At 43.5% G+C, this 131,755-nt stretch overlaps 6 protein-coding genes across 19 annotated transcripts; 4 read left to right on the forward strand and 2 right to left on the reverse strand.

Moving 5' to 3' along the window:
* Positions 1-6,761: 6,761 nt before the first annotated feature.
* Positions 6,762-16,899, forward strand: vstm4a (V-set and transmembrane domain containing 4a). 5 transcript variants are annotated; one of them, XM_018724891.1, is made up of 9 exons: positions 6,762-7,012; positions 8,300-8,695; positions 13,375-13,428; positions 14,084-14,191; positions 14,361-14,394; positions 14,875-14,993; positions 15,136-15,200; positions 16,385-16,506; positions 16,773-16,899. In XM_018724891.1, exons 1-9 carry the CDS (start codon positions 6,817-6,819, stop codon positions 16,858-16,860), a joined length of 1,182 nt encoding a protein of 393 aa, XP_018580407.1. In that variant the 5' UTR covers positions 6,762-6,816; the 3' UTR covers positions 16,861-16,899. The 5 variants fall into 5 exon arrangements, with proteins under 5 accessions (XP_018580407.1, XP_018580409.1, XP_018580410.1 ...); XM_018724893.1 differs by having other exon boundaries at positions 6,763-7,012; positions 15,136-15,191; XM_018724892.1 differs by having other exon boundaries at positions 6,766-7,012; positions 15,136-15,191; positions 16,382-16,506.
* Positions 16,900-20,453: 3,554 nt separating this feature from the next.
* Positions 20,454-73,113, reverse strand: wdfy4 (WDFY family member 4). Of its 2 annotated transcripts, XM_029254219.1 has the most exons (63): positions 73,007-73,113; positions 71,472-71,710; positions 70,171-70,397; positions 69,021-69,132; positions 68,013-68,122; positions 67,439-67,579; positions 67,103-67,292; positions 66,177-66,366; positions 65,597-65,757; positions 64,507-64,968; positions 64,126-64,227; positions 63,622-63,812; positions 61,685-62,274; positions 61,186-61,270; positions 60,027-60,241; positions 59,846-59,934; positions 59,272-59,497; positions 59,115-59,191; positions 58,678-58,896; positions 58,349-58,527; positions 58,018-58,249; positions 57,646-57,797; positions 57,347-57,458; positions 52,811-53,001; positions 52,089-52,241; positions 51,677-51,750; positions 50,872-51,033; positions 50,497-50,588; positions 50,215-50,311; positions 49,645-49,850; positions 49,330-49,496; positions 48,830-48,949; positions 48,487-48,648; positions 48,226-48,396; positions 47,515-47,641; positions 47,126-47,283; positions 46,683-46,921; positions 46,476-46,591; positions 45,259-45,450; positions 44,712-44,821; positions 41,338-41,415; positions 41,048-41,239; positions 40,838-40,925; positions 40,118-40,287; positions 38,019-38,167; positions 37,419-37,539; positions 36,901-36,986; positions 36,712-36,774; positions 31,115-31,157; positions 30,527-30,646; positions 30,264-30,381; positions 29,888-29,997; positions 28,645-28,798; positions 28,421-28,512; positions 27,119-27,331; positions 26,738-26,870; positions 25,853-26,010; positions 25,581-25,739; positions 25,290-25,469; positions 24,061-24,243; positions 23,480-23,573; positions 22,622-22,733; positions 20,454-21,171 (listed from the first exon to the last, which is right to left on the reverse strand). In XM_029254219.1, the coding sequence occupies exons 2-63, from the start codon at positions 71,482-71,484 to the stop codon at positions 21,105-21,107; spliced, it is 9,495 nt and encodes a 3,164-aa protein (XP_029110052.1). In that variant the 5' UTR covers positions 71,485-71,710; positions 73,007-73,113; the 3' UTR covers positions 20,454-21,104. The 2 variants fall into 2 exon arrangements, 1 of the variants encoding a protein (XP_029110052.1); XR_001964834.2 differs by lacking the exons at positions 20,454-21,171; positions 22,622-22,733; positions 23,480-23,573; ... (2 more) ...; positions 71,472-71,710; positions 73,007-73,113 and having other exon boundaries at positions 24,179-24,243; positions 25,146-25,469; positions 68,013-68,050.
* Positions 32,459-35,148, forward strand: lrrc18a (leucine rich repeat containing 18a). The gene is made up of 2 exons (XM_018725101.1): positions 32,459-32,657; positions 34,103-35,148. Exon 2 carries the CDS (start codon positions 34,107-34,109, stop codon positions 34,890-34,892), a length of 786 nt encoding a protein of 261 aa, XP_018580617.1. The 5' UTR covers positions 32,459-32,657; positions 34,103-34,106; the 3' UTR covers positions 34,893-35,148.
* Positions 73,114-73,970: 857 nt separating the features above from the next.
* On the forward strand, positions 73,971-80,799 carry LOC108942702 (palmitoyltransferase akr1). Of its 3 annotated transcripts, XM_018766171.2 has the most exons (11): positions 73,971-74,250; positions 75,158-75,293; positions 75,501-75,611; positions 75,696-75,828; positions 76,058-76,236; positions 76,342-76,415; positions 76,864-77,026; positions 77,299-77,381; positions 77,464-77,654; positions 77,969-78,106; positions 80,502-80,799. In XM_018766171.2, the coding sequence occupies exons 1-11, from the start codon at positions 74,127-74,129 to the stop codon at positions 80,556-80,558; spliced, it is 1,389 nt and encodes a 462-aa protein (XP_018621687.2). In that variant the 5' UTR covers positions 73,971-74,126; the 3' UTR covers positions 80,559-80,799. The 3 variants fall into 3 exon arrangements, with proteins under 3 accessions (XP_018621687.2, XP_018621686.2, XP_018621688.1); XM_018766170.2 differs by lacking the exon at positions 80,502-80,799 and having other exon boundaries at positions 77,969-79,258; XM_018766172.1 differs by lacking the exons at positions 73,971-74,250; positions 80,502-80,799 and having other exon boundaries at positions 75,179-75,225; positions 77,969-79,258.
* A 62-nt stretch (positions 80,800-80,861) lies between these two features.
* arhgap22a (Rho GTPase activating protein 22a) lies at positions 80,862-107,876 on the forward strand. 2 transcript variants are annotated; one of them, XM_018766033.2, is made up of 10 exons: positions 80,862-81,240; positions 86,503-86,699; positions 88,272-88,359; positions 97,163-97,291; positions 98,902-99,109; positions 102,351-102,483; positions 103,300-103,373; positions 103,914-104,035; positions 104,206-105,046; positions 107,431-107,876. In XM_018766033.2, the coding sequence occupies exons 1-10, from the start codon at positions 81,207-81,209 to the stop codon at positions 107,651-107,653; spliced, it is 2,049 nt and encodes a 682-aa protein (XP_018621549.2). In that variant the 5' UTR covers positions 80,862-81,206; the 3' UTR covers positions 107,654-107,876. The 2 variants fall into 2 exon arrangements, with proteins under 2 accessions (XP_018621549.2, XP_018621548.2); XM_018766032.2 differs by lacking the exon at positions 80,862-81,240 and adding an exon at positions 82,104-82,353.
* Positions 107,877-116,561: 8,685 nt separating this feature from the next.
* mapk8a (mitogen-activated protein kinase 8a) lies at positions 116,562-129,680 on the reverse strand. 6 transcript variants are annotated; one of them, XM_018725107.2, is made up of 12 exons: positions 129,606-129,680; positions 123,965-124,143; positions 123,571-123,700; positions 123,061-123,119; positions 122,420-122,558; positions 121,886-122,051; positions 120,927-120,998; positions 120,418-120,600; positions 120,098-120,222; positions 119,744-119,807; positions 118,910-118,987; positions 116,562-116,887 (listed from the first exon to the last, which is right to left on the reverse strand). In XM_018725107.2, the coding sequence occupies exons 2-12, from the start codon at positions 124,084-124,086 to the stop codon at positions 116,745-116,747; spliced, it is 1,281 nt and encodes a 426-aa protein (XP_018580623.1). In that variant the 5' UTR covers positions 124,087-124,143; positions 129,606-129,680; the 3' UTR covers positions 116,562-116,744. The 6 variants fall into 6 exon arrangements, with proteins under 6 accessions (XP_018580623.1, XP_018580625.1, XP_018580624.1 ...); XM_018725109.2 differs by lacking the exon at positions 120,927-120,998 and adding an exon at positions 121,431-121,502; XM_018725108.2 differs by lacking the exon at positions 129,606-129,680 and adding an exon at positions 129,325-129,488.
* Between the last annotated feature and the right edge of the window lie 2,075 nt (positions 129,681-131,755).

The following is a 131,755-nucleotide window of genomic DNA, read 5'->3' on the forward strand; positions in this document are numbered from 1 at the left end:
AGGCTCCGTGACCCCGTATGGGACAAGCGGTTCTGAAGGTGTGTGTGTTACTGACACAGCAAACGAAACAGAACTTTACACAGCAAAATTAGATCTTTCACTTCTGATTATAAACCTTCTCATTATTATTATTAGCAGTAGTAGGAGTAGTTTGCCAACATAAAATGTAAAAATTGCTGAAAACCACAGCTACTATTTCTGCAGCAGTAATATAGTACTTTAATAGTACTTTGTTATTTTTCTTTGTCTTCACTTATGCAAAATTTTAAAATAGCATTATTCAGACAGTAATCAGAAGCACTAGATTTTAAGAAATAACAAATATAATAAAAATGAGTATGTATGCACTGTATGTTAAATTTTCACCTAGGATAAAGGAAGTATACATTATATTTATAATTTATAAAGGCATCTACAGGCCTTTACTACCCGCTGTCACTGCAAGGAAGGTCTGGAAGCAGTCTGCCCACGGCACATAATTTCCAAATGTCTGTCATGACACGTCATCTTCCCACAGTCTTTCCTGCAGGCAGGCAGTACTATAATTGGAGAGGGGAGTGCTGGAGGGCTGGATGCACCCCCGGACCTTGGGTATGATAGACACCCACATATGGGCTGCGCTCACAGGCTCTGTGGCCATCATTCATACGTTGCTTTACTGTTTGTTCACAGAGCAACCCTCCCACCCAAAACTCTAGGGTTGCTCTTGGTTAACCTAAATTTCCCGCAGTGTGCAAGCGTGTGTGTGATTGTGTGTGCGGCTACCCTTAGTGTTAAGTTACACCTTGCTTAGCCTACGGTACTGTGTTTCTGGGATAGAATCCGGACCACTAAAATGCAGCATTATGATAACGGGTGACCAAAAGTGAGTGGCAGAGGTTCAGTATTAAAATGAGTTCCAGTGTTTCAACGGAAATATGTTTTACTGTTTATTTCAAAGGGGGGTGTGGTGGCGCAGCGGGTTTGGCCTGTGCCTGCTCTCTGGGGGGGGTCTGGGGTTTGAGTCCTGCTTGGGGTGCCTTGTGATGGACTGGTGTCCCATCCTGGGTGTGTCTCCTCCCCCTCAACTCTACCATCATTTCTGCTCGTGGATAATCTCTGTGATAAAGTCGGAGTGGTCAGGAATAAAAAATGGCCAATAAAATTTACATAACACAGCTGGCTTTCCACCTACAGCTGAGAGAAGGTGTTGCTCAGAGGCTCAAAGGCACAGTGAAAAGTTAGAGTTGCTGAAAGGCTCACAGTAAAAGTGACTGGACCGGTTTCAGAGAGAACTTAAAGCTGACAGTGTGGAGGCGTTTCCAGGCATTAGCAGTAAAAGTGACTTTAGTACTTTTAAGGAAAGTCCGTTATTCAGTTTTCTTGCTCCCTGTTTGGGGGTGTGGTGGTGTGGAGGGTTTGGCTTGTGCCTACTCTCCAGTGGGTTGGGGGTTTGAGTCCTGCTTGGGGTGCCTTGTGATGGACTGGTGTCCCATCCTGGGTGGGTCCCCTCCCCCTCCAGCCCTGCACCCTCTGTTGCCAGGGTGTGTGTGTGTGTGTGTGTGTGTTTCCTGTTTGTTCTGAGGAGGGGTCAAAGTGTGGAGAGAAAGATGAAATCCAAAACATAGAAGAAAGAGGGTGACAGAAATGTCACAGAGCACAAGTAAATTGTTTCTTTGAAAATGTACCCAAGTAAAAATAAAAAGGTTTTAAAAAAATTCCCCTGGAAAGTACAATTTCAGTAGAAATGTACTTAATTACAGGTAATGGAGTAAATAAAACTCCTTACTATCCACCTCGGGTGATGGGCCATGGGAACAGGTGAAGGATCGGTCGATTGGAAGTGGCCAGCATTTGCGTCAAGGATGTGTATCATAAACTGGAGGAGGTCAGAGGCAGGCCATTACAATTTAATGCTTTAATAGTTCAAATACATAAAGAGCCTCTGTGGTGTGTAAAAGTCAGTTTTCAGAGAGCAGATAAATCGGAGGCTCCGTATTGCAAAGAGGGGCAACCATGGCTGGTTCGTTGTGAGTCTGATACGACGATGTTCTGTGTGAAACAACCTCGGTCTCGAAAAAGAAGAATGAATTCAAGATCTTACCGGTGATTGGATGTCTTAGGAGTTTTGGCAAGTGAAAGAGCTGCTGAGTCTAGCAGAGACCTACACATTGAAAACACTGTATTAGAGCTCCATGCCTTGTTTTCTCATGTCAGATTAGAAGTGGGTCACATGGACTTTTTACAAACGTCACTCATCAGTTCATCAAAGTATCTTCTCAAAAAAGTAACACAAATTTCTCTGAAATTTACACACACACATTGACTGAAACCACTTGTCCCAAGCAGGGTCGCGGTGAACCGGAGCCTAACCCGACAACACAGGGCATAAGGCTGGAGGGGGAGGGGACACACCCAGGATGGGACGCCAGTCCATCACAAGGCACCCCAAGGGGACTCGAACCCCAGACCCACCGGAGAGCAGGACCCGGTCAAACCCACTGCACCACCCCTCTCTGAAATTTAATTTTCTTGTTACAGAAAAGGCACGTAATGGGATTTTACTGCTGCTAACTATATTTTTCTTTCCAGCGGATCAGTCCAGTCCTCTTGGAGAATAACTTATATTGGTCTTCAAGTTTCTGCAAGCAACCAGAAGTAAAGCATCTGTCATCTACGCAAGACTGAATAAATGTTTTTTCTCAGGTATTATAAAGCTTTTAGGAAACAGATGTATGTGTAATTATTACATGCATTGTAAAACACTTTCCCTTAACATATTGTCTTTAACTCATTCATTCATTCTTCAGTAATTGCTTGTCCAATTCAGGGTCACAGTGAGACTATTCTAGACCCTAATCATAATGCTTGATCGATGTGTATTTCCTGTTTTTGAGCAAAGTAAGGCAAATATCATAACACACTTTAAGGATAGGACATATATATAGTTTGCACTTGTGATTTTAGTTTTCTTCTTGTTTTAAAAGATAAGTAAACATTCAACAGATTTTTTTGGACACAGATGGTCATACCCGTCAAAATGTCCAGCAGGCTGAATGTCCCTACGTTCAGGATGTGGCCTCTTCCAATTATATGTCTTATCCAATCTGAACAGTATCTGTGGTTAAGGAGATGCAGACTATATGCATGAAAAAGCTTCAGTCAGACTGTTAGGGAAATAAGATCATTTGGCTGCTGCAGCAGAAGCAGCGTCTGAGTCTTATTTGTCCGAGAGTTCATCAGATGAATTGAGGTAATCCAATATTATGTTTCTATCGCTAACAACTTTCAACAGTTTCTGCCATTCTCTCCTCTCCATTCATGCTGCCGTGTACATTAATCACATTACAGAGATCAGCCGGCTCTGGCAGTGACTAATCAGCCCTACTCAGAGTAAGGGGTGGTACTGATGGGGCTCAATGGCCCTAAGGATGTCATTCTTAAGTGCTGGCCTAGTCTTAATCTTTGGCACACTTTTAACTACTCAGTCACATAAGTGAATAGTACCATTAATTATTAATGTTATTACTACTTTTAATATGAGAACATTTGCTTGACTGGCTATTACACTAACATAATTAATACACTGAAAAATAAATTTGATAACTTTCCGATTATTATTTATTCATTCAGCTGACACTTTGTGAAATACGGTGGCACAGTGAGTAGTGCTGCTGTCTCAGAGCACCTGGGTGGTGCGAGAGAACATGGGTTTGATCCCTGCTCAGTCTGTGTGGAGTTTGCATGTTCTCCCCGCATCTGCATGGGTTTCCTCTGGGTGCTCTGGTTTCCTCCCACACTCCAAAGACATACTGCTCAGGTTCCCCCATAGTGTGTGAGTGACACAGAGAGAGTGTGTTCCATTGATGTATGGATGAGTGACCCATTGAAAAGTAGTGTATCTAACAGTGTAAGTCACCTTGGTGAATAAGGTGTGTGGGCTAGTAACACTACATAGTATCCATTGTAAGTAATTTTGGAGAAAAGCATCTGCTAAGTGAATAAATGTAAATAAGGCACAGCAGTAAGTTTGTATATTAGCCACATACAACTATTTGCTCATTAGTATAGATATGTATTGCTTCTTGCTTCTTAACTGGAACAATTCAGGGTTAGTACTTGGCCCAAGTGAAGATTTGAGGAGGCAAAAAACTCAACACTATGCTACCTGCTACCCGCCCTATAGACACTAACTGCAAGTGATCAGAGAACATTTCCTCCGACATCCCAGAGAATATGTATAGCCTATATTTGATTCATTCCCAGTAGAGTGTTTCAAAGGTCAGGCCTGGTGAAGCTGGATCCCATATTTCACTGCATTGTACCCTGACCTAGCACTAGAGGTGACAGGCCACTAAAAGAATGGGTTGTCGGCAAGTCACATGCCTGTTGTTGTTCAGCTGGTGAAGGCCGCTGGTGGGCAGGTCTTTTGTGCATCCAGCAGTGTAATTACAAAGCCAATTGACTGAGAGTAATTAGTGTAATGAGCCAATGAGCGGAGCCAATAAACAGGAAAAGTGAGCAGATGATTTAATGCGGCGGAGCAGCTAGTTGCTGAGCACGGCCCGGGCGCCTCGTTTGCACTTACCGTGCCCTTGGGAGCCAGAGGCCTGCAGCAGATATGAAATCGTGCTGCCTTTAATTTCCCTTGATCCAGGAGCTCAGAATAAACACTCCCTAGCATTCACGTAACTTGCCCTCACCAGCCCCCAACCCCCAACCAGCTCCGCCCCCAGAAGCAGTCCCCAGAGTTCAGGTTGTATGGGTTGATGAAGCGACCGAACTCCCTAAGGCCAAAGGTCAAACTGAATGAAATCTGGAATGAAATGCCAGACACAGGATGGGGTGGGTTTAGGGAAACGGTACATTGGTGTTGCTGCCCTATTTCCTCCCTGGTGTTCCCGTTAATTCCTTACCCAGGTATATCTATTAATCATGGCTTGGATAAAGGAGCTCTTTTCACTGTAGGAGATGATCTGCTTATGGGAAACAAAATTGAATAAGAGAGATTGCATTTACTTGCTTTAATGATTCCTGAGCACAGGCAATTCAGGAGCTGTCTATTTCAAAATCAGCCAGTTGATGTATTTAAAAGTCTGATTCGACACCATATGCACCAACGACTGTTAACGCTGTCCATTTATGGTTCGCGTTACAAGCCCCTGCTATTAACTCTCTACAAACACTATGCTTTCAACCTCACGTATAATACAACTTTAGCATTAAAACATTTCACCAGTCTCGTTATTATTTCACAGACGAGGTGATCATGTAATGATGATTGTATAGCCTTATAAATGACCTCAAACACAGCTCAGCCAATGTTCATCAATGCCCATATGGCTTGGAACATTTCAAATTTTCTCCACTAGATGGCAGTGTGACGTCCTGTAGTTCCTTCTGTACTTGATGGGGGGTATCTTGGCATATTGTCTGAGAACCCCAGTCCCAGCTGTACATATACAAAATGCTTCATCAGTCCTAAGGGAAAGACTCTACTCATGTCTGTCTACAGTAATATCGCCTTTTTATTTAGCCATGGCAGCATATTCTTGCTCTCATTAAATAAAATTGATTCCAGCTCCAGTTAAATAATGATTTGGAGAACTTCACACAGACAGTAACTTAGTTCCTTGGGGGAAATTTTCCTTATTTCGGTTGGTAAAAAGTGGGGTCATTTTTAAAATCTGCGTCACAATACAACTCTCATTTGTATGTTATTAGGGTTAAATACCGTGTTTTTTCTGCATGAGTCATGAGATTTTTTGGAGCCGTATTTTCCTCAGAAACAACATCTGGCTCATGTTTACCTGCCTTTTACCGCTCCAGTTCTAAATAGCAATTGAGTTTTTCCTATCAGACTCAGAAAATGTTCTACTTCACCGCATGATTCAATCTGTGAACTTCCACTCTGATTCATTGCTATCCTACATATTCGAAACACGCAACTATGGTTTTTCAGATAGCGTTTCTAATGGGGTTCAAACCTTGCATGCCACCACCACTTGTGTACTGGGAGCTGCTTTTTTCGCAGCATCCTCTACAAATGCAGCTGATCTGAAAGCGTTGGATTCTGTCCCGTGTTCCTCCACAACTTTATGCGTGAGCTGAGCCCTTAGGGCAAAGAGAGGGTTTGGAAGAACTCCTAAATAAATGATCCCGTCTCCTGCCGTAGAGCAAGGAGGGAGAGGCCCGTACAGGACAGGACAACAGCTGACCCAGACGCGCACACACACACACACACACACACACACATTTTCAGAACCGCTTGTCCCATACGGGGTCACGGGGAACCGGAGCCTACCCGGCAACACAGGGCATAAGGCCGGAGGGGGAGGGGACACACCCAGGACGGGATGCCAGTCCGTCGCAAGGCACCCCAAGCGGGACTCGAACCCCAGACCCACTGGAGAGCAGGACCCGCCCCACCGCACCCCCTACATATAAAGTAGACACACAGAAATATCCACTCACACACAGTCACACACAGATATGCTAAAACTTATTCGCTGGCTGTCGTTCGGTGTCACCTCAGCTGAAGCACACAAAGGGGGTGCAGACATGAAATAGTAGCGAGAGATGGCAGCTTCGGTGTCCGGGGGGGGGTACCAGGGAGCCCCCAGTGCGGGGTGTCCCTCCTACAGAGCTCCACTCATAAGCCTGGACAAAGACACACTGGGGGGCATTGTGGCGGGGCAAAAGGAGTTCCACGATCAGCCCAGGGGGGCAGAAAGACCTGCTGGCAAGTCCTCCCAGGAGACTCCAGCTGGAGGTCTGTCCCAGGCCCAGCTCCAGTGCAGGAAATGACATTTCCTAGAGCGTGCAGGGAGGGGAGCGATGAGCGCGAGGGTGTTTCTAACTGGGAACAGAGCAGGCACTGTTTCATATTACACACAAAACAGGGAAAAAAAAGGAGAGAAGCCCGGGGAGTGCTTTCATTCGAGCCGTTCAGCTGGGGCATGGAGCCCGTGGGTCTGCAGAATGAATATTTCTACAGTGTTCTTAGTTCTCCTGACTAGGGCGCTAATGGCAGGTAAGCAAATGTCATCTGTCTGACCTTGCGGTGGGTAGCATTCATAGGGAACGCTCTCCGTTCGTATAACATCATCGGTCAGCCTCTGATGCTTCAGTAACAGACTGACAGAGCTGACGAGAAAGCTCCAGCGTGCCAGTTTAAGAGAGATCGGATTGAAAACTGAAACGGCGATGTTTCACGAACAAAATAATTACTCAAGATGTGTTAAGAAAGACGACGTTTCTTTAAGGAAGGTGTGCATCAGAAAAACGAGAGCCGAACGTTGACCCACCGATGAACCAGTGATATGTTTTCAATCAGCGAAGGGGAACCAGCAGCTAACAGTGTGCAGCTACAAAGCATTTTTCTACACGGTTTGCCTAGATACATCTGGGTGGGATTGTCTTGTTTTTTCTGCGCGTCCCATTCCACAGAATTCCAGATTGACTTCCATTCCTCTTGCTTTGTGCGTGAACAAAGAAGATGTCCTTAAGAAGATTAGCTGCTTACGGAATGTGAAACAAAGGGCAGAGTGGTGCAGGGACAAACAGAATGAAGTGAAAAATAAATAAGAGAAAGACTTGTTCCAGATGTGCACAGATGTTTCTTCCTGGCTCTTTGCTCGTAGGGGAGGAATGAGATACTTTGCACTTGCAGACAGTCTGTTTGCACTGGCAGGCTCCTTCCCTCCACCATCACACGCACCGATCGCCGTGCAGACGTGGGGACATCCGGGGATACGTGTGCTTGAAAAGTTTATGGTCTCCATATCAGAACAAATGAGTAGGCTACTTAGTGCGTGTCACTATCTTTTTTTCTTTATTGTATCAGCCCTAACAGCTTTGAATGGAAGCAGTATTGACATTAACCAGCAGTCGCATTAACTCACATATTAAATAACAGTTAGGAAGACCATTGTTGTACCGAAATACTAAGAGGATGAGTACGTAATTGCAGATTTTCAGGGTTGTAGCAGAAAGAAATGTGGTGTCATAACCTCACGACCATTGGCCTGGAGACCGTTTCAGAAATGGGCGGGGATCCAATTGTATGTGGTTGAACGGGTTGACAAGAATTTTGGGACTTTACTGCCTTTGTTGCTCGAATTAAAGAAAATCTTTCTTTGCTCTACCCCTTACCAGCAATGACATGAACATAATGTAATCCTAGTCTGCAGCTATCAGATGTTAAACGGAAATGTCATGTACTGTAGTACAGATGCGGCAAATCATTGTACTTTCGGATCCTACCCGTATCCCATTGTGTGCAAACCACATGTTCCTTTGTGGGCTTTTCGGTTCCCAGAGGTGACTGAGGCCCTGAACGTGACCATCATCCCGGGGCCGATTGCCACAGCTCCCCAGGGGGAGAACACAACGCTCTCCTGCATGGTATCCCAGAGAAAGATGCCTACAAGCTTGCTCGTGGTGCGCTGGCTCTTCTCGCTGGAGGCGGGCCAGGAGCAGCTTATCGTTCGGCTGAATGTGCGGCGGGCCGAGTACTACGGCAACTACACCCGGCGCTTCGCCCACCCCAAAGTGAAGTTTTTCCAGGAGAAAGAGGGCGAGACCTACAATCTGCTGATTTTGAACATTTCCAAGGAAGACAGAGGCCACTACACATGCAAGGTCCAGGAAATCAGGAAATACCGCAACCGCTGGAGAGCCTCCTCCAATGGCACAGCCACCACAGAATTGAGAGGTAACTATGGTAACAGCCCTAACAAGCTTTTTTAGCATCTGGCAAAGTGCTGAACTGTGTTCATTACATGGGTTACATGATATTGACAGTTTGGTTTCAAAGGGGTTTCCTATAATAGATGTATGCTTCCTTTCGTAAAGAGTGTGCAAGGCCCGGTGTGGGGGTTCCGATGTACGAAAGTAGGGCTACAGGACATTTCCCTCAGCATTTCCATCAGTCCACAGTGGCTAAACTCTGTCCGACAACTGTTCACACATTAGTTCGTATTATCCTGCTTTCCTGGTACAGTCAGATAATATCCCAAACCGGACATCGAAGCAATGTCAGGTACAACAGCTTAGGGAGAGCTAGAAACAAAGCCAGGCAGAATACCAAAGTGAACTGCGAAAACCAAGTCGGGGGCAGCTAATATTTGTCCAGTGAAAATGGAGTCGGATAGAACATAAAGTCAATTAAAACAACATCAGGGGAAGCAAGGAGCGGACTGCTTATTGCAAACATGTCGTACAGAAGACCATGGTGAGCTGCTCGGAAAGTTGGCCAGCTGGCAGCGACTGGGTAGCAGACGTGGCTGAGCTGTGGGCAAACTGCAACGATCGCAAGCAAAGACTTTCAGTTCCTCAGAAGCAATAATTTTTATTATTGTTTATTTATTTAACAGCACAATAGGGCACCACTGGGTCACAGCAGCATAGAGACAGGAACAACATAGAGACTGAAAATACTGTGGGTATATATACATAACTCAACAGATGGGCAAAACAAGTGTTACGATATGTCAGAGGGTGATCCAGTAGCCCTATCTAAGAAGTTCCAGAAAACATTTATTAAGCAGATCAGATGTTACTTTTTCTAGGAGCAGAAAGCTAGACGTTGGGTCACCTTCATATTTATAGAGGTAGCTTCAGACATGGATCATAACAATAAAACACATTAAGAGAAATATATGCTTTGACATTCCATAACTTCATCAAAAACTGAATTTAGCTTGTGATTTAATAAGAATATCGCGGCAGATACATCATTGTTTCCTGAATGGTTCAATGAGCACTGTTCCGGTAGGTTTGTATTGTGTCCCATCATATTCCCACAAAAAATGTATCAAAGCTTGTATCAAAGTGTGTAATTTGCATTACCAATGACAATACTCATAACTAAAGGAAATAGTATTTTACTGTAAAGTTAAAAGATAAAAAAGTAAGAAACAAAATTCTGCACCACAGTGCCGTCCGGCCTCTTTGACACTTTTCAGCCGATAGGTCGGGTCCATCTGCACCATCGTGTGTATTTTATATATATTTCCATCAAGAAGTTTTCTGCCGCCAAGAGAAACAGTCATTAGGGTTGACATGTGCAGCGCCTGGGCGTGCTGAGATGACAACACAGGGTATCTTGGCACAGACATTACAGAAAATATTGACATTGGCTTCACCAGGACCTTCCCTGCTGAATATGCAACGCAATGCTTTGTATGCATTATCACACCATTGCTGCTTAACTCAAACAGGACACAGCCCCAAGTAGGACATTTATTGCTGAAGAGGTTCTGTTCAGTCTGTGAATGGTTCCACTGAACCCTATATGACGAAAGGAATGCTTAGTTGCAAATCTGCAAACTACTTGTGGTGAACATGCTGCCGCAACAAGCGAATGTTTCCGTCTGTAACATGACATATCCCACAGTGTGTCTCTGACCTCATGCGAGCCAAATGCCTTTTTTCATCTCCAAACAATAGTGTGTGAGTGACACAGAGAGAGAGTGTCCCACTGATGCATGGATGAGCGACCCATTGTAAGTAGTGTATCTAGCAGCGTAAGTCACCACGGTGAATAAGGTGTGTTGGCTGGTAACAGTACATAGTATCCATTGTAAGTCGCTTTGGAGAAAAGCGTCTGCTAAATAAATAAATGTAAATGTAAATGTAGTGAAGGAATGACAAAAAGGCAACAGCCAGGACAATATTTTTCTTAGTGAGACTCAATGTGATGTTTTGAGAGCATGAAATACTCTAAAGTCTTGCGCTGCTGAAGTCTTTACATGGTGATGGGCTGTGGTAGCAACAGCCTGTGGAGGGGATGAAAGCCAGTGAAAGTCTTTTGTGGGGGGTGCGCTACGGTGAGGGTGAAAGCATCTACTGTGAACAACCACAGCCATAGTGGAAACAATAGTGAAGTACAGTATAGTGGTCTGTAGTGGTAGTGAAGGTACATTATCTACGGTGGTGAAGACCTCTGAAAGTAAGGAAACTATGTGGTGGAAGTCAAGGTCTTAGCTGGTGGTGAAGGCCTCTGTGATGGTGGTAGAGGCCTTTCCGAGTTCCTACTGAAGTCCTGTGATGGAAGCGCAAAGAGTGCACTGGAAGAAAAAGGGTGGAGGTGAGAGCCACTGCTGGCAAGCTGTAGTCAAACAAAGCAGAGGAGGAAACACTTGACCACATACACACATGCAAAAACCTGCTGAGTCTCGGTGGCACAGCGAGTAGCACTGCTGTCTCACAGCACCTGGGTGGTGTGAGAGGATGTGAGTTTGGCCCCTGCTCAGTCTGTGTGGAGTTTGCATGTTCTCCCCATGTCTGTGTGGGCTTCCTCCAGGTGCTCTGGTTTCCTCCCACACTCCAAAGACATGCTGTTCAGGATCCCTTATAGTATGTGAGTGACAGAGAATGTGTGTTCCACTGATGAGTATGGATGAGTAAGTAGTGTAACTAGCAGAGTAAGTCACCACGGTGAATAAGGTGTGTGGGCTCATAACACTACACAGAGTTCATTGGAAGTTGCTTTGGAGAAAAGTGTCTGCTAAATAAACGTAAGTGTGAAGATAATTCAGATATTCCTTCTTCAATGTTTCGTCACATGAACATTTAGCTTCCAGGCCCGAGTACCTCTTTGCTAACTTAGTTTTGTTTTTTGCTGGTTTGCAGGGAAATTGTGCTCAAGGCTGCCTGTCATGCAAGGCTTAGAGAGATGTGCTAACTTCAAAGAGGAAACACAAATCAGATGTGCAGTTGTATGTGGTCTCTGGACTAGGCTTCAGCCTTTATTTGACGTGGTCTGTTTCTCATTGGACTACAAAGATTTTTCAAAGAGGGCACAAGCAGCAGATTCTGAAAGGCACACCTTGCTTTACTCAGAAGTTTTATTAAAGCCTAGGGTTGGAGTATACTAACCACAGATTATATAAAAACAATGTTTAGTCCGGTGAACCAGTGAAGCACTGGGATGTTGGTCACCACACAACATACACAGCTCACATATGTCATGTTTCCATCAGAGCAGAGGTGCTATATTCGATAATCAGAAAAGCTGTGAACTGAAACGTCTGGTGAAAGCTTCTCCTCTAATCGATAGGATGAAGATATTCAGTGACAGATTGTGGGCTTGGTAGGTTTACACCACAAAGCTGAACTGGATAGCACGGCAGCCACGAGGTACGCATTCTGTGTGATTCTGCTATTCCGTCTGAATGATCAGCAGTACTCTCATTAAACACCGCGACATTATATTGACCAGCAGCTTGAAGCCAAATTTCAACAGATGCATGGAATTTAGAACTTTGGTTAGTGCGCTGCATAAATCAAATATATGTTTGAAAAAGATAATTCAGCACACAAGAAATTGAAAATATACAGGATGAACTTTGGACAAGCCTACATTCCACAAAAGCTCCATAAATATTCTCCTCTGTTAAAGACAAGGCAGTGAGTGATAAATGTCTACAAGTATCATCTTGAGTGTATAATTATGGGAAACTCTTATTTCATTATCTTATGGAGAATCCTCCAAAGCAGAAGTGCTGTTCAGTTATACAGTAGCACCACCCTGTCACTGTATCCATTCCAAAAAGCCCCTCAATCAAATTTTGGAGATTTTAAAACTGCACATAAAGTGTTCATCACTGTGAGGCTTCGAACAAGCGGGGCACGCAAATCTCCTCCAATAACGTGTAATTTTTCATCAAGTCCGACTCCTGTTCTTTTTCTACTTTTCATCTTGACACAGAAAATGATGGCACACATTATTGCAGAGGTTTAGGCCATGAATAATGACACAATGACTCGCTAATAAGTCGTACTGGGGAGTTTACACAGCGGAAACAGCCTTTTTATAATAACTGTTTATCATCTCCTTTGTGAAAGAGATTTATTAAAATCAATCTTTGGTGGCAAAGGCTAACTATGGAAAATGGTCGATTTCTTCTCGTAACTATAAAGATGTCCTTTTCTGTTATTACTCTAGGATCATCAAGGACGTTATTTCACCAGGCAGAAACAAAATTTAAATACTGTGGGTACTAAAGCACACCTCTGAGTAGAAATGCAATACGGTATGTTGTCCATTTAGCACAGTGACCCCTTGTGCTGAGTACTGTGACTGCCTTCCACGACCAGCCAACAGGGCCAGGATTTTGGACCCCGATCAGGGAAACTCAGGGTTCATCATGTCTGGTCTTCTTGTCCTCAACTGCCAGTGGTTTGGGTATTTCTGGACAGTGCTCTGGGCGTGTGCCGTCACAAGCGAGCGATTCCGGAAGCAAGAACTTAAAAAAGGAATACATTTCAGATCTTGATATTCCACGTTGCTGCATCTGCAGTATAATTCTTTTTTCATTTCTGCAAAACATGTAATCACGATGCACTGTAATGACAGCCGCTGAATTTTTTCTCCTCGTTTTCCTTCAGTGCATGTCTTACCGGTGGCTGAGAGCAGGGATGGAGTGTGGCGTTTGTTTCAAGGTGAGTTTCGTACTCTCTTTCTCAATATTTTGTTTTTATCTCTAAAACATAAACACACACATTTTCCAAAACCACTTGTCCCAGGCAGGGTAGCCAGGAGCCTAACCCGACAACACAGGGCGTAAGGCTGGAAGGGGAGGGGACACACCCAGGACAGGATGCCAGTCCATCACAAGGCACCCCCAGAGGGATTCGAACCCCTGACCCACCAGAGAACAGAACCTGGCCAAACCCACTGCGCTACCCATCACTTAAACAAGTCATGTTAATAAAAAGGGATAGTTTTTAAATTCTCACACAAAACACTATTGCATTTGGTAATTTGTCCTTTAAACATTTTCTCAGTCTACAGCAAAAGGGTCTGGCAATCAGTTAAGGAGAGAATATATAAATCAAAATTTGGCCAAAGGAAAACCAAAGCTCCCAATCTGAGAGAGGACCACACAGTAAATGTCAAAGGGTGATAAAAAACAGCTTTTGGGAAGACTAGCCATTTCCCTGCTGTGTCCTGGATCACAAGAACAAACCCCTCTTTGTAATTGGAGCACTGCCCATAGAAATATCATTACAAGCTTCCCCCATTTTCTCTCCTCTCACGCATTGAAAGCAGACCACCCCAAACAAGACGTGTGTCTACTGTGCCCTTGCCTTTCAGACGTGTACCTCTGCGCCGTGCTCATCTGCTCCACTGGATTGCTCTGCATGTTCCTGTTCACGGTGATCCTCGCGTGCCAGTACCTTCAGAGAAAGCGGCGACTGAAAGGTCGAGCACCACATTGAACACAGGAAGTGCACGCTCATAGATCGGAAGTGTATTTGTACCACCTTCCATAAAACCAAGAAACACATGTTCTGCAAGCAGTTTATACCAGTAAATCGCTATTTTAAATTGTTTAATAAACGTGCGATCTATTTCTCTCGTTCCTTTGCAGCAAATTACTGTTTGGTCAAGTGTCCACAAAACAGGTAGGCCCCTTCCTCGGTGACAAACGCAGAAGCAGAAAGACTTCTTTGAAAATAAAATGAAATGGCCACACAGATTGTTTGTTGTTGCCATGGAAACACTGAATCGGTTTCGAAGCTAAAAGTGGCCTGTGTGAGTACGTATGTGGCATAGTTCCAATTGCAGCTATCATCAGCCCACCAATCCCAAAGCCAAGCGATACCATAAATGATACCAGAACGCACCTCTAAGGTGACAGCTATGATGTGCTAACAACTCATGTGTCAAACAAACCTTGGATGTCAACAACAGCTTTTCAACCTAATGACTCTCTTGCTCTCTCCCATCTGAAACTGATTTATTCTTTTAAAAGATATGTGGCTAAAATGGAGGCACAAATGTACACTGAAAGTTTCTTTTGTTTTACATGTTTCTGTGAAACAATGACATGTGGTTCCACACCCATGGCGCCTGCACTCCTACTCCATATACAACCCTCTCAGCTCAGGGGAAACAGTTACCAGCATTCTCAGCTCATCTCCTGGGATGGCCAAGAAAGACAAGAAACATAAGCAGAAGTACATACAGGCTGCAGAGACACCACCAGAAATACCAGCCAAAGGTAACTGAAAAGGGACAAATGATTATTATTATTATTATTATTATTATAATGCCATCATGAGACACAGTTGATTATATCATTGCTTTGGTATGAATTCACGTTTGCTTTTACACTAAATATCGTCTTACTTCATGTTTTTCAGCACCCATTGAAGACAAGCTGCGAAAACCCAAACTTTTAAAGGCACAGACAAAAAAGGTTGTTGTGGTAAAAGTCCTTGTTTATTTTTTTCTTCCCAGCATGCATTTCTACTAACACCACAATACCACAATAATAAAATACCACAGCAATACATGAATCACAAGTATCGAAACAACTGATGGCAATGTATGGTGACAGTTCCAGCGGTTAAATACGATAATAAATCAGCTCTGTTGAGCTGGAGTGCCAAATTAATATTTTTATTTCCATTTTGCAAAGTTATCTTTGAATTTTCATCTACCCAATTAATCAACCCACCTCAACAGGACAATTAGCTAAATCCAATTAGAAAAATAAAAATAATTTATTGTATTACGCATTTTTACACATTGTTGTTGCTACTTTTATTAATCACCGTGTTTCATCTTTTTGTAAAAAATTGCACGATGTTTACGTCTCAAGTTCTCTTGCGCTTTTCTTCATATTTTCAATTGAATCCTTACAAACGAGAAATATGCAAGAGGGTATTATATGCCTGCTCTCATAGTGCAGTATTGTTTGTGCAAGTTATTGCTGTACCTTTTCCCATTTCTGTGACTGCTAATTTTATTTTCTTTTATTGCTTTCCAAAACGCAATTATTTACTTAGCGTGCTTCGTCTTTATTGCGTTAAATTTACTGCAAAAAGTATCATAAAAACGCTTTTAAAAATGAAGCACGGTACGGCTGAGGAATGTTGTGTGACCGAACTCACGGAATTCCACGGTACCATCAAACCCAGACCTAATCGGATGATCGTGCAGAGAAGCCCAGGCCAGCGTACAGCAGGGACAATCGGATTAGCAGCTAATGAAATGAAACATGTGGCCGATGTGATTCTGCAAAAGCCTCTGATTGAATCAGCACGGCTCGGAGGGGATTCGAGGACGGGGGGCTCTGTGACGTTCCAGAAGAGGCCGTATGACTCCAGGTCAAACCTCCGCAGGTGTTTAGGTGGCCAACTCTTCCAATTCATTTGAAGTACAGGGAGAACAGGCAGCTTGATTATTTCAGTTAATGAGGTAAGTGGATTCAGGGAAACAGATGTTTTCTTTGAAGACCATGGATTCACACGCCACGCTTCCTTGTGAGGGCAGCAGACAAACGTTACAAACGTACCTTCACACGTTTACATTTGTACCTCCGAAGCCAAGAGGTGGTCATGGGCTTCCGAGGGGTCAGTTAACCTGTGCCCTTTCCCCTTCCAGCAGCCGAAGATTGCAGAGGAGAACCTGACCTACGCCGAGCTGGAGCTGGTCAAACCACAGCCGGAGACTAAATCCACAAGCACAGGAACCGTGTACGCCCAGATCCTCTTCCAGGAGAAGCACCTGTGAGCGTGGCTGCACCTTCGCCAAAACTGTGTCTATTTATAAAACACCTTCTGCGCCCTCAGTGTTTATTTTACTGTGCGCGTTCTAACAGAGAGACATATGAACTTAACATATGTGTACTGAACCAGTGTAAATAATATTTTTACTTGCTTAAATAATTTCTATTTTTAACCCTGTGCATTTTCAGTTCAGTCTTACACGTTTGCAGTAATACAGGAAAGGATTTGCCAGCATTCACTTACGAAGGGCACATTCCACATTACAGGAGATCCGCGACTGACCGAAGACTACGGTGTGTTAACTTTCTTGTACACCACTTCAGCACTATCACTCGTAACGTCCTTTGCCTATAAATACGATCTACGGAAACATTTGCGATAATAATAAAGCCATACTCCTTTAATCTCTTTTGAAGTGTTATTTATGCACATTTAACAAATAATGACCACAAGCGTGCGTGCAAATATGTGAAGGTCACAGACTGGAAAACGTGTATAAAAAAAAAAAAAAAAAGAGAACTGAGAGTGAGACACCCGCAGTCATTAGGGCCACATTAGAGCAGGCATCCTGGTGCCGGGCTGAAGCTGCACACCCTCCCATCCTGGTGTCGTCAGTGACTGCAATGAACCCTCTAATGGTTACATTTATTAAAAATTATCCTAATTGTAATCTTGCTTAATAATTAGCTTTACAGTGCATTATAATTGGGTTAGACTACAAGATGGTTCTGCCTAGGTGCTATAATTTATTTGATTTAATTATTCGAAGGATCCCAACAGTTTGACATTTAATATCATAAAACCACTGGTGTATTAAAATTGAGACGTCCATTGTCTTTTAGAAGGTCATCTGCTTCTTCTGAGAGACAGATATATGGTGATTATTTTCCGCTCTATTAAGCTCCGCCACTTAGCACAATTAGCGGTGTGTGCAGAGGTTAAAGAGAGCCTCCTCCCTCCGTCGCTGCTCACAGCACATATCCACGGCCAGCTGCACCTGCCCTTCTCCACAAAGTACACAAGGCCTGGGGGGGGACCACTGAGTTTGGCATCTGTCCAGCAGCTGTCTCGTTCGTCTACCTGAAGGGCAGACCCCCAATGACAACCAACGTCTTTACCGTCTTTTTCACCGAAGACCGGCCCCTTAGGATGTCCTTTAAAAAGTTTTTCCATCGCTGTTGCACATTTTGCCTTCCTACATTTTCACTACACTTTTATCTCCCTTTCTTCCTTTCAATGAACTGGAAGAAGAGCCGTTTATGGTGCTTATTAGATTTTTTTGGTTCCGTCCCTCATGTGGTGCTATTCTTACAGCAGCTTCATGCAGAAGAACTAGTGAGCATAGGCAGATTGACTTGGTCTCACACACAGGGGTCAAGGATTCCCTCAGGGCACCGCAGCACATGTTCAGAATCAACACTTCTCTTTATAGAAAACCTATAACCCCAAACCCAAGTCCAGGAACCGCTGCCAGACAGCCAGAAACACACTGCTTTGTTCCATCACCAAAAACATCATGTTTATGTTGTGTGGGAAACTGAGACAGGAAGAGGTTTCCAGGAGACTGTCCTGTAACAGACACAATAGATCTTTTGTGGAAGAGATTGTTCTAGCTTGTGAAATATGATTCCCATCTCAGTTTGCTCAAAAGCTTTCATGACTAAGTTGTTCCACGGTCTCTGTTGCAGATGCATGTGAGGAGGTTTAAATTGCGCAACATCAACATCCCACAATAATACCACTTTGACTGATTTACTGTCCCTGTACTGCAGGGGTACAGTACTAGTCAAAATCTTTCTGCTGAAACTATGAGGAGAGTCATCGTAGCAAGAAACTGATGTTCAGTCTACATTCTGGTTTCACATGAGAGCTTCAACTGCTTGGCCTGCCTGTCCTTTCACGAATGATTCATATATCTTGATGATGGCAATTAGCGAGCGCAGCTCCAAAGGCAGGAAGCATCGCCATCATTAGGAGGGCATTCACGGGGGAAGCTGCTGCTCCCTTGTAATCAAGACCGTAATTCCCCTCCCTCTCCATATCAGGAGAAATTAGTACTTCACCGGGTTCAAATCTTTACCATTACACCGAGGAAAAGTAACTGAGGTTTCATCAGAAGATCCAGTTAAGTGCTAAATATGATTTCCTTTGGCCATACACTGTCATTTTGCACAGAAGCACACAATTCATTGGGAATCAACAAATTCCTTTCAGTTTATACATTTTACACGCTAGTGGATTTAAATGCTTTTCGTCAATTTTTCTTTCCAAAGTTTAATGATCCCTTGGATTAACCTGTAGAAAAAATAAAACAAATTAAAACTACAATGTTTTTTTAATGACCCAAAACCACAAGCCCACGATGACCAGTATAGAAGCAAATGTAGGATTTTGAAAAATTGTTTCAAACTGTACATTTGTTCACGACATTACCTTGAGGGAATGGTTATATGGTAGTTTTACAAAGTAATACACAGCATTTTATGCAAATTAATTTAGTCATTAGCATTTAAAGAATTTAAAGTTTTAAAATTCTGTGAGGAAAAGACACTTTTGCAACATTGAAGAAAAGCCCCAAACCGCTATTCAGTTTACTGAAGGTCAATACATGAAACTAATGACAAACATCTGGGTACAATCAGCACTGATCTCTGCTGGTAAATATGAAAACTGTTCAAATCCATCAAGGTTTTATAGCTTTCATATGTTATTTAATTTCTGCAGATGTGAAGAAATTTATACTAAGTGGAGTAAAATGGTTTCTGAAGCTATTCCGGGAATAAAATAAAATATTTTCTTTTAATAAAGGTTGATATTGGGTGGTTTTAGGTTTCCTGAGAAAAGAAAAAAGTCCTGCTGTTAATGCTAGTGAATTTACACAGGGGATACAACTAGTAGGTGAAACAGGAATAGGAGGAAAAGGCCCGGATAGGAGCAACTTGCTCATTCTGAACCAAAACTGCTCATCTACCCTAGGGTCATAATGCAGTTGTCTTGTCATCTACAGGAAAACAGAATGCAGCTTCTCATATTGTTTATTACATTTTTATTTACTGTTGGGTAAAGGTGACAACAAAATTCGGTGTAGTGCAGTGCACAGTGATAGGCACTTTCAGCAACTGGCAGCTGGATGCAATGTTACCTCCTGACACTGAACCACAGACATCATATTATCCATTTTACATTTCCATCCCTGTAGCAACAAACCTTCTGCCAGTTCCAGGTTTGTGTAATTATTCCTGTACTGTTTCCACAGTGTTTTCATTTTATATGGGTCCTCTGTTTATTCGCCTTCAGGAGTGGGAACCATATGAGTTTAATTATGCGCCAAAATGCACTTCACTAACGCAAAGGAGGGGGAGGCTTGGCAAGCTTCTGAGCCCTTCACTTAGTTCTACTTCCATCAAAACAAGTTAGGGGAGGCGGATGACACCCAGGCAGGTCACCTGAGAACTGAATCAATCAGAACGGTGGCACACAAACACCCTAACTCCCATTAGCTTCTTGAGCTGCTAGTCAGTATAGAAAGGCAAATAATAAAAGAGCTTGGGTAAAAATTGTCACCTAAAAAATGGACACATTCCAAAGATATATACAATAAAACAATTCAAAGAAATCCATAAAGCTATCTATCTGAGCCATTAATCGTTCAGTGGTTCAAAAAAGGCGCTCAGTGGTGTCATCTTCATAAATGAAAATTTATGCTGAAGCATATTTGTTTTGCATTTAACATCAATTATTTTGTTTTTATTTTATATTAACATTATAACGAGAGAAATGCCAAAGTTAGTTCTTCACAAGAATTACTAATGAAAATATACAGAAATGTGCAGAAGTTAAACAGTTAAACCTGTTCCCTTCCTTGCCATCATTTTTCTAAATCCCAACCCATGTTTGGTCCAACTCCAAGTAAAAATTTATAACATGGTGACTCAATAAATCTGGAGCCATCTGATTTATTTCCATTCAATGAAGCAACAAAATCAACCATAATTAAAAAATGTACATATTCAAATCAAACACATGCAAACATTTTTACAAAACATTGAACATTGTTTTTCAGGTGAATTTTAGAAAGAAGACTTGCACACGTAAGCCTGCACATACACAAGTCATCCTCCTTTATGTGATGAAGTGATGAATTGGTTGTGTTCACTATAATAAAAGAATCCAGGAGTCAATTTCTATACGAGAAGCAGTCCCTTGGATAAGAGCAGAAACCTGCTGCTCAAGCACAAGGCTTGAAGAGCCAGGGTAGAAGCCATGTGACAAAAACAATAATCTATGCTCAATTCTGCAGCTCTGAAGTCCAACAAGACTCATGGATAAATAAATCCATGCTCTGGGTTACAGATGTCCCAGCAGGCGGTAGGGCAGGTGAGCGGAACGGCTCTGGATGAAACTGCGGCATCTCTCCATGGAGTAGGCCCAGGAAATAGCTCAGGACAGTGAAAAAAATGAATAATCCTTTGAAACGTGGTAGTGCCCACCACTGATTACTCTAGGTATTTAATCTGACCTGACAGGGTAAAACATATGGAGGAAGGGATCTCTGGTGCATCCTGTGTTTTATTTTCGGTATGGGTACTTAACTGGGGTTACCCCTCACAAAACCAGCTGAAAACCCTGCCCCAAGCATCCCCCACCAGCAGAGTGCTGTGGGTCCTGGAGAAAACAAGGAATTAAAGAAAACTATCATTATTTTAGCTCAGTAATACCACCACAATATTTGCCACAAGTAGGCAATAGAGGAAACACTTCAACCTTTTTTAAAAGGACTGTTCATCAGCTATTATGAAAAAAAAATCTCATTTGGTGAAATATTCAATAAAAATGATTCTTCTAATTATTTATTTGTGCGAAAAAATGTCAAACCGTTTAAAAACGGCAAACTGAATTTTTAATTTTACAGTATTTTATTTTCCACTTGCACTGAAACATAAATCTTGCAATCTGTGAAGTTCTTCTTGGAAGTAAAAGTATGCTGGATAAAACAATAAAACTATTATCTATTCAAGGAACACATTGACAAAACCTTTGCAAAAGTGTTAAGTACAAAGAAACTTTTTCTTTTTTCCCCACTTCAGCTACAGCAGTATTGCTGAGGAGACTGTGGCATTTGCCACTTCATGCCATCAGCTACAGTATCCTGTACAAGAAATTATTTAGTTGTAGTATGATAACCATAAATGGGATTATTAAAATTAGTTTTTGATAATTAATACTGTCAAAACTACGTACTATAATTTTTATTATCATGACGTTAGATGATATTAATACAATACAGATCTCGAGAATTTAACAACTTTCAATATTTTATATTAACAGAAAGACATGCTATTCCTTATCTTAAGGTAAAATTTTCCTGAAAATTATGCTCTCTTAAGCTAACATCTTCAGTTTACATTAGGTCTTATCTAACACTGACAAACAGCATTCTCAGTGCTTTACACAAAAGAACAATAGGACAAAGAGTCTATTTCTTTAACACATGCAAAAATCATTACAGAATGTATTCTTTCTTAATATAAACACTTTTGGGCAATTAATTTACACTTCTGAAGTGAAGTCAACCTTTAGATCCAAAGGCAGCTCTAGCCACTACACTACCAGCTGTCCCTCAATGCTGTCATAGGGCAATATCTCACACACACACACACACACACACACACACACACACACACACACACACACAGTGACTGAAACCACTTGTCCCAAGTGGGGTCACAGCAAACTGGAGCCTAACCTGGCAACACAAGGCATAGGGCTGAGGGGAGGGGACACACCCAGAACATGACATCACTCCATCACAACGCACCCCAAGCGGGACTCGAACCCCAGACCCACAGGAGAGCAGGACTCGGTCAAACCTGCTGCACCACCAAGCTCCCCTGATAGGTGTTATTATTTATTTATTTATATGATGCACTTTTTGCAGCCTGTATACAGCAGGGTATTTTTTTACTGGGACAACCTCATTTTCCTTAATTGCCTTAACTTCTATGCTAACGGTAAGGACAAATTTATCTCCTCTTGGTTGCTGTTTGCTCACAGCATCAGAGCCTGGAAGACTGTCAGAGCACTGTCCTCATATGAGAATGGAACGAAACCATACCTAGACACGGCCAGGGCTGTGACGGCTGGGTTGTTCCTGTAACGGCGGCGGGAGACAGCCTGGCTGCGGTTGAGCTCCTGACACAGGACCAGGTGTCTCTCCCAAGCCTTACCTGAAGAAGAGCAAGAATTAGAAGCTGTTTTTATTTATGGTCAGCATGTTGTTAAATTGAGAAAAATACATCTAATATAAGCCTTCACTGTTATAAGAGGGGTTGTCCCAATTTAATTTCTACATTGTGATAGTTATATGCGCTGACGCGGTGCTGTAACCAATGTGTACTAAATTGGATTTGGGTATTATTGCTTTCTAAATTGCATGCCTAGTTCAGCAGAATTGCTCATCAGTGTTTACTGGCTGTATGTTTAATAACTTTCCCCATAATTCCTTGCAGCAAGCCCTAATGCTCTGCACAACTGACACCAACATTATGAACTTTTATCCGGGTCTTGTCTAGCCAGGCAGCTTGACTTCAAGGGGTACAGAAACAGTAAAAAAGTATAGGTGTAATCTGATTTATACAGAATATTGCTGAAGAAGGGATATTGCAGATTTTTTTATTATTATAATATTCTTTCAGATATGACGTGCATATATAAAAATATTTAACAATTTGTATCAGATTACAGACATGCCATAAATACCTTAGCCCTGATAATCAAAGAAAATCTCAGTAACTCACGCCTTTATGGAGCATATTAAATTGTTTTTCCTAGTCATCTCATTTTCAGTAGTTTTAGTGATCCTGTCTGGGCTGCTATCGAACCAAGTACAATGTGTCGGAGGAAGAAGAGACGAAGGAAATGGCTTTGAACACCAAGGCCAAGCAGTGTTTGTGGTGATGTGTGTCAGTGTTACCAGCTTCCTCTGGAGCTGCGAGAGCAGACTCATGGGATGACGGCTGGACATGTTCTGCTGGTAATTGTGTTCTGGAATATTCAGTCTTCCATATCTGTGCAGCAATACGAAAACAGGATAATAATAAGAAAAAAATAATTCAGCATAGAAACATATACCATCACATCTTGTGGCTACTAACTTCAAGGGCCAAGACTCCCATTTGACGGCTAATATAGAATGTGTCATGATTTAATAACTACACCTGTGTCTGCTAAAGTGAACATATGGTATCATTTATACACCGGTAGGCAACAACACCTGAAAATGGATGAAATCATTCAATTTGAAAATAACCATATTTAGATAAGCATAAAAGCTCCCTTAATAATGAAATATTTCTTTTTAAGTATTTTGTAAATATTTTGATGTGCAATATTCGGTCTAATTACTAACATTATTTTGATTAAATTCCAAGCTCCTGCGCTGCATTTTACCCAGCCTGGTAGGCTCTGTTAAGCATCACAAATGGCACTGTTAAATGTAATATCATGATGACAGAAACACGGTAGTGAACAAGCCCTGTGTATGATGTCCCTCACCCGGACAATGCCATCTGCGCAGCCAGTGACAATGACATTCCGGGAGTCCCATTCGTGCCTCTGTGTGAAGCAACAGCACAGGATGTTTCCCTCTGGACCGCAGGATGTGTTGATCCAAGACAGCAGCTGACCCTTCATGGTCCACAGGTACAGCAGTTCCCCTGCACAGGATGCTATCTCCCCCTGGTGAAAGCAACCACAGCCACATCTTGAACATACCATTGTGAAATATTATCAAAAATTCACAGAGATACTACAGGGAAAGGAAATGGCATGAAATTAAATTAAATGAAATTAAATACAACAAAGAAAACCAATGATACGTAAATATGTGTCCTTTAAAACAACATTTTTTTTCTCAAAATTAAGAAAGTTAAATGTTTCAAAGCTCAAAGTCCATCACACAACTGAAAACACAAAAAAATCAGTCTTACTGGAATAAGTAGGTATGTTGCAGCTCATGTTGAAATCAACCTACTTTTATTTCAGTATTGCTTCTGATATCATAAGAAGCTAATTGCAACATCTATAAAATAAATTGTTTTAGGGCATTCTGCATGCTTTCCCTCTTTTTCTTCAGTTCCTGTACTGAAGACCAGTATTAAAATATGCTGCTTTTCCTGTCTCTATGACTGTTAAGAGAACTGACCAAGATAAAATAGAAGCCCTCATATTACAAAGAAATGGATTTTTTTTAATGCTGACATTTAAAAACACTTTAAACGTAATACAGTTTTTTATCATTGTTGCCAACGCAGTATATCTACTTTCATCCTGTTCCATTTAGTTTAAGTGAACTATCCATAAATAGGCAGTGAAAGTTTAGAGTAAATATATGAAAAAGATAAAATTCTTCCAAAATTTCTATAAATGTCAACAGAATCTACAAATACTGCTACATATTTGCAAACTTTACATGTTGTAAAATATCTCTATTTTATATTATGAAATGAACACAACTGATGCTATTGACCAAAGGTTAATGATTATCCAGCTTGTAAGTTTTGCATGTAGTTTTTTGAGCACTGCAACCAAAAACCATTTCCTGATGACTGGGGGATGTCAAGGGAGTGTATGTCTCTAACCTTCACTGGAGATCCTCCTTTCCTCCTACTGACTACTATATTAATGCTTCCAGGAATGTGACACAACATTCACTGACAAATTGTTAGTACATGAGTGAAGACACTGGATTAAAAAAAAAACATGGCAGGACTGGGTGGACACACAGTGAGTTCGTTGATAGCCAGGGATGTCAGCGCTGCATTGTGTCCTGGGAGCTGGGTGATGTAGCTTAAATCCTCCAAGTCCCACAGAATGCAGGTCCGGTCCCGTGAGCCACTGACAATGATGCTATGGGCCTCAGAGGCCACTAGGCATGTGACGACATCCGTATGTCCGTACAGCACCTGAAAGAGAAGCAACATTATATTTCCTCTTACGCTGTCTTTGGTTGGTCTTTCACTGGGGCATCTGAATTGTTGTCGGTATTTTAAGCTAGTGGGCCAGATAGCCCCTACCTGCTTAATTTTCATGTGTTTCAGCCTGTCCTTGCTGATGGACACCTCCCATACACAAACCACAGTGCGGGTGCCTGCCGTAACAATGGTAGTTGGGTTCGGGCAGGCTGCACACAAAGCCCCACCCCAATCCACCAGGTTCTCACAGATAGCCATGTGCTAGCAAAGTGACAAAACACACAGAGGTCTTAGGTCACATATCCAATTGCTGGCTCTCAAAGTGTCCCACTGATAGGCACGTGTCTCTGATATCGAAATGTAATTTTATTTACCTTTTCTGTTCCATAGCTGCCAAAGGCACAGGTATTATCATGGAAACCCCATGAAAACACTGTACTCCATTGAGGAGGCATAAGGACTCTGTTTTTCTCCACGACCAGAATTTCCTTCTCTCCGCACACAATTTGCCCCACTGGACCTCGGGTGAGCTCTTGTTCCATAGAGGAGAAAACAGTCAGAAACACCTGATCTGCAATAGCAATAGCTGCAGAACTGTTGAGTGTTTATCCCCTGATTCAAAGCTATTGTATCCATTAGATATTAATTTACACTTTTATTCAAATTTCAGCTCACTCTCTAAATCCAATACTTAAACCGTAAAAAACTGAATTAATTACAGTCACCTCCATAACTGACCAATTTGTGTAGAAATACTGAGAAATCATTTCTATGCTCATATAGTTTACTCTACAGCCCCCTCACACACGATCTGTAAGACTTTCTGCACTCGCCATGATGCTCACATTCCAATTTATCTCTATTTATTTATTGATAAAATGACAAACTGAAACATAATATGCAAGAACACTGTTGAGAGGAAGTGGTCTAATTTCCCAGAGAGACCCTTTTGGGATGTGTAGATGATTAAATATACTGCAGTCGCAGCATCATAAAGATAGGTCCAACTAATGGAACAAGGAGCTTTCACACTGACTGAGAAAATAGCCTTGCAAAAAGTCCAGCCAGCATCTTCGTCTGATGCCTCATGTTCCCCATGGACTCAGCCCCATCTCGGGTATAACAGTTGAACAAGAGGACAAAATAATAAGGTCAAAAAGAATGATTAAAGGCTGCTCCCTGTGCATTGGCCTACGAGTCACTGCAAGGAGGTTGAGTTCTATGGAGTAGGGACCAAAGATCTGTGGCTGGGCCAGTACCTTTCAAGGGGTGAATAGAGGGCTTCAGTTTGTCCATCCTGAAGAAAAATGGAGGCAAGTGGCAAACTGCTGATAACTCCTTCGCAACAGAGCTCTTGTGTCCAGTCCTGGGTGGATGAGGCTTGGACAAAAGCTAGGAAACAGACAATCATTTTGCAAACATGGTTGTTGCTCCAATAGAGCCAGTCAAGAGAATATCCACTGAGTAGTTCTAATGATTAACAGAAAATGACCAGTAATTTAATGGATCTTTTTCAGGCCTTATTGGAAATGTGATGATCTTTACAAAAATAAGACACAAAGTAAGAGTTACACAGTACGTTACAGGAATGTTTAAAATCTAATTAAAGATTTTTTTTCTTTATTGCAGTGAATTAGTACCTGCTTTGGTATCTGTCCAAAATTACTAACGTAGCCTAGGATGGTGTGCTTCTTCAGTGGGTCTTTTAGGTTGTCTACATCCAGCTTCTCAGCATAGAAGTAGGGGTGGAAGGTGTTTATGGCCTCCACTGCGGCTGGGCCCTGCTGCTTGAAGCCGAAGATCAGGTCGATCCACAGGTGTAGGTGGGCACTCACATAGTCACACTCCAGAGCCTACAAGTACATTCCTGGGTCACTGGGGCCACAGAACCTTGGGTTCTTATATCAAAACTGGGGTGGCTGGGGTATATACACCTACCAGATCTGAAAATGCGGCCAGTAAAATTAACATCTGCATGAAAACAAGGTAAATTTCTACCACATGATTCATGTCTGGAACTGATTTTTCTCAGCAAATCTCCAAGAACACCACACGGTTATCTGAATCCTTAATGATTATTTTTTACTTTAACTGATTCTAGGCCATACAAAAATAGTCAAACTGACAATATCAGAATACCACAGTGGAGCGGTGCTGGGACAGAGTGAACGGAATGAGTCGTCGGGGCAGTGGTACAGCCCTGCTGAACCACATTACAGGCAGATGAGCAGAAAAGATGTGCTTGCTGAACAGGGTTTGGCTCCAAATCGCTGCATTGCTCCCAGAAGTTACAGATACCCTCCACCACTGTACTCCATTTACAGTACATGTGCTATGATTCTAAGTAAGGTTTCTACTGAGCAAAATGATGGAAAAAATAAACATTTGACTGTGGAAACTTCTTCACAGTGTCTTCATTTAATCTGCATATGAAAAACAGGCAGACAAAATAGCTCATTTCCCTCAAATTGGAAGCGATACAGATGGTGCTCACAAGGCAGTGAACTGATAAAGCCCAGGCTGTGGGGAGCTCCAGGCATAGAGCACGCAGAAGGAGCGCATTCATTCCAATAAGCAGCCCGTGTTAGTAATGGAGTTATGAGAGACTGGCAAAATTGTGCTCTCGCTGAATTGGCCTGTTATCGTGTAATAACAATGGTTCTAACCAGAGTAATGGGGGATCGTTGATGAACACAACAAGCGCTTGTTAGCTCAGAAACACAAAAGAAAAATGTATTTAAGTAAAATTGCCTATGACTTTCAACAGCCTTGCAATGAAACACATTGGGACAAACATGTTGACTGTTTTGTATGTTCAAACAGAAAAAACTATATCCTAAATCCACAGTTTTTAAGTGGAGAGTGTAAAACAGTTATATTATTGCACAGTCAGAAAGAAGTGAAAACAAGGATTGAGCCAAAGCACAGCCAGCTTTACTGACCTCCCTGTGCATTCGGATGAACTCCTGTGGGTCACCTTTTGCCCACGGCGGGAGAACCACATCCCCTAGTGGGGTTCCATCCTGCAAGCAGCCTTTAAGAGAAAGCAAACAGCCTCAAAAAAAAAAATACCTGGCAACCTTTTCAGGACATCATACTGTACCTATTTGACTGGTGGCAACATCCATGAAGAAAATAAACAGTGGTGAGGCAGAGCTGAATGTACCTAGCTCAAAGCTGTTGGAGTTGACCAGAAAGTCAGGCAGGTAGTAGAACTCTGGGATGAGCTCTCTAACATCACTCATATTGTTTCTAGAAGCAGACTCCCAGTCCTTCTTCACACAGTGAAACATTCGGTCCGCCACGTCAAAAGAGCCGCCCTGCAAGGGAGTAAAGTGTCAGTGCCTTAATTTAAGCACTTGAGTTTGTAGTGCCACGCATTAGAGTGCTCCACAAGTCAGACGTCTAGGACTCAGTGTTCATGTGCAAAGAAAATCTGAGTGAAGCACAATAATTTCTCAGATATGGCATGCTGAACAAATAGAAGTAAGCAAGAAAATAGCAGGAAAAGATTCGGCGCACGACTAAATTATGGCAGGAGTCCAACACCGCCTGCTTTCAATTACACACAGAAAGAGACAAAAAGAACTTCAGTTTTTGCCTGCTGAAAAGATTGAATGCGGTGGAGTCTCTAGAAATGGCAATGTCAATAAATTAGACCCAAATATATTATTCTGAAGCATATTAAATATGCTACATGTTGAATTACAGATTGCTATATTTTCCAAGTGAAGCTTTTCACTTTCTGTAGATTTTATAAGTCCTGATAGAAATCTCCTGAGAAGCCCCATAATTTGCAATAAAAAGATTACCTATATTGAATGAAAATAATATATACATAGTAAATGCTGTTAGTGCCACAAATCAAGTTATAGATATTACAGCACAGAAGAATGTGATTTTACTGCAGCCCAAACCATTGTAGTGCACCTAATATCTTTATTGTTTTATATCTGAGTATTAAATATGCATGGCATTTTATTTTAATCAATTGGATCGCCGCATATAAATCTGATGTTTTTAAAGAACGAAACTTGATTTTTGCATGCTGTTGATGCTAATATATTTATTTGCATATATATTGAAGTTATTTTTTCTAAAAAAGTTTATAAAGAACATGAAGAAGCCAAATAGGTGTTCTGATGTAGCAGGCTGTTCTTCCTTACTGGAGCAAACCTCCAACAGTTCACATGTTAAAGATAAATTAATAGCAGTTAATAATGTCTGGTTTTAGTACCCCTTTTAAAAACAAACTTTGCGCAAAATTTTGAACTTTAAAAATTTCAGTATTTTCACAAAGTGGTGATTTTCTGGTGGTCGAAGCCACACAAAAACTAAACAAAAGGCTGCAGCCACCATGTGTGACAAGCTTTTGTAGATTTTTACAGAAAGGTTACGGAGCATCTCACCTGCAGGCACAGAAATGTCTGAGAGAAGGGCTCCATGCGCACCAGGAAGGAGGCCACGATGATGGCAGAGGAGTAGTGTGTGCAGTAATGGCACTGTGCAGACAGGTCTCCTACAAGGTAAAACAGTGTTCAGCACCTTTGATGAGACGTGAGGAATAAGCCCTGCACTCACTCTTGTAATAGCACCTTGACACCTTGTGCCAACACTGAACCCTCACATGTTGAGCAATGTCACAGTGTTACCAGAGAAGAAGTGGGAACCCTTTATGGATGGTAAAATCCCTGAATATATCAGTGCAATCAATACAACACCTAACAGACCACGCCGGAGAATTGCTAGGCAAGTACCAACCATCTGCACAGCTGACATACTCACCATCATTGTTCTCTATTTCATTGTATCTTTGGATGAACTTCTCTTTCCTCCTGTCAGTCTGGGCACCCATTGGTTTGGACAGATCTCGGAATGTACTTGGTGAGGTTAGATCCAGTGTCTGTGTGTTTTTAGAATACAACAATAGGATTTTACACTTTAAACAAACAGGGCATCATGTGAACACTGTTCAGACATTTTAACTGTTTAGTCAATACGACATGATTTCAATCATACCCGCACTTGCCATCAGACCAGTGTCTTACCTCAGAGTCATAGTCTGCCAGAATCCAGGGAAACACAGGATACTGCATAAGGTCATTGTAAGTGCGTCCAGCCAAGGTATTCAAATGCATAAGGTATTCAAAATTAGTCATCTCTCCTTTCTGCAGGGATGAAGCATAATCAGCACAATCATACAGCAGTGAGTCTTCAACAGGTACAGGAACATAGCAGCTCAATCATGTGATATGCTGACAGAAACAATCTTTATGTATTTCTTTACATGTATAAGATGGCGTTTCTTACATAAAAGAGACTGCTTCTCACAGTGGACAGGTATAAATAAAGGAAGTCGCCATTAAAGTGTAAACCAATTGCCAATAGACTGGCAAAGCTGACATCTGACAGCAGCACTGTTAATAGTCAGAGTTTAAAACACCAACATAAGGCAAAAGCTTTAAATAAACATTTTTAACATGTGGTTCACTGAAAAAGATATAATGGCAACCATCTCCCTGAATGGGAAATCTTTTATGCTAGAGAAAAAATTTTTAAAAATCAACTTCCATCTCAGCAGCAGTAAAAATTTTAATTGTTCTAGAGGTGGAATTCTTCAGTGCATTATTCAGTACCTGCCATTTATGAAGAGCCGTCTTATCACCCCCAGAGACCTTCCTAAAAACACCAGAACACTGAACATGAGTCTTAGACACTCTGTACAAACCACAAAGCAATTTACATTAATCAATGGTCATGCATTACAAAATTATCATCTCTTTAATTCTAAACATAAATATGGTTAACCTTTCAGTTACTGTCATTAAGTAGAAGAAAATATTTCATACAAATACTTATGAAACACATTTTTTTTTCTGTAAAGCATGCAGGAATTAAATGACATTTCCTAGCTGTTGGTGGGTACTTCCTGTAAGCGGAAATAATTCAAGTTATGTGTTGTAAATCTGTTTAGAATCCCTATAATTTAGAATTCTATTCAGCAGTGACTGACATAATAACTAGTCCTATTGTTGATGGCAAAGCAACAAAATATAATGGAAATTATAGTTCCAAAGCAGAAAGAAACCATGGCAGTATATGTTGTACAACTTAAAAATACTTAGGAAACACGTCTGATGTTAGGAATTGGAGGCCAAAGTCGAATGCATGAGTTTCAGTTAATAAAGCAAAATAAATAACCCAAGGTATGATAATGTAGTATATAGCGCCATCTATAGGTACTGGAGGAAAATGTCAGTATCATGAAGCAGTTAATCTGTTTATTTATTAATTCACTATCTCTTGCATAAAATGTTTGCCTTGTATAGAAAATATTCCCTGCCTCTTTGGGGTTAACAGTGTGGTATAATAATGAGGGAATGTCCCAATGTCTGAAATCAAAAGATTTTTCAGAAAATTCTTTGTAATGTGTTGGAGTCCCACCCATCAAATTCATTATGCATTTAAAGGGGGACATTTAGAGCGGGGGAAAACTAATTTAAAAACTGTCTCAGAGAATTGAAATGGGAAAAAAAAACGCTGCACACTATTATATATAGCGCTAGCATGGACTTGTTCTAATATTTCAAAAACATTGTGAACTGCACCGGGGCCACACAAGCTAACAATTTTACAGTTCCAGAAAAGGTTACTTCCTGAAGATCAAGGTTTGTGTATTTCTGGTTCAGTTCAACAGAATTAGACATTCATTTACTGTATCTGATGCCTTTCTGCAAAAGCAACTTACATTTTTTTCCGCAAGCTTCAGCCGCCCGTAAAATATCACACAACGTGCTTAAAAGGTATTAAATCGCAGCGTGGGAAAAGGACAGGACAGCCCATCGCCAAACCCATTCATCCTTGTGTGATCCAGTGACCTGGCAGTGAACAGTAGGCGCCACAGATTTCCGTTGCATAGCAACCAAGTTAAACAAGACCTGTCGCGCGCGTGACCGGCGGCGCAAAAGCCTTTCAGTTACTTTTCACTGTAGTTTGAAAACAAGAACAATATTAGTGACAGGTATCCAGAGTTCTGAATTTTATTTCACAGGTCTAAAAGTGGATTCTTTACAAAATGGCTCGAAGCGGGAAGAAATGAGACTCTTCTACTAGGCGGAGCAGAGCGTGCTGAGCGAGCTCACAGTTTCTCTTAGAGAAAGTAAAGGGAAGCCAAAGCGGGTAAGACTAAGAAAGCACAGTTGGGCGGACAGACCGCCACAGCCTACTCATTCTTGGCCACTTTGCGGGACTTCTCTCATCCGAGGGCTACGTTTGAAGTAACTGTCAACAGGCAATTTTCTAAGTTACGGCAGGATCGTTTTAGTTTGGTTTCAGTCACTGACTGATGTCAGTCTGACAAATAAACTCCGCGCCGTCCCGGTATAATCGGTACGTTTTTGCGATTCACCGAAGGATTCAAATATTTGCGTAAAGAAAGCTTCATGATCATGTTTTTTGTTAAAAAAAAAAAAAAAAAAAAGTGCTGTACTGATACCAACTTACAATTGAATTCAGCATGCCAGCTTATCGTGACATTTCACATTTCCCATAAACAAAACAAAAAAAAAATAAAAATTCAAGTACATTCCTCCTAAAAATAGTAACCAGCTGTTCTCCAAAACGACTTACATCATCAAGCTACTTCCAATTATTTGTCCATTTATACAACTGAGTATGTTTACTTCTGGGGCAATTTGGGGTCAATACCTTCCTACTTCAGTAGGTGGGATTCGAACCTGTGGCCTTTGGATTTGAAAATGGTAGCTATTACTCCTATTACTCTACGCTGCCTTCTGCCGCACTACGAAAAATCGTTTCAGCTTTGCTTGGGTGTTAGATTTTACTGAATTACACGGAGATAATACTGGAAGAATTACAACAAAGCGAAACCCCAGCCTGGCCATTTTAAATGGTTTAAAATAGCCAAACTGATTCACTGCCTGAGACGAGACGTGGTGGCGGCATGCGCTCATCTGTGATTGGTTCCCTCTCAAGCGCTAGGCTCCGCATGGTGCTAGCGTGACCGCGTATGCACCCCTATGATTAATGAGCAGCAAAAGGGCCTTAAGGCCTCATCACAAAGCCCTTCGTTCTTTAAGCGACGCTGCACGGGGCGCAGAAGCCCACATCACTCCACAAACCATCATTTATCACCCCTCTGATTTGACTTCATTCACTGAAAGTGTGAAGCTGGAGAGGAGGCGTAGATCAATCAGCTGTAACACATGTTAGCCTGAGACTTGCCTGGCGACAGCCGTTTGTTCCTCTGAAATTGCATTCATCATCCCCCCAACATTGTTATTGTGTATTAACCTTAATTAGAAAGAGCATTATCTTAAGATACCCCTCCAGGCTGGGATGGGTGAGCAAGCAGGACTAGAGACGTTACACCTCTTCATTCGTGAAAGCCCAAGCTTTTCCACATACTGCTTCCAGGCGTACACGATGCTGCTGTTTCTATGTAAATAGCAACCCTGCTCCCGCAATTCCACCTGCTACGCTCCACCTCACCTGGCAAGCTGCCACAATGCTTACTGCGGCTGACTGTGGAGATGGGCTAGAGTGGCAGTTCGGGGGCTGCTGTAATCCTGAGCTAATTCAGAGGTCATATAATCTCTCCATAGTGCTATGGCTAAAGAGAAGAAAAAGGTATCGTCCAAGGGAAGGAAGATCACGCTCAAAATCGCCAGGAATGCCTTGAAGGTGACAGTGGATGGCAAGCGGCGCCTGGACCTCAGCAACATGGGCATCGATACCTTTCCCAAGTGCCTGCTGAAACTGGCTGCAGTGGAAGAGCTGGATCTGAGCAGAAACACACTGAAGAAGATCCCTGACTACATCGGGCAGTTCCTGAACCTGCGCTGGCTGGACCTTCACAGCAACCAGATTGAGCGACTGCCAGAAACCATTGGACAGCTAAAGGGCCTGTGCCACCTAAACCTGTGCAACAACCGCCTCAGTTCTTGTGGAATCCCTGCTGAGATTGGGCGCCTGACCAGCCTGCGAAGCCTCAACTTGGGCATGAACCGCCTAGACCACCTACCGGGCTCCATCACAAACCTCCAGGAACTGGAGGAGCTGGGCCTCTTTGACAACCTTTTCACAGCCGTGCCAGAGAGTGTCCTGTGCTTGCCGGCGCTCACCAGGCTCAACACCAAGCGGAACCCTTTGTTGAGTGTAGGTGAGGCAGGGGACACAGAGTGTGTCCAGCCCATGGAACGCCTGTACCTGGTACGTGAGGAAGACCTCTGCGATTCTTGCCTCCGAAAATGCAAGGAGGACAGGAAGAGGCTGGACAAGTGGTGCGCCGACACCTCCCATGTTAAGACAAGATTCTCAGGGCTCATCACGCCGAATTCCATAGCGCGACAACATCAAGCTCTGTGGAGGTGCGCGGCGAAAACCTCCTCATAAGGAGACTGGGGGTAACGAGAGCAGTATAGAACTGATAATCGATAAGCAGATACGACAGTGTGTATTTCATTTATAAATACAACTTTTAATTTTCCTGTCATCAACCTCATAGTACTTCATGAAATATTCATTAAATATGCTCTACATCTGAGCGCAAACAGGAAATCCCAATCAGAACAGGTCCTTGGCTCTCAAACAGAAGAATAAAAATGTTGTGCCAAGGCTTTGTTGGTCTATTAAGACAAACAGGAACAAGATTCACAGGAGAAAAATGAGCAGAGGACTTTCCTAAAGTGAGTCCAATGTGACATTATGAACCATGAAATCAGCTCAGGAAAATCTGGATGATTATGCATTAATGTGCTTGCAATTGCCTGTCATTTGTGTCTGGGACAAGATGAGCATTGTCCCCAAAAAACAACATTGTGTTCAGAAAATTCCATGTGTTTAAAGAAACCAAGTTCCCAAAACCTAAAAGGTCTCTTACCAAAATGCATTAGTTAACCTACTTTTGTATTACCTAACATCCTTGACTGTGTAAGTGTGTGATATGCCGTAACAGAGATACTAATTAAATTCCATGTCCTCTCAGATGTAGAGGTAGGCTCTGCCAAACAGCAATACCCCCTCTGTGATGACATGGACATTGAAAATCATCACGCTGAGCTTGCTTCTCAGCTGAAAAAGGTAACAGTCCAAAAGAAGTCACTAACTCTCCGAAGTTCCCGGCACTTATTTATTCATTTATCTGATGCCTTTCATCATGGGTGACTTGCAGTGCTATGTCTCATAAAGCTGCTTACAATGATTTGCCATTTATATAGCTGAGTAATTTTTACTGTATCACTTCAGGGTAAGTACCTAAATCAAGGGTACTGCAGCACAAGCAGGGACTTGAACCAGGATCCTTCAGATTGCAAGGCAATGGCTCTAACCACCTTACTAACTGCTATTTTCTGAACATTTTTTTTACAAAAGGAATTGCTAGAAATTTTATGCTCATCTCAACAACATAGGTGTGTGAAAGAGGAGTAAATGTATATGTGATCATAAAGTTGCAACAGTCTTTCTGGTCATAAAATATAATTTTAATAAGGAAATCCTAGTCATGTCTTTATTGATTAATCTAAGTGCTCTGTTATTGTTACCAAATGGTGCGCACGCTTACAAACAAACATGTACAAAAATGATTTACAGATGGTTGTTTCATCAGTGAAAGGACCAGGACCCAAGAACAAGAATATGCTGTGCTCAATACTTTGTAATTCAATTATAGATTACACTACGGTGAGCTATTTATACTGACAGATGAGTGTACACAGTGCTCTCCTGTATCCAGCAGCACAGAGGCCACTGGCTTATGACTCCATTTCCTCGCTTTTGTGTTTTGGTTTGTTAACAGCTTCCAGAAACTTAAGAGGTAGAAAAAGAGATTGAATTTTTAGTGCAACACAGAAAATAATGGCTGTATAGGGCCACAAAGCCCTAGTAGACAATAACACAGCTGAAACAAGTGTTCACTGAGTCCTGCTGCTCTTACAGCACAACTGAAAAAAGCTTGTTGGCTTTTCAACTGGGAGCAAATTTCTAGTTATAGGCTCTATTTATCAGTATAATGGCTTAGCAGCCCAACTTAGTGATTAACTGGCAAGTGATTCCAAGACCAGTATGTAATGCTTGTGCCAGTTTCTGACATGTTGAATGGTATCCACAGAAGGCTCTGGTCCAGCTCTCGTTTTCACACAACACTAGGAGCCTGCCTCTTAAGTGCTGACTAAAGCACAGACTGCAACTGGACAGCTGTAACTAAACCACTAACCTGAAATTGGCAATGGCCTCTGTGACACCTCTCCCCTTCAGAGAAGGCACAACTGAGCACAGCCTAGAGGGCGAAGAAGCAAGAAAAAAAGTATGTGAACTGTACACAAAAAAGGCAGGCACGGGGCGAACAGTGGACAGGTGTTGGATAAGGACAGCGGCCGACGTAAAACGGGATTCCTCACCATACCTCTTAAAAGCCAGCATGTGGTCCTTGTTTTGGAACACCAGGAACACAGAGTGTCCGTTGCGCATGTATATTTCCAGAGCATTGTCCTGAAAAATAAAAATGAATGACAAAAAATCTATAACAAGTTTATAGAGATGTGTAAAAATACACATACCCACTCATACACTGGATTAATTTCAAATCCTTATCTGCCCCATGTATGACTTGTTTATAAGAGTACTGCTTTTTTAAATTTGTGGGAAAAAAAACATGAAGAAAGGCTTGCTTTCTGTGGGCTTTTTTTCTCAGCCATTGAGATGAAAAGATTCTCCACAAACTCCGGAAGGAAACCGCATTTCACAACAATTAAATAACATGTTCCATTTGGGCACAATGATTTCTGTCTTGTTATGAAGACTCCACAGCAAAAGTAAATTCGGTGAAGCCATAAATGCTGAGAATGTAAATGTGTATTCAGTCATTCTGAAGCAACTAGATGTGCCTTGGGGCAGGTTTACTCTTCCTTTATTAAGTCCTACCTCCAACAGGAAGCGCATGAAATGCACGTCCTTAATCTCTTCATAAGGAAGGGTTCTGCAGGTGGGGTTCGGTGCAGATTTTTCCTTGTTAAACATGCTGCAAATGAAGGAATCCCTGACACTGAAATTGAAGTGGGGGGAGAAAAGGATTTATCATTACCCATTTCAACGGCAATAAATATGTGGTTAGATCTTAATGCTTGTGTGAGGTGAAAATGTGAAGTTGGAAATAATTAGCTAACATAAAAATATCAACTCTAATTGCATAGTGGCATCATCTGATTATCTACACACATCTCAACTGAGTTCTGTTATGAACTAAAGCAAATATCCAGAGGAAAAAAATGAACAGGGCTGGAACCTTTTATATATGTGTGTGTGTGTGTGTGTGTGTGTGTGTGTGTGTGTGTGTGTGTGTGTGTGTGTGTGTGCGTGTGTGTGCGCGCGCGCACCCCACTGATGAAAGCCTGCATGGTAGGATATCTGAGAGTGGAAGGGTAGAAGAGAATATTTTCAAGCAATGGCACAATGTAGATTTTGTTTGGTCCTAATACAACTTGGTGACATGAAGGTGTAGGTAAATGGGGTCTTTCTATGTACCTTGTAGAATGGTGCTGTTTACAGCATACATCTCCACTAGGGGACAATGTATAGTCCTCACAGATGTAGAGATGAGCTTTGCCAAACAGCAGCACCCCCTCTGTGATGACATGGCCATTGACAGTCACCACGCTGAGCTTGCCTCTTAGCTGAGAAAAGTAACAGTCCAAAACATCATAATGAAACAGCGTCACAATGTCACATTCTAACCTGCAACAGTTGTAGTCCAAGACATAACTAGAGCAAGTAATGCCACCATCTCTCTCTGCACTACACAACATAATTCTATGGACTTTCAAACACTTTCAGTATTAGTCTTGCATACAGACATTGAAATTCAAACAGGGATTGGTAGAAATTTTAAGGTCATCACAATTTCATAAATATGTGAAAATAAGAGTAATGCACATGTGACAATAAAGTTGCAACAGCTTATTTATGCTCCTAAAACATTTCTCCTTTTTGTGTTGAAATCTCAGGAAATCCTAGTCATGTCTTCATTAGTCTATTGCTCTATTATCATCGTCAAATGGTGCACACATACACACAAAAGGGATCAATGGATAGCTGTCCACTTGGTGAACGAACTAGGCCCCCAGAACAAGAATGCGCTGTGGTGAATGCTTTCATTTGCATGGCTAATTTTATTGTTCCAGTTCATTTCACACCGCACAACTGCACCTGGCCTCCACCCCACTGTAGTCTCACCCAAGTCCCCCTGGGACCCCCTCAGCAAACCATATGGGGCACCAGCTAAATGCTATCTGCTCCACCATTAATACAGATCAATTCAGCCTCGCCTTCTCTTGTGCCAGTGAAGATATCACAGTGGTTATTGCATGGATTAATCAATGACACACCACAGAAACAACCCAGGCACAGTTCCACCTGGTGCTCTGCTGCTTCACAGAGGATCCACACAAACCAAACCGTTGATACGAAGTCAAACAGCAACAGGCCTGTTGCTAAACCTTTATTTTTTTAATTCAGCGCTATGGAATCGGGCGTGATGAACCCTGACTTTATTATATTTTTTTTTTATATTTTGATGCACAGTTATAGTAGTGTCAGCCTGATTGGTCCACTTACCTCTTAATATTCAAAGTGGTACTTCTAACACATTGGACTTCTCACGTTAATTTTTTTCCTAAAATTTTTTGATCACAGTAAAGATCTGAAAACACAATACCTGAATACCACCACAGGGTTTAGGAGCTTCCACTCGATTAGTTTACAGGTGATTCAGAGTACCAGGTGGTGCAATTTAAGGAACAATGCTTTAAATTCAAGTGCAAGCTCTAAGATCAACTGTACAAACAAACTATGTAAACATGTAATGGCTGGGATCCATGTAGACATCCCTGATGGTATAAGAGCCCTTTGTGAACAATGGGGTTTGCCTGACCGTGGTCCTCAACACTCATTCATTATCATTATGAAAAGGACACTTGAGTAAGTTGTCATCCTGGGCAAGTCTAATTATTCAGTGGGATGGGAAGTACCATGTGAGACAGCATGAACTGTGCTCGTAGATTAATGAGCATGAAAGGAACTATTCATCTGACAAGCATCACAGCAGGACTAAAAACGTCTAAATGAATACAAGACAGTTGACGTCACCCCCTACTGTTTTTATTAATACTTCTGTCAGATGAACATGGCTTGGCGCTGTGCTTTTAGAGTCCCTGCCATCCTGTAGTAAAGCGGGTTCCCAGAGCCCTCATAAGCGCTAGGGAGTATGGGCCCCTAGGCAGGACTGGGGGGCATGTTTCCTCGGAATGACCCAAAGAGAGATATAGAACAGGCAGGCTGTGAAATAACACAAACATGGACCTTCTCTGCTTTTCTGCATTAATATCAGTGGACATAGTTAGCTGATGTTCTCAGTGGTGAGGCCCTGTTGAACCCCATCTGGCAGACAGATGTTTCCCTCTTGGCAGGATCTCAAACAGGTCGGAGAATTCTGTTCCTAGGCCACTCCAGCACCATGTCTACACCAATACTTGACCATTGCCATACTATACTGCACCTACTGGACCACAGGGCTGCTTTAGCGAGACCAGGCCCTGGTACTTCTCACCTTCCCCCAGGCCACTCACCTCCTCACCCTCAGCCAGCTCCTGTAGGATTATGTGCATCTCTGTGCACCTCTCCGGGAGTTCCTCAATGGGGGATGAGTGCTCATTTAGCAAGGGGAAGAAAGTGAGACGGTCACAATCTAGGCCATCTTCTTCCACCTCCTTCCCTGCTTCACAAAGAATCCTAGGATCTGTGATACACACATTGAGATTCACTCCTTAGCATCAAATCTAAATGAATAAATTTAAGTGTTACCACTCTATTTTACAACACATTATCCCCTGTGGTCAACGCTTGATTGGTGCAAATTTCATCATGCACCAGGACGATGATGGAACGCATACTTCTAAAGCTATGTAAAACCTACTTGGTGGATAAACAAGAACCCAGAGTACTGCCTTTGATGGACTGGCCAACAAAATGGAGGATTCTTTGGTGAATATCAATGAATATCAACTCTGATGCATAGAACAGTTATGTGAAATAAAAATAATGCTATGACACCGTCAATGTGTTGACTATCATTTCAGATCAATTTGATGTTTGATGCTACCTTGGTGAATAAAAGTATCCATTGCTATCAAAAACATGACCATTTCTCGGTGATTCCAAACTTTTGAAGACTAGTGTATGTCACTAAGTGACTGTGAATACCATCTGTTCAGGATACTGAACAGTGTTACTGACTGCTGGGTTCAGTACCAGGGTTAAAGCTGTGAGTGGGCAAATGTCCAGTGTACCTGTGTCCATTTCATAGCTCTCAGCTCTGCCTTTGTTTTCTTCCATTGGGTTACATTTCAAGTGCAGCCCCAAATGTGGCACTGGGAACTGTGTGCAAAACAACATTAGTGTACAAAACATGTGTCAAGTTACACAAACACTACATCTGATTAGAGCAGGGGGTCCCCTGACTCTAAGGTTAATGTTCACCATCACCACAGGGCTGTTACCTTTTTGGAACGGCGCAGGGCCTGCCTTCGGATTCTAGGTCTCATTCGGCCAGGTCCTTCAGCCCCATCCTGCACCCAGCCCCACTGGACCAGCACACCTGGCCCAGGGCCAAATAGACCCCTTTCCCGTAGCAGCTCCTCCTCCAAGGCCCTCCATCGCCTCTCCAGACAAGCATCTTGACATCTCAACATCTGGTGGAGAGAAACAAAGACAAGCTCTTACTGGTACCAGCTACTTTCCAGACTGTTTTTTGTTGCAGAGGAAAATGAAAAGGATGAGAAAGAGGCACCTCTGTATGATTCTTCAGAAGGCTTTCAAATATCTCCTGGCCAGTGGTTCGTTGAGCCTCCATACACATGAGATACTCCTTTAGACCAAGGAACGAAAGACAATAAAAAAGCAGGATAAGTGCACTGTTCATACACAGTCTCTCCTGACTTGAAGAGGAGTGCTGCCCCAGCTGTACGTCATGCTGGCTTTGCACGGTGTTATGCTACAAATGCTGTGTTTTTTCTTTGCTGCATTGCAGTGTGGCATCCAATAACTATAGACATTTTGTTTGGTCTGTTTGTAGTGCCTGTTTCCTTGATGTTAAATTACACTGGGTAGGAAAATAACCTACTGGCTAGAGAGCCTACAATAAAACCTGCCTCTAAATCCAATTGTTTTCAGTGTGATATAATTAAGTTAAAGTATAATATCACGGCGGTGCGAGGCAACTCCGAGCTGCCCCCCACTGTCAGCGTCCTGCTGATATATTGCACTGATTGGCATTAGCCTGCTGGAGACTCATACTCAGCACTGACTGCATGCTCACATTTCCTTTCCTACAAGGTCATTAAGTCACTCATCACAGGAGTGGTCCAGCCCGGTCAGTCAACCCCTCCGCAGGACACAGCTATAAAGAGGAACCTGGCAAGTGCAGTGGCTCAACCTCAGAGACTGCAGTTAACACCACGCTGATCCCTGCCAAATCTACCACTGCAGGGGAAGGGGACAGACTGAGAGTGGGATGGATACTAATGTAGCATAACCGAATGCTGGACATATGCGAAAACTCCTGCTGCTGAACCACAGCTGTCTCCACCCAACTTTGCTTCCATCGTGCTTCCACACTCCATGACAAGCAACTCGTGGCTGTTTTTGCCTGGGTCCACCCAGCTCTGCCTCTGCAAATCTCCAGGAAAGAAATGCTTTTCCAGATCATTATAACCTCACTGTTGGTAATCACTTATCCAACACTGGGTTGCAGTGGTCTGGAGCCTATCCTGGATGCACAGGGCCCCAAGGCTGGACTATACTCGAAAGTATTTGCACACAGTTGAGCAAGCAGGAGATTAGACAATGTTTTCAATGGCCAGTACATTTGTGAGGGAATTCTGGGAAAGGTCATTCTCTGCTCTACGGTATGTAAGAACGAGTGAGCTCAGGCATTGTTCTGTCAAGGAGAAGAATACATTTTTATGGCCCGCTCATAATCCAAATGGTTTATTAAGAAAAACATAAGTAATATATAGCATTAATTACTATTCTTATTTAATAAGACCTCCTTTGGTTCCATAGCTATTCTGCATTAACTATATAGCTCTTAACAGCCCCTCTGCAATTAACATCATGCTAATTTGCATTTTAATTACTTCCCAAGAAAACACTATCTTTTTTGATAGCACAACATAATGTCAACTTCACTGTGCGTTGTTGGCGAATGTGTAATGAATTTAACTTGATCATTAGTGATGTTAATTATCTTTCTAATATGAAGATAAAGATGATTATGCAAATGCTGAAGTGGTTACTGAATAAACCCCTTTAAGGTTTGTACAAAAACACTTTGGAGGGCATCTGTATCTGGCTCTTGCTCTACAACACAAAAAAAATAACAGATGCCAATTTACAAGCACTCTAATGAGACACAGATTACCCAATTTCCTTTTACACATAAAACTTTAAGAATTGTCAGAAGTAACATTCAACTTCTGGCTGAATCAAGGGTCAAAAAGTTAGTTAGGTTTGTCCAAATTAAAATAATCTCCATGTTTTAGAGAGAACCTTTCTATTAGTCTTTGTAGCAAAATGGAGCGAGCACAAAAAAAAGCTGAGATATAATAGACATTGCACCTCGATATGTCTATAACGGACACTTTCGAACTGTAAACCTATCATCTCAGCTAGAGAATGTACAATGTTAACATGTAAAGTATTACAGAAACAACAGGTTTAGTTATCAGTTCCAGAAAATATAAAAACACCACAGAGCATCATAATTTTTCTCAATACGGTCATAAAATATATCAACTTTAAACTGCATTAATAAATTTAGTTGTACTCCAACAGGCCGCGTTTACATTGCGGACATGTCCCACACTGACAGCATTCTTCTACTATTGCCAGTATTGAGTACAGAGCACAAGAAGGGCTCGAGTAACTTCAGAGAAGTATAACGGCCTTTAGTTCAGATTAACTGGAGGTCCTGCAGCTTTTTTACTTTCAAAGTAAATCATACAAAATGCAGGCAACTTCCACAAAACCATGTCAAATTCCCTCTTTCTTTATCTCAGTACCACGGCTCGGAGTGGAACAATTTATCAAAGTCGCTGATAGGCTGTCAGGGGGTGATATGATAAAGAATAACACAAAATGAATAATGCTTTCATCAGATTGGGCGTCCTTATAATTACAGCGCCGTTTGTCAGCGAGTGGAGACAGCAGTTGCAGAAACACCAATTTCATGCCCTTGTGGCTGAGCGGTCCCGGCGAGCCTCCTTTTCCAGATGGCCACGTCTTCACTGGAGGAGCTAATGATGTGGGCGCGTTTACGGGGGAAAAACAACAACAACGGCGTCTTTAACCTTCAGCAGATAACTGTATGTTCTACAGAATGTTCCCAGGGAAAAATTAGCAAATATCAATTACATTGCTCACTGAGGTGTAATCGGCTGTAATAATCCAAATGAATTTAAGGGAATAATTAAACAGACCCCAGGGCAAGTTGGCCCTGCACTGCTGGGATGACGCGAGGGGCCACGTGTTCACCTGTGTGGGGATGCTCAAGTGCTAATAGCTCCTCACTTCACAGAGGTCCATTGCCACAGCTGGCTTTGCGACAAGGGCCACTGAGCCACATGCGCTCACAGGACCACCCAGTATCCCTGTGTTCATGCAGATTTTTCAAATCAGCCTTCTTGTTGCTTCACTTAAAACATAGAAATTTCCTACTCATGTACAAGCATATTCTATATGGCAGAAAGTTGTCTTCATATGACATCAAGGTGCACTCTGGGTAGGCTGCCCTACTGCAGGGTATTACAGTGACATGTTCTTCTCTCAACCAAGACAGAACACAATTTGCTGTCTGCAGATCAGACACAGATGCAAAAGGGGATTCGGCATTACTCATATGGATGTGCTTGCTACATGGACACACAGTGTTTTCAATAAATGCTACAATCAGGTACATGCAGCCTTCATACAAAGTGACCATGAAGGAGCCCTCCAGTTATACCCCTGAGCAAGGGAAATACTTAGCTTTTCACAATAAACAGATAAAACTATAACCTATGTAAGCTAATGCTGTTGACAAGAACTTGTGGGGTGTGAGGTCTGAAAGAAGGAAGGATCTGTACTGAATTGTGAAGCTTTGGCACTTCTCACCAAGCGCCTTACCTCTGGCGAGCAGCAAGGATCCTTGCCCAGCCTCCTTTGTGCTGAGAGCATTGCAGCTCTCAGTGGATTGGGCTTCTGCTGAGCACGATTCAGCTTTTTCTTCTGCGCCTCTGAGGGGGAAAAAGGGCTCAATCACCTGAGTACCAGCACAACCTCCAAATAGCACTGAAGCAGGTACACATGCTGACAGTTGCAGCAGGACAGTTGTTGCTGTAAAGACAAAACTTCAACCACCTCAGAGACAGGGAGTCACTGGAACCTGAATCCCTGTGGTGTTCAGGAATTGACTGAGTGGCAAGAATAGTTCAAAACACATTTTAGATAACCAGCTGTGCATATTACTTCTGTAACAGCACTGTCCTCTACTTACACACAATTATTTTCTACTTTTCAATTTTTTAAATCCTCTTCAAACACCAAACTCAGTGAAACCACAAAGAACAGGACTTTCAGCTATTTCAGTACAAAGAAATAATGTCATGTCACCTTGGTGTGTAAGGATAAGCACAATTACATATGTATGTCTGCATGTGCCTGCGGGACCTACCGATGAAGAGCTGCCATGCTTTAACGCCTGTCTCTTCCCAGAGTGGACTAATGTCAGCCATGTTCACAGGCCCATCTCTCCCACCAGGCTTGGTTGAGATGTCAATCCTGTAGGCCTCCTCCAGCGCTGTCCTCCGCTCTGCCATTAGACGGCACCATGTGCTCTCGGCCAGTGCCTGCATCTGAGACTCCACTGCAGGGTGGAAGGCTTGCAGTCAGCAACAACCCACTACTCCCAGTACAGAACTCATGCCAGTTTGGGACCAATACAACCTTCAAATTAAAATTTCAAAGTCTAGGGCAGTGACATTTTACAAAATCCTGTAGCTAATACATATGTTAGAAGTAATGTAAAAAAAAATTTTATGTTCGATTTTACAGAAAGAAATAATCATAGTACAAAAACACCAGTATACACATTACAAACTTCCATCCATCCAGCAATCATCAATAACCACTTGTCAACTTGGGGTTGGTCTGAAACCTATACTAGGACCAAAGGCAGTAGGTTAGACAGGTTTCACCCTAGATGGGATATCACAGGGTAGCCAAATACACTTTATCACACATACGTACAGACACTGGGCAATTTAGACTGATCAGTTCACTTGAAACATGTCTTTAGGGTAGCCTGTGCAAGGAAACCAGAGCACCTGTAGAAAACTCATGCAAACGTGAAGAACGTGCAAACTCCACACACACTGAGCTGGATTCAAACCCTCATTCAAACCCATGGTTCAGATATTGTGAGGTGCCAGCACTTTCTCCTGTGCTACTGTACTGCCCAATGACAAGCTTAATACTTAATTAATACTCTTAAGCAGGCAGCAGATACTGTTATAGTTAAGAAACATCAACATCAACTGTCATTCTGCCTCTATGTGAGTTACACATACAGGAGAACAAAATTCCGTTTCTCTTTGGACCTCTGTGCCACACAAAACATACAGTGCACTTTGTGAAAAAGATTACAGATATATAATTACATCCTGATGGTTGACAGTTCATGCCCCATTCCCCAATATTGATGCTTGCTAAGAATAAGAGGTTTAATCCTGATCCTTTACTGATGATGTTAACATCAGATACTTTAAATACTTTAATTTTGGATGTTGTCTGCTGTGGGGGACAGGGTTATTTTCTGAGTGGTTCTGAGTATCTTTGGTTAAGCAGGGGCATGTACTGCTGACACAGACCTTCACAGCAAGAAACACTCACCCTCCGAGTCTGAGGCCTCACACACCAGACCTTGGTGATTATTTTTGTGTGAGAAAAGATAATGCCAGATCTTCTTGTGCTTCTTGTGTGTCTTGCACCCAAAGCCATCCGTGTAGCTGGGAATTCCAGAAAGGGCCACCATTACAAACATCAAAGCTTATAGCCAACCCGGCATTCCAGCTGGATTTTGGACGGAGTCACACTCACCTGCCAGACTTGATGAGGAACAGACAGTGCAGCAGGCATGTGAGGAAATTGATGTTGGCATTGTAAGTTGCCAGTATGACATCCCAGTGCAGATTTAGCACCTGCAAGGTCCTCACCATCACTCGCTGCTCAGCTGGTGTCTGCCTCGGCCGTGACAGGAAGTACAGCAAGGCCCGGTTAACACTGTTGTACAAGATACTCACTGTATTCTCCCGCTGACCGTGAGCTTTCTCCATCACCTGGAAACAGTATGAACAGATACAGGCTTATCACATCTGGATTTGGCAATAGGGACCACTAAAAGTGGACCAGAAAGAGGCAGAATGCAACGAGTTATATTGTGCGTGGACAGGTCTTGAAAAAATACGAGTTGATCTATGACCATTTCTAAGGTACTAGCTAATGATGTTTTTATCCCTATCATCCACCTGCAAGATACTTACCACCACTATCTGTTCCGCAATGAACACCAGAATTTTCTCTGGCTCCGCTACAAACATTCCGGTGTACAGCTTTTCCACAAGTTTCTTGCTGAAGAAGGCGACATTTTCAATCAGAGTGGCAATCTTTCCGCTGGGCCTGCTTTTGTGGTCACTGGTATCTAAGGAAATTCCATAGATGTTTTCCATTAAATCATTAAACCTGTGTGATTCCCAGTTTCTGACAAGACAGTTGCTGGTCAGTATAGGCAGTATGTGAACAAACTTATCAAAACTGCAACAAAGTCATGTACAGTATAACTACATGACTACAATATGGAATACTGCATGGTGCACAAAACATATGGCCACCTGGAGGCTAGAATCTGAGCACAGTGAGAGCAGTACGGTACCCTCTCTAGCCACGTGCGTGCACTGGCCTTCCTCCTGACAGGTCATGTGAACGATGTCCATCAGGAACTCCAGCACTTCTGTCTGGAAGATCTGTTTCTGTTCATGGGAGGCCATCTCAGGGGAGAACTGCAACACCAGGTATATCAATCAAATCCGTGATACACGTTACAAGTAGGGAAACCCACCCCCAAACTCTATGTAACCAATGGTGCAGGAGGAGAAGAGTACACAGATTGGCTGATTACTCTCATGGTAAAGTGCACAAACTATTATGTGCTTAAAACTGGGTAAACAGTGGCACCTCATGGAGGAAAGGAATCACAAAGCTATCTAATGCATATCGGTAACATTCGCTTTAATGCCTTTAACTGGGATAAAGCTGCAGCGAGTCAGACATTCACACTATGTAAATACACATTAACTATAATGTTTTTTGATATTATTAAAGACTTTCATACAAAGTGATTAGGACAGCTTGTAACTCAGCTCAAGTGAGAAAGAGAAGCTCCCTTCTGAGATCTGAATCTCTGCCTTGCTGAAACTGGCATCTGGTAGCTGCGCTGTAAACTGTAGATGCAGCTGGCTTTGCGAACTCTACCAAAGTTCCCCAGACGCCCCCATCTCATTCCCCAGAGAGAAGGCTGAAAGCCTCCCAGAAATCCCCCCAGTTTCAGATCCTGTAAAGGAGGTTTGCAGGAAACCTGTCTCACCTCCAGAAGCAGCACAAAGGGGTGCGTCTCAGTCCTGGCGGGTATGTTGATCAGGCTGTCCATCAGGAGGATGCGGATGAAATCACATACCTGCTTCCGGGCAGGGTGTGTCGCACGTGACAATGGGGCCTCCAGTTCAGGGCTGTCCAGGGGTAGAAGTGGGGTTAAGTCCTGTGAAAGGAAACAAGGACATGTGGTGACCACATCTCTGTAATTCTGTCTGTCAACTCAAGGTCATAATGTACGTCCTCTTTTACTGACCTCAGGGGCTTCTGTTGGGAAGATAGTGCCTGCAAGTGCATGTAGAAAATCTGTCGATACCCACAGGGGGTCTTGGGGATACAAACTGTGGATCAAGCAGAAGAACTGCATGATGCTGCCTGGGTAGAGGGTTTGCCAGGAGTCCTTTGTGTCCATTGATGGCTTTAGGCAGTACAAAATAAAAAGTACAGAAAAACTGAGGGGCCACTAATTACATGACATTCACAGATAATTGCTAGAGAGTGTGTTACTCACACTGTATTTCAACACATTTTGTTTTTTATCATGTTCTAGTTGTGTAAACAGCTATTCTATTCGCAGCAGTTGATTTGTTTACTCTCACCTTACTAATAATTGCCCGGATCAACTCCAGCAGGATGACAGCCACATCAGCACATAGCATCAGACCAGGGATGCTGCTGACAGAGTCAATTGCTCCCTGCAGAACACTGTCAATGTCCACCTGGGCATCACAGGAAACAAGAAGAAAGCAAGAAATCAGTTTTTCATGACATTCCTTTCACTTTCATCCACAAACAGCCACTGATATTTATGTACCTCTGGGGATTTACTTTGGAATGGAAGGTAAAGTCCCATGCTGGGGAGTGACACAGATGTGGAACAGGCCAATGCTTTTCATGTTTTTTTGCAGCTCTGCCACCCCCATAGCCCAGAGTCCATTTTACCTGCACAATTACTCACTCAAATACTGAATTATCTTACTAAACTGTCATTCTTTTCAGTTGTTCAAGAAGGCTCTTCCTCTGATACAGATGACTTATAACCCTAGATCTGTTACACCTACATTTGCCAATAGCATACAGGGGCCAAGAGACACATTACCTTCACTCTGAGACTTTCAAAGTCAGTCTTTTGCAGAAGTAGATGTGCCAGTACACCGTACACCTGGGGGAATTTCACATGGTGAACCAAAAGCTTCTGCAGCACTTGAAACCCTGGACAGGCGCTACTCATACACTCATGAGACCAGGACTGAGGTCTAAGGTTTTCTGCAAAGCCAAAACAAAGTAAGCAGTGTTACATGCAGACACGGGACTCTTAAATAGATCTTCTGGCTCCACTAGAAGCTGAATCCTACGGTCACAGGTCAGAGAGCCATTTAAACAAAACAGTGGCGATGGAGGGGTTTTGAAGTACCTATGACAATGGATGGCTCCTCTTTCATCTTGATCACAACGGCTCCTGGGGAGATACCTTCACGGAACTTGTTGAGAAGCAAGGGATTGGGTAAAAAGCGTGTCAGAAGCATGAGGCCAGACAGAACCGTACTGGAGTGCAGGTGGCTGTGCAGGAAGAGGAGGAACCAGTCCGGACCTAGAGCACAGAACATCTCCTCCTGGTCCCTTGCAGGATATAGACAGAGAACCAAAGTAAGTGGTATCGGTTACAACCTAATATATTAAATATGTGCTAAATAGGACTCTCAGAACAAAGATAAATGAGCTATTCATTAGTCGAAATCTCATGAGTAAACAAAGCCAGAGCATGAGTCACAATCTCAAGCCCTGGTCACACCTTTGTGAGGTTCTATAGGCCGACAGCTTGACAGCACAGCCTTGCAACTTGAGGAGCTAGAGCTGCTATTGCCCTTTGGACCCACTCATATGGTACAGGTTAAGGATGTGGAATAGTAACTAAACGGCTTTCAACTCAAGCCTTAGGAAAGACATTGTTGTTGAAGGTAAAGATTAACAATATTCCATTTACCTGGCAGACAGAGAACTGTCGGAGCTGGTTAGGGACAACAGCATTTCAAGCAACTGGTTTCGGATCCAGATTGTTCTTGCAGGTGTTTGGCTCAAGGCTACACAAGTCAAGTTGAAGAAACCTTGTATTACAAGCATTCTGACTGGTGGCTTTCAACTTCAATGAATTCTCTCATCAGAAGAAATGAGTGTGATTCCAATGCCTTCCAAGACTGCCACCTCAATTTACTTATTTTACTTCATATTCATTAATGTAAAAGGAAATTGCAAGCCTTGTCCTTACCTTGAGATGTCACATCAAAGTCCATCCCAGAGAAAATTACATTCTCATTCAGTGATGAAGGCAACAGTGTATAAACCAGGAACAGACCAAGTCTGTATGAATGTTAAGCAGAGAGTAAGATGCATGTGAAAACATAAACACACAACATGTAACAGATGGGTAATGAATTTGTAAATAAGAGTATTTAATTGAGTGCTGTCTACTTCTAAGGAGAAGGCCAATTTTGAGTGTGACAGGACCTCCATGAAACAATGTGGTTGAGAGATGTAGACAAGCAGTGAAAAGCAGAGAACGAAATAATTTAAAGTTTGTTGATTCACTCCAAATTTTCTTGGTGAGTAATAGGTAAGGCAAGTGAGATGGTTGCAGAAATACCTGCAGATGTCCTGGGCATTAAAGTAGCCTTTCAGGAGATGCTCCATGACTGTTGCAATGGTGGTGACCTTGTGGCAGGTCACAGTGGGACCGCATAGCAGGAACAGCAACCTGGGCACCAGGCCAAGGGAGCACATGACCCGAGCATTGTGCGAGCCACTGCTACAGAGCATGGGATCAGAGACATGTACCATCAAGTTCATGACAGTATTCCCTAGCAGCATCAACACATGGCAAAAGAGAGATAGCACACACTCAAATGGAAATGGTACTGTGATGTTTCAGTCAAGGGCTACAAGGCTGGTGAGAGGGATAAAAGCCATGGTCTTCTTCAGGCTCTTGCTGTTTTTTTTTGACAAGTGATGAAAGCATTTCAGAAACTAATTTTGCTTCCATACAACAACACTTACTCCAGAAACTGATATAATAAATATTTGTAAATGGCAATCTTTAAACCAGAAATAAAATAAGAGTGTTACAGTCCTTAGATAACCAAAAACGGTCCATCTGCACTGATTACCACTGTGGTTTCTGCACTAGTTTATATATATAAATATATATATACATATAGGGGCGCGGTGGCGCAGTGGGTTGGGCTGGGTCCTCCTCTCTGGTGGGCCTGGGGTTCGAGTCCCGCTTGGGGTGCCTTGCGGCGGACTGGCATCCCGTCCTGGGTGTGTCCCCTCCCCCTCCGGCCTTACGCCCTGTGTTGCCAGGTAGGCTCCGGTTCCCCGCGACCCCGTATGGGACCAGCAGTTCAGAAAATGTGTGTATATACATATATATATATATATAAAACGTGTACCTGGGAGATTTCAGAATGTCAGCAAAATGGTTTAAAACGAACAAGTCGAGATTTTCTGGAGCCTTCTGCCATACCTTGAAGGGCAATAAAGGTAAATAAAAAAAATCTCTGTTACTCTTTAAGTGCCACTGGTAACATTAGTCTCAGACTTTATAAGTAACATGGTTCTTAACAATTTGCAGTTTGAGATAAAGTACGAGTACATGAAGACTAAAAATGTCGAGCAAGGCCTGCCTGTGTATAACAGGAGGAGTCCAAATAAACCCTTAAAACCTACTCTAGCGTGAGAACAGACAATTACATGTGCAGCAATACAATCCTTTATAATACATTTCAAACACATTCTATAGTTATGAAACAATGAGCGGTACAAAAGTAATTAGTAAGTAGTATCTTCACATTATCAACATACCTCAAAGTCACAAAGCAGGTCCAGGAAAGCACTGTGGTTCTGCACATGGGCCAAGCTGCTACCAAGCTCCATGGTGCCCACAATGGACAGGAGCAGCTGAAAAGTCCTGCTGCTAATCAGACAGGCCTTTTTCTTCAGCAGAAAGGCCAACAGCTGGAGATGGAAACCACCTTTAAGTTTCCCAGAAACAAAGCTTGCACAAATTCCCATGTTCATGAATTTCCAATATTTCTGTCTGTTAAAGTTAGAGCTGCTGTATAGTAATTTTAATGTGACAAGTGAGAACTGACGGGAAGCAGACACCTAACAGTTACCCAATTCATGTCCTATTTCAGTTCACATAGATAATAATTACCAGCTACCTCTAATGAGACATGATATTATATAAGGAACTTTGGCTGATGCTGAGACTGGAGGTCACAGGGAAGACAGTGGGGATCTCTACAGGATTATTACGTTTGTCAGGTTTTGGACCTTTTGTTGTTGTTTAAACCCCTCTTGGTGCTATTTCGGGCTTTAAAATTGCAGTGTCACATTTATGTTCATTTGTTTTTGATGAATAACTTTGTTCAAACTCTGCTATCCTACACCTTCATCCTGTCCTGATGTCCCTCTCCAACCCAGAAGTTGTCAAAAAAGGAAAATCACTTATGACGCAAAAAGCCACGTGGTCATTTTGATTCTGCTACAGTGGTCTTACTCAGTTGAATAGCATTCAGTACCTTGTAGCCTTTTATGCGGTTCATCTCCCGTTCCATGTAGGGACTGGTGCTCAGTACGGACAACATAACTTTGACAGCAGTGTACATGGAGCTGTCATCTGATGCCATGGCAACCAGACTGAGGACCACAGCTGGTCCACCGATATACAGGAAGCTGTCAGCTGCACTGTTGGAAGTAAATGTTCTGACTCCTGCAGGACACACATAACAAGTGATGATGTAAGAAACTCTAAATGCAATGCCAGCCAAGAATGATGGTATGCAGCAGTGGTGTGTGGGAGTGACATTTGCACATCTCATCTCATCTTTTGTCCCGCTTGTCCTAAAAGGGTCGTGGTAGCAGCAGGGAGAGCAGAGAGGCCCAACCGCCCCTGTCCCCCACAACTTCCTCCAGCTCAGCCTGGGGGATCCCCAGCCGTTTCCAGGCTAACTGTGAGATATAATCCCTCCAGCAGGTCCTGGGTCGACTTCGGGGCCTCATCCCAGTTGGCCATGCCTGGTATACATCCGAAGGAAGGCGCCCAGGGGGCATCCTTATCAGATGCCCGAACCACCTCAACTGGCTCCTCTCAATGTGGAGGAGTAGCAGCTCTACTCTGAGCTCCTCCCAAATGTCTGAACTCCTCACCCTGTCACGGAGAGCGAGTCCCAACACCCTGTGGAGAAAACTCATTTCGGCTGCTTGTATCCGCGATCTTATTCTTTCGGTCATCACCCAAAGTTGATGACCATAGGTGAGGGTAAGGACATAGATCGACCAGTAAATGGAGAGCTTCACCTTATGGCTCAGCTCCCCCTTCACCACTACAGTCAGGTACAGTGACCGCATTGCTGCTGCCACTGCTCCCAGTCTGTGGCCATTCTCACGCTCCATTCTTCCCTCACTCGTGAACAAGACCCCAAGATACATGAACTCCTCCACCATGGGGCAAAAACTCTCCCCTTACCTGGAGGGGGCATGCTATCTTTTTCCGTGAGAGAACCACGGACTCAGACTTTGAAGTGCTGATCCTCATCCCAACCGCTTCGCACTCAGCTGCAAACCATTCCAGTGCATGCTGGAGGCAACCATGTGACGGCGCCAAAAGGACAACATCATCCGCAAAAAGCAGAGACGTCACCTTCCGACTCCCACACAGAATGCCCTCCTGACCTCGACTGCGCCTTGATATCCTGTCCATGAAAACCACAAACAGGAGTGGAGACAAGGCACAACCTTGGCGGAGTCCAACACCCACACTGAACAGGCTTGACTTAATGCCGAGTATGCGGACACAGCTTTCGCTCCATATGTACAAGGACCGAATGGCCCGCAGTAGTGGCCCCGGTACCCCATACTCGCTAAGCACCTCCCACAGAATTTCCCGGGGAACACGGTCATAGGCCTTCTCTAAGTCCACAAAACACATGTAGACTGGATTAGCAAATTCCCATGCCCCTTCAATTATCTGTGAGAGGGTAAAAAGTTGGTCCACTGTTCCACGGCCAGGGCAGAATCCGCATTGTTCCTCTTCAATCTGAGGTTCAACTATCAGCTGGAGCCTCCTCTCCAGCACCCCAGCACTTTCCCAAGGAGTCTGAGAAGTGTGATGCCCCGATAGTTGGCACACACTCTCCGGTCCCCTTTCTTAAAGATAGGGGCCACGACCCCAGTTTGCCAATCCAAGGGCACTGTCCCCGAGGTCCATGCAACATTGCAGAGGCGTGTCAACCATGACAGCCCTGCAACATCCAGGGCCTTAAGCATTTCCGGGCAGATCTCATCCCCCCGGTGCTTTGCCACTGTGGAGCTTACCAACTACCTGACTTCCATCAGGGAAATGGACTCTGACAGCCTGAAAGCCTCTGGCCCTGACTCCTGTAAGGGAGGAATATCACTTGGGTTTAAGAGTTCTTCAAAGTGCTCCTTCCACCTCACGACAATGTCCTCATCAGAGGTCAGAGTTTCTCTACTCCTGCTAAACACAGCCTGAGCTAAACTCCTCCGACCCCTTCTGAGCTGCAGGATGGTTCTCCAGAACCTCTTTGAAGCTGACCGACAGTCGTTTTCCATGGCCTCTCCAAACTCCTTCCATGCCCGGGATTTTGCTTCTGCAACCGCAAATGCTGCTGCCTTTTTCGCCTGCCAGTACCTGTCTGCTTAGTCAGGAGTCCCCAGAGCCAACCAAGCCCTAAAGGCCTCCTTCTTGAGCTTGACGGCTTCCCTTACCACCAGTATCCACCAGCGGGTTCTCGGGTTGCCGCCCTGGCTGGCACCAACAAGCTTTTGGCCACAGCTGTGCCTGGCTGCTTCCACAATGGATGTTTTGAACAGGGTCCATTCAGACTCCATGTCCTCTACCTCCTCCGGGACATGGGAGAAGCTCTCCCGGAGGTGCGAGTTAAAATCATTCTGGACAAGGTCCTCTGACAGTCGTTCTCAGCACACTGTCATTAAATGCCTGGGCCTACCGGGTCTGTCCATCAGTTTTCCCCGCCATCTGATCCAACTCACCACCAGATGGTGATCGATTGACAGCTCAGCACCTCTCTTCACCCGAGTGTCCAGAACATGTGGCCTCAAGTCAGATGAAATGACTACAAAGTTGATCATTGACCTTTGGCCCAAGTAGCTCTGGTACCAAGTACACTTATGAGCATCCTTGTGTTCGAACATGGTGTTTGTTATGGACAAACCATGACTAGCACAGAAGTCCAATAACATTTCACCATTCAGGTTCAGATTGGGCAAGCCGTTCTTCCCAATCACCCCCTGCCAGATTTCCCAGTCATTGCCAACGTGAGCATTGAAGTCCCCCAGCAGGACTATGAATTCTGTAGGTGGGGCACTGTCCAGAACCCCACCCACCTTCTCAAAGAAGGCCGAATACTTTGAACTGCTGTTTGGTGCATAAGCACACACAACAGTCAAAGTTTTCCTCTCTGCGACCTTAAGTCGTATTGAGGTGACCCTCTCGTCCACCGGGGCAAACTCAAACTGTATGGCAGCAAGCCAGGGGCTTGTGAGTATCCCCACACCCGCCGGGCGCCTCTCACCTCATGCAACTCCTGAGTAGGAGAGGGACCAACCCCTATCAAGGAGTTTGGTTCGAGAGCCAACATTGTGAGTGGAGGTGAGCCCAACTCTATCTAGTTGGTATTTCTCAACCTCCCGCACCAGTTCCGGCTCCTCCCCCCCCAAGTGAGGTGACATTCCATGTACCAAGAGCCAGTTTCCGTTGCGAGGGGCTACGACGCCATGTGCCACCCCGCCCCCTCCCGCCGCCAGGTATACATTGCACCCGACCCCCATGCTGGACCTTGCAGGTGGTGGGCCCACATGGCCCCCCCACGATGCCTTTTTGGGCTGAGCTCGGCCGGGCTACGTGGGCTGCCCGGCCACCAGGCACTCGCCTAGGAACACTACCCTCAGGCTTGGTGACTCTGTTCCGGGCAGGGTAAACGATCTCCTGTTTACTTTTTCCATGGAGGGTTTTGGATCGTGTTAGTCTGGATCTTCACTCCAGACCTGTTCGCCTTGGGAGACCCTACCAGGAGCACAGTGCTCTCGACGACATAGCTCTGGAGATCCCTAGTTTATGCAAGCCCTTCTGCCATGCCAAGGCCCTGATCCAGGAAGGGGACATTTGCACATTGTAATTTAATTTAAAGTATGGACAGCTGGTAGTATAGTGGTTAGGCCTTCTACCTTTAGAGCCAAAGGTTGCAAGTTCAATCCCCCCCCTCTGGCTGTAGTACCCTTGAGCAATGTACTTACTCTACAATGCTCCAGTAAAATTACCCTGTTGTATAAAGGGGTAAATAACTGTAGGTATATTAACCTTGTAAGTTGCTTTAGAGAAAAACATCTGCATTTATTCATTTAGCTATGTAAATTTGATAAGTGGTGTTCAAATGTAATCCCTGTGTTTAGATAATCTTTAACACTGTGGAGGGAGCCAATGTCTCATCATTACTTCTTATGGCTAACAAAAGGACAATACATTTATTTCCAGACAATACTTTTACTCTTGGGGGGCGTGGTTGCACAGCGGGTTTGGCCAGGGCCTACTCTCCCGTGGGTCTGGGGTTCGAATCCTGCTTGGGGTGCCCTGTGACGGACCGGCATCCCGTCCTGGGTGTGTCCCCTCCCCCTCCAGCCTTACACCGTGTTGTCGGGTTAGGCTGCGGTTCACCACGACCCCGCTTGGGACAAGCAGTTTCAGACAGTGTGTGCGTCAGGTAGACTTTTAACTCTTTATGTGTGCCAATCTGTGTGCTAGTGGACAGGGTGCAACACTAGGGCACAACGACGTGGAAACAGGCCAAAGAAAACACAGCCAAAAAAGTTCATTGCCCTGCTGAGACCAACTGTTGACACCAACACTTACAGTAGCTACTCTTGCAGATTAACATCAACACACAGTAGCAAAGTAAAGTATGGGATGCAGCGTAAATGTTATGGGAATGCTTTGCACAAAGTTAGAACAAGCATAGAGCAAAAAATGAAACTGCATGAAGATTCTTAAAGTCTGATTTGACATATTATGTCTTTACCAGAATGCCCAACTAGAGATGCTCCTATCGTGCGAGAGGTCCCACTGAGATGCTGTGCTATGTTCTTGGTGAAGAAGATAGGAGTATAGTTGTCACGTGATGGTATGCCCACCTGAAATGAAGAAAATCCTATAAAACTGGCTCTTTCTAAGCAGGTCATAAGACTAATGTTAATGTGAGTTAACCTTAACCTTTCAGCAACCATGCCTTTGAGGAGCAGAAATTTTCTCAGGAATTTCTCTTATGATAATTTAACATAATTTTCTTGAATTTTTGTGTTTGAAAAGAACACATCTGACCTCTTTGGCAATGAGGCGGCAGTCAACCTCATTATAAAGATCTCGGATTTCAGCAACTGTGGTAACTGAGGACACTGCTGGGTTAATGCCAAAGGAAATCCTCTCCTCTGCAATGAGCTTGACTGGGGACAGATCATTGCTGGTGCTGTTCTCTGGAAGGTAACAAACTTGTCTCATCAAAATGTCCTCTGATTTGATGAAGATGTGGTTACGGAGACAGACACCAAACAAGCCAGGCACACTAGAGAGTATTAGTTGATTTGGGGGTAAGGAAAAAAAAAAATATTTATTCATTTTTTTATACTTCTGCCTCATGCACATGTGGCTTTGATGGCAAATATCTCTAGAGATGTGAAGGGCACATTGACAGACCTGAGGTACAAAGGGACTGGAAGTTTCCCAGGTACTTTGTACCCTGTTTGTATATGATCTCAATGGACTCTGGTGTGAGCACTTCCTCAAACAGATAGGCAGGGCCAGCCCGCCAGCACAAGGGGGACAGCTGTTTCCACAGAGATGGAGTGCCTATGATTCCACACACATCAATGACAGCAGTGGGATCCATTGAGATGCATGGCCCAGGAAAAGGCTGGATGTACTTCATCTGCAAAATAAAAAGGAAAAAAAAAAAAACCACCTAAAACATCAGCCATCAGGTATGAAAGTGATGTGGTCAAGAGCTCTCACATCTCAACAAGATCACCTTTGATACTCCAATTACTGTCCCATTCAAGTACGCTGTCACTATGCAACTTTTCTTGACATCTTTGGCAATGGTCACCACCAGGTGGTGCCACTGAGCCGGAAGCAGCTGTCTGGAGCACTTGAAGCGAGCTGCAGATGGCAAAGAACTCTGTGGTTGAACCTCTGGCTCCATCATGTCTGTAACCAAATGCACAACATATTTCCATCAGTGAGATGAGCCAGTCTACAGTGCAAACACAAATGTGCACCAAAAACACATATGAACAAACACAGAAACACAGATGCTTTATAGTAAAGGGGTTAATTCTAGGTTTAGTTTTTTTTTACCAAGGAACTGGAAGGGTTCCTCTTCCATGGAAATGAGCAGGCAGCGGTCAGGGAAGGTCACAGTGACTGCCAGGCAGGTGTACTGCAGCTCAGCTCTAGACATGTGGCGCAAAACTGTCAGCAGGCGTACGGGGTGGGCGTCACGGGCAGAGCTAAAGTGACTGATCAGGAACCAGGTAGAGAATGAAAGGCCTGCAGCAGGAGGAAAACCTCGACAGTCTGGGAGGCAAAGAGAAGAGGAGGCATCTGCACATTACTCACATGAGTGCTGGAAAACAACTATATGGTCACAATACCTGCACCCTCGGAAATTCACCACTGGAAAATGCAAATTGCATGATAAGAATAGATGCATCTAGTGGCATTTGCCTGCATATTTGGTAATCACAGCCAAATACTCCCAATCCATTCAACTTCATTGAGACAAACACCCTTACCACTGCCAATGCCTCCAGTTTCCGTGGCGTCAGCGCTAACGCCCTTGACCGTGGCCAGGGATGGTAGAAACAGACATCTGTAAATAGAATTGGCACTTCACTATCAGTCTTGAATTAGAAATGTGAGGTAATTCTTGCACCAGAATGGAGGATTTACCCATATCCACAGCTGCTCATGTTAAACTCCACAAACGAGGGGGTTGCGGAAACACTGTGTGGCTGGAAACTGCGAGGGGATGTCATGGAGACAAGGCTGACGGTTCGATGGTGAGGGATAGTCAACTTGGTGGACATCGTCAGTATGCTGTAGCTGTGTTTAAGTTTTCTACTTGAAGCTCTTGAATCATCAGTTTTGCTGCCTTCTGACACATTGCTGCCATGGTCTTATTAAAGAGAAAATGCTGCATTATAAATCCAAATAATCATTACTATTCTTTATTTAGCTGATATCTTGGTCCCTGGCAACTAAGAATCTAAAGACTTTGTACTGCAACCCATTTATAAATATGCAACTGTGTGCTTACTGGACCATGATAACTACTTAGTTCAAGCAAGAAGAAGTTGAATCATGGAACTTCAGCATGCAAGGACACAACCCTAACCACTATAGTTCATTTATATCAAGCTCTATTCTCCAGTATAAATGGAAACTACAAATCTGTACATCCAAAAATCAGAGGTGAAATTAGCGCTTGTTGACTGAAAGTGGATGTCGGGTGAGGGGTGTTTACCATTCGGAACAGCAGGTTCTCCTGCTTGTGGGCAGGATGGGGATTTTTCAGACTCACACATCAAGGGGTGTCCTAGACACAGAAACTGCCTGTGTTGAGAAAGGGCAACATGAGCTTTTACTGGTGAAGAGCCAAGCAGTCAACCACCCTGAGGTGTTCAGCAGGCTACAGGAATTCCCACCTAAGGCCGGCAGGGTCGATGGCTTGAGAGGCAAGCTTCTCAAAGATGCGCACCACAGGAAGGTGGAGTGGATTCTCTTCAGAGTCCAGGATATCTTGGCAGTGTATTAGCAACGTTCGAAGCAGGCCCGCCTCACACATGATTTGTCGGTTCCTTTCAGACTTTACCAGTGACTGGATGTGGTGAGCTACAGATAACTGCAGTTCCATGGACAGCTGGGGATGGCACCAATGTCATGTTATGAATGATGAAACTGAAAGCCATAGACTCGTCTCACAGTTGGATTCTGTGTCATACTGGACTATGGTTACAAAGACTCAAAGAGTATTACCAGTCCCAAACAAAGAGTCATATCACTAAGCTTGAAAAGAATAATTAATCAATTAAAGTACATATAATCTGCTTAAAAAATGTGCACACATTGCTGAAGAGTGCAGTTTTTCCAGAAGATTACTTATTCAAGGTGACAGGGTGAGAACAATTCATTTTCCTCATAATTCTGTATATTTTATGTTTAATTAAAGTATTTATGTATCATTTAAAATAAAAGAGAAATAAAAGATCAAGAGTTGCTGTTTGTTCTTCTTGGCTCTCTCACTGTTACTGATGATGGTGCCAGGACAACACAGAGCACACTGAGGGTAACAGCAAGCTATTCATGTAAAACTTCCTTCTTGAAGGGTCTAGTACATATAAGATCAATGAATTATAATTAATAAGTAATAAATTTTTTAATAAACAACATTATTGATTATTAATAATTAATTTCTACTGAAATTTTCTAGTAATTGTTAAATGAAGAATTCATAGACTACATTTACTGACAGTGTGTACTGGCTGGCTTCAGCAAGATGAAAACAGAGAGAATAAGTACACTTTATGCATTGACTTGTTTTACCCTGATTATTTTTTATGTTACTCTAAGCAACTTGCATTTTTGTCCATTTATACAGCTGGGTATTTTACAGGAGTAATTCAAGTTAAGTACTTACTGAGTGGTAATACAAAAGTACTTTTAAAAGTACTGCTAGCCCAAATCAGAGTAAAAATAAGGATTTAAAGGCACATATTAGGATTTTATAGACTCCATTACCATGGCCAATGCTAAGACAAAAAAGAGACCTTTCAGATGATAAAGTGAGGAAATGAAATAAAATACCTGTGGGTCTTCAGAAGAAAATATATTTGGAAGAAGAGTCATTATAACTTGAACAGCCCCAGGATAAAGTATTGTCTGATCAAACCTGAAAAGGACAATAACATTACACAAAGTATAAAACTCAGTTTTTAAAGTATACACACACACACACATTTTCAGAACCGCTCGTCCCATACGGGGTCACGGGGAACCGGAGCCTACCCGGCAACACAGGGCGTAAGACCGGAGGGGGAGGGGACACACCCAGGACGGGACACCAGTCCGTCGCAAGGCACCCCAAGCGAGACTCGAACCCCAGACCCACCGGACAGCAGGACCGTGGTCCAACCCACTGCGCCACCGCACCCCCGTAAAGTATACAGCAAACAAAGTTAAATGTAAACACAACAAAAACAAAGGAATCAAATACAGATTCAATGAAATTACTTTAACAGACTACCATCATAGCACCGGTTCCCATGAGTCACCATTTCTCATAAGGCTCATTCTCATAACTCACCTGTTCCCACAGTCACTTGTGGCTGAGGACACGCTACAAGCAGCCTTGCGGTTTCTTCTTGGCTCATCTTCTTCTTCCACTGTCTGTGCAATGGGATCCTCTGGTCCATCACAATCAGCAGTCAGTTCACTTCCCTGGTGGACCCCTAAGGCAAACTGCTCCAGGTAGGCAAGTAGCCTGATACATTCCTGCAGAGACTGTGGCATAGCAGCTCCTGGGGTCTCCAAAACCTCGAGGAGCTGAAGGAAGGTCCGGCAGTAGCCATGGTCAGCTGTCACCGGGGAGTGTCCCAGAGGTGGCTTTTGGAAGCAGCCAAGGTTCAGCAGGGCTTCAGCCAACCGCTCGTAGTGGCCAGCAGCATGGAAGAGATGGCTATTTACAGAGTGCACTTGCACAGCAACGGCCAAGGTGTGCAGCGTGAGAAACAGCACCTCCATGACATGGGGATGGGGAAGGGAGGCCCACAGGCCCATTGGTGGCTCCAACAGCGCTCCCTCCATGTCCACCAAGACAGAGATCAGACCAGTGAAGCCTCCAACTGTTCGGAAGGCATTCCAGCAGTTTGGTTCCTCGACAACCTTCACAATAGACTGATTAGGAGAGAAGAGGTGAAAAATTAAAGGAAATGAGAGATGAGGAGATGAGACTGACAAGAAACATAGCATGGTCAAATGATGACCTTTTGTAAACACAACGGCCTGACCATACACAGCATGGGATGGTGGTGTTACACCAAGTATAGTTTACACTAGGAATGATTTAAATTACCATTACACTAACAATCCATGAAAGTTACGGTAAGCGATATTGAATGAGTATATGAAATCTGTATCTGAGAAGCAAGACCTTAGCCGTGAAAGCACCCAACGTGAGTTTAAAAAGACACATGCACATTTACACCCAAAGACAATTCATGAAATGTTTGTGATGACAGGAGACCCACTGAGCATCCACTCAGCCTTTGCTACTGGAGGTGACAGCAGCTCTGTGTGCATGGAGATAGGTGCAATGGATTTGCACCAGGGATGCAGACACATCACACTGCGATTCTGATTCACTTAAACAGGAAATTATGGGTTTTTCTTGGGTCGCTTACAGGGGGGCTAGTTTGGAGATAGTGAAAATAAATAAATAATATATTACTTTAGAAAAACAGTTCTTGAGGGCTGAGCACAATTGGATTAGCCTTATTCAATTCAGCCTGATAATATATCAAATGGGTAATGTGTCATAAAGGGAGAGAAAATGTAATTAACACCAATAAAAGTAATCAGAACAGCTCTGACACATTTCAGCAGAGGTCAGAGTCAATCTGACTGAAGCTGGCTTTAACCCAGTTATGCCTAATCGTCCGTGAGTTAGTATTCTTCTATCTTGGCTACATAAAAAACTGCATGTATACAGTAACTCGATAACCTGGTTAGGCATAATTTAATTTATTTTGCTTTCTGTGATGTGATATTGCTCATAATTTCTGTGTGTCATGCGGCAAAGCTGCCAGCATAATGGGGCCCTGCCTGAGTTAACAGATAAATGTATATTAGCAAATCAATCTGAATTTGCTCATAATGCAATCATCCTCCCGTTGGCTACCATAATAAATTCACTTGCTTATTACGTTTTAAATACGTTACAATTTGTTAAAATTAAACATAAAAACTGAGCTTGCACATTAGTCTCAACCCTGCATATTAAACGAAGCTCAGGAGACAACAAATAATGCTGTCAATCAATATTCGGCTTTGCCAAAAAAAGGACAACTTTTGTCACAGTGTAACCAAATTAATCATTTTGCAAAATATGTATGTAACCAGAAAATTTAAGTAAACCGAATAAACACTGGGAAAATTACAGAGCTGTGCAGATCACTTACTGCAGTAATACATATGCATGCGAGTGTGTATGTGTGTGTGAACGAGCGTGTCCTGTGACTGCACCTGGAGCAGGTCCCGTTTGAGAGCTAGCTCTGCCTCCGTAGAGGAGCACAGGGCTCCAATGGTGGAGCTCATGTACTCCTCAGGGTTCATCTGTGACAGTTGCTCCAGGATGCTGAGCGCAGGGCCACGTAGCTGCTCGTCATCTATGAAGATCTTGACGTAGGGGATCATCCCGAAGTCCTTAATAGACACTGCCAACAGGCACTCATTCAGTGAAATGTCAGGGAAACAGTGAAACTTAGATAAAACTTTACTGTCAAAAGATTTTTAGCTCTGAATTACAAAATCAACTGTTTGGTTAATTGTTATTACTTATGTGTTTTTCATTAAATAAATTAAGTTTTTAAAAAGATTTTATTTAAATGTATAAAAATCACAATGTGATATTTACAGTATGTCAATTACAATCTGAAGGCAATAAAACTGCTGAACATGTTCTCCTTTACTTTAGAAGTGTCACACTGTGTTTTGGCACTGTGTGCTGTCACTGTATCAGAAACGTACCAGTGTTCCTGACTGATTTCAAAGCCATCACCGCTACGACTTTCAACATATTGCAGGTCAGATGTTTCTCTAGACTGATGTCACTCAACTCAGCTGTTTTTCCTTAAGTGGAGGAGAATTCAGTTGAGCTTTTCAGTGGAAACAGGAAAGGATTGCATATGGCATTGAGTGAGACTACAGGCAAACAGGTAGCATAGTGGTATTAGATTTGAAGTCCTCTGTCATAAAAAAGGCTGACATTTTACACCCAAGGAAGGTATCTGCTGTTGCATCCTAGGAAAGATACATATATTAACTTGTCTTGCTAAGAATACACACTGAAATGTGGAGATGACCAAACAGAGGAGTTCATGTTACTTTGGACAAAAGTGTCAAATGTACCAGTCACTCCAGCCTTCCGGAGCACCTTTGCTTGCTTCTTGAGATGTACCAGCAGTAACTGCAGCATGCCGGAATCCCGCAGCACATCGCAGATCAGGTCTGTCTGCAGGATGAGCCTGTGAAAGGAATCCAGTGCAGCCACACTGAATGGCAGCGAGGCCCCCTGTTCCACAGTCCGCTGCACCTCTCTCAGGGTTTCATGTGGGATGTAGGACAGATGCAGCACCACGAGTTCCACTAGCTCAAAGAACAGGAGATGCACAGGTGGCGGCTTGCGACTCACGCAGCCTGCCAGTTGTGCCAGAGACTGCAGTGTCCACTCCAGTAGGAAGAAGTTGGCCTTGTCCCAGAGCCAGATGTGGCGGATGGTATGGAGGATTTGGGAACAGGTGTGGACGTTCTCTGAGTTGAAGAAGGAAGACTGGATGATCCGAAAAGCTGTGAGATTCTTCACCGAGGAGCCTGAGGAGACATCAGTCCATGTTAATACAATAAATGAAATTAAAACTGTCAGGTCAGGATAAAATTAAAACAATCAGGATCATTTTTACCCTTAGAAATGACATTATAAAAACACAAGTGGAATGCATGAGGAACAAAACAAAACTTCAGTGAAGAAATGGCACACTATGGCACAGTTGATATTTCTTTGCAATGAACATAGGGAACAAATGCTGGACCTGAAAACATATACAAGTGGAAAAAATTAGACAGCAGCTGCCAGATATTTTTCCAAATGTACTCTTGTCAGAGGTGAGCAAACAGCATTTCACTGAGATGAGATCTGGAGGTTAGAATGTACCAAATTCCAGTAAATAAATGTATCAGCAGTGGGTAATACAATTCAATTTCCTCCTTAATTAAAATCACATCACAGCAGAATGAAATCAGCACAAAAAGGCCATGCCTCATCCTCTCCGCTGAGGCTTCTGTTTGTGATAGATGGCTACTTTGCGTGCCGGCACAGAGAATGGATGTAGCAAGCAGTAATCACGTTACATTCGCATGTTGCACTTCATCATCCTGGACGTAATTGCCTTTGGTACCCAGTACCCCTCCCTCCCCCCGTGAAGGCAGAACCACTGCCCACCTTTGGTAAGGAACGGGTCGAACTTGAAGCCAGGTGGCTGGGGATTGCTAACACAAACGGCCACCTTGAGCTCTGCCCGACCATAGAGGGTGAATGTCGCTAGGAGCCGCAGGAAATCTTTCACAGCCTGGACATTCTCTGCTGTCACACCCTCCTCACAGCTGCAAAACAAGAAGGAAATGGATGCTTTATTCCCTGCCTAGAGAATGGACAAAGACACCAACTAATTATACCCAAATTAAATTTTTTATACTCAATGATCTTTTTTTAAATACAAGCTTATAAGAGGAGTCTACTCTCAGGGACTTGTCCTAAAAATGACCCTGGAAGCAGACATCAAAGGGTCCAAAGGTGACAGGTATGGGACTAATAGATTTGGTTCTTATTCACCCTTTTTTCACGTACAGCCTCTTTTATTGTTAACTGAAAATAAGTGCTGTAAAAACTGGCGCGGACGGCCTAGACGCATATAATCAGACACCAACGAAGAAACAGCAGTCCGCACTGCTGTTAAAGCTACTCAGGCAAAACGCTGAGCTGCACCGCTGCTCGCACCTGACAGTGCGTAACATCTACTTGCCGAGACATGATGGTCTTCAGGACAGCGTAGCCTTCATTGCTTTCAAATTCTTCGAAGAGTGCTGGATCATGAGGGTAGGAGTCCTTCACAAAGCTGAAAACACCTACAGCTACCTCAGCCAGCACTGGCCCAGGAATCTGTTCCGGGATCTTCAGCAAGTTTTGGATGCTGATCTTTATGCAGTCCTTGGCTATGACACCAGGAGACAATGATACCATGCATTACAACATCTTGTTAAAACATCAATATCACATCCAAGAGGATGCCTGTCTGGTGCTAGTACTCATATTTTTCAAAAACATCTGGGGGACCTGTGGTGATTGCTCTGCCATAAACAGCAAATTCAAAAATGTGATTACCTTGTGACTTTAAAGTACAGGGTATAACAACCATTTTTTCACTTACCTTTCAAGTCAGTGGTGAAAAAATCTGCACACTGTAATACTGTATACTTCTGACAGCAATCACACCAAACACACAGTTGACATTAAATAATCAGTGCATTATGACAGTTAACTGAATGTTGCAAATTCAGTGGGTATCATCTGTGATGCACTACAATCATTCAGAAATTGACACGTCTGTGGTTATTTGCTGTTTTGCCTAAAAATAAAACCAAAAGAAAATACCCTTCCATAAATCAATATCTTGGCTTCCTATCACTGGCCAAGGTTATTTAACCAATGATTTAGGCAATTATATTTTCCTTAACCTAATTTGAAAGATTAGCCAGCAGAGAGAAGGGTCACAGAGTAGGTCACAGGTCAAGATGGTCATTGCTACAGATTTTTGTGAAGGTGATAGAAGGTGATAGAAAAGTCAGTAGTCTCTGCTATGGGCCTGTATGGTGGTCAGAGGTAGGTCAGTGGAGCACTCTGAGTGTAGTTTAGTGTGGTCAGCAGTCCATTGCTAGCAGCCTGTGTCACCTTTGAGAGCTGAAACAGTGTTGCTGGTCTGGGCAGAGGATACGGCCTTGAGCACACGCGAAGCCTGCCGCCTCCAGGAGGAGCTGCACTGATCCCACAAGGAGGTGAGTGCGATGATCAGGCACTGCAGCTCCTGAGTTTCAACCAGCACCTCCACGCAACATGAATGGTCGCACAGCTGCAGAATCACCTGGAGAAAACCAGTGCTACTCAGCATCGCAACATGCCACGCTGTCTAACACGCATAGGATTAGCTGACTGGGAAGAAAGCCTTGCCTCTCAGGGACTGGCTTGGAGTGGGGATAACACAGAATGCTTTGGAGGAAGAGGAGTCACCTGAGTGAAGAGGTCCTGGAAGGAAGGCTGAGCGACCTCGTCTAGAGCTGTGTCCTTCACAGGAGGAAAGGCCACAAACAGATACAGGCACTTGACTAAAGCAGATGGCAGTCCAGTCCCAATCATGGTGACCACAACTTCCTATAAACACACCAAGGCAGTGTGGTAAGAGTCAAGGAAAAGTTTTTCAGGGCTGGACATGGAGTCCAAACCATGGGAGTACCATGGAAAGCTGAGACAGGCACTTCGCCTACATACATAGTCCAAATATGTATCGCTAAGGCTGGCGATCATCTGTTCAGCTATAAACACTACATGGGGAAAATTCAGATGAAATTGCAAATATTGTACAGAGTTAGGATATTTGAAATATCTCCAGTTCATTCTGTAATTTTTGTCTGTAAGTCTGCCATTGTAATTCATGTCAGGAGGAAAGAAAAAAGATAGCCCTAAACAATGTGTCTGTGCAGTTTACTGACCAACCTTTGAGGTGGTTTTACAGGTGGAACAGGAACAAACATGATAATGGGACCACGGTAAGTTGGAAATTGTTTAAACAAACTGTGGTACTCACTGAGCTTTGAGTAGCCAGCAGCGATAATGACTGCAATAACAGCCATCCCCTGTTGTTTTTCACTTCTGCTTTTCTCTCAAAGAAGAACTCCACCTCACAGCGGGCTTCCTCTGTTGGTGAACAGTACCACCGAAAGAAAAACAAGCAGTTGTATGTACACTTGTATTACATGCCTTTATGCACATGCTTTCAAAACATGTTACACATAGGGCAGTATTTTTAAGGAATTCAAGACTGTCAATTTTCATTTTCACTCAAGGGAAGTTTTTATGCGCATCTTTTTTTGTAACCCTGAGCTAAGCAACTGAAAACTGACAGATTTCAAAGTCTGACATAATTTGCATGCCAAGCCTCTCTAGTGAACTTTATTAGGTTAACTCAGTTGTTGTGGAAGGAGGAGATCAATATATGGACTTGATGCAAAAGTAAAGCATGATGAGCAGTCTCAGCTAATATGAACAATCAGAAGGGTGTGTAGAAGGGCTGGACTGTGGAAAACAAAACTAGCACACTTCCCTAATCAGTCCCTCAACCCCTGCCCACAGCCTGTGTTTATTAACAATTGTACTGACATATATTTAACAGCCTGGTATGACAAACAACATCAGCTTAGCAATGGTGCATGACATATTAACACAGGCTGTCTGTGGTCTGGGGGGGCGTGGTGGTGCAGTGGGTTGGACCGGGTCCTGCTCTCTGGTGGGTCTGGGGTTCGAATCCTGCTTGGGGTGCCTTGCGACAGACTGGTGTCCTGTCCTGGGTGTGTCCCCTCCCCCTCCAGCCTTACGCCCTGTGTTGCCAGGTTAGGCTCTGGCTTCCCGCAACACCAAATGGGACAAGCGGTTCAGAAAATGTGTGTGTGTGTGTGTGTGTGTGTGTGTGTGTGTGTGTGTGGTCTATCCAACCTGCACAAAAGAAGCCTCTATAAGTGAAGGAACAAATCACTACAAGCAAGGGATGTACACTCTGGTAGCGCAATGCACATCAGCAGTCAGCAGCCAAATGTACCTGCGGGTTTTTCCAACACTTTCTGTTGAATACTGGATGCCACAATCTGTGCCGTTCGATGAGCTAGGACACGAAGGTCCAGTTGGGCCCCAGCACCGCCGCTCTGAGAAACCTGCAGGGTGAGTGTACAGGAGTTACATTTCTCCCATATAACTGCACGTGACAGGCAGCACAACATACAAAGGATGCAGACACGTGCTCCTATAGCTACATCATGTGAGGGAGTAAACTGAACATACAAACATAGTCTTGCAAGAATGTAATGTCCCAGGGCAAGTATGGCAAGTTGGTCACAGGGGCTGGAAGAACAAGTGTAGCTGGGTAATAATGGTTGTGCCAGGGGCAACATGAAACTGCGGTCAGGATAAAGGGCCTGGTTCACAGAAGAAAAGTTCATCATTAAGTGCTAGATTAAACCCACACACACATTTTCTGAACCGCTTGTCCCATACGGGGTCACGGGGAACCGGAGCCTAACCTGGCAACACAGGGCGTAAGGCTGGAGGGGGAGGGGACACACCCAGGACGGGACGCCAGTCCGTCGCAAGGCACCCCAAGCAAGACTTGAACCCCACACCCACTGGAGAGCAGGACCCGGTCCAACCCACTGCGCCCCCTTTAGATTAAACTCACATGGTGGTAATAATGGAAGCACCGAGTCAAAGCCAACTCATAGCGACAACTTGCGTCATTTCCAAGGCAAGGGAGGGAATGGAAATGGTTGGCCATCACACATCAGATAACGGTGAGTAAATTCAGCTAAGCCAGGCATGGCTGAGGAGTTACTCGTTCAAGGTTACTGGGAAATACTTGAGATAAGACACAGGAAACTTGACTGACTTTTTCAGAACCGCTTGTCCCATACGGGGTCGCGGGGAACCAGAGCCTACCCGGTAACACAGGGCGTAAGGCCAGAAGGGGAGGGGGACACACCCAGGACGGGACACCAGTCCGCCGCAAGGCACCCCAAGTGGGACTCGAACCCCAGCCCCACCAGAGAGCAGGACTGCAGCCCAACCCACTGCGCCACCACGCCCTACACAGGAAACCACTGTGATTAAAAGAACATGACAAGTTTAAGCCGCTTGGATTAAAATAAAGTAAAGCTGCCATCTACAAAACATGAAAACACCACATTATGTCCTTGTACCTGTATGAAGAGTGACAGTATCTTCACAACATCTTCTTCCATGGCACTGCTGTTACACTGGTTGCTTCTCCCCAGCAATGCAAGCTGGTCCCTGAGGGCCACCACTGGGTCCCAAGCGCCCTGGTCCATGGAGGCGGTCTGGCTGGCCCCACCTGTGCCTTCCCCTTGACCAGGAAGAGCCAGCTCCTCTGTCCCTTCATTCATGCCCTCAGTGATTCTTCTTGGTTCTTGAAAAAGAAGAGTTCGTGGTGCTCAAGCCTGCATGTGAAGCGTGCTAGATCTGAACAAACTGTAAGCATGTGACCAGTCATATCTCAGCTGAGCTCTTTTCCTTACTATAGCTCCAAAAGAAAGCCCCTGTTGAATTTCTAAGAGGAAAAAATGGATTCCATAACAGTGCCCTTATTATATTACCATGATATTGAGTATTTTTTTTTCAAGGTTTCTAAATCACATCACTGCAATCAACCAATATATCACTTATCACCAAATTGCAGGAATGTTTAGCCATAAGAACAGTAAAAAGATCAACTGTTTTTTGCGGGTGCAATTAGAGGCAGCAACTGGAGAAGTCTCCCTGCCCTCAGACGTCCACATTGTCCCCTAATTTGATCTTGTGACACCGAGTGGCTATCCCATTTTCATTTCAAGGATGACATGATAATTACATTTCCAAGAAAATCAATCTCTGCACTTTCTATTCAATGCCAAAGTTATATTTTTTACATTGAATACATGACCTAAAAGAATCTTACATACAATTTACTCTGAACTGCTTCATAATCATCTATGATTTAATTGCATAAATGTGTTGCATAGCAGCCTTATTCCTGTCTCCACAATTGTCTAACACTTGAGTTTGAACAGATGAACGTCACACAAAACCTATATCAAAGAACTATGACAATACACACTCTACAAACCTGTACAAATCTTCCACAAACTTACATTTAGATTTTTTTATTTCACAGACACTTTCTTCCAAAGCAACTTCCAATGAACTCCATGTGGTGTTATCAGCCCACACACCTTATTCACCAAGGTGACTTACACTGCTACTTACAATGGGTCACTCATCCATACATCAGTGGAACACACTCTCTCCATAGAAAACTCTCTCCCTCACAAACTTGAGCCAGTTTGTATAGAGTAATACATTTTGCAGTCAGGACAGCAAGTCATACGATAAAAACAAAAACAAAGCAACAAGTAAGAAGTAAGACGTAGTGTGATCCTTCGATCAAAAAGTATGTTAATGGAACACAGCAGTTTTCTGGGCAGAGGAAAGGAGGCAGTCTTACCTCTAACATTCATCTGCACATGTGCTGCGGCTTGCGGAAGTGTTGTGTTTTGTGCTGGGGAATTCTTTGCGCTGTCCCTTGTTTCAACACGCCAAGATGCCGGCTGGAGCACTGCTGTGGTGTGGGAGCGTGGGTAAGGGCCGCTTCTTGCTGCGGCCGTTCGTCAGGACCTTTGGCTGCCTGAACTTTGTACGTGAACCTCCTCTTTCATCAGCTGTGCTGGTCATGTGCCTTGCTTCCTGGGGAAAAGCAGAAGTACAGGGCTCACTTGTGTCTCTTCCACCTCTCTGCCACTTGATTTAATAGTCCATGTGAAGCACGGCTACCCTTTGTCTGCTGGCTCAAAATGTTGCACTCTGCTGCTGATCTCACTCATAACACACTGTCGTAAGACCCCCAACACCCAGCAGCTTCCTGTTGAATCAACACTCCTCACACAACATGTAACCTCAACTCTGATGTGAAACTTTAAACACCATGAACACTGAGTGCACATGGAAGGTAGGGCTTCTGAAACTTATCAACATGCCTCAGTGATGAGTTTGAAGTTTGCATGTTCTCCCCGTGTCTGTGTGGGTTTCCTCTGGGTGCTCTGGTTTCCTCCAACCGTCCAAAAACATGCTGTTCGGGCTCACCAGTAGTGTGCGAGTGACAGAGTGTTCAACTGATGTATGGATGAGTGATCCATTGTAAGTAGCGTATCCACCAGTGTAAGTCACCTTAATGAATAAGGCACGTGGGCTGATAACACTATATAGAGTTCATTGGAAGTCGGCTGATAACACTATATAGAGTTCATTGGAAGTCGCTTAAGCATCTGTCAAATAAAATGCAAATATCATATAAACAATAAATGTTAACACACAGCAACAAGAATAATTGTTATAATTACAAAATACACTTAGAACTATGGGCAGTAAATTCTCACAAAAGCCACATGAGCAGTAAATATGATGAATTAATTATTACTATAGCACATAGTATTATAGATCAGGAACCTTTATTCAAACACCAGAAAAACAAGTAACACTCTCGGTCCGAGAACCCCCATTCATCTAGGACCTGCGCTTACAGCCAGCTTTCCCCGCCTGCTTAACACCCGTAAGTTTTCTCCCAGCACACTCTTAGGCTCAGCAACCCCATCATTTTCCCCGTAAGTGCCCCCAATGGTTACACACCCACATTTAACATTATTTCCCACAATGCAACTATTTACGTTAAACAAGTTTCCCGCCTAAAACAGTGACGCGGATCGTTACATTATGTTCTTGGGACAACACCACTACCGTACGCATATGACCACGAACCGAATCGAATGCCATAACTTAGTGCCATTAGAAAGCGACAAAAAAACGGAATAGTACATAGCGACATCTTTTGGTAAATTATTACATTTACTTTAACAGACATACAGTAAGTCTAGTGACACGCAACTGTGTGTACTTTTTAGTTTAACTGGACATTCATTAATCAGTTTATTTGGCTAATATCAAAGGAGATTATTATACGTGGAATGAGTTTAAAGTAAACCTTACCTAACCGGGTCACTTTATTATATAAAAATACGTGTTACTTTCGGTTTATTCCGCAGAACGCTCTTACATTAACCTGACTGCCATTTCCTTAATTCCAATTTTCACAACCAGTTTTTTTTTTTTTTTAACCTTATCACGTGTTCTGACTAATTGCGTAGAACGATGCACAAACGAGTACTGTAAACGGAGGCTGGGAGAATCATGGATCTTAAAACCACTAAGCGCGCGTGCCAGATGGAGAAGAAGAGGGAAATACTGTATGATATACGAAACAGGAAACTATAAACTCTAACACTATCGTGCAATACTGTTGAAATTCACGGTGTCTTAAGTTGCTACCATGAATTAAAAAAACAACAAGCGTCTGTCAGACGGACAATTAAGGTTATGAGGTGCGTTAGAAAGCGTAACGCTGATTGGCCACTGCACTGTCCCGCATTGGTTATCGAATATCTATTACCCAACTGGACGGGAGACTTTTACTTTGACATCGCGGAGACACCCCGCACCACGTGATACTTACGTCACATACAATAGACACAAACTGAAATATCAGACTGTACAAATACTAAGTGTGTGCTCTCATTTGCACTGCTTGTGACAGACGTAATCTTGAAAGTATGTGAATGATTAACACAGTGTATGTAATATAAAAGCATCAAATAAGCGATTTGTTTACAAAGAATACCAATTCAAGAAGGAAGAGATGAGTGGAGAGCCTAGACACAGGGTTGCCAGAAAATGATACACAAGTAGCATGCCACAGAGTTATTACATTCACTCTCTAGTAAAAGGTCAGTTCGGCAATTTGTCATTTGATACTGGAAACTGTTAAGATTGTACACAACTGCCATAATATAACTTTACAGAAGACGTTTTCAAAAACATTCCAAGCTCTTGCATAACGTTTGGTCACTTTTCGGTGTTAAATCCCGTGAATAACTTGGCAACCCTGCGCGAGGCGGCGTTCTGGGCAAATGTAATGTACGCTGGGTGACGTTGGGGAGACGCCGCGTTCGTGTCACGGTCGAAAACCATTACAGACGAGAGTATGTTACCGTGACCTAACGCGTTCTTTTGCTAAGCGGCCTTCTGCAGGTGCTGTTCGTCGGACGTGGTGATGCTGCCCGTGGGTGTGAGCGGCCACGAGGGAGGAGCTGACATATTCGCCGCCGTTCAGAGAGGCGACGTGCAGCAGTGCGCCAAGATCGTGCACGAGGACCGCTCAGCCCTCGCGCAGAGAGGTGAGAACGAACGGCGGAGGGACGCGCCGACACGGACTTTCTGAAGCAACAAGCAGAGCTGCTTAGTACAGCCTTTGTACACTGTTTCACTCGGTACTGTCTGTTTCTCTTTCAAAAGACAGGCTTACGTTTCCCCTTGGTTTCTTTTTTTTTTTTTTTTTAAATTTAAAAGTCCATGTCTCTGTGACCTTTGACCCGAGTACCGGCGTCACGGCACCTGACTGCCGCATTTATTTCTTATCTCGCGGTTCTTTTTCGTTTAGTTTCCCCAAAATGTGTCAGCAAATTCCTCAAAATGTCCTATCTTAGTGTCACGGCTACAACTTGCTGAGAGCTTGAAGCAAGCTATAAACACCAGCATAGCAAAAAAGTACAAAGAGACGCCCTATCGTATGAAATTCTTTGCAGTGTTACATTTTGTTAATTCCATACTTGTTGACTGCAAAGTTAAAGGTTTACATTTAATTTATTTATTTATCAACGTTTTTCTCCAAAGTGACTTCCAGTGTTATCATCCCACACACCTTATTCACCAAGGTGACTTACACTACACTACACTACTACTTACAATGGGTCACTCATCCATACATCAGTGGAACACACTCTCTCTATCACTCGCACACTAGAGGGAAGCTGAACAGCGTGTCTTTGGACTGTGGGAGGAAACCAGAGCACCTGGAGGATAAATACAAACTCCACACAGACTGAGCAGGGGTCAAACTTGCATCCTCTCGCACCACGCAGGCGCTGTGAGACAGCAGCGCTGTTTGCTGTGCCACTGAGCAGTGTGTTCAACCTGAACCGGTTTGGCACCAAGAAGCTTCCCCACATGTGTCTGAGGTTTGGCAGTGCCTGGTATGTACACAGTATAGTATGTGTGTGTCTGACTGTCCGTCCCTCCCTCCAGGCTGGGGTGGGTTTAGCCCCCTGCACTACGCCGCTCTCCAGGGCAACAGGCCTCTCGTCAACCTCTTGGTGAGCCATGGTGCTGACTGCAACGCGCTCTGCCAAGCAGGCCAGACACCCTTTCATTTCGCCAGCAGGTCCGTGTTCCCTTCACGATTTGCCTGTACCTCTCCTCAGTACAGCAAGTTATGTACCACCATCACTTCATCCTGCTGCTGTAATAGCATTTCACGTGTCTCTGGCCGTTAACGTGTTGTGGAAAGAGGAAAGTGGAAGAGGAAACGTGCGGGAGCACCATCCAAAAATCTCCAAATATATCACACATAAATTTTCTTTATTCCCAGACAGGGCAATGTCTACATTATGCATCAGATGCTTCAACATGGCGCAGACCTTCGTATTGCTGACCTTCAGGGAAAAACTGCCTTTCTGCATGCGGTCTCTGGCGGGAGTGTGTAAGTAGCTGTTTAGTACCTGGTAAGCCTGTTATCCCCAATGATTTTCTTTTTTTAACGATTCCTTCTGCATTGCCACCGCAGGGTTGCTGTGCAATACTTGTCTGAGACCAAGATGTTCAGTTTTTCTGACACTGACAATTTCCTGATCAGTCCGCTGCACCTGGCGGCCTCCACGGGCAATCTAGACATGGTGAAGTACTTGCTGAGGAACAACGTGAGTGTAACGTCACTATAGTTCTTCTGTGAATTCAGAATCAGCAGAACTGTGGATTTTCTCCACATGATACCAAGTTAATCTTCAGCGCACAGTTAGGCCTGCATACACAAAGACCGTTTCCTGGCTTTTGATAGACAAACAGCATTTCATCCATTTGGGGTGCTGATCTTTCTTTTGTGTGCATGGGTTAGTAATGTCTGCTGCACATCTTGTGCTTTGGTTCTAGAGGTGTGCGGCCGATGCCTCCGACCAACAGGGGGCAACAGCACTGCATGTGGCTGCAGAGAGGGGGGCAGTAGAAGTGAGTTGGCTGCTGATGCGAGAGGCTGGCCTGCAGGCTTTGCACCTGCGCAACCATAATGGGTTCACCCCCCTTGACCTGTGTCGACAAGGGGCCACCTTCAGGTATGCAGGAAAGAGCACCACTGGAAAAGTGGCCACACCTGTGTTGTCAGTGAGCATTTTTTTTCCAGTGTTATCAGTGCACTTTCCCCCTCTGTGTCATTACAGACATCAACAATTAGCACAGATTTTAATGAAGTTCATCAGCGTGCCAGCTGATCACAGACCTGAAGAGTCACATGGTAACGACGCTCTTTTCATTCCAGTAGCAATCTGATGTTACTGAAGTGCTGAAAGGTTCTGATACAAGTTAAATAGAATACCTTCAAAATGTAAAGTACAACTGGAAGCCTTTCTGTATGTGCAGTTCTGAACACCTGGATGTTTTAGATGTGCTTCCTGTTTTGATATTCCTTTCTTTGAATTAAACTAAATGTCTGACTTTTTGTAGTAATAAGATTACAGGACAGTTATTGTCCGAACAATTTGCAATAACACGTAATCGCCACTAGAGGGCAGCAGAGGGTTTTCTCACTCTACACGTGGAGGCTTGATTTTTCTAGTGTTGTGCAATAACAAGGGTTTTGTCATATACCAGTCTCAGAGAGCTGTTCTGCTGTATTGTTGGTGAGTGAAATGATCTGTTGTCAATCTCTAACTCACTGATTCACATCATGTACCACTGCTTAGGCATGTACTACTGGGCCCTCCTGTTCCCATCTCTCAGTGGTGGAGCCATCTTCCTAATGGCTGTGTTACTGGGCGGCTACGGAGGGATACTGTGTGTCCTGCTCTTCCCCTGGCTGGCCAAGTGCATTTTCACCCAGTACCACAGAATGAGCAGCTACCAAAGGCAAGTGACCCTGAGTCCTAAGCCATGTAAGCACCCATCATTGGAAGGTGCATTGGAGAGTATGGCTGGCAGCTGACCTGGACACCTTAGTCCAAGTAACCAGCCTGCATTTCAGCAATCAGGACCACAATATTGTTGTGGTTGCTGGCCTTATAGGTTAAGTCCCCTGTGCCATTGCAACGAACAAAAGCCCCCTCATTACTGTTAGATGTTAGATGAAACGCCAAGATGGGATCAGTGCCGTTGCTCAGTCTAATCTAACTGGATTTCAGATTGCCCAACCCTGTTTACCTGGGTACTCTGGCAGCTGGGATACTGCACTCGCTGGTGTGCTTTTATGTCAAGATCATGCCGAATATCCTTTATCTTATCCAGTCTGAGTGATTTTAGAGTGGACATAAAATTGAGAATGTTGAGGTTCCTTAATGAAGATCTACATATCCAGCCTTCTAATTCATTGCTCCACGTGTCCATCATCCACTTCTCCTTGGTTCTGTGGCTGTTCTGGCATCTTCTCATCAAGAATCCTGGACATATGCAGGGGGCTGATGCCGACCCCAGGTTTTCCAGCATTGCTGACCTCGTGGAAGCCAACGAAAGCCTCAGTAGGTTTTGCATTGAATGCGAGGTAAGAGTTCACACTGTCCATTGCGTGCTGTTATTGCACTGTAACACACTGCAAAAACACAGAAATTTTACCTGTCATTTAAAGGGCAGATTTTTACTTTTCATCGTTTTTACCCATAACGGAAATACTTACTGTCCACTTTCTTTGATATTCGTCAGATGTTGTTGTAGAATAAAGAAGTAAAACAGTCCCTCCAACATGAAGTTGCATATTGGATGCTGAGGAGGCTGTTGACCAACTCAATTAGGCTGTGTAATTGGATGTGGTTTTCACGGGTTATTTATACTTTCTTTTTTTTTTTCTTGGGACTGCAGATGTTTCAACCTGATGGTTGCAAGCACTGCAGGCTGTGCAGTGCATGTGTGCTAGAATATGACCATCATTGCCTCTTCATCGGCCGCTGCGTTGGCAGGGATAACCGGCGCCTCTTCCTGTTGTTCCTCCTGGCCATGGTGATTGCTCATACGCTCTTCCTTCTAGCAGCAGTGCAGTACCTGCTTCATCAGATGGGCGGTGCTCCACAGGCCCCCTGGGGCACTGAGGCCTGGGTTCAGACCTTGGCTGTTATGAACCTTGTCACTGCCCTGTGGGAGATCTGGCTTCTGAGGGAGCAGGTCCAGGCTCTTGCCTTAGGCACCACCACTTACTTCAAACATTCCCCATACCCACATCACCCTCCCAGGCAGCGGTGGGCAGCAGTTGTCAATTTTCTGATTGAAGGCAGACTGAACTGGGAGAGGGTGCAAACCTCATCTGTAGATGTTTAAAATGGCAGTGGAGCACAGTGAACTGGACTTTTGCACTATGCCTGTGGCCAAGTGGATTGGGACTCTGCTTTATACCTGTTGAAGCCACAGTATATGAAAGGCACTTTTGAACATTCTGGAAAAAAACTTGTGTGTAGACATAAATTTAACAGTACCGGCGCACCAGCAGTGATTTAGTGTCGTACATGCTGTAGACACCTGATCAGTCAAGTTCAGCAAATGTCATATTTGCCCATTTTGATGGTGTATTGATGTTTAGAATCAAATATTTTAACAATTTTTTTTATTAACAAAGTCAATGTTACTGATCTAGATTAATAATCATCAGAATTGCCAAAATGGTCAGTGGATTTCAAACAAGTATTTTAAAGGTGTGAAATTGCAGTAGTTAAAGGTGATGATAGATTTGTTTTGTTTTGTTTTCATGTTTTTTACACTGTCCCCAGATGGATATATAGTGTTTTGTGAACATTTTTTTTTAAAGAAACTGAATATGAAGATCTCATGGAGTATGCAGTCTGTCTGTGGTTTTTGTTTGTGTCTTGATATGAAGTTTGTTGATTTTTATGCTAACCCAGGGACTTTGGTTGTCTACAGTTTACCATTACTCTTTGTAAAGCTGATAACTTTTTCCAAGGTGACTTGCAATGTTTGGTAATTAAAATTACAGTGATGTACCCATTTATACAACAGGGACCTCTACTTGTATCACTTTGGGGTAAGTACCATAATCAAGAGAACTACAAGCACGAGTCTGATTCAAATCGAGAATTTAACCGAATGGCCGCATCTATCGTATAGTCTGCTGCTGATGATAAAATAACGTAGTGAAATAAACTGTTTCCACTCAGTTTCAAACCAAAGACCATTTATCCATCAGAGAAACACAAGGTCCTTGTCAAGACCAGTACACTACAAAGACAGAACCTTCTATTCTCTGGGTGTTCTGACTCAGTCTGCAGCCAGTATTTCAGTCCAACTTTTTTTTTTTTACGTTTATTCGTTTAGCTGATGCTTTTCTCCAAAGCGACTTAAAATGTTAATCTGTTTAGTTATTTACCCATTTATACACCTGGATAATTTTATTGGAGCAATTTTAGGGTAATTAATTTGCCCAAGTGTACTATAGCTGGAGGGGAGATTCAAACCTGTGACTTTTGGGTCTAAAGGCAGCAGCCCTAACCACTATGTTACCAGCTGTTCGAGGATATAATATGGGTTATTAGCACTACAAAAGTATTGAGAGGGGCTAATGTAAATTAATTTTAATAGTTGGTGTTAGTGTCCGTTCTTGTACTTAATCATGTGTTCCGCTGTGATTGGTTGTCACGTTACTGATGCACCATTTGCCGCTGAGAGATTCTGGGGCTTCAACGGGAGACCCTTTAACCATTATGTGGAATGGGGAACACCCAAGTGTTCATAACGCTGTCTTGTACATCTTGTTGCATCTTGGAAATGTGAACACTAATCACTAAATCTCAGAGGAAACCAGCACTCTGGTGTTTAAATCGTTTTTACACCAAGCTCAATAGTGACCATCCATCGTTTGACCACTCTGAGTTGTAGCGCGAGAAACACATCGAGCACAAATTCACACCCATGACTGGCTTTGAAATAAATCAATCTCTCTTGATTTATAATTCGTTACGGTGCGGAGGCCGGGTGACTTCCTGGAGCTCTGACAGCATGAAATGGAAAAGACCGGCCTGGTTTGATGTATCATAAAGGTTTCCCCTTAGTTCTCAGAAGAAAATACAGAAGACATCTACACTTCACCTGCCTCACCTCACATACTCTCTTGCTGCACATGAACAACTATGCCTTCCTGCCACTGAGTGTGTCCTGTGCTGCCATGTGGATGGGGGTGTGGCTTTTTGAGAAGGGCAGCAGCCTAGTCTCTAGTAGCCTGTGAGCTGAGATATTTACAAGAGCAAACATCTCCAAACCTCTTTCCATCAAATTATACCCATTAGTAAATTAAATCATATTTCCCTCTAATTCCCAGTAATGTAATTAGTATGCTTGCAGGTTCAATATCCTGGTTGTCATCCTGGCTGAATGCCTCTGGTTGTCATAGGCTCTGCTGAGGATGCTGCCAAGTGGCGTGACCCTTCACGCACTGCATGACGCATAATGGACCTCCGGGGGTGAGTAGGCTGGGGTTCCACCATGAGGTACAGATCTATCTGATTTGTCTGGAAAAAAGGGTATGTAGAGCACTTTGTGGTGCACTACTTCATCAACACAACCATAACTTAAGAACTGTTTAAAATGTAACTCAAATAATAGTGCCATGATTTTTATGACTTTCATGTACCTGTGCTTTGATGCGAATACTCTTATGTACAGAGCTATTTTCCAAATGAAGCTTATCATATTCCTCCCAGTACATTTTGTTTACTTGGGGCGACTGTAAGGCAGAGCATCCAGTAAAATGTGAAAATGTAATAGACTGTGTTTATAAGGCAGGAATCTGCAGTTTTCACTTCTGCATTCTGAAGCTTCAGTTCCTTCATTTGCCTCAAATGTGGTACATTCTGCCTTTTTTTGGAGACTTCATCTTTGAGGGAAAAGAGGCAAGAAGGACAGCTTTCATATGCTGTGTAGTCACTCGCCAGGCTGATCATGGGTAGCTCCAGTATGGTCTCCTGCTTGGGGTCATGAAAGAATGTGAGACCACCAGCATCCTGATGATTATCCTACTGATCTGAGCAACAAACACGTGCGTTCCTGTCCTTCATCATCCCACCACAAAACATCTGGAAACAGAGCAGCTGGTGCAATGAACCTGTCACGGACTAAGCAGAAACTGTCAGGTAACATTCCCCCTCTCCTGCATCCACACTACATTGGGCACTGGCTAACCAATGCTGATTCGCATGTGAGAAATTATTTACTCAAAAGCTGTAAACACAGCATAAGATGATAGTTTATTTGCAGTGATTACTGTGAGTTAGTGCTCTACTGTTGCAATATTACAGTTGAAGGTCTGCAGTGAGGCTCTTAAGGAGGGAACATTCCCTTGATACACTCGCACTGCCTGTCTACATGATGGATGTGCAAGAGCTTCCTCTTGCATTTCTGTGATGCTCCACAAATACCAGAGCTAAAACAACCAGAACTGGTTGTGATACTGAAAATGGATCCCTCATCCGTATCCACGGTCAATTATCTCCAAAAAGCACGAAAGAAAATGCTTTTAGCATGAACTCAAATATCCTATTCTGTAAATGTTGGGTTTGTCATGGTCAGAATGCTTCCTAATTAGGCCAGTTTAAATTTGGTATATTGGAATAAACATACTTGTCTCGGATTTTAAGTGTCACATTCATCTGCTGTGTTGCCGGGGCAGAGGTCAGACTCCTACTGAGTGGAGGTGGGATGTGTAGTCCAGCACCATGCCGGTCACTGACAGTCACACAGTAAACAGGGAGCAGGTGGGTGTGGGGAAGTGGGTATCATAATAGGCACATTGGGGGAGGATGGGACAAAGAGAACAAACAGCATGCTGCTGTGAAAGGGATGGGGGGGATAAAGCAGGGAAGACACATGCGCACACACAAGGCCAAATAAAAGAGAAGGGTAGGGTGCAGAGGTAGCACCCTCTTTCTGCTCTAGTGAGTTATTGACAGAGATCACTGTGTGCCGTCTGGTTTGTAGTGGTGTGGGTTTGGTGGTGGGGGATGAATAATGCAGCAGGGTGGGCATATGCGTGTGCCGGGTGGGGGTGGAGTATGTGAGCTGTGTGTGTATGGGTTTGAGGGGCGTGGTCTGCACGGCCCTGGTCTGTGCATACCAGTGGAGCTTGAGGCACACGGCCGAATGGCCAGCAGCATGAAAGACGGGATGAGGCGCTGCAGGGCGAGGCTGCGGTGCCGCTGAGAGGGAGGGAGCCATGCTGAGCCCCAAGATCCGGCAGACAAGGAGAGGTAAGTGAGAACCCTCCTCCCAGTACTTTTGGTTCCTCCGGAGTCCCCTTCTCGTCCACCTCTGTAGAACGCTGCTCACTGCACTGCTGTGGGATGGACTGCAATTCCACCGTGTCTTATTACTCTACTGTATGTAGGATGTGCAGCCTGTGCACTGCAGGAAGTCCACCCTGCAGGACGTGCAGCAATGCAGCAAGGATTTTAAAATGGCATTGCTATCAACAGAAATAAGCAGCATTATGTATTCGTGCATTCAGCATAATATTCCTAGATCCCTTCACTTGAGATGTGCTGTCTGTAGAATGTGGGATCAACATCCCTGCTAGTTCAGGCCAGGCAATTATCTTGTCATTCTCTTGATGGTGAGAACCGAAGACTCAGTTCCTACCAAAAGTCACATGTAACTGTACACCTGAATGTATTATTTTGTCCTTGGTATTAAGTAACAAGACTTATGATCAAGGTACTATTACGTGAGTTTTTTTTAATGTTGAATCAATAGCTTCATCAAGGCTCGCAGATTCAGAGCTCTTTTATTTCCTTTTATAACCTTTCAGAAGAGATGCTTATGCTTTCTGTCTAGTAATATTATAGTTTTGCCTAGGAATTATATAATTTCTGCCTAGGTATAGTCCATGAAAAGAGTCGCTTATTACCCAAAGACTGAAGCCTACACCCTGCTACTACTGTAGTGCCCTTCATCAAGGTAGTTTTGCTCCAGTAAAATATCTAGCTGTATAAATGGGTCAAACACTGCAAGTCGCTTCGAATAAAACCTTAAGCTTTGCAATTATTTTTTTTATATTTACATTTTTTATTCATCTGACACTTTTGTCCAAAGCAATTTATAGTGTTTATTGTTCACTATTTCCTTTACAATTATCTACTCACTTATATTCCCTGGTAATTTTTTTAGTGGCGGTATTTAGGGTAAGTACTTTGTTCAAGAGTACTATAGCAGAAACAGGGATTCAAAGTTGGATCCTTTCATTTCAAGGCAACCGTTGTAACAGTTACACTACCTGCTTTTTTTTTATTAATTCTGTTGGTATGATTTTGGTAATAACGCATAGGTTGTTGCACATCGTAAAGGTGAATGTCAGACCTGGATTATTAAGTCCTCCAGTAGCTATTATTACACCGACCCACAAATGTGCAAGAGCTTCTTTCTAGCATTAACAGTATTTGCAAACAACAAATTCACAAATCAAAAGTGCAGGTACCTTGATCACTGTCTGATATCTGAGTGAAGTGTAGAGTCATGAGATGTAGGCTTTCGTCTCAGCATTTCCATAACTTCCCTGTAGGCGTGAACACTATTTCAGGTCGATTGCCTGCTCACTGTGAAATACAACACCAGGGAGTGTCCTGCATCCTTTGTGTTCAGCAACCGTTAGAGGAAATGCAACACAGTTCTACGGGATTGAATTCTGTGGGCTCCAAACGAATATCCTGCACCACAGCGGCCAAGCTTGGATTGCCTCTTGACATAATCTACAGAACCTGGCTAGGCCCACACAGTCCAGTTACAAAGATTTCTATTTCACATCCAGAAATGGTGTATGTACTGATTTCCAGCAAAAGGTTTAAAACACTAACCTTAGAAATAATCAATAACTGGTATTCTGTGCGCGATGCAAAGCGCAGGGGAACAGTACAAGAAAAATCTGTCCTTAAACTTCATGTGAGGCTCTCCTGGACCTCACAATGACAGCAGAAAGTGAGAGTCAGTGCAAGAAATATTCTTGATGAAAAGGAATTAATGCTCCCATCTTTCCTCCAGTACTGGTTACCAGATAAAGTGCTTTCCTTTTTGTAAAAATTCCAGAATAAAACAATCATTTATTTACATATTGCTTACTGTTTACGTGCTCAGTTACTTGCTCTTGCTCTAGTTATTCTGGAGAGTGTTTGTGGATGACGTGATGTAATGAACCCAAGACCACCAGGTTGATCGTACATCTGTATGCAAAAGGTCAGCTGTTACACCAAAGTAACAGAAAGTAGTACATGAACAAAGAGGAGATACTGATATGAGGAGATGCATATAGAGCTATAGTAGGTTCCACTGAAATTCCAGTCCGCTGCAGATTGAATCCCTCTCCCACCTGTCATGGCTCCTCTTCACTAGAGGGCTATGACTGAAGTGATTTACTTCCAGAGCCTGAAATGCTGATCTTGACTAAGGATGAGAATTAGTGCTGGGTGTTGGCACACAAATGAGTGGGGAAATTGCTCAGTCAAAAATGCGGTACAGAAAAAGATGTTGAAAGATTCATGGAGAAATGCTGTTCTTAGTTTTCCCCCTCAAAATGCCACCATTAAACTTTAAAAACTGGATTGTGGACATGTGGTGTCTGGAAGCAGTACTACAAAAAAAACAATGGGTCACTTGTTGATGTGTATACCACTGCAAGCTGAGAAACCAGATGCACACATTTATTGCCAATTCTTTTTTTTTTTTTGGTTTAAACAAAATGAACACTCTGGCATAAGAGAACAAGAGAGAAAGGTTGTGTTCTCTTTGTTCAAACATGGTTTATTGAAATGTGACTTAGGTCACCAAAGCCAGCCTCCTGGTGGCTGGTGAGCACTGTGGTCCCAGCAGAGTGCCGTATAAATGAATTAGCATGTTGCTGGAGTCTGAGGCTTCATACTCCCGTCAGTCATCCAGCAGACGTGCTATGATCACTCTGCTTTATGAGTAATAAGGAGGAGCACCATTTATTACTTCCCCTAGAGACTGCCACCCCCTACCCCACCGCTGTTAAAGCTAGTGAGTGGTTTTGCTTTTTCCCTGTGCTGTGAGATAGGCACTAAGTCTAATGAAGGCTCCATTAACCCATCCTAGGATGTAATGAGATTGTGTGGGTTTTGCAGTGGACAGTGTGCAGGGACACGTGGGATGATAAAAGGGCTCACTGGGCAGATGAGTGAGGCCATTACCAACGCAGCCCAGGCGGGCCAGACAAGCAGCAGTCATGACTCCGCAATAAAGGAGCTGCCGGCTCACAGCAGCAGCCCGCAGAAGCCAAGCAAGCGCCTTTCCCTGCCATCAGCACTAAGAGCAAATGGGGAAAAAAGCATTGATTTTCTTGCGCTGTAAAGGATTCATTCATCTGCTGTCTCTGGCTCGGAGCCCTAACGGAAACATTGTTGTCAAAATGACACTGTCAGATCATGTGTTTCTAAAATGGATCCAGCTGTGTTTGCCTGGGGCTCATGTTAATAAGGGTTGCTGTGTCACAGGGTGATCTTATGTTAATCACCGTGTACGTAATGAATGCTGTGGCTCACATACTCATCTATCTCCCCTGTCCATGCTGTAGGTCTAGAATCAGACTACTGAGCATAACCAGACATCTCTGTGATCAACAGCAGAAGGGACACACAATAAAATTAGCTGCATGACAAAGGTCAGAATCTAAATTGCAAATACTGGCAATAACTCACTCAACTATCAATAACCGAATATCATATAGTTACAGGGGCGCGGTGACACGGGGCTTGGCCGGGTCCCGCTCTCTCTCGGGTCTGGGGTTTGAGTTCCGCTTGGGGTGCCTTGCGATGGACTGGCGTCCCGTCCTGGGTGTGTACCCTCCCCCGCTAGCTTTACACCCTGTGTTGCTGGATTACGCTCCAGTTTACCGTGACCCCGCTTGGGACAGGTGGTTTCAGCAAGTGTGCATATAGTTTCCAGTCCACCTGTAACACATGCTTTTGGACTGTGAGAGGAAACTAGCTAACCCCATGAAACACTCAGAGTCTCCACAGACTGTGAAGGGATTAAACCTCGGCCTAATCTCACAGCCCAAGAGCTATGAGGCACTCACACTAACTGCTATGCCACCTTACACTGAAAGTGGTTAGATAAATTAAGGCTTACAGCAGCAGTTCTGACCCATACTAAATTATGTGAATGTAATGTGAAAACAGGTTATGACACAGGCATCAGGTAAACAATATGAATATTCAATCATCCTGAACACAGTAAGAAAACGCAGAGTGTCGTTCTGGACCACATGCATTGTACACCTGTTCAAGGCAGGTCCAGGCAACAAAGTCTTGTGTGTAGCAGAGCAGATATAGTAACATTCCTGCAGGTGTGTATGTTTCTGTGAATGGATGCACCTGTGTGCCTGTCTCCAGCCAGGTCCAAGAGCATGGTGATGGGGGAGCTGTCCCGCTCTGGCCGGCCTTGCTCCCCAGGCCACCAGGAGAGGGCGCTTAAGGCTGGTTGGCTGAAGAAGCAGCGGAACATCATGAAGAACTGGCAGCTGCGCTGGTTCGTGTTGCGGGCTGACCAGCTCTACTTCTACAAGGATGAGGAGGAGACAAAGCCACAGGTGAGCCTTTTCAGACTCCCAGCCCATCTTACATGCACACACACCTTAATTGGATAACTCTGACACGCACAGAGACACCTAGTGTAGCTCACTGGCTTCCTTCTGGTAATCCAGTACCTACAAAATTGCAGTGGGAATTGATTAGAAATGGATTCCAAAGGGCTTATCAGTGTTTCAGCCTGTGATGTGAGCAGGGCAGCCTAATTTTATATACAGGGTGCCTTAAAACTTAACAACACCACCTCAAATAACCATTGCAGTTATGTCTGAATCTGGCCTTGAAATGGCTTGTTTGCCTGTGGGCATGATCAAACACAGCTAACCATTTGAATTTATATGGCTGGAACAAAACAAATATCTGATTGCTACACTGGGTACATTACCTGCCAGTTGCTTTTCACTATTGATAGTGAAATAAGAGGGTTGGACAATGCAGCCACAGCTGTCTCTGTTTTTGCCATATCACACAAATGAACCAGTATGAGAGAGCTGTTGCTGATAAAAGTCATATCGTCCTATCTGAATGATCATCATGTCCTTTTCTACATGTCAGTTTGCAGAAGTGGATTTCTGCAAACTGACATGTAGAAAAGGACATGATGATCATTCAGCCTTGAACCTCCTCACAGTCGAAGCAGCCTTGTTACCAATGGTTTGTAATAAGGGAGGCCCTGTCCCCCTTGCTTAGCAGCATTGCAAGACAGGCTGTTTGGCAGATATAGGAAAGGAAAGGTGACCTCATACCCTTATGAGACTGCTTTCCAACCACCTCTGAATGGCCTGGAGTGTCCTCGCACATCCATCACTAGCTGCCAGATGCTCTCTCAGAACTGGTTTAGGACAGTATGAGACAGGATGCCTCAGAACCTGCTCCTCAGGCCTTTGGAGGTGAGGGCATGCAAAAGAGACAAACATCCCTGCACAGCACTGAAAATGTCATTAAGTAACACACAAGCTAAATTGTGTTGTAGACTCGGGCTTGAGAAGGGGCTCACGTCCTTATTTATTTATAAGACGCAAGGTTAACAACATACAGGTTGGAACAGTATACCAGAGGAGTGAAAATATTTCCACATACATAGAGCCAGGTCAAAAGGTTGCAATATATCACAGGTGTGATTATGAAGCACATTCTAATAACTTCCGGAAGGGTGTCCAAACCTTCCAGAGTTCATTAGAGTTGTCAAGCAAATCAAATAAATTTTTCCATTTGAAGAAATGAAAACAATGTAGTCATCAGGGGCTCATTTCCAAGCTTGAAATGGCTCTGCATTCTCTTTACCTTATTTCACAGTGATCAGCAGCAGCACTTAAAACCAATCGTTGTACAGTTTAGCAGTAATTAAGCAATGCTTGAGACTGAAAAACTATACGTGTACTGTTATGGTCTTTCTTGTGTGTGTCTAATGTATAATCCTGTCATCCTACTTTCTGTTGCTGCAAAAAATGCACACTGAGCTGTTTTATTTATTTCTTTCTGCTAACCTCTGATCTGTACACCTGTATTTGTGAGAGATGGTGATGCAGAAATGGTGCTTCCTCTGCTCTCCTCACTACTCTTTCCCTCCACAGGGCTGCATCCCCCTCCATGGCAGTCAGGTGACTGAACTCTCAGGCAACCCTGAGGAACCTGGGCGCCATCTTTTTGAAATTGTTCCAGGTGAGGCAGAGCACATAAAATGCAGCTTTGCACATCCCCTTGGTTTTCAACAGGTTTAAACTCTACTCCGGAGGATACACTGCTCTAGTCTAATTGACTAAGAGAATGAGTCTGTGGCAAGGAGTAGCAACATTGTGGTATCTGGTCTGCATCATTTACAATTCCAAACGCCACCCGAGAGCAACCCATACACAATTATCATATATTGAGGTTATGTTGAATTAAAATGTAACAGCTGTAGCCAAAGTTGCGCAGCCTGCAGAACAGAATAGAGGAAGAATCAAAATTACTGTTCGGAAATGTTGAGTTTCGCTTTAAGTTACCGCTATCATAAAATATGAAGTTCACAATAGGTCAAAATCTGATTAGATATGCCTGTGGATTTTAGGTAGCTGCTTTGTAAGCTTACAAATTATTGTAAGAAGGGTCAGTGACTGAAACTACCTATTTTGTAGATTTTTTTTTTTTTTTGTGAAAATTATCCGGTTTTACACCTTTCTATACAGTGCTGTGAAAAACTATTTGGCCCCTTTCTTCTTCCTGACCTTGTTTTGCTTTGCACCTTTTTTAAATTAAATTTGATCAGATCTTTTTCATGAGATCTTTTTGTAGATTCACCACTGTTTCAAATTTTCTTTCATTTGGTAATTATGGCCCTTACTATGGTTTGATTGGGGTAGAGCCTAAGAAATGGCTATGTAACTCCATCCAAAGTGAGCAACTTTTCTCCAGAGCTCTTCAGAAATTTCTTTTGAACACCACATGATGGCAAGGATGGGATAACCATTCAAATCATTCTGTTTCTTAGTCAGTCAGATGAGGCCTACACATTTCCCTAGAAGGTAATTACCATAATTGAACCAAGTTAATAGGATCGCATTTACCAGTTTCCGAAATACTGACAAATTCGATACGGCATAGTTTATAGAGCTATATTCTGAAACACATTGTTATATGTATTTTAAAAAAAGTCTAACTCAATACTATAGTAACAGGAATATTTTCACATTTTTTTTAATAATGGAAAGCCTATGTGCGCCTACTTGTGTAATGTACATTGGTTCATACGGTGGTATGTAACAAATGGACTGTACTCAAGAAACGTGTCTGCATCCAAATCTCTCTCTCTGTTGGTCTAATGCACTTTTTATATTGTTCTCTGAGATGTGCATTGCTTTGGAGAAAAACATCTGCTAAATGAATAAATCTAAAATGTAAATGTAAACATAAAACAGGCCTCTTTTTTACTGATTTAATAGATAAATGAAAACTGAATTTTTTGGGGGGGTTTTAGTCAATGAAATTTCTAGGATTTAGTCTTAACAAAAATGTAGACCTGTTCATACCACAAAATGCACTTTATACCACAGGAACACACTTTGTTTTTCAAATTACAATGCAAATGTGTCATTTTAAGTTAAGTTTTATTAATTCTGTTCTTAATTAACTTTAGTTCACAATTAAATAAAAAAATTCCACTGGATAGTAGTCATCAGTCCCTGCTTTTTAAATCTATAAATATTATAGAAAATTAAATCTAAAATTAAATTTTAAATTCAACATTTAAAAATCAGTTACAGTCAAAAGTTTGAGTATACCTTGGCAATCTATGCAATACTTGTTAGTTGATTTCCAGTCAAAACTTTTTGACAAAAGAAATAGTTTCTTGCATGTGTAGTCAACCTGGTGCTGTGCAATACTTGACCAAAAGCATACAGCTATAATTTGAACTGGAGCAATTCAGGCAAAAAAGCTTTCTCATAGGTTTGAACAACAGCAGCATCCTGGGGCTTTAATCTGTAACCTTTCTGGCTTCCTGTCATCTGAGCTACCAGTGGTGGAACCATAACAACTCAGAACGAAAGGCTCTGGGAACAGCATGAGGGCTGACCCACTGCGAGCCATGTGCGATTCCATTCTCACCAACAGCCAGGGCACTCTAAGGCTCAGGAAATCCCAGAGGCAGGTGGTTCAGTGCTTGAACCATGCAGATCAAGGGACACAATCCTACATGCACTTCTAGGTTTCTGCTGAATGTGCCACATTACCAGCCATAGAATAGGTTTATAGTTCAGCTGAGTCAGGTTTTTGTTTTGAATAGTGCCCAAGCTTTGTATAATGTGGTCTTACCAAAGTATGAAATTTTTTTTTGTTTGTTTTTTTTTTTGCCACTGGCTATATGCCACTGGCCACAGGAGAAATGAAAGCGCGAATAACGAATTTGTCACATGGGAAGTGAGACTTCTGCTTCTTCAACACACAGTAGCTGTGATAGTCCGAGCTAGGCTGATCACAGTCTAAAAATAAATTTGGGAGTCCTGGAAGCCTGGATTCGTATAATTTCACATCTGCTTATAACTGAAGTGCTTCACCTGTTCTCTACTCAGGCTGTGATGTAAAACGAGAAAAACTCGTGTAGGAGGAAACTGGAAATACCGTAGACACCTGCAGTATTCAGTGGTTCACATAATAAATTTGTCTTCAGTGGATGAATGAAGGGCTCCAGCTTATCTGTGTCGTCAGAGTATATTCATGAGTCGTGTGCTTCTAGCATGACTCTTGCATGCCTTATATGATTCTGGAGTTCCTTGGAAATGGCCCACGGCACTGGTACTATGGTGGCATACTGTGGAAATGCAGAAGATGAAGTATGAGCTGTATGTTTTAACATTTCCATGACATCAGTGGTTATTAATAATACTTAAGGTTATTTAGAGCATGATGCTGATATAAAAACCAAAGCAATCATGCCGCCTAGTGACAAACCTACTTCCACAAAAAAATTTATACTGTATTCACTGTATTCAAGACTTTCAGTGATCTATCAGATTAAGTGGCACTGCGCCATTTTGTACAAAATGAAGGCTTTACTTTCGGAGCTCACTCCTCCAGTTTGTAATGACAGAGATGAGGAAGATTTCAGGTCACGCATGTAGTGTTTAATCTTGAAGTCTTGAATAACCGTGTATGTTGGCATGATCGTTACAGCAGTTGCTGTTAGCAGCTGTACTCTATCAAAGAATGGGCACAGAGCACCCGTCAGTATAATAACTGTGAATGTGATGTATGTCCACCTGAAAACAGCTACTAATAAACCTTATTGATTGCTGCATCAGCTCTTTTAGGTTCTTTGTTCTTGAAGTGTGTCTTTGTAAATGGGGAGAAACAGAGAGCACATTGATTAGACGCATCACTTTGCAATTAAAGGACGCAGGTTCAAATCTCCATCCATCCATCCATCCATCTTCCTCCGCTTTTATCCGGGGCCAGGTCGCGGGGGCAGCAGTCCAAGCAGAGTCCTCCAGACTTCCCTCTCCCCGCACACCTCCTCCAGTTTCTCTGGGGGAACCCCAAGGCGTTCCCAGGCCAGCCGGGAGACATAGTCTCTCCAACGTGTCCTGGGTCTGCCCCGAGGCCTCCTCCCAGTGGGACATGCCTGGAACACCTCCCCAGGGAGGCATCCAGGAGGCATCCGGAACAGATGCCCGAGCCACCTCAACTGGCTCCTCTCGATGCGGAGGAGCAGCGGCTCTACTCCGAGCTCCTCCCGGATGACTGAGCTCCTCACCCTATCCCTAAGGGTGCGCCCAGCCACTCTGCGGAGGAAACTTCTGCCGCTTGTATCCGCGATCTCATTCTTTCGGTCATGATCCAGAGTTCATGACCATAGGTGAGGGTAGGAACGTAGATTGACCAGTAAATTGAGAGCTTCGCCTTACGACTCAGCTCCCTCTTCACCACAACAGACCGGTACAATGACCGCATTACTGCGGACGCCGCACCGATCCGTCTGTCAATCTGCCGCTCCATTTTTCCCTCACTCGTGAACAAGACCCCGAGATACTTAAACTCCTCCACTTGAGGGAGCAACTCCCCCCTAACCCAGAGGGGGCAATCCACCTTTTTCCGACTGAGAACCATGGCCTCGGATTTGGAGGTGCTGATTCTCATCCCCGCCGCTTCGCACTCGGCTGCAAACCTCCCCAGTGCACGCTGCAAGTCTTAACTTGATGAAGCCAACAGGACCACATCGTCCGCAAAAAGCAGAGACGAGATCTCGCGGCCACCAAAACAGACACCCTCCGCTCCGTGGCTGCGCCTAGAAATTCTGTCCATGAAGATAATGAACAGAATCGGTGACAGAGGGCAGCCCTGGCGGAGTCCAACGTGCACCGGGAACAAGTCTGACTTACTGCCGGCAATGCGAACCAAGCTCCTGCTCCGGTCATACAGGGAACGAACAGCCCGTAGCAACGAGCCCCGAACCCCATAATCCCGAAGTACCCCCCATAGGATGCCACAAGGGACACGGTCGAATGCCTTCTCCAGGTCCACAAAACACATATGGACTGGTTGGGCAAACTCCCACGAACCCTCCAGCACCCTAGTGAGGGTATAGATCTGGTCCAGTGTTCCACGGCCAGGGCGAAAACCGCATTGCTCCTCCTGAATCTGAGGTTCGACTATCGGTCGGATTCTCCTCTCCAGTACCCCGGCATAGACTTTCCCAGGGAGGCTAAGGAGTGTGATCCCCCTATAGTTGGAACACAACCTCCGGTCCCCCTCCTTAAAAAGAGGGACCACCACCCCGGTCTGCCAGTCCAGAGGCACCGTTCCCGAACTCCACGCAATGCTGCAGAGGCGTGTCAGCCAAGATAGCCCCACAACATCCAGAGACTTGAGAAACTCGGGGCGGATCTCATCCACCCCCGGAGCCTTGCCACCGAGGAGTTTTTTGACTGCCTCAGCAACTTCAGCCAGGGTAATGGACGAGTCCCCCTCCAAGTCCCCGGCCTCAGCTTCCTCTACGGAAGGCGTGTCGGAGGGATTGAGGAGATCCTCAAAGTACTCCTTCCACCGCCTGAGGACATCCTCAGCTGAGGTCAGCAGCGCACCACTTCCACTGTAAGCAGTGTTTGTGGAACACCGCTTCCCCCCTCTGAGTCGCCGGACGGTTTGCCAGAATCTTTGAGGCCGACCGAAAATCTTCCTCCATGGCCTCACCGAACTCCTCCCAAGCCCGAGTTTTTGCCGCGGCGACTGCCAGAGCTGCATTCCGTTTGGCCCGTCGGTACCTGTCAACTGCTTCAGGAGTCCCATGAGCCAGCCAGGCCCGATAGAACTCCTTCTTCAGCTTGACGGCATCCCTTACTTCCGGTGTCCACTACCGTGTTCGGGGATTGCCGCCGTGACAGGCGCCGGAGACCTTATGGCCGCAGCTCTGAACCGCCGCCCCGACAATGGAGGCGCGGAACATAGTCCATTCGGACTCAATGTCCCCCACCTCCCTCGGGACCTGGTTGAAGCTCTGTCGGAGGTGGGAGTTGAAGACCTCTCTGACAGGGGCCTCCGCCAAACATTCCCAACAGACCCTCACTATGCATTTGGGCCTGCCAGGTCTGTCCAGCTTTTTCCCCCGCCATCGAATCCAACTCACCACCAGGTGATGATCAGTTGACAGCTCAGCCCCTCTCTTCACCTGAGTGTCCAAGACATATGGCCGAAGGTCAGAACAAATCTCCCCACTGCTGTAACCTTAAACTAAGAACTTACCCTGAAATTCTCCTGTAAAAAAAAAAAAGTCCAGTGATTCAAATCTGAGACTCCACCTGAAGAAGCGGGAAAGGCCATCAGCTGACTTGACTGTCTACTCCCATCACTTGCCACCCCTCGTTGCTGGAAGCAGAATTAGCAAACGCTAGTATTGCTAGCTCTGTGCCATTTGTGCCAAGCACACGTTACCTCCCAAATGTCAGACTGGCTACATTAAGGGTCTGATAGCTGCATATCGTTGCTGACTGGCTATACAGCTCATGCTGAACTGATGAAGAAGTGCTGGCTTTAACAAAGCATTGAGTCTGCAGTTGCTCACCCACAAAGAGGGTTCGACAAATAAGAAAGGCTTTGCCAGTGAGGCCATTTTAAAAATCAAGAATTCCACTTAATATAATGGAAGCAAGTGAATTGTGCTTACATAAGCATTGTGTAAAAGTCTGCTGTAAAAACTGAGTTTTTATTCAGAATATCTTCATTAATTTATGCTACATTGATTTTACTCCAGACAAGACTTCACACTCAGTCATCTTACCAGCTCTTCTTCACCATTCTGTGTAACTCTACGAACAAATTAACTGCACTACATCAAAACAAGATTGAGGTCCATCAGGATTCACTGAGGATTCAGGATTAGGAGCCTGAAGAAGAATAAAAAACAATGAATCCAGTCTTTCTCTGCTTTTGATCTGAATTTTTACTTCGGTACTCCTCACAGAAATCTTTACACCTGCACCTACTCTCCAGTTCTGCTTTCTTCTCTGCTAGCTATTACTTGATCACTTTGGCATTTGCAAAGATTAACAAAAGGGGAGTGGAAACTAGTACTTGTCAAGTTTGATTTTCAAGTTCAAGTTTGTTGTCATAGGTACAAGTACCATGTACAAGTATCATGAAATTCTTCTTGAATGCTTCTCCACAGACTATGGACAAAGACAGAGACAATGGAAGTACTGCACAAACAAAACAATGACAATGACAGTGAGTAGTGCAACAACAATAGCAATAAATAATGGTAACAGTAATAACAATAATACCAGTTGACAGCCAGAGAACTCAAAACGAGAGAATGAGAATGCTTAAAGTGGCAGTGTAATTTACCAATGTGCTTGGGAGGAACAGTCCAACTCTAGTTACTAAAGATGGCACATTGGTTCGAGTTGTGTACTCTTACAGCAGTGGGGTAAAAGCTGTTCCTGTACCTAGCAGTGCGGATTTGAATAGACCTGAGCCGCTTTGCAGATGGCAGAGAAGAGAAAAGTGCCCGTGCAGGGTGACTATGATCTTTCATGATGAGCATTGTCTTTCTGAGGCAGCGTGTGGTGTAGGTATCCTGGACTGCTGGTAGCTGTGTGCCGATGATTCCCTGAGCCGTTTTGACCACCCTCTATAAGGCTTTCTTGTCCTGTATGGAGCAGCTGCCCCACCAGGATGTAATACACCCTGTGAGGACGGACTCCACAGCACACCTGTAGAAAGTGGTGAGGACTGTAGTGGATATCCGGGCTTTCTTCAGACGCCTGAGGAAGTGGAGACGTTGATGGGCCTTTTTGATGGTTGGTGCTGTGTGCTCAGTCCACATGAGTTTGGCAGTGAGGGTGACCCCTAGGAATCTGAAGCTGTTGACCCTCTCTACAACGTCCCCTCCTATGTAGATGGGTGCATGAACCGTATCCTGTTTCCTGAAGTCAATCACCAGCTCCGTAGTTTTACTGACATTGAGAGACAGGTTGTTGTCCTGGCACCACTCTCTCAGGAGCCTCACCTCCTTCCTGTAGGCCGTCTCAGCGTTGTTGGTGATCAGACCCACAATGGTGGTATCGTCAGCAAACTTTATGATGATGTTGGAGCTGTGACTAGCCACACAGTCATGTGTGAACAAGGAATTTTGAATGATATTGTGCAGTTCAGTAGTGAAAATTTATGAATTAAATAATTTTGCCAGATGTGTTTTACATACCAGTTTTATTTATATATTATCTGAGAGTATCATTTTAAGCATGGTCAAGATTTTGAGAGATTTTGTAAATACATAATTCATGCAGAGAGTTGATACATAAAGTGAAAGGTAACACAAGGATCTGTGTCTGAACGTGTGAGTTTCTTTTGAAGCCTAAAGATTAAACTTCTGTCATAATGAAAGTGCAATTTCAAAAACAACAGCATGGCATTTACATTTATTCATTTTGCAGACACTTTTCTCCAAAGCGACATACATCTCATGTGTAGTTAGAAGCTACTGCCTTTGGACCCAAAGGTTGCAGGTTTGATCCCCACCTCTGGCTGTAGTACCCTTGAGCAAGGTACTTACCCTAAATTGCTTCAGTAAAATTACCCAGCTGTATAAAGGGGTAAATGATTGTAAGCATTGTCACCTTAACATTGTAAGTTGCTTTGGAGAAAAGCGTCAGCTAAATGGATAAATGTAGCTGCAGATGTGTGACTCTTAAGTACAGTTAGTTTTTTTCCACTATATGCACTGACATTCATCACACAAGTAGCTCCATAAAACTTTACCAGAATATCGCCAATTCCTAATCACCTTCCCAGTAGGTTTTTTTTTTTTTTTGGAGATACATATAAATCATACTGAGGGTATTCGGGTAGGCCATTTGTTTATTTGCATCTGAATGCTGTTGTGGTTTGAAAATAATATTCCATAGGCCCTCTTTCCTCCTAGACGGCTATACAGAAATGTCAGTGGAAAAGATGCAATGCCATCTGAACCATGGCTAAACCTATCACTTATATTCCGGTAGTAGACTTCTAGTTAATTAGATATATGTCACCTTTGTTGGCTACAGACAGATGAGTATTTACAGCACTGATGCGAGAGAAGGAGAAGATTCACTATCCCAATGATGCACAATTATATTAGAGATAAGGAAAGTACTGAATAATTTAAAATATTTACAGCAATGGATGCTTGCAGTATTGTAGGTATTACATGCATTTTTGCTTAATATTTACATTTACTGTATTTATTTTGCTGATGCTTTTCTCCAAAGTGCCTGATAGCTACTTACAATTATTTATCCATTTATACAGCTGGGTAATTTTTACTGGAGCAGTTCAGAGTAAGTACCTTGCTCCAGGGTACTCCAGCCTGTAACATAACAGGCTGTAACAGTTATTATTATTATTATTTTCTGAAAGTATAAGGAGAAGAATAAGTGACAGGATATACTTTTCAAAGAAGGAACCCAGCTGTAGTCCAGGTGCTTACTGGCTGCCTGTGTATGTGCTGCAGGCAAGGCGGGAGACTCGGACCGAGGGGCCCTTGGCCATGAAGTTTTGCTGCTGATGGCAAGCTCCCATGCTGACATGGAGGACTGGGTGAAAGCCATTCGTCGCGTCATCTGGGCCCCACTTGGTGGAGGTAGTGTCAGTTACACACACAAAACAAGCACTGCATTACTGGGATTAACATGGTGCTTCAATTTGAAGGTTAAAACAGGACATGATGCTCAGACTGACTCCAGAACTGTGGCCAAATTTATGTATTGAGTTGAGTGTGACAAGCTGTCAAACTCCCAGTATGAATGTGAAGCTCAGCCAGGAGACAGTTATCCTTGCTCCTCTGTAATCATCTCAGATGAAGCAGCTAGGATAGGAGCTATAAGTACATTCAATGATCAGCTGAATAAACACTATTACTTTTTACTGAATGGTGTTAAGTGGTAATAGAATTCCTTGACACTGTTTAAACACTCTTTATGTGCTGGGTTTGCTATGTGTTTCACATAGAGTCACACAAGTCCACCGCATCATGCTATAAGCTTATGTCCACAGATCTCGATTTGTACAGGTAGAGCCATGAGAGGCTGCCAAGACTCTCCTACACAGATCTAGATCTACATCTGTCTGATGTTAAAGCCCTGTTTAACACAGGGATCTCCCTGACCATGACCAGCCACCCTTGTTGCTGACCACAAAAATCAAAAGATCACAAAAGTCAGGGTGGAGATATGGGGGTACAAGGCGGGCGGGGGGGTGTCAAACAGTAACCAGTAAAAATTACTAGAAAAAAGTGCACTGGTTCCTCAACCTCGGAACACAACTGGGACTGGAAATCCACATGTAACTCTGTAATAATTCACACAAATCACTTTAATTACTAATTCACAATTAGTTTAGTAATAGATGTATACCATTTATTTGCTGTTTAGGCTCTATGAAAACTTCAGATAGTGCCACAATAAAAAGTTCTCTAATATTTTAACTTCAAACATAAAAAAATAAGATTAAAACACTGAAAAATAATCAAAAAAAAAAAATAATAATTTCCACCACTTCCCAATCAACCTCCACAGCTGACCCCACTGACCAACGCATCACCTAAGAGTCTAGTATTTTTCGGCTTCTGGTCTCTCTCAACTTTATTATCTATGCATTCAAAAGGTCAATAATACAGATGCTCCTTGATTTATTTACAGATTAGACTCTGAAAAATCTTATGTAAAAGGAAGTGCCAGCACAGGTAGGGAAGTTTCGTGAGAGGGGGTTTTATTCAGGGTCATGCGGGGAAGGAGACAGAGGGAGGAATGGGAGGACAGGGAATGGGTAGACCGTGGGGGAGCTTCGTCTGTGGGGTTGCGATTGGGGTTGGTGTCTTGCTCGGGGTCGTGGACGTCTTGGAGCATTCTCAGTCATCGGCTCCTCAGTCTCTCTCTCACTGGTGGATTCGGGGAAAGAAATAGAGGTAGTGATTAGCTCCAGCTGCTGCTGGCCCATACCCGGCTCCGCCCCCTCTTCAGACCACCCCGCGTGCTACATCTTAGATATTAGATATAAAAAATGAATGATCTGCAGGTAATCAGGTGCAGGCGTTCGTTGTTATGCTATCATCAGGGTTGAGGTTGTCTCCAAGGGAGGTGAAACTAGAATGGACTTTTGTGATTTGAGTGATTTAAAATATTTACTTCAAGGTGTTTACCACAGCATGTAAGAAAATCTCGGCTTTATCTATGCACACCAATGTGTGTCCAGGCATCTTTGGCCAGAGACTGGAGGACACGATGCAGTATGAACAACGGTTCGGCCCACGGGAGGTTCCACGACTGGTGGAGCAGTGTGTGGACTTCATTCGAGAACGAGGTCTGCAGGAGGAGGGTTTGTTCCGTTTGCCAGGACAGGCCAACCTAGTGAAAGAGCTGCAGGACATCTTTGACTGTGGAGACAAGCCTCTGTTCAACAGGTACCTCTGAGAACTGTGTTTGGTCATTTCTTTTATATTTCCAATCCTCTCTGTACTTTGGTCTATTACCATTACCCACAGTACCCATTTTAAGTATGTAATAATTTAATAATGTAACAAAAAACCTATACTTTGAGACAAGTTGCATGTCTGGTCCAGAGAGTGATTAGATGGTAGTCTGATTGCAAGTGTGAAACATTTAATTGTCCTCTGAAAAAACAAAGGACAACAATAGAAAAGGAATGTACATTTGGGAGACAAATTAAATAGTGAGGTATTAAATAAAATAAAATTAAATAAACTAAGGTGTCAGAGGTACTAAGTGAACTCTGTTTCCACTAGCAAGCAGCAAACAGTGCACCCCGATGGATTTTTCATCATCACTGGGGATTTCGATCATGCCACCTTAAAAATTGTGCTACCAAAATTCCACCAGCATGTACACTTTCAACCAGAGGGGAAAATGCACTAGATCTGGTTTACACGGAGAGAAAAAAAATGCATTCAAAGCCATTTCCCACCCCCACCTTGGACACTCAGACCGCATCTCTGTTATGCTAATCCCAGTAATCAGCTCTCCAAAGGTTTCCCAGACCACTTCTGAAATTCACTACTTCAGCTCTACAGGACTGCTCTGAGCACACAGACTGGAGTGTGTTCAGAGAAGCAGCCTCCCATGGCTGGCACACAAACATGGAAGAATATGCAGAGACAGTAACTGCCTATATCAGCAAATATATTGAAGATGTTACAGTCACAAAGACCATCACTGCTAAGGCTATCCAGAAGCCGTGGCTGGCTGCAGAGGTCCCCTCACTGCTAAAGTCCAAAGGTGCTGCTTTCAGATCTGGGGAGAAGGCATCCCTACGGATGGCTTGTGCCAACCTTTCCTGTGGCATCAGGAAAGCAAAGGTTCTGCATGCACAGAAAATCAACAACCACTTCATGGATAACAGGAACACACAGCGCTTATGGAGAGGCATTCAGGCCATCACAGACCCGTGATAGTGATGCCTCCCTCCCAGATGTGCTCAGCAACTTCTACTCACGTTTTGAAAGAACGAACAGTGTGCAAATCCCCTCCACTCCTGGATGACCAGACATGTGACGGTAGCCAGTGTGAGGAAGACCCTATCCAGACTCAGTCCCCAAAAAGCTGCGTGTCCTGACAGGATACCTGGATGGGCAATTAGAGACTATGCCGAGCAGCTGGTAGATGTCCTCACAGACATCTTTAATATCTCACTGGCACAAGCACTTCTCCCTACGTGCTTCAAGACCACCGCCATCACATTGGTGCCAAAGCAGTCTCGTGTGTCCTGCCTGAATGACTGCTGCCCCATTGCATTGACGCCCATCATCATGAAGTGCTTCGAAAGGTTAGTCATGCAGCACATCAAGTCCAACCTCCTTACCACACTCAACCCACTTCAGTTTGCATAACTCACAAATCGTTCCACTGAGGACACAATAACAGCAGCTCTCCACCCAGCCCTGTCACACCTGGAGGAAAAAGGCCACTATGTGAGGATACTATTCATTGATTTAGCTCAGCATTTAACACATCTCACAGCACCCAATAGAAAAGCTGAGCCACCTGAGCCTCAACACTTCCCTTTGCAACTGGGTTCTTGCCTTCCTGACTGGAAGGCCGCAGTCAGTCCAGATCAGCAGGCACATCTTTTGAACCACCATACTGAACACAGGTGCCCAACAGGGCTGTGTACTCAGCCCACTCTGTTCACACTGCTGATTTATGACTGCACTGCAGCACATGCCTTCAGCTGCATCATCAAGTTTGCTGATGACACAATTGTGGTTCTCATCAGCAACAATGATGAAACGGCATACAGAGGAGAAGTGAACCAACTGGCTACCTGGTACAAAATCAATAACCTTTCCCTAAACATTGGTAAAACAAAGGAGATCATCCCCCATTTACCATCAATGGCACCACAGTGGAAAGTGAGCAGCTCAAAGATCTTGGGAGTGTACATTGTTGAGAATTTCACCTGGTCCTCACATACGTCAACCCTCACCAAAAGAGCTCAGCAGCATCTCCACTTCTTGCAGTGAATGAAAAAGGCAATCCTTCCCCCACCATCCTCACTACCTTCTACAGAGGGTCTGAGAACATATTGACCAACTGCATCACTGCCTGGCATGGGAACTGCAAGGTCCCTGATTGCAAGTCTCTACGACGAATAGTGGACATTTCAGGAAGGATCATCGGTGCCCTTCTCCTCTCCGTACAGGACATCTACCATGCACAGTGTACCCACAAGGCCCTCGGCTTCACAACCGACCTCACCCACCCTCCCCAACAGCCTCTTCGTTATCCTGCTGTCCGGAAGGAGATACCCAAGTATCTAGACCTCCTCCTCCAGACTGTGCAATAGCTTCTTCCCTCAGGCTGTGAGAATCCTCAACAGCATTAAACCCCAAACCATCCACATTCCATCTCCTGACATAGTTGATTTCCCACACATATAAATGAAAGTCTTCACTACTTACATCAACAAAGCACATGTCACTTTGTACAAGGCATGTGTCACTTTAAGCAAATAACAATATACTCAAAACATTTATTTATTACTGTTCCTGTAGCTAGTGTTCAGTGTTTTTACTCCCCTGTGTCTGTCTGTTGTATTCATCTTTTTGGTTTTACAAACTGCACTGCATGTTCTATGTTGCACGGAGGTCCAAAGAGAAATGGAATTTCGTTCTCCTGTATGTGTAACTCACATATAGGAAGAATGACAATAAAGTTGATTTTGACTTTGAAAAGTGTTTCTAGTTCAAGATGAAGCTGTCAGTAAAACTAGTGGATGTGTGCAATGGTACCACTACCCACATACATATGTTCAGATATTCAGTTTTCCCCTGATATCCAGTTTTTCGTGTAGGTCTATCTTGTATGCAGTTATTAATACCACTTGGTCCAATGCGACATGTATCCAGTCTGCTGCACTTCATTATCTGGATTTTCAAAATTCCATTTTCAGGAATGAATGAAGACCAGATAATGGGGAATAAGTGCATATGGAATGAATATCCAGGGTTACACTGGATTAACTTAAATAAAGGAAAGTATTGAACACAGTAATTAAGGTAAAGGTTTAAGGATTATTTAGACACTGTTTAGTCTGACTTTTCCATATAAATGTTCTGACACTGCTTTGGTTATTGAAGTGGCATGACTTGACTGCGATGGCACTGACCCTTCTGCAATTTCTGGCAGCAACACTGATGTCCACACCGTGGCATCCCTAGTAAAGCTATACCTGCGGGAGCTGCCGGAACCTGTTGTACCCTTTGACAAGTACGAGAATTTCCTCACCTGTGCTCAACTTCTGGCCAAAGACAAGGAGACAGTGAGTGTTTTTTGTATGCTTGTGTATATGAACTTGTCCATGCCCACTGTTCCACTCCCACCATCAAACTCAAGATTTAAGAGTCACTGATCGGTCTGTCAGCTGATCCTGTAAACTTGATCCTCTATCGTGTCAACACTGAAGCCAAGATGGACCACTGTTATACAGAAAGAATCCCACACTGGCTTTGGCATGCACACATAAATTAATATTAGCTTTGGTTGCATCTTGGAGATGCAAAATGAAATCCATACTAGAACGTGGGTTAGTTTACCACACTGTGTCTTATTTAGACTTTAAGGTCATGAAGACTGTATTTTATTTCAGTACAGTTGCTTTGTAAATCAAGGGGTTAAAGAGCTTAATGAACCATGTGCTAGATATTTGTGACTGAGGTTGTTCTGAGGTATAAAGTTCTCTAAAACACCATCTCTTACCCCAAGACCAGCTACCTTGGATATGATAGTTGTTTCTCAAATTGTCTCCTCATGTGAAAATTACTGTACATAGAATTTACCATAAATAGCTGGTAGGGAACACATACAAATGTGACATCAGCACCATGGAGTGTGTAATTGAGCCAAGGTTAGCTGGGGTTACCTAGTTGATCTGGACTACTGGCAAAAGGTATCCCCCCTCATTTTTGGGAAGAGCTTCTGGTAAAAACAAGAGCTTACGGTAAAATGCGTGAAGAAATGATTTCCCTTGAATTTTCATGTCAATTCTATTTACACATCTTCTACTTAAAATTAAAGTTCTACTATGAATGGTTGAAGAACCCTGCTGAAAAAGAGGTTTTGAAATGTTTCCGTCAAGGGCATACAGGAACTGTCGAGGCAAGTGAAGACCCTCCCACGGGCCAATTTTAACCTGTTGAAATACATCTGCAAGTATGTTTTCCAAATTTCTTTTCTCCAAGTATGCTCTCTTACCTTCTCCATGCCATCTCATTTCACTGTAGTGTGTTTAGAAGCTTTAATGCAAGCTAAGATCTGAGTACAATCTGCTGACCTTGCCTATACAGATTGGTTGTCATTGGCTGCTAGTCTCTAAAAACAGCAGTCAGAATGTTATCTTACAAATGTATTTCTCTAATCAGATGTCATACTGAATATTTGAAAGAACTATCTGATATAATACATAAAATGCATTGGCAGAACATGTAAAAAACAAGATCATTACCTTATGTATTGTTACTTTGCATAAGAAAATTCTGTGAAACTTTCAAGGTGTATATAATTTACAGTTGCTGAATGATTTAGAAGTTCAAGTGTGATTGTGATTAGTTAAACTCAAATCCTCACATAGTAGCCTTTCAGTGCTGCTGGTTAAGTGACTTCTTTGCTCACAGCTGCTTTATGCCAGGCTAAATAGCACAATTTCACACACAAAATCATGTATTTTCTCTCATATTTCACTGCTCTGCATAGGTTCCTTGATGAAGTTCAGTCCCTGTCAAGTGAAAACAAGATGAGCGTGCAGAACCTTGCAACAGTGTTTGGACCCAACATTCTTCGGCCTAAAATCGAGGATCCCGTGACCATTATGGAAGGTACATTTTGCTCCTAGGGGGATTAAAGAATGCATTGTTAATTACCACCTTGTTTATTTTTCTCAGCTTTTCTGTTTTTACTGTTTTATACTGTGATGCTTGGTAACTGAGGACATCATCTGTGGCAAAGGCTGGATGCTCGGCTGTGCTGAGTTTGTCCTTGCTTTCAGGCACCTCCCAGGTCCAGCACCTAATGACAGTGCTCATCAGCGAACACAAGCAGTTGTATGCGGAGCCTGATGCAGAACCTACTAGTGACACACAGGTTGCAAAAACCCAGAACCAGCGCAGCATGGTGGGGTGGATCTCTGAAGAAGACTGCTCCTCCACTGGGAGGAGCATCCACCCTTCTGAGAATTTGTGCAGCAGCGCCCCCTGCCTGGATGCCATTGCCAGTGTACCCTCCAAGCTGGCACCTCAGGAAAAGGCAGAGCCAGCAATCAGCCCCAGCAAGCAGACCAAGTCCCTGCCTGGCTGGAAGTGTTCTTTCAAGGGTACTGGCAAGATGGGCGGCTCTTCTGTGGACATTCCCAGCATGTCTACTGGCAGCTGGTTGATGAATGGGCTATCATCCCTGCGGGGCCACCGTCGCACATCATCCGGGGAGCGGGTGGGTGGATCTGGGGGGTCAGGGGGACAGAACAGGCTGTCAACCTACGATAATGTGTCCCCCTGTAGCTTAAGTGTGCCCAGTGTAGCCAGCAAAGCCTGGTCTACCTTGCCCCCAGAGACCTCAGCACAGGAGATCAGCGACACCAAGTTAACTAGCCTGAACTATAGAAAGGAGGAGGGGCTTAATGTCCAGAATGGTGAGGAACCCCCAGAACTGGGGAACAGCAATGGTGCTGTGGATCACTGTGCCACCAGTGCCAGAGGCTGTGAGATCAACTGCATGACTGTTGCCGGGGTTGGTGACAGTGATGGCAGCTCTGAGGCTCTTGCTACCCGGGTAACAGAGCTGAAGGAGGAGTTGCGGCAACAGAAAGTGGCCTATGGAACCAGGGCCAAGAAGTAGGCATCACCTTCACTGTAATAATTTCCTTTGTTGTTTAGTTTATTAATCAAGTCAATTAGTTGGACACACAGTTTTCAGGATGAAAATATTACAAGTTTAAGGTCTCTTTATATGTGCAGTGCTATGAAACAGTATTTGCCTCCCCCTGGTTTTCTGTATAATTACAAATTTTTAATACAGAGTGTTTTCAGGTCACAGGGGGTGCGGTGGTGCAGCGGGTTTGCCCAGGTCCTGCTCTCTGGTGGGTCTGGGGTTCGAGTCCTGCTTGGGGTGCCTTGTGACGGACTGGTGTCCCATCCTGGTTGTGTCCCCTCCCCCTCCAACCTTACACCCTATGTTGCCGGGTTAGGCTCTGGCTCGCTGCGACCCTGTACGGGCAAGCAGCTTCAGCCTGTGTGTGTGTGTGTGTGTGTGTGTGTGTGTGTGTGTGTGTGTGTGTGTGTGTTTTTCAAGTCTTAAAGCAAAATCTAAAATTACCCAAAGTGCACCCGAGTGAACAAGTAACATGTTTAAAACTAATTTGTATTTATTGACTGAACAGCTATGCAAGTGAAGGGAGCTGACTGGACACAGCCAGGCTTGATTATAGCCAGACCTTCTAAGTATGAGCTTTTGACACTTACCATTAGAGTCAAGGTGCCAGTACAAAGATTCAACATGCACATTATGCTACAATCAAAGGAAAATCCTGAAAAGATCAGGAAAATTTCATTCATATCTATCCATCTGGAAAGGGTTACAAAGCCATTTCTACTGTTCTGGGAGTGTGCTGAACCACAGTGGAGCCATACTCTCCAAATGGAAAACACTTGGAACAGTGATGGATCTTCTCTGGAGCTGGCTTGCCGAAATTTCTCCAAGGGTGCAGCAAAAAACCATCCACACACACTGTCTGAAGCTGCTTGTCCCAAGGGGGGGTCGCAGGAAAACGGAGCCTAAGCCGGCAACACAGGGTGCAAGGCTGGAGGGGGAGGGGACACACCCAGGACAGGACGCCAGTTCCTCACAAGGCACCCCAAACAGGACTTGAGCCCCAGACCCACCAGAGAGCAGGCCCCCGTCAAACCCGTTGCACCACTGCACCCCCCCCCCCCCCCCCCTTTAAAATCATCCTATAAGTCACAAAGGATGCTAAAAAAAACATCCAATCAACTGCAGGCTTCTCCTCATGGCTAAAAATGGGCTTCATAGGTGTAATCCACTGCCAATCAAGAAGAATGTAAATCCTTGTCTCTCGTTTGCCAAGAAACCCCTGGATCATTCCCAACGCTTTTGGGAGAAAGGACAGATGAATGGATATATAGATGTGTGAAACATTTTGGACAATGTGGGTCCCGTAATGTCTGGTGTAATGCAAACACAGCATTCCACAGAAAGAGGATCATACCAATAATCAAAAATGGTGCTGATACTGTTACGGTGTGGAGATGCTTGGTGCCTGGGGACCTCCACAACTTGCCCTAACTGAAGGAACCATGAATTCTACTCTGTATCAGAAAATTTTAAAGGAGAGTGTAACATTATCTGTCCCTGAGCTGAAGCTGAAGTGTAGTATAGATGCTGAAGCAGGACCTGAAATGTAAGGTTCATGCTCAAAAACCTACCTGTATTAGTTTACATTTATTTATTTAGCAGATGCTTTTCTCCAAAGTGACTTACAACTATTTAGCCATTTAAATAGCTGGGTAATAGAGTTAAAGCCAAGACTCAAACCTGCAATCTTTGGGTCCAAAGGCAGCAGCTCTAACCCCTACACTACCAGCCATCCAGTTAGTTTCTTTATTAAAGCAGTTTTACGAGGAACAATGGAGAGTGGCATAAAATTCCTCCACAACGATGTAAAGGACTGATATTGAATTATAGGGATCATTGTGTTGTGGTCATTGCAGATGAAGGTGGTGTGAGCAGTTATTTAATGTACAGGGTCAATTATTTTTTTCACATGTCAGTTGGTATGGGATGAATTTGTTCATTAAATAAATGAAAAAGTAGAGAAAGTTACCTGTTCATTCAGGTGACCTTTATGTAATATTACATTTTAGATGAAGACCTGAAAACATTTGTCAAAAATTTGAAATTAATAAACTAAATCAGGAAGAAGGAAAATACTTTTTCCACAATATTGCAGAAAAGCTAATTATGGAATTCATTCTTCGTCAAAGATCTAAGAATTTTTTCATATAGGTGCAATATATAAATAAAACACAAAAACATAAGCAGGTTAAAAGAGGAGCCACGCACAGTATGATACATTAGAATTCTAGTACATTAAATTGTCCCAAATAGATACTTATTCCAACATGTCTCTGATGGAGGAGGGTAGAGGTGAACTCTGGCTGTAGTCTCTCTCTGGTCAGTAACTCAAGGGCTGTGCTTGCAGGCTGGAGACTTCTGTGGCTGCGCTACAGGCCCAGGTGCAACGACTGCAGGAGGAGTTGGACCAAGAGCGGAAAAAACAGCGCATGCTGGAGATCAAGCTGCGCAACTCAGAGCGAGCTCACGAGGATGCCGAGACCCGCAACCGCCTCCTGCAGAAGGAGATGGAGGAGTTCTTCTCCACGCTGGGTGACCTAACCCTCAGCTCTGGAACTGGCAAGATGTAAAACTTGAGAAATTGGAACACAGGAGAATTGTGGGCTGCACTTTTAAACACTCTCTGCTCGTGTATCATGAGTATAAATCAATATATCGCTTCTTGCTGTTTTGTGACAGCAATATGATGCTGTTTGCACCTAGTAACTTTCTACAAGTTTAAGAATATATGGTGTGGCTAATTTAATGCTCTTTCTTTGTTGTCATAAAGCAATCATGTATGCACAACGACAACCAAAGCATGATAGACTTCAAATTAAAAATTGCTGTAGGTTCCAGCTAACATAGCATCAACTTCAACAGAATACCTTTCACCTGGACTGTGCCTTTTTGGGGTTATCAAATGGGGTCAAGTAATCACTGCTTGCCTGAGTACTTAACAGTATGGATGATTTTCCAAGTATCCATTTGAACATATGAATCATTGCTAACTTTATTTCACACCAGACATGAAACCACTAGCATCTTGAAACTATAGACTGGGTCCTCAACTTACAAACACAAAGTGCAAACAGACATCTGTTCATAATTTAATTTGTTTCTAAGTCCAAATTCAATTTTAGTACTAAATTGCAATAAATAAAAACTGAAACATTCATCCTTCCACTTATCACCATGTTAGGTTCTTTGAAAACCTCAGACGAAGGTCTAATAAATAAAAATACATTACTGTTTATTTCATAACTTTTTGTCCAAATGCAGGGTTAGGGTGAGCCGGAGCCAATCCTGGAAGAATAGGGTATGAGGCAGGGTACACCCTGGATGTTACATTACTACACTGCAGTGTATCAATTCATTTTTTAATTCTCAGACTATACTTAAATTCAAACTAGTTTAAAATTACTGAAAAAAAAATTAAAATTAAATCCACAACCTCCCCATTTAATGCTGTTGAAGGATTCATCACAGAAGCAAGTCCAACGTTTGGCTTTAGGTCCCTTTCAACTTTATAATCCACACAATCAAAGCCTCATAAAACAGAGGTCCCTTATTTACCTTCAAGGTTATGTATACAGACAGTCCCTGATTTACAATGGGGTTACCTTCAGATAAGCCCATCATAAGTCGAAAATGCATTTGATACAACTAACCTACTGAACATCATATCCTAGCATACGTGCCATGGACATTACAGGCTTGCCGCCTTCGTGCTGGGAAATCCTCAAGAGAAATTGCCTTTGTCTTCTTCTCACCAGTAGCAGGAGACACAGATGGGTGTTTTGTAGACACAATGAATGCACAACACGCAACGTAGATACGGGGGGGTATCCAAAAAAACGCTGGCAACAGAAAACTACAGTTATCAGTTGTATACACTAGCGACTGCGTGGCAGACTAGGAGATGCAGATCGCTGCCCAGCATCATGAAAGAGTATTGTATTGCATATCACTTGCCTGGGAAAAAAATTAAAATTCAAAGTACAGCTTCCAATGAATGCGTATTGCTGTCGCACCATCGTAAAGTCAAAAAACCTTAAGTCAGACCATCGTAACTCATGGACTGTCTGTAAATCTTAGATATTGTAAATAAAAATACTGACTTTTCAATATTTTAACTTCAAGATACATTAAAACTAGTCTACAGTGACGGAAAATAAAAATTCTCTCCACAAATCCCCCATTCAGTGCAAACTGTTGACTGATTTATCCCATAAACGTGCAATATTCCTTATCCTGTTATAGATCACCCACACTCAGGAACACCAGACACAAACTGTAAACATTGTGGAAGCCAGTGAAATGAAGGTGGTCTCACATTCCTATGCTGTTTCTATTCTAAGTGCATTTTACTGCCACCTAATAGCTGGTTTTGGAAAATCAGGTTTCACTCCACAATAGAAATTTTACAAAATGGTGACAAGACTGCAACTAAAAATAAAGTAGAAAATGTTAGCACATTCATAAATTTGTAACTCAAATGTCTGTAATACAAGAAGTAACCATGTTTGATAAAGCTCAACATTATACCATACTTTAATTCATCCATCTTCCTCCGCTATCCGGGGCCAGGTCGCGGGGGCAGCAGTCCGAGCAGAGTCCTCCAGACTTCCCTCTCCCCGCACACCTCCTCCAGTTCCCCTGGGGAAACCCCAAGGCGTTCCCAAGCCAGCCGGGAGACGTAGTCTCTCCAACGTGTCCTGGGTCTGTCCCGAGGCCTCCTCCCAGTGGGACATGCCCGGAGTACCTCACCAGAGAGGCGTCCAGGAGGCATCCGGAACAGATGCCCGAGCCACCTCAACTGGCTCCTCTCGATGCGGAGGAGCAGCGGCTCTACTCCGAGCTCCTCCCGGGTGACTGAGCTCCTCACCCTGTCCCTAAGGGTGCGCCCAGCCACTCTGCGGAGGAAACTCATTTCTGCCGCTTGTATCTGCGATCTCATTCTTTCAGTCATGATCCAGAGCTCATGACCATAGGTGAGGGTAGGAACGTAGATTGACTGGTAAATTGAGAGCTTCGCCTTACGGCTCAGCTACCTCTTCACCACAACAGACCGGTACAATGACCGCATTACTGCGGACGCCGCACCGATCCGTCCATCAACCTGCCGCTCCATTTTTCCCTCACTCGTGAACAAGACCCCGAGATACTTAAACTCCTCCACTTGAGGGAGTGGCTCCCCCCTAACCCGGAGGGGGGCGATCCACCTTTTTCCGACTGAGAACCATGGTCTCGGATTTGGAGGTGCTGATTCTCATCCTCACCGCTTCGCACTCGGCTGCAAACCTCCCCAGTGCACGCTGCAAGTCTTGATTTGATGAAGCCAACAGGACCACATCGTCCGCAAAAAGCAGAGACGAGATCCTACGGCCACCAAAATAGACACCCTCCGTTCCCTGGCTGCGCCTAGAAATTCTGTCCATGAAGATAATGAACAGAATCGGTGACAAAGGGCAGCCCTGGCGGAGTCCAACATGCACTGGGAACAGGTCTGACTTACTGCCGGCAATGCGAACCAAGCTCCTGCTCCGGTCATACAGGGAACGAACAGCTCGTAGCAGCGAGCCCCAAACCCCATAATCCCGAAGTACCTCCCACAGGATGCCACGAGGGACACGGTCAAATGCCTTCTCCAGGTCCACAAAACACATGGACTGGTTGGGCAAACTCCCACGAACCCTCCAACACCCTAGTGAGGGTATAGATCTGGTCCAGTGTTCCACGGCCAGGGCGAAAACCGCATTGCTCCTCCTGAATCTGAGGTTCGACTATCGGTCGGATTCTCCTTTCCAGTACCCTGGCATAGACTTTCCCAGGGAGGCTAAGGAGTGTGATCCCCCTATAGTTGGAACACAATCTCCGGTCCCCCTTCTTAAAAAGAGGGACCACCACCCCGGTCTGCCAGTCCAGAGGCATCATTCCCGAGCTCCACGCAAAGCTGCAGAGGCATGTCAGCCAAGACAGCCCCACAACATCCAGAAACTTGAGAAACTCGGGGTGGATCTCATCCACCCTCGGAGCCTTGCCACCGAGGAGTTTTTTGACTACCTCAGCAACTTCAGCCAGGGTAATGGACGAGTCCCCCTCCAAGTCCCCAGCCTCAGCTTCCTCTACGGAAGGCGTGTCGGAGGGATTGAGGAGATCCTCAAAGTACTCCTTCCACCGCCTGAGGACATCCTCAGCTGAGGTCAGCAACGCACCACTTCCACTGTAAACAGTGTTTGTGGAACACCGCTTCCCCCCTCTGAGTCGCCGGACGGTTTGCCAGAATCTCTTTGAGGCCGACCGAAAGTCTTCTTCCATGGCCTCACCGAACTCCTCCCAAGCCCGAGTTTTTGCCACGGCGACTGCCAGAGCTGCATTCCGTTTGGCCCGTCGGTACCCGTCAGCTGCTTCAGGAGTCCCATGAGCCAGCCAGGCCCGATAGAACTCCTTCTTCAGCTTGACGGCATCCCTTACCTCTGGTGTCCACCACTGTGTTCGGGGATTGCCGCCGCGACAGGCACTGGAGACCTTATGGCCGCAGCTCCAAGCCGCCGCCCTGACAATGGAGGCGTGGAACATAGTCCATTCAGACTCAATGTCCCCCACCTCCCTCGGGACCTGGTTGAAGCTCTGTCAGAGGTGGGAGTTGAAGACCTCTCTGACAGGGGCCTCCGCCAAACGTTCCCAACAGACCCTCACTATACGTTTGGGCCTGCCAGGTCTGTCCAGCTTTTTCCCCCGCCATTGAATCCAACTCACCACCAGGTGGTGATCAGTTGACAGCTCAGCCCCTCTCTTCACCCGAGTGTCCAAGACATATGGCCGAAGATCAGAAGAAACGACTACAAAGTCGATCATCGACCTCCGACCTAGGGTGTCCTGGTGCCAAGTGCACTGATGGACACCCTTATGCATGAACATGGTGTTTGTTATGGATAAACCGTGACTAGCACAGAAATCCAATAACTCACCGCTCGGGTTCAGATCAGGGAGGCCGTTCCTCCCAATCACGCCCCTCCAGGTGTCACTGTCACTGCCCACGTGGGCGTTAAAGTCCCCCAGTAGAACGACAGAGTCCCCAGTGGGAGCGCTTTCCAGCACGCCCTCCAGGGACTCCAAAAAGGCCGGGTACTCTGCACTGCCGCTAGGCGCATAAGCACAAACGACAGTGAGACCGTTCCCTGACCCGAAGGCGCAGGGAGATGACCCTCTCATTCACCGGGGTAGACCCCAACACATGGCAGCTAAACTGGGGGGCTATTAATAAGCCCACACCTGCCCGCCGCCTCTCACCCTGGGCAACGCCAGAGTTGGCGCCCGAGGTTTGGATTGGCCAGGCACTCGGCCCCGACCACCGCCCAAATCACAATGCACCGGCCCCTTACGGTCTCTCCGGCAGGTGGTGAGCCCACCGAAGAGCGGCTCCACGTCATGGCTTCGGGCTGAGCCCGGCCAGGCCCCGTGGGCATAGACCTGGCCACCAGGCGCTCGCATGCGAGCCCCCTCACCCAGGCCTGGCTCCAGGGTGGGGCCCCATACCGGGCGGGGTAAACGAAAGCCTTGGTTTTAGTTTCTTCATAAGGGGCTTTTGAACCGCTACTTTAATTCAAATCAACTTAAAATGTACAGATTCCTAGTAAGTTCAGATCGCTAAGGCTACTGTATTAGTTGCACTGCCATGCTCTTTATTGTTACTTGTAGTTGATCACCCTGAAAATCAGGAAGTTCACAAGACTTGTACTCAGCCAAGGATCAGGGATGCAGCATAAAATAGTGAAACTTCTGCTGTATTTATGCATCATACCATAGATTCACCCATATTCTTCTGGCTGTAATCAGTCAGAAATAAAGTCTTAACCTTGTCATAATGTAAGCAAACCACATGGCAAATGAGCTCAACAGAGAAATCATCAGATCTAATAATTCCCATGAAAAGGCTGCCTTAAGCATTGCAGATTCCCACATTTAACAGCTGGTAGCAGACATTGTGGGTTGACAACATCCTTTGGCTTTCTCCAAATGTATGTTTGTTCAGATGTAGGAAATAAGGTGGAAGATGACTCATATTACTATTACTGAGGGGTCTGTTTTGTACTCCTTACACCAGGTTGGGTCTTTGCATGTTGGCCTTAGAAACAAGTGGTTTAACAACGGCAGCCTTGTCATAAATTACAACTCTGTGAAGCTCACACCTAGTTTTTGTTGAGACCGGATCACAGAGGTGCAGAGACTGTACTTTTGTGGCATTTAACAATCCTGCGAAGTGTTTCATGGGAGTTTCAATTTGTGGCCACAGTTCCATTTTGCTGATACACCGTCTATGCTTGGCATATGCTGTCAATGAGCTTGTTGCCCTTAACACATTAAATCATTTTTCAGTTTTTGTTACCGTAACTCTTGCTAGTTGCCTCCTATTGCTTTGAACACTCATTTATTAAGTGTCATCAGACCTACATAGATGACACTATTAATCAACCCACTCACTCACTGTTGCAATTGTAATTTACTTTTTAAACCCCCTTTTCCCATGATGTTTGTTTAGTCCTTCTCCGCTGTGTATTATACAATATATAATCTGTGTACAGTTGGTTGGACTAGAAGTGTAAATTCTACATTATGTAACAGCCATTGAAAAATTACCTATGAAGGAGAATCAAGAGAAATTCAACAGTTTATTTGCAGAACATGTTTTAGGGTTGGCATAATTAGATTCCAGTGCATACATCCAGCTGTGCTCTTTCCAAGTCTGTGTGGATCACACTCAGAACCAGTAGTCTCCACACAACCCGCATGGCTGCTCCTTTGAGCACACATTACAACCCATAACACTCTCAGGCGTTGTTTGTATTTGGCCCTGTGCATGAAGGGCCGTATGTTGTGGGCATGCAAGGTCCGCCCCACGCCCCCACAGTCCAGCCTGGGCACAAACACTGAGGAGAGGCAAGGCGGATTACGTAAAACCACGACTGTACCCAGTCACGGAAAATCGGTTTACAAAAAGACAACATGGATTGATAGTACCAATCATTGTTCTACCTTCAAAAACATACATCTACATGGCGAGATCAAGCACTCACTACTCACACAATCCGCAGACAGTATTGCACATGAATGTAAAAACAAAACAAAAAAAAATTTACATTAAGTTTTTATACTTGTAAGTGAAGTATATAAGACATACAAGACCAGAAGTATTCTAATATTAACAGTACATGTTTGAATAAATAAATAATGCAATTATTTCACATTTGTTTTTCTTGCTAACGTGGGCCACTGAGCCTGTCCAGGGACTCAGAGTAACAGTGTGAGGTAGTTCATCAAAGCCTACTGTAATGACAGTAACATTGTGAGTGATGCAAAAGAACAGAAAACCTGCTGTACAGCTCCAAGCGAACCAGCAAAAGGTTCAAAACAGCTGGCAAAATAAGAGCACTTACAACAAAAGTCAAGAAGTAGAAAGAAAGAAAAAAAAAAAAAAAAAAGTCCTTTCTGAAAAACTTTCATGCAGACAGTCATGCTCCATGTGGTCAATGTATCATAAGAGCTCAAAGACCAAAAACTCTTCTGCTTTTCTGACAATCCACCACCCTGATTTTCACTCCACACAGTTACAATTCTACATATTAAAACATGGCTCTCCAAACAGTTAGGCATTCTCTCTCCAAACTCCAGCAAGCCTTGGTTGGAGTGAATATGGTAGAATATTTAACAAGGAATTCAGATCAATGTCACTACAATTCAAAGTGAAAACAGACTGTATACTACCCACCTTTCACTGCTACAAAAATTTCATTTGAACTTTGATGAAAAACCTTGATAAAACTGCCCTTAAGATCAGAAAATAATTTTAAAAAGATCAATGTATTTTGTCCCCTTTGACAGACTACCTTTTTCAACTTCAGCTTACGAGTGAAGTAATAAAAACATGTGATGTAGATATAATAAATACCCAGCTATGGAATATGATGGAAACAAACTTTTCACACACACTAAGTCTCACAAACCCCACCCACCTAGTTCTTCAGGAATGAATGTGTGACAACTGCAGGCACTTTTCCTTTTGTAAGTACAACAGAACTATTTTGAAAGGACGCAATTATTGCATACAGCTTTCACATAGCTTGGCTTCAATTTAGTCAATCATGTTTGCATTCAGTGAAATCTTTTTTAAAAAAAAAAAAGGGGGCCAAATCCTCCCCTAAAACCTTTGCAGAATTCCAGTTCGGTTTCTTAAACACAACCAATAAAGGTGGAAATAATGTAAACAGTACTGCATACTCAAAATGCAGCAGAAAATAAGGACACATTGCTGAAATAGAAACATAAAAATTGCCAAAAAAAAAAAAAAAAAAAAAAAAAAAAGTTTCCCCAGCTTTCAAACAGTATTTCTCAATATTGCCACATGTAACACTTATTTATTCATTTAGCTGAGGCTTTTCTCCAAAGTGACTTACAATATTAGTCTACAGACAATTATTTACCCATTTATATTTATGCTGGGTACTGTTACTGGAGCAATTTTAGAGTAAGTACCTTGCTCAAGGGTACTACAGTCGTAGGTGGAGATGGAACCTGGGACCTTTCGGTCCAAAGGCAGGAGCTCTAACCATTACGCTACCAGCTGCCCCAACCCTTAATTGAAAGAATGCAGGGTTCTGACTCGCACTGCACCTCCTTATTACCAGGCCATGTAATGCCATCAACAGGCCTTTGTCCTTCCTCTTCACCTCCTTAATGATGCATGACACTGAAAAAATTCCTTAATAATCAAGGCTTATAAACTCAGGGTTCCATCAGTGACAATCAGTTTCTTACAGATTTCTGTGGTATCACATCATGCCTTGGGCTCAAGAAATTCATCAGAAGGTAAAGAAATGTAAAGTCAACCAACCACTGCAGAAAATCCAAGTATTATATCTGCTAACCTGATTGAATATCAGTTTTTAAGCTTTGACTCAGCTGTAACAAGTTCCATCAGGTCTGCAAAATGTGCTGAAAAACATTTAAAAGCAAGGAGAGTTGTTTCCAGTAAAACAACTATTCTTAACATTGTTAATCTGTGAAGTCCCTTAAAGCCAACTTCAGTACATATAAAAAAAAAAAGCTATGGCATAAATTGAAAACTTGTACAAAGAAAGTTAAATACAGGAACCTACATACCAAACATTTTAAACCTAGAGTGGAAAAGTGCATTTTTTTCAAAATCCACTCAGACCGGAAGTAGCTGCAGGAAGACCCTTATTTCTATTAAAAAAAAAATATATATATATCACCATAAAACATGAAAGCAGCGAAGGTTGAAAATTACTTCAGTATGAAAATGGGTCAAAGCAAACAAAAAGGAAATATTTAAAAATATACCATTAAAGTGTTTACATATGACAATTCTGCAGTGACATGTTTGCAAAATGCTATTGCTGCACCTTAAAAAAAAAAAAGTACTTGCAGTACTATTTCTGTGTATTTAAAATGAACTAAATACCATAGTGTTGCATTCCCACATGTCAGACTTTCTTCAGAAAATATATGCCACAATATACAGCTTAAAAAACATTAAGAAAGAGAAAAAAAAAATAAAAAATTGAAAAGAAGCTGTTGCACGCCCTACAAACTGGCCAAGGTTCTATACCACATCACTGTGGGAGCAGGGAGAGGATTATGAAGCTCGGAGGTTCAGGGTCATCTGCAGCAGCCCAGCGTCCCAGCTGAGGTCTCCAGGCTGCTGTCTGTGTCCGAGGCCATGGTTGGGTCAGTGGACATGGAGGACATGTCATTAACAGATGATGATGAGGACGGGTCCTGGGAGCCCATCATGGCTGCACCTGTGCTATGAGAAACAGAGCATTACATCACAAGTGAAACCCACCAGCCTCTCAGCCCTCACGTTCTTCACAAGCAGATGGGAAGCTTTGCTCTTTGCTGTGAGGGAGCCTCTGGCTCCAGCTGTGCCTTTTAAGGAGCAGAACAGCCCCAAAAGGCTTCCCATTGATGTACATCGCTTTGGACAAAAGCGTCTGCTAAATGAATAAATGTAAATAAATGTAAATGTAAAGTGCCCTCCTCAGGTGGAAGAGTTATCCTACCACTACCCTATGGGGAAATTAAATTAAAAACCTCAGAAAATACATGGAAATCCTACACTGACTTTTCAAATCTGCAAACTATGAACAGACAGTAACTGGACAATTTAGACCCACTTGCTCTTAAACCCTACTGAAAGTACTGTTTAGCTTATATTACAATTTCCTAAAAGCCCTGTAAATAACAGAAGACCAGTACAACCACATACCAGGGATAGACAAAATAAAATTCCAAAACACAGTAAAAGAACCCAATAAGAAGTAGGGCCATCCTTTGCCTTCAGAAGAGCATCAGTCCTTCTTGTAATGCTGTCATACAAGTCCTGAACTGCGTGCAGTGGGACAATGCACCATTCTTCAAAAAGAAAAGCTTCCAGTTATTCAAGGGATGAAGCAGGTGGAAGTGTTCCACATTGTGTGCTCCAGAGCTTCCAGAAAAGTATCAATGATGTTTACATTTGGTCACTGGGAAGGTTATGGAAGACAACAGACTTCATATAGGTGTTCAAGAGTCCACTCTTCAATTTGTCTGGCAGGATGTATAGAGCATTATCATCCTGGAATATGGGAACATCTTGAAGGGATACTGTGCACATGGTCCTGTAAAGTGGCCTTATATTTTTTGGCTGTTTTACAACCATACAGAGCAACCAAACAAGGAAACCACATGGCAAATGAGTTCAATAGACCAATCATCAGACCTAATGATTCCCATGAGGGCTGCTCAAACCATTACAGACTCCCGTAACGTTTAACTGCTGGCAGCAGGCACTGCGGGCTCATGGTATCCTTTGCTTTCTATAAATGTACATTTGTCCAGATGCAGGAAATGAGATGAAATTACTCAGTCCATTTTTTTTTTTCTTCAATTACTCATTAAATAATTTTGCTGTTTTTGTGAACAATGCACCAGAGGTTCAGGCAGGGACCATTTGGCCTCTTTGAAACTGTTACTTTCATATTGCTTTGAGAACTGACAAAATTCTAATTGTCAGATGTTTTTTTTTTATATATAAATGACCCTTTTCAGTTTTTATATGCTAATTGGCAATCAACCCAATATTATTCACTTCTACAGCTACATTTTTAATTGTTACTTCAAAACTCCTTTTTCCATGTAGGGTTTTCATTATTTTGGCCATCCCCTGTATATACACGTTACGCTATACTAGTTATAATTAATAATGTTTTACATCTTTATTTATTGACAAACCTAGTACCTCTATCCGTCTTTTCATGAAAATCTTAATAAACCTTTATAATATTATCCTACCTGCCAGCACCCACCTCCATCCCCAATATCATGGTGAGCTTATGCCATTAGTAAGCACTGCTGGTGAGAACTCAATGGGGGGTAGGGGGCAACAGCATCCTGCTACATTATTCACATAGACTATTCCCCTTCCTTCCCACCACAGATGAATGCACAAAGCCAGGGACCTTCCTCTGCACCTTGAGTACTGTAAACAAAGAGCTCTCCTCTCCCTTTAGAGCAACCAATGGTCCAACACTAAATCTCACATTAAGAGCTACCAGCAGAACTGTTTTATTCACACATTTTGTACTTCACGTCATTATGACAAAAATTGAGAAAAGTACCTGCACAACAGCAAAATTACATACGAAACAATCAGAAGTCATTTCTTCCTGTGAGGCCCTTAACAGTCCATGCCCAGTACAAATATACATCGTTGGCAACGGGCTCCCATATTTTATCCATTCATGCTGCTTCACCAGCTGGCATTGACCAATATTTTCACTAACCTAAAGAAGCCGGCTGCCCGCGGATCACGCCGTTTTTTGTTCTCTCTTCCCATTCCAGGACCTCCTTGTAAATTAACTCTAGTATGAAGGAAAGAGAAAGACAGAAAATCAGACTGACTAAAGGGATGGTAAGAAGCAGCAGAATCCAGACATATGATCTGAAATGTATTACAAGGAAAAGAAATTTGGCTTCTCAAGTAAAACACAGTCAACTTATGAGTCAGAGACTTATATATTTGTACTACTCATTCATACACTCACATTCATTAACTGCTTGTCCTTGTCAGGGTTGCAGTTGGCCTGGGGCCAATCTGTGCTAGGTTAGGAAGTTTACACCCTGGACAGGACACCAGTCCATTGTAGGGTAACCAGTCATGCACACATTCATGCACACAGTCACATACCAAGGGCAATTTAAGGTTGGCAATTCACCTTGAACGAATATCTTTGGACCATGGAAACAAACAGAAGCATCAGGAGGAAACCCATGTAGACACATGGGAACATGGGAAGTTGACACACACTAAACCCACACCCAAACAGCCCAAGTGCTATAAGGCACCTTTATAGGCAGAAGTGCCCTCTGCTCCTAATTTGTTTATATGTCGAGGAGGCGGTATAGCCATCTTTCTAATTTGAGCTCTTGTTCAACCATCCAAATATGTCTACAGCAACTATTATCACTTTGCAGTTCTTCTGGATGACTTCATAGGGCTGGACTTGGATGGTGCCAACTCCGTAAGCAATATGCAGCAACACACAGGCAGAGGCCATCTCAGCTGCACCGGCCTCAGATTACACTCACCAGGTCACAGTCACAGTACACTACACTACCTTTCCATTCCTCGACGGCATGCTCTCGCTCATCCAGTTGCTTGTCCGTGATCAGCGGTGGGGGCTGTAAGGGAGCAGGCCGAGCAGCGAGCATAACCAAAATGTCCAAGAGCACTACCATGCCTATTTGCTGCAAAATAATGGAGGCCTATCTCCCCAAGAAGGGCCAAGCTGCATGATCTACTACCACACTGTTAAAAGGCCTTTCAACCAAAATGTATGAGTATCAAGGTTATGATGCTATTTACTTACAATTCTTTAGTTCCTGCTCTGGGATGTTTTCTTCAGTAGTATTGTCAACTTGTACTCATTAAAGTCTAGACATGTGTGGCCCTCAGTTTCTAGGGCACTTACCGCTTCCACTTCGGTGGGGTCATACCACACATTGATGTAGGGATGTTGGAGGGCCTCATCCACAGAGATGCGCTTGGATGCATCTATTACCAACATCTTGGACAGTAGATCTCTGGCTTGACTCGCTGCAACAGAGACAGTCAGCAGAAGGATCAGCCTTGCACACCACACAGTAGCTGATGGCTGAATACTGTAGCTATTTTAATAACCCCCATATGCAAAGAAAACTCACATAACCACACAAAATGGATCAACAGTGACTTTGCTTTTGTGATGTATGATTAAACAAGAAAAATCCAACAAGCTAGGGGACAACTCACCCTTTAGCTTGCTGTGATCTGAGTCAGCAGGGAAAAGCACATCAGGGAAAAGCTTTTCGAAACTGTAACCTGCATAGCGTGGCCTGTTCTCCACATAGGTGCGCACAGACTGGTTGAGCTTCATCAGGAAGTCTTGCGACGGGGTACCTAGCTGCTCAATCACCTTGTTCCACTGGTCGATATCTGACAGTATGCATGTAAGGAGCACCCTGCCATGCCTCAGCTGGCTCAGTGTGTATGTCACATACACAGATCTGTTTTTTCATGTATAGAAATGTGTCTCTCTTGGAAGGCAAGGGACACAAGCGGACTAATGGGAGACAAGACAGCCACTGTTGTATACCTTGGAAGATGAATGACAACTTCACTATGTCATGTTACTCAGGAGAGAAAGACAAGGTGGAGGACAAAGAAAAAGAAAAGGGGGAGGGGCTCCGGCTGTTCAAGACAGGGTACAAGGCAACTGGGGAAAACATACACACGGTGTATGCAGTACAAGGTAAGGATACGATCAGTGCCAGGAAACAACACACTACCTCTGACCATTTCTGCCATGATGCAGCCAATAGACCAGACATCAACTGAAAAAATGAAATGACATGAGATTAACATGCAGTATGAGCAAGCAAAATGGAAAGGTGCAAATACACAGGATGAACAGATGGATAAACTGATGGTTGTTTACAGGACAGACAAAAAAATGCAAAAGACACCACAGAAAATCAGAGGCCTAACCACTGGGTGTTTACAACTAGCTTTAGAAGCAGCAGGACTGGAACGATTAATCCAAAATTTATGTTGGCATAGGGACTTATGTTTCGGGGGGTGGGGGTGTTTACAGGCACAAATACTCTTTTGCTTCCAATGCCATTTAATATACCATACCTCTTCAAATCACTTCAGAACAAAGAAATTGAAATAAAGTAAGGAGTGATGCAAAGTCTGGAATTTTTGAACTTTGGACAAAACTGAAATTTTACACCAACAAACTGCTGAAAGCAATACAAGGATACAGTCCCTTCCGGGGAAAAGGATTTTGTGCCGAACCATTTCCGCCATAATGCACCCCACAGACCAAATGTCCACTAAGTGAGTTTAGCATGAAAAAAGGAGAAAACACAAAGCATCTAGTCAGCAGGAACACAGCCATATTTTAAGTGTCCGTTATTCCGCATGCATGCAACTATATCGCTTCTTACAGAGGTGGCCTGCAGAGCAGCTGGATGCCTCACAAACTTGCCACAATAATCTGGTTAAGGCCTGTTAAATCTGTGTATTAATTTTTCTTTCAGGAAATGTTTGGAAATGATAAAGACGGGCATATTACATGACCAGGAGCACACATGATTTCAACGAAGCCAAGATTCTATTGCAGTTAGTCTAAGAGCGGCTTTAGTGGCAGAACAGTAAAGAAGAAGTCTGTAGCAAGCAGCTTCCTGGAACAAGGTAAATCTTCTTCAGCACTGACCATTGGCCTGGTATCCCATCCCCAGGATGACCTCGGGAGCCCGGTAGTAGCGTGTCACCACATATGGGGTCATTAGCAAGCCTGTGGCAGCCGTTCGAGCCAGTCCAAAGTCCAAGATTTTAAGGGTACAGTCAGACTTCACCACAATGTTACTGGGCTTCAAGTCCTGAGTAGAACAGAAAAAAATGGTTTTACTAAAAGCATCCAAGAGGCAGACATCCATTTGCCAAAATCCCATTAAAAACCATTGATTATTATAGCATCTTAGGCAGTTCAAAGGAGTGGAATAATATATACACATTTTAGTATCTTGAATTTTGGTAATAAAAGTGATAAATATATATTTATTCAAAGCACAATTTTAACATACAACAGATACACTGACATTAATGACTTCAAAAGTATATAAATGGTTCCACTGGCTCACTAAGTCCATGACAGATCTGCAGATGTGGAGAAATTATTCTCACTTTCCACAGCCTGTGTAGCTCTCACTACCCCCCACAGCCTCTACCAGAGGGAAAACCCACCCACCCTGTGGATGATACCAGCCGAGTGAAGGTGTTTGATTCCACACAGCATTTGGTAGAGCAGGTAGGAGAGCCGCTCATGGTCCAACTCCATCTGGATCACCTGGCAGAGGTTAGCGTCCATCAGTTCCATAACTAGGTACCTGCAAAGCAAAGACAGAACAGTCAAGCAAAAGGGAATCCTTCACCTCGGCACTCTGCTATACCCTCACTTTTTGTTCTCACTTTGCCACAGAGTCTTCCAACCGGGTCACACTCCCAAGTCACTGAGCAACTACAGCAGCTCTGCTTCTCTAATACAACATGGTTAAAAACCCCTGCCTTAGTCCTTTTCATACAAAAAAAACATCTGAGAGAAAGATTCATCATGCTTTCTCTGATGAATTATTTATGTCATAAAATATTCATCAATTTATTGATTAAAAACACATTTATCTTTACTTCCTAATACCCACTAATTTATATGATCTCCACCACACAGATAATTTTTTACTTTCTATGTAAAACACTGTCACAAATGGTCCCAAAATAACATCTACTACAATCAAAAAACAGAGGATCACAAAGAGTTTACCCAATACATCACTAAAATACTTTCCAAAACAGAAAGGTACCATTCTAAAGCGCTTTAGACAAAATACTCACACATCCTGAAATTCTTCAAGTGTTTTTTGTGGAGTGAATACATTTAAGAGGCCAATAATCTATGGATGTAAAAAAGAAATAAATATTATGTACCTTTCACACAATTCATCATTCTTCATTTCAAAACTGATGTACATAACTGCATAATTTTAACTTTGGAACATCACTAAAATAAGGGTAAAATACAGGTGATTCTTGTTGGCCTTTGTATTGATTGACTTATAATAGCAGTGGCCAGTTTATGCACCTCAAGAACCCGATTTTTATCCTAATAACATACGTTAACAATGCGCTGTGAGACTATTTCCGATGATGACTACTGTGATCTTAACGCTTGCTCTGAATTAACATCAGCATGGTCGGTAAATACTGCATGATAAATATTAGGTAACTATACACTCCACCCACTACAAGCTGTGGTGTGAGAACATGAAATCAGCGTTAGACCCGTCTTAAGTTCCAGAAATTCTATACTGCCAACCTGAAGCACAAGACACATCATGGACTCACGTTTTTGTGGTTGACACATTTCATGAGCACCAGCTCCCGGTAGGCTCGCTTGGCATGGGTCTGGTTCTGGAAAGGCCGACTGAGCTTCTTAATAGCAACATTTCGTTCAAGGACGTGGTCGTACGCCGAGCTGGAAAATGGGGGCCAGATTCTTGCTCAGTGCATGTCAGATTGCAACTCTACTGCAGCATTCAAATCTAAGACCATGACTTAATAACTGCTATTGGTGCTTAACAAGTACATGCAATTGCTTTTAAAAAAAAATAAAAAAAAAGGACATTACACCACTCTGGTGCATCTTGTCAGAATAACACATTTATGACAAGCAAAGACCTACACATTGTACAGACACGACACGCTCGCATTTTTACTCAAGAAAGGCAATAGAACTTACCAGACAATTCCCTGTGCTCCCGAGCCAATAGGTCGTAAGTTCTGATAGCGCTTCAAAACTGTGAACGTGGAATCCCCTACATCTACACTGTAGAACTCTTTCTCGCGCTTGTTTTTATTCATAGTTGTATCCTGGCAAGTTTTATTCTGGGCATTCAAACCAAACTTTGTTCTCAATATCTACAAAAAAAAAGAAGCATATGTAAAACATAAGCAACATTAATAGACATGCCTATTTAAGAATACATGGATCATCTCATAATACTGAGTACAAAGAGGAAACCCTTAGGCTGTCCACACTAATGCAGGCATTACCCTACTGTATAATTTATTTCTATAAGAGACAGCCTGTTTTGAGAAATGTGGCTCTAATTTTTTCGTTACAACTGATGGCAAGAACTCTGCTGGATAGTACAAGAGAACTGGTATTTTTTTATGTTTAAAAGAATAAAATCACCACTCAGAGTTGGAGTACAAGACACAGACAAAGGAGTCAAAGCAAAGTGAATTCAGTGGCTGAACAAAACAAACGACGTACTACAAGCTACTTATAGTCATCTCACCATCCACACAACAGAGCCAGGTGACACACACACTCACACACAAAGACACCCACTGAGTGCAATTTAAAATTGTGAAACCTTGTCTTTGCACTGTGGGAGGAAACCCACACAGACACTGGAAGAACACCAAACAGCACTAAACCACAAGGCTACCACCAGTTTGTGCTCCACCGCTTCACATTTACTCCGGTAAGCAATTCAACAACAGTACAAACAGTAAAGCAGAGTGCTGCCTTGACCTTCCACAGGCTTTTAGTTTCATGGGAGACATGGCTGCAGGAAGCCACCTGCTGGCTCACTAAAGCCCACCGGCACTGTATACTTTTGGTATGTTCGGTTCCCTTTCACTTAGCACTGTGTTCACAGACCTTCTGCCACTTTAAACTACTCTATGATATGAAAACAACTCATTAGGGCATTAGCACTTTTACAAATCGAATGTATGAAATGACACTCATCACCTCCTAGCAGGTCCATCCATCTGCCCAAAAATCTCTATGAAACTGGACAGCTCACTCATTTCATCTGCTTCATTGGTTAAGGGCTCTCAACACATCAACACCATAACCTAATCCTACAGATCCACCCTTATCTCAGCATACCGGCCCAGGTCATGGTGATATCTCACCTAGGCTGCCACAGCTCCCCCTTTTCTGGTTCTCCTGCCTCTGCCATCACACCTCGCCAGCTGCGTTTCACCTACTTAAAGGTTCCCTTTTCTCATCTCTCTCCACTGGCTTCCTGTAGCTGGCCGCTTTAAGTTCAAGACTGGTTATGGCCCACAAGAACACCAACGGATCCACTCCCTGATACCTAGAGGACCTGATCACTTGTTACGCTCCAACCAGTCTGCTACACTCCCCCATTTCTGGCTGCTTGGTGAACTAATCCACATGAGATCCAAAATCAGAAGCCCAGAGTTCCTCAGTTCTGGTTCCAAACTGGTAGAATGAGCTCCGCCTCTTAGTCAGAACTACTGAAGCCCTCTCAGCATTCTCTTTTGGAACAACTTCTGTCCTGCCTGATCTATCTACTTGATAATCTTTCACTGCATAATCTGTTTACAGGACTCCCTATCAATTCTATATTCAGCTACATCTGTAATAATCTGGCAAAAGCAGCGGTGTTCCAATAATTGACTGTACTTCGAGGATGCCACGTCTGCATGTTTGAAATGCAGTTTTGTTTATTCTGAGCTGTAAACTGCTTTGGAAAAGGGCATCTACTAAATGAATAAACGTAATGTAGACTGTGATACGCAAGGTAGGGACCAGAGTATCCAACAATGTCTTGTGGAAACTGCACAAATATAAAGTAGGACTTAGCGTTACGGGACAAAGCTGGATGCATAGAACCAATGTAAAAATAAATAAATAAATAATGCCTGTATTTTGCTTAGATTTTCATTTTAGGTACAGGGGGTGTAGTCGCCCCTCCTGCAGAAACTTTACTAAATAGTTACATTATATACAGTAACTCAATGCAGCAGAGAACCGAGGTTCTGTGGAAACTCTCACACACACACACACACACACACACACACACACACACACACACAGTCTGAAACTGCTTGTCCCGAGTGGGGTAGCGGCAAACCAGAGCCTAACCCGGCAACACAGGGCGCAAGGCTGGAGGGGGATGGGACACACCCTGGACGGGACGCCAGTCCGTTGGAAGCAGCTGGGCCACCGCGCACCCCCTCTTCTGTGGAAACTGACACATACAAATAATTTCTTGATGATTTGTTTCAGAATGGGGGGAACGCCCCACAACTCGTTCACACATTAAGTGTTATATAAATCATTCTTTATAATAATTATACCCCCTAAAAGCTTTCTGCATATCCCTGGAGGTACCGCCGTTTGGGAAACACTGGCTGACTAAAAGGAGTGCAAAAAAAATTCTTATGTTTATCAACTTCACAAAAGTCTGCAACACTGTCGAATGTGCTACTGAAGTACAATCTTATTTTTGCCACAGGATTTAAGAGGAAACGCCCAGCAAGGCTTCTGCCTGAAGGTAACATTGCCTACAATGGCAATTTAGCCACGACTTCACTAGTGAGACTCCAGTAACAGCTAAACTTTTGCTCCATTTCATTAGACTCTACAGGAAGTCAAAAACTATGGTTCACTGCATGAGGCTGCTAGTAATATAAAGGAAATCAATAACCTGCGAATGCATGTTTGCTTTGTGCAAGCCAAGTAATAATTACATTTACATTTATTCATTTAGCACACGCTTTTCTCCAAAGTGACTTCCAATGAACTCTATGTAGCGTTATCAGCCCACACACCTTATTCACCAAGGTGACTTACACTGCTAGATACACTACTTACACTGGGTCACTTATCCATGCATCAGTGGAACACACTCTCTTTGTCACTCACACACTATGGGGGAACCTGAACAGCCCGTCTTTGGACTGTGGGAGGAAACCGGAGCACCCGGAAGAAACCCACGGAGACACGGGGAGAACATGCAAACTCCACAGAGACTGAGCGGGGATGGAACCCACGTTCTCTCGCACCACTCAGGCATTGTGAGACAGCAGCGCTACTCGCTGTGGCACCGTGGCACCCATAATTACACCTGACAAAATACCTTAGGGTAAAAAGCCTGAAAAAAGGCCTACAGAGTGTGGGCATTATGGTGTGTGTCTGCAAGCACTACGACTGGTCATCTTCACTTTTACTCCATATGGAATTATGCTGTGCCAAGATTTATCACAAGTGTGACTAGTAGAACCTTCTTTTCATACCTACCAGGTTTAGACTCATCCATGCATTACTGTCAAACATTAAACCTAATCCAGCCATGAGCTCAAAGCCTAAAACTAGTCTGTATAGTTATACTGGTGGTGTATGTAAAGATTTCCCGATCTCTCTTGGGAAACTGGGCTTAGCACATGAAAGATGCTTTAAAAACCGAAGTCTTCAGATCTGTACAGACCCAAAAATCTCTGGGAGAAAGGGGGAGTTGGACTAAAGGGCATTAAATGCAATCAACGTCAGGCAACATCCACATTACTGATCCCTGTATTAACTGTCTTTATGATCAGAAACATTTAAGGTGTCATAACTGGAGGGATGATGTGCTACAATAAAGTTCATCTTTTCATGCATTTTACCCAAATCAACCCCCAAGTAATGATATGTATGGTACATCAATTACTTATGAAGAATGACAGTAAAGTAAAAATCTCAGACACCACAAACTTGAGCCACTTGGCACAGAATAACCTATTCGGCCTCAATTTAAGCCCCCGGTGTAAACAATCGATACCATTACGAACTTCTGCAGCCTTGAAATTACCTTGGTCAATTCTGGGCCTTTATATACAGTATTTTACAATAAACAATCCAAATTAAGTGTCGGCACTGACCTGCGATACGGAAATAATAAATATTGCGCATGCATGTGGACTTAAAGCACCTGTTTACAAACAAACATACAGAACGAATGTCAGCGATGGATCATTTTAATAGTATATAAACATTCCGCAGAGATCTTTGTTAAAAATTGAAATAAAATGAAAAGCATCCCTTTAAACAGGCCGGCTAGGGCGTCACGAACCTAACGCTTCTGATCCGGTTACCACTGCAAATGAACTGCTTCAATACTTTTTAAAACTCAGATCATACATCGAATAGCAACAGCTAACGGAAATAAACCTGTCAAACACCAGAAAAAAGGGATTTTCATTTTATAACCCAACCAAAAAATCTAAGACCAACATTCTTGATTCTACCCATCAGCTAAAAGCCTTTAGACAACACTTGTAAGGTGGCCAGTGTTATACGTTAAGCTACATAAGATGATTTGCATATTTTATGTATAATAAGGTATTCCTGTTGTATTCGGTGTAAAATCATGGTCAAAAGTACATAGCAGGGGGTGAGATTCCAATAAAAAACCTCAGATTACAAGGTGGCAGTGCTGGCTATGCCAGATGCTGGTGACCACATGTATGAAACACACACACACACACACACACAAGATCTTCTAGTTCTAGTTTAGCAGAGGATTCGCTGCGCTCTTTTTCACGTTTTTAAAACCTGTCAACATCTCCTGTTGACCTACTGCACAACATCATCGCCGAAGGGAAAAACGAGGTGGAGCAACGTCTTCAAACATCATCCTTCTTTGCAAAAATGACACCGCTGACCCGAACAGGCTGATGTTTTACATAAAAAAAAGCAAAAAAAAAAAAAAAAATGTGAACACGCTTGGCCAGACACCCAACACATGAGCAATCTCATAACACACGTGGCGAATAACAACAGACAGTAATTTTGTACAGTAAATACTGCTAACACCCAATAAACACACAGACTGAACAGCCGACTTGTTTTGTATCATATCAATATAAAATATTATTTCTCACAAAAGCTAGAGTAACAAGACCACGCAGGTTAAGATTCGTGTCTAATTAGTTATCCAGGTTAGGTTTACCCAGCAGCGGCACAGCCAGCAGTTACTGTGTGTCTGGGAACCGGCGAAAGCTCCGGCCGGGTTGCTAAATAATCATGGCTATTAATGGCGCACTAATCTCTGTGAAACAACAAAGAAGTGCAGCACGCGAGAAGGATTTAGGAGACTTTGCCGAGCGCGAGCCACGGTCGCCAGTTTTAACAATACGTCGGTTGAGTGAACGAGTCGACCGCCGCGCGCGGACCCTCAGGCACCGCTAATCTCTGGTCTGGGCACCTTAACACCGTCAACACGCGGCTAAGGACCAAAAAAAAAAACACACACAGGCGCGTACACACACATTTTGTTACACCAGCTCCCCTACCGGATGTGGGTAAATCGGGTACCGAGACAGCTGTGTCGTTGGAGAAAGCGCTGCCAATCCCACGGAATGCGAAGGGGGCTGAGGCAGGCAGGCAGCAAGGAAATCCCGTCTTTTCTGCGCGCACCCTTCCCCCCACACACACACAGCCACGGCCGCGGCTTCAAAAAAAACACTCCACTACTTTCCCTCACCGACCCGAAACAGCGCGGCTCTCTGCCACTACACCCACAACCCTTCCAAACGCGAACAAATTGCTTTGTGGTAAATGAGCGTTACTGTACCGCTGTGAAACACAAGCTGTCAGCATTCACTGGGCTACCGCACACTTTACGATGGCAGGCCGCGCGTTCACTGCACAATACATGCGTCACAATCACTGCGGGACTTGTGCGTACAACGTCACGTCGTTTTGCGCCTCGGTCAGACGGCAACGTGGACTACAGTGTTTTTTGACGCAATCCCCCCCCCGGCCTTAGACAAAAAGGAAGCGTATCCAACTGTAGGTGGCAGACCTACGGAAATGAATAGGCTAATGGAAAACATACTGCATCGTGTGTCATATTATGTAACTTGTACTTACGGTGTGAATATGAGCAAATCTCCCCCAAACACTCGCAGTTGCGGTTTCCTTAAATTTGATCCTTCTATCCTTCCATTTTGCGAAAGTCCCAAGGGGATATTCCTTATGTGACGTGACGCCGTCTTATTTTGTGTACACACAAATGATGGCCTTGGTCCAACTCCAGGCTTTCACTCGTATTTTTGAAAATCACTGATAATGCCTGCAATCTTGTCCCGTTTCCCCGTTTTAATGCATTTTAATTCCTTTCGAGAAAGTCATGAAGCATGCCTATGACCGTAGGCTGCCCGGACACTCATTTACATTTATTTATTCATTTAGCTGACGCTTTTCTGCAAAGCGATTTACAGGGTTGAGGTTACAATTATTTACCCATGTATACAGCTGGGTAATTTTGCTAGAATAATTTTAGGGTAAGTACCTTGCTCAAGCGTACAGCTAGTGGTGAGGCTCGAACCTGCGAGCTTTAGGTTCAAAAGCAGTAGCTTTGACCACTACGCTACCAACAGTCCCCCTTATAATAAAGGGTTTAACCTCACAGATTATTTTTTATTTTGGGACGCCACGCAAGGTGTAATGCTAGTCAATGAATAAAGAGCCCGTCTTTTAGAGGGCAGTGTAATATAGCGCGGCATATCGCGAACGTCAGACAGATTAGGCGAATTGGGTTCTGTGTTAAAATATTTCGAGCGATGCCATTGGCGCTCGGCTCGCCTGGCTGCCTTGTCACCTGTCAAAGTGCCCATGTAATCCAATTGAGTTCTTACTGCGTTGGTCTAAAAATAGGGCCAATTTAGAAAAGTTGAGAGCCACGGAGGCAGCGCGGACGGGCGGTGGGGAAAATCAATATGACAGCGAATGGCATAACACGTGGAAATGATGCCCGCTGAAAGTTCACCTGTTTGGGCGGTGGAGCTTCGTTACCGGGAGTAAAACACTAAAAAAGACAACAATACACAAAAATAGGCATGCGGTGACTGAAGGGAATGTTTTTGCGCGGCTGAGAAAATTACAGGAAGCGAGGCATCACCAGAAATCGAATGACAAGGTAACGTTTTTTTTGTTATTATACACATTTTTGTGGTAATTAAGTTTTAAAAAAAAAAAAAAAAAAAAAAAAAAAAGAAAAAACTTGCTGAACTTAGACTTCATAGTAGGTATAAGTAATCGTATTCTGATATATAGTTGTATGTAAGACTTGAAATCACTAAGATTTAAAATCTGTCGCGCTTGCCATACTTCGATATAATTATTTTTGTTACTCCAGACAAGTGCAACCTTGACCTCTCTCAATGTTATTTCTGTGTTAATATTGAAACCTGCTCACTTACGTTCAGCTTTGTAATGAAGACAACCTCATACTGGACATGTGGTCTAGAACCGCTCATCGATCATTCATATTTGTTCATTTATGATCAGAGGCTTGTTTCTCCAGCTGATTATGATTTACCCATTCACTCACACGGGTTATTTCTGTGTGAGCCGTTTGGAAAGTGAATCTCAGCAGGTGGGATTCGAACCTCTAATACTCTAAATCCAGATATAGGAGCCCTATCCTACACCACACTGAAGCTTCTGTCTAAGCGATTTACAGTGTTTTGTTACTTAAGATCACTTCTCCATTTATACAGCTGGCCAAATTGGTTTACTGGAGTAACTTCAGTTTTAAGCACGTCAGAGATTTGAACTTCCAGAGGCAGTGGCTCACATTTGTGCCGTAGTTTTTTCTTTTTTTTTTTTTTTTTTTTTTTTTTTTCCCCCCCTCTCGCAATTTTCTAAGGTTTCATGCTATCGGTTATCTGCCTTCTGTGGCACTACCATCATCCTGGATGTGACTTAAAACAGTTTGTG

Source organism: Scleropages formosus, chromosome 8 (assembly GCF_900964775.1).
Source record: "Scleropages formosus chromosome 8, fSclFor1.1, whole genome shotgun sequence".
NCBI lineage: Eukaryota > Metazoa > Chordata > Actinopteri > Osteoglossiformes > Osteoglossidae > Scleropages > Scleropages formosus.

Coding starts and splice junctions, on each gene's coding strand:
- mapk8a (XM_018725107.2), bottom strand. CDS start 124,086: ATGAATAAAAACAAGCGCGAGAAAGAGTTCTACAGTGTAGATGTAGGG. Junction 123,120..123,570: donor AATGTGTCAACCACAAAAAC/GTGAGTCCATGA, acceptor TTACATCCATAG/ATTATTGGCCTCTTAAATGT. Junction 116,888..118,909: donor CGGGCAGCCGGCTTCTTTAG/GTTAGTGAAAAT, acceptor CTCATAGCACAG/GTGCAGCCATGATGGGCTCC.
- wdfy4 (XM_029254219.1), bottom strand. Junction 63,813..64,125: donor GAAATCAGTCAGGAACACTG/GTACGTTTCTGA, acceptor GCCTGTTGGCAG/TGTCTATTAAGGACTTCGGG. Junction 22,734..23,479: donor CGCAGCTCCAGAGGAAGCTG/GTAACACTGACA, acceptor GCTCTTCTTCAG/GTAAGGCTTGGGAGAGACAC.
- vstm4a (XM_018724891.1), top strand. CDS start 6,817: ATGAGCGCGAGGGTGTTTCTAACTGGGAACAGAGCAGGCACTGTTTCA. Junction 14,994..15,135: donor ACCAGAAATACCAGCCAAAG/GTAACTGAAAAG, acceptor CATGTTTTTCAG/CACCCATTGAAGACAAGCTG. Junction 15,201..16,384: donor AGACAAAAAAGGTTGTTGTG/GTAAAAGTCCTT, acceptor CCCTTCCAGCAG/CCGAAGATTGCAGAGGAGAA.
- arhgap22a (XM_018766033.2), top strand. CDS start 81,207: ATGAACCTGTCACGGACTAAGCAGAAACTGTCAG. Junction 102,484..103,299: donor TGGCCAAAGACAAGGAGACA/GTGAGTGTTTTT, acceptor GTTTCCGTCAAG/GGCATACAGGAACTGTCGAG. Junction 103,374..103,913: donor CTGTTGAAATACATCTGCAA/GTATGTTTTCCA, acceptor TGCTCTGCATAG/GTTCCTTGATGAAGTTCAGT.
- lrrc18a (XM_018725101.1), top strand. CDS start 34,107: ATGGCTAAAGAGAAGAAAAAGGTATCGTCCAAGGGAAGGAAGATCACG.
- LOC108942702 (XM_018766170.2), top strand. CDS start 74,127: ATGCTGCCCGTGGGTGTGAGCGGCCACGAGGGAGGAGCTGACATATTC. Junction 76,416..76,863: donor CAGACCTGAAGAGTCACATG/GTAACGACGCTC, acceptor ACCACTGCTTAG/GCATGTACTACTGGGCCCTC. Junction 77,027..77,298: donor AGAATGAGCAGCTACCAAAG/GCAAGTGACCCT, acceptor ACTGGATTTCAG/ATTGCCCAACCCTGTTTACC.